At 26.8% G+C, this 144,179-nt stretch overlaps 2 protein-coding genes across 2 annotated transcripts; one reads left to right on the top strand and one right to left on the bottom strand.

Annotated features, from left to right (window-relative positions):
• Nucleotides 1-32,559: 32,559 nt before the first annotated feature.
• Nucleotides 32,560-53,112, bottom strand: LOC145835600 (uncharacterized). The gene is made up of 9 exons (XM_082943268.1): nucleotides 52,752-53,112; nucleotides 47,097-47,277; nucleotides 42,997-43,137; nucleotides 41,304-41,428; nucleotides 40,942-41,048; nucleotides 39,864-39,992; nucleotides 38,285-38,426; nucleotides 36,958-37,130; nucleotides 32,560-33,510 (listed from the first exon to the last, which is right to left on the bottom strand). Exons 1-9 carry the CDS (start codon nucleotides 52,870-52,872, stop codon nucleotides 33,238-33,240), a joined length of 1,392 nt encoding a protein of 463 aa, XP_082799394.1. The 5' UTR covers nucleotides 52,873-53,112; the 3' UTR covers nucleotides 32,560-33,237.
• A 5,425-nt stretch (nucleotides 53,113-58,537) lies between these two features.
• On the top strand, nucleotides 58,538-140,335 carry LOC145835418 (GTPase-activating protein and VPS9 domain-containing protein 1-like). Its single transcript, XM_082942998.1, has 33 exons — nucleotides 58,538-58,674; nucleotides 58,926-59,046; nucleotides 62,497-62,612; nucleotides 63,503-63,652; nucleotides 65,826-65,920; nucleotides 66,111-66,180; nucleotides 73,779-73,892; nucleotides 75,132-75,282; nucleotides 78,421-78,575; nucleotides 79,857-79,940; nucleotides 80,147-80,317; nucleotides 82,597-82,744; nucleotides 87,734-87,811; nucleotides 88,520-88,638; nucleotides 89,016-89,124; nucleotides 97,839-97,975; nucleotides 100,389-100,480; nucleotides 104,993-105,241; nucleotides 106,592-106,763; nucleotides 114,269-114,419; nucleotides 115,333-115,664; nucleotides 118,637-118,727; nucleotides 118,884-118,987; nucleotides 120,539-120,758; nucleotides 124,050-124,176; nucleotides 127,078-127,275; nucleotides 128,604-128,748; nucleotides 132,385-132,518; nucleotides 133,816-133,971; nucleotides 134,254-134,391; nucleotides 136,402-136,572; nucleotides 137,147-137,246; nucleotides 138,922-140,335. The coding sequence occupies exons 1-33, from the start codon at nucleotides 58,609-58,611 to the stop codon at nucleotides 139,051-139,053; spliced, it is 4,596 nt and encodes a 1,531-aa protein (XP_082799124.1). The 5' UTR covers nucleotides 58,538-58,608; the 3' UTR covers nucleotides 139,054-140,335.
• The last annotated feature ends 3,844 nt before the right edge of the window (nucleotides 140,336-144,179 follow it).

Here is a 144,179-nt window from a genome sequence, read left to right as displayed (position 1 = left end):
TGCAAATTTGTTCCATTTTGTACAAAATTAACGCACACTAAATAACTAAAATGTCATTTCTTTACAGATTAGTTTTTTTTTTTGCATCTTTTTTATACCTAAGTTTCTTTTACAGATTTGCTGTTACTAAATGTTTTATTTTAGTGTGCACAAAAACATTAAAAATAACATAATAACACAAAACTTCATTTTGGTTTTTATACATTTAACTTTTTAGAAGTTTTCTTTGCACTTTAAAATAATTCCTATGCACACCAATTACCAAAAATGCTCGTATTTTAAGCTACTTATGATTTAATACTTAAGCTAGATAAAGTTTAGTTTATGCATAATTTTCTAACATTATTGTTTCTACATGTAATATCTAAATGTGTACAGACACATTTAAAACTAATATATATGACATAAATTAAAATAGTTTTTGTTAGGTATAGTTTTTCATTTTTCAAACAATGTTTCTCGGCAAAATAAATTAATTTTTATGCATTGCATACTAATATATACAGTTGCTGTTTTTTTGAACTACCTATTTAATACAAACTAGATTGAGGGATCGTAATTTATTAAGTTTGTACATTTCTAATCAAAATACTTCAAATTCGGTCAGTTAAACTACTTAAAGTTACCACACATTCAGACTATGACTATTTGAAAACTTTAAATCTCAGGCCAATTTAGTAACTTTTCAGTTTTTGGTTTGAATTGCTTTTTGTGTACTTAAATATCATGCTAGCGTTTGGTCACTCAGGCTGGCATTTTTGCTTTAAAGAGTGGCAAATTACACTTATGGTGTATGTTTTGTTTAATGCACAGTGTTGGTTTAAATTGTAGTATATTCTAAATTTTAAGTCTTGCAGCTGAAATAATTTAAAATGTTATTTACATTAACTGTATACATATAAGTGTGAACAATTAGTGTTGATAAAAAACTTGAATCCCAAAAAAGCTTGGAATTTGACAATTTACACATTTAAAGTAGCTTAAAAGTATAATTTAAATTTGCTACTTTATTAAAGACAGTTTTTTTTGTCTTCAACTTTATTTTATAGTAAAAGTAGAAGCAAAAGTTGTACCTTCAAAAACTTTATATTCGGGTATTACACCTTTGCTTTTAAAATTTATTTACCTATTCTTGTGCTACGAGCATAAAGTTAATTTTATAGACAAATTTATTAATTTTTCAAAAAACATAAAACTTTAATGTCAATTATTTTCCTTATCTTAAAAGCTATCTAAAAAATTTTTTATTTATATTAGAGAACGCACCTTTGTCTTTAATTTAAGAAAAAAAAAATTGGTTTGGGGTTTGAATTATTTCATGGGGTCCCTCCAAAAATAAAGGTTTTTTTTTTGTTTTTTTTATTAAAATTGCTTTATAACCAAAAATATTTTTTTTTTTGAATTATTATTTTTTGATTTCCTTTAGTTTGCATGTTGTTTAAACTCTTAAATAGTTATTTTATAAACAATGTTAATATCTTTTACGATTTGGCCCTAAAACAAAATGATGTATATTACACTATCATTTGCCTTGGCCATTTCCTAGATAAAAAATTGATAAAAGGAAAAAAACAATTAATAAGAATGTGAATTACAACAAATGAAATTAAATTATTATAGTTTACCTAAATTTGTTGTAATTTACATTCTTATTAATTGTTTTTTTCCTTTTATCAACTTTTTATCTAGGAAATGGCCAAGGCAAATGATAGTGTAATATACATCATTTTGTTTTGGGGCCAAATCGTAAAAGATATTAACATTATTTATAAAATAACTATTTAAGAGTTTAAATAACATGCAAACTAAGGGAAATAAAAAAAAAATAATTCAAAAAAAAAATTATTTTTGGTTATAAAGCAATTTTAATAGAAAAAACAAAAAAAAAACCTTTATTTTTGGAGGGACCCTATGAAATAATTCAAACCCCAAACCAATTTTTTTTTTCTTAAATTAAAGACAAAGGTGCGTTCTCTAAGATAAAGAAAAAATTTTTTAGATAGCTTTTAAGATAAGGAAAATAATTGACATTAAAGTTTTATGTTTTTTGAAAAATTTATAAATTTTCCTATAAAATTAACTTTATGCTCGTTCTTGTGCTTTGTATTGAAACTAAACCTAGAAATAATTCTTCTAAAACTTCAAAATTGTAAAACCACCTGTAACAGAATTTCTCAAATGACAAAATCTGTTGTACCAATTCTCTCATCTTAACAGATTGATTAAAGTCCTAATTTGATTAGTGCGGCTTTATAGTCTTCAGAAATTTTTTAAACACAAGTTCTTGTTGTCATTAAAGAAATTTAAAAAAAAAATTTATTACCTCCAACAAAAATTCTTTAAATAAATTTTATAGTTATAGAAATTTCTAAAAAAGATACTTTTTAGACTCTAAAGAGTAACTTTTTTTAGAAATTTCTTATACTACTTTATAACTTGCCTTAACAATATTTTCTGATCAGTCAAAAATTAATTACTAAAGATAATCGTGTGCGTTGTTGAAACTGACTTAAGCGATTTGTTTTTGTGTTTTTTTTTTCGTTTCTTGCATTAATGCAGATAAAGAATTGCTATAATGCTTAAAAAAAAAGTTTTTCTACGTTATTAATAGCTTAATAAATTTCATACACTTGCTGAAAAAAAATTATAGACGTAATTGTCCATTCAAGCTAAATTATAATATTTTTTTTTAGTTGTATGATTAATTTACTGTTAATAAACTTTGATATTTCTTTATTTTGTAAACTTTATTTTAAACAGGGTTGCCAAACAAACAAGCCAGTTTAAAATTTTCAAAAACTCAGACTGGACTAAACCTTTTTAAGACTTAAAAAAAAACTCAGGTGTGTTAAACTTTTATTTCAAACCTTTTGAATAAATATTTAAGTTTTCAGAATAGTTTTTATGACTGTTGTGTAGTTTACTAATTGTAATTTTTTTGTGTACTTACATATTGTACTTTTTTATAATGATGATATTTTAGTTATGTATTTAAACTTGATTAGCAGCAAGTTTTAAGCTATTTTAACTTTTAATAAGCTTATAATCTAACTCAGACATTTTTGCTTTTAAAGTGGCAACCGTGTAAAACAGTAATTAAATACTAATAAGGTATTTTATTAAAGTATTTGAGAATTAATTATGTTAAAAGATTTGATTTAGCTTATCTACAGTAGAAATAGGTATTAATTTTGTTTAGTTAATTAGTTACTGTGTTTTCTAAAGATTGCAAACATTTTACCACACAAAAATTATTTTCAAAAATTAATATTTTTTTTAAATATGAATAGGTGGTTCATAATAAAACTAATGTATAAAAGTGAACTATAAAATTTTTTAAAGATCGGCCTTTAAACAGAGTTACGTTGTAAGTAAAATAACAAAAATAACTATTAAAGTTAAATTTATTAAGTATTTAAGAAAGTAAAAAAAAAATATTAAGGTTTAAGTATATTAAACAATGTGCATTATATTTCAATAGATATTTATAACTTAAATAGGCATTCTTTGTGTAGCTAAAAGTCATTTTAAGTAATAAAGTGGTTAAAAATAAAACTATCTCTGGTGTAACTAAAACTAAAACCAAAAGATTGTACAATGTTACTAAAACTAAAACTGCGGCCCGCGAAGATTTTGGAAACTTGATATTTGGCCCGCGAGCACCAACTGCCTGCCGACCCCTGTATTAGTATATAAACCATAAAATAAATTAATTTATAAGTTAAAAATATTCTTCTAAATAGGCACCATAGTATGATTTTTATTTTATTATGGAAATTAGATTGTACTATATAGAGTATATACTTTATGATTTCATATTAAGGTCAACATTATTTTGTATAAAAATAGTGTACTCTAATGCTTAAGTATGGCGTATGCCTAAATATATTTTTTTAGCAAAGTTACAGTGTACAGATGAACATTAACTATTTCTTTTAAATCGTATTGGATACTTTACAATTGCATATGTTTTTATTTTTCGAGGTTTACTGGGCCTTATAAAAATTTTGCAACAAAAAATAGGGTACATAATCTGATTGTAAGCCATAACACTTCACGCAAAGTTTTGGATCATACGATACATTTTTACAACTGTATGATTTAATTTTTTTTTCAAGGATTTTTGGATCCTATGAGTAAAGTAAAGCCAAAAAAAAATTAAGCACATCTATCTGTAAAAATATCTGGTACGATTCGAAACTGTGACTGAAATATCAAAGTTGACAATCAACGTCTTTTACTTAAATTTTACAATACTTTTTAAGGTCGTATAAACAATATTTTTAAATAAATTGTTAATAAAAGTAAGTTTGTGGTTATACTTACAATGTTTTATTCTTGTTTATTTACAACAAAAAAAAAGACGCTCAAAATATTTGGTCCTACGACCTTGTGCACTATCGGTTATAAGCTAACAAATATAAGCGAACTTGCAGAAACTATGTACTCAAAAGTCTTATATTTGTTATTTCTTACTTTTCATGTGCTTTTTATTTAACTGGCTTGAATTTTGACGGCTAATGTCCTAAGTTGCACAATTAACCACAAAAATATTTTTTTCAAGATTAGAAAAATAAATACACTTTCTTGGATTCCTTCGTCCTCTTATTGGGTCATCTTAAAGCTTCTACTCTCTATTATTCATTTTCTTACTGTTGAGAAAGGGCTAATTATTTCAAATTATTTTTTGAAAAATTCAGGTCGCGTTTGTAAACTTCTTTATAACATTACTTTTGGCGATCGATATTACGTTTGCCAACAATTAACTTGCTGTATAGAAGAAAAATTTTGGATCACTAATAAATTAGCCTACATTTCATACAGTTTAACTTACCTAAATAATTAATTTTAGAGTTAGAATAAACTAATGTTTTTATCTCACAGCAAGGTTCACCATTTTTGTAAAATACTAGCGGTAGGAGTTTTTATGGGTAGTTTTAAATATTAGGTACTTTTAATTGCAGCATTTTTCTAAAAAAAAGATCCAATATTTTGTAGACGTCATAACTAATTTTGGGTAGTTTCTTTAATAAATTGTACAAAAAAGTTACAAAAATACGTCGCGCTGAAAAGTAAATTAAACAATTTTACATTTAAAAACTCTACAATAAATAGCTCCATTAAAAGTGCTAGTTTTTGGGGGAACGGGTCTAAATTGCGCGAAGACAAAATTGCACGAGGTTACTAAATTGCACATTGGGACTAAATTGCACGAGTACAAAATTGCACGAGTAAACAAAAATGCACGAAAATATTTTTGCACGAAGACTAGTTTGCACGCGGGTACAATGTAACCGCTTGGTAGCGGTTTAGAGTTGTTTCTAATTAGGGGTTTTTTCTGACTTGTTTACTTCTTGAAGCTGTACCGCGTGAGCGGTAATTGTCTCTTTTTTACTTTCTTTTTTTTTCAAGCGAGTATAAATTAAGAATATCGCGTAATTAGTTCAGTACGGGTCAGTTTTTCTAGTCTCTACTTCATTGAGGGTCTGAACTCAGTGCAGCTTTTTGCTGCACTTAAGTTTTAATGGTTTCAATCTTGTTGTCAATACTTTTTGAGTTTGGTTTAAACATGTAGTGTTTAGTTTCTGTTATTCTAGTGTAATGTTGTGCAGTTTTTTATCATCTTTTCGTTTCGCCAATTCATTGTAAATATATTCATGATCACAAATTCGAACTCAGTTTAAATTAAGTAACTGATTTATTAAACATTTAGTAAATGGTAAGTAATTCATATTAGTTTACTTAATTCAAATATAATTTAAGCGTTATCTTTACGAGATAGCGACATGATGACCCGGACGTCCAGTTATTTATAGCTGGAATCGAACACAGATACCTTCATTAAAATTTTTACGTTTTGTAGATGGTGACTTGAAAACAGAGTAAAATAAACCTTATTTAATAATATTATAAATTCGATAAATTTAAGGGCATTTATTTAACCCAGTCATCTGGTCTGTAAAGTTTTAAAAATGAGTTTAAAATTTCTAGTTGGAAAAACAACTAAGTAGTTCGAGTTTGTGAGAGATTTGTGTTGTTTTTTGCAAAAAGTAATTAGCTTTATTGTGTTGAATTTTATGTTAAAGTGGTTTGGGAAAAGCTAATGGACATGTGTTAGAACTAAAATGTATTTGTTGTGTAGATATTATTGCAATTCATTGTTGAAGCGTTTTTCAAAATGAGTTTTAAACTTGTACGAGCAAGTTTAAACAAAAGTTTGTCTTGTTATCAAGTTGTTCCGCGTTTTGTCAAATTAATTAAATATCGTTCAATCGTTTTAAACATTTTATTAAAAATTAAAATGAAACTAAAGGCTTCTAATAATAAAACTTTCTTATAACAAAAAGAGTTTTAAACGTCTATAAAAGTTAGCAACTGTAAAGTTTAATTGTTTTGTTTTCAAACAACCGTTTAATTTGAACTATAATGGATAATAAACTTTTTAAACTGCATGTAAAAACATTGTTGTTTTTTCGTTCGTCCTTGTAAAAATAGTTGTATGAGGTTATTAAAACTTGTTTTCGAGTGCATAATCGGTTATTAAAGTGAAATTTCTTAAATTTATGAAGCTTAATTTAGTTTTATATTTAGCAACAATGTTATGTTCAAATTTTAAATTATAATATTTACAGTTTTTTTTTTGACAATGACCTTGTTAATTGCTTGTAACAAACTTTATTGGCTTGTTTTTTGTTGTTATACACTTCAGCTTACTTATAAAAACACAATTTTAATAAGGTCATTTGAGCTATTAATATCTTATTCAACATTTAAACGCTAACAACAACTTTGTTTTTAACTTTCTTAGAATGTTAAAGTTTTATAAATTAATATAAAGTTCAAGAGCTATATATTTTTACGCAACAAATTTAAGCTTTTGAAATGAATATAATTGTTTGTTTTGTCAACTAACTCATGTTGAATGTGAAATGTTTTTAATATACTAAAAGTTTTTATAATGAATAATTAGTTTAAACTGAAGCTATAAATGTTTTTTAAGTTTCTTATAAACATACTTAAAAGTATTTGAAAATACTTGAAATAGTATTTTCTTTATATTTTTGCTTGAACTTTAATTGCACTTTCGCACGAACGGCTCGAGAAACGAATCGGCGAGGAGCGGTAGAGGAGACGTATGAACGAGGTGAGGAACGAGGAGATGAAAAAGGAGATGTATGGAGAGACGGATCAGAGGATTCCGTAGCGCCAAGAGACCGCTGGGTGAGGCAAGGAGACGGTTCCGTAGGGCCAAGAGACCGCTGGTTGAGGCAAGGAGACGGGTTCCGTAGGGCCAAGAGACCGCTGGTTGAGGCAAGGAGACGGTTCCGTAGGGCCAAGAGACCGCTGGGTGAGGCAAGGAGACGGTTCCGTAGGGCCAAGAGACCGCTGGTTGAGGCAAGGAGACGGGTTCCGTAGGGCCAAGAGACCGCTGGTTGAGGCAAGGAGACGGTTCCGTAGGGCCAAGAGACCGCTGGGTGAGGCAAGGAGACGGGTCCGTAGGGCCAAGAGACCGCTGGTTGAGGCAAGGAGACGGATTCCGTGGCGCCAAGAGACCGTTGGGTGAGGCGAGGAGACGGATCGGCGTGGACCGGTCAGACGACGAGGAGATGTGCAGATCTTTCGCACGCTGCTTGTGGTTGGTCTGATGGACCAGGTTGGCTACGGCGCGAAGAGTGTGGGGGCTTGGCTCTATTAATCATTATGCTATACCCACTATATACTATATAATAGTTAGGTATGGCCCACTAGTTATTTAATTAAATTTAGATATTTTAGATATTTAGATATTTTAGATATTTAGATATTTAGATATTTTAGATATTTAGATTAATCAAATTTGGTTTGTAAATTTCAGAGATTATTAAGAGCACCAAAAAGCAGCTTGCTTCTTAACTAATTATCCACAACAAAGCTTATTTATTCAATTTTATATAACCAATTTACAGATAATTTCAATATAATGATCTATTAACACCAAAGTTTAGTTATTTAAATTTATGCAAAATCAAAAGTACAATTAACTACAATTTTATTTTATCAACAGCAGAGTTTATTCAAATTTATGCAAACCACAGTAAAATTAACTTCAATTTAACTAATTTAGACATTTCAATTTAAGAGACAGAACTAGAAAATAATAGATTAATGACAATACTCACAATTTAGCACCAGGAAGTTCAGCTTGAGCTTTTACAAATCTCATCTTTTAAAACTAAAGGCGGCAAAGTTAACAAATTAATAAAAAACCCCTAATTAGAGAAAACTCTTTTGCTAAATTTAATTTTTAGCCAGAGGCGTTACATTTTCCCCTCTTATTAAACATTTTTAGAATTTTAACTTAGGTTTTTTAGATAAATATTAGTTTTAATGTGTTAAACGTTTGTTAAACTGAAAAAAACTTTAAATATAGTCCAGGTGAAAACCATTATACACTAAAGCACTCAACTTAGAGATATATAAGCATGCAACATAAGTTTATAACTTTCTTTTTGTAATTTACATGTAATAAACAGAAATAATATTTTAAGAGATACTTATGATCATCAACTTTATGTGCTAAAACGTACTTGCATATAACAACATTTTTGAGCTAATTCAAAATCTGGATTTAAACACTCTACTAGCTATTTTTAAAGTAAAATTAAAACTATAAGTATTTAAATGTAGTAAATGCTTAAGACACTTTTCAAGTGTGGTAAAAATGCTTTTTTTACAAAATAAAAAAGAAATTCTAAAGAAATTGTAAAGAAAAGACTTTTTTAAAATATAAATTTACAAGTTCCTAATTACAATCATGAGTCAAAAGTTTGTTTAAAAGTCAGTGTTTACCGTTCATGATGATGGTTCCTTACTCTTACACTGGAGGTTGAGGCTCGGCCTCTTCTTACTCGCCTTCTCCTCCTCTTCTCTGGTTGCTCCAGCTGCGGCCGCTCTTCTTGTAGTGGTTCCCCCGGAACTCTGGCGGGAAGTTTGGCTCCACTGACGTCCTTCTCCGCGAATTAATCGCTGGCGACCTGGCGTTGTTCACCATCGTCATCAACGCCAACGGATTTGAGGGTCTGCTTGACATCATCAGCAGACGGGTTGGCATTGCCCCCCATGGCATTCGAAGGTGTGCTGCCATGTATGCATTTCCATAAGAATCGACATCGTCACTACAATTCTGCTGTACGTAGTGGCAGTCTGTTCCTATTAGAATGGTTCATTCTGAGGTCTCTGGGGTGTGGCAGTTCGACTTACCCCACCAAACTAAATGAGTGAAAGTTACTGAGCCATGATTTTTACAATTTGCTTGGCAAGCTTTCCCAGTGCTAAACAGGAGACAACCAAAACTCAATGCAATATAGAAAATTTTAGATTTTTATATAAAATATCACACAGTACCTATTTTAGCTAAGATAATTACAAAAAAAATACATGTCTATAAGATACCAATTTTTAATGGTTGTACAAAAAAATAAAAAATCAAAAACCCCATTAATTTTAAAATTAAAAAAAATTCTTAAAGTTAAGTCATTTAACAATAATATAAAAAATGCAAGCAGCTTCTAGGTGTTGTACAAAATAATCAGTGAAAATCAACTGTTGCTTATTTGAATAAGCCCTTAAGTAGTATTCATCTAAAAAGTACCAAATATCTTTCTATGCTTGTACAAAAACACACCAGGTCTCCTAGCTTTGACCATGGCAGGCTTGTAATTATCCAATATTATCTCGAGCTCGTAGTTGTGTTTTGGCTTTGCGTGGTAGGTTGGCTTCCTGGTAATTTCAGGGAAGTCCATTAATAGTCTTTTGCATTTTTCTTCTAACGGAGTCGTATTATTACCACCCAGATTGATGTGGTTGACTGAAGCGACTATAGGGGTGGGCAACTCAGCAGGTGCGAACAGTCTAGCTGATTCGTTTGACCCCATCTTGCATAGTTGAGAGGTAGATGGCAGGATCGCTAGTTCGTTCTTTCTTAACAGGTCCATGCCAATAATGCCAAAGTGGCGTGATTCTTGAGTAACCCAGAACGAGTGCTTGATGGGTTCTAAATTCCCCAATTGAAGTTCGACATCCGCGCTACCAATAGGGTGGGTTGTTTTGTTACCAAACCCTTGGATGGTTCTACTTTGTTTAGGAAAATATTTGTCTATACCGTTAGTCAATTCCTTCGGCAGGATTGAAGTTTCGGATCCGCTGTCAACCAAAAAAATGACATTTGTGTTTGAATCCGCTACAAATAGTAGGCCCTGAGGGAGGTTCTTCGGTTTGGGTGCAGGGAATTTATTCAGTTGAAAAGTCCATTTTTCTACACTTTTATCTTTATTGTGATTGGTAGTGTCGAGAGATTTTTGTTGTGGTTCTGGCTGCGGTTGCGCTGACCGTTGGGACTGCCCGTTGTGGTGCTGGCTAAGGTAGCTCGGATCGTTGGCGCTTGTCGTGGAGGTGCTGGCTAAGGTGGCGCTGACCGTTGACGCTGGTCCTAGTGATGCTGGCTGTGTTTGCGCTGACCGTTGGGACTGCCCGTTGTGGTGCTGGCTAAGGTAGCTCGGATCGTTGGCGCTTGTCGTGGAGGTGCTGGCTAAGGTGGCGCTGACCGTTGACGCTGGCCCTGGTGATGCTGGCTGTGTTTGCGCTGACCGTTGGGACTGCCCGTTGTGGTGCTAGCTAAGGTAGCTCGGATCGTTGGCGCTTGTCGTGGAGGTGCTGGCTAAGGTGGCGCTGACCGTTGACGCTGGTCCTAGTGATGCTGGCTGTGTTTGCGCTGACCGTTGGGACTGCCCGTTGTGGTGCTGGCTAAGGTAGCTCGGATCGTTGGCGCTTGTCGTGGAGGTGCTGGCTAAGGTGGCGCTGACCGTTGACGCTGGCCCTGGTGATGCTGGCTGTGGTAGCTCAGAACTTTGGTTCTCATCAGGTGTTTCTGCTGCACTACGTGAGGCTGTTGGCTTTATATGAAAAGTCATCTTTGGTTTGTTTGAAGGTGTGGACACTTCATTTCCTGGATGACTTATAGTGCAGTTTGAGGCATTTCTGGTTGATATCGGTTGAGATGGGGGTTGCTGTCGAGGGGCGGTTTTATTTACAAACTGGACAGCTTGGGTGTGAGATAGTGTAGCCCCAATCACTCTCCCTCTCACTGCGGAGAGTTTGGGAGCTCGTTTTTTGCATGAGGCGGAGATATCACCTGGCTCCTTGGTAGGTCTTGAGCCTTTGAGGTGTGTGAAACCTGGTGGGGAACCTGGATTTGAGGATCCATGTATGTATTCTGTCTAACCTGAGTTGAGATGTCGTGATTTGTCCTTGTGGATGGATTTAGACTTCTCAATTCATGTAATTCTTCTTGTAATTTTCGAAATTCCTCTAGAAGTTTAGCCCGTCGAATTTGTTCCTTCAAATCTTTGATCCCCTGTACTAACTCCTCGGCACCCAGTTCTTGAGGTGGCACTTGAATAGGGGGTCTCCTGTTGTTTTGGAGGGAATAGTCCATGTTTAAGTGGTTAGGTTGGAGTTGTTGTTGGAGTGTCAAGGGTGAGGTTCTTGCTGGAGGAATGGAGCTGTTGCTAGGTGGTCCTGTCACCCTTGGTGGAGGCCCATAGTTGCTAGGTGTAGAATTTTGTTGGGGTGGGTAGCTTTGTCTTGGCAGACCACTTGGATTAGGCTGGTCTCTAGGTTGTTGATAACTGCCCATTGCTGCCTGGGGTTCTTCCTCCTTTTGGTAATTTCCTGACTGATCCTCCCCTACGTTCATGTCAATCTCGGCACTGATTTCTATACCCTCAATTAAAGCGTGTTCAATCACGTCCGGGTCACCATATCTTTCGCACGCTGCTTGTGGTTGGTCTGATGGACCAGGTTGGCTACGGCGCGAAGAGTGTGGGGGCTTGGCTCTATTACTCATTATGCTATACCCACTATATACTATATAATAGTTAGGTATGGCCCACTAGTTATTTAATTAAATTTAGATATTTTAGATATTTAGATATTTTAGATATTTAGATATTTAGATATTTTAGATATTTAGATTAATCAAATTTGGTTTGTAAATTTCAGAGATTATTAAGAGCACCAAAAAGCAGCTTGCTTCTTAACTAATTATCCACAACAAAGCTTATTTATTCAATTTTATATAACCAATTTACAGATAATTTCAATATAATGATCTATTAACACCAAAGTTTAGTTATTTAAATTTATGCAAAATCAAAAGTACAATTAACTACAATTTTATTTTATCAACAGCAGAGTTTATTCAAATTTATGCAAACCACAGTAAAATTAACTTCAATTTAACTAATTTAGACATTTCAATTTAAGAGACAGAACTAGAAAATAATAGATTAATGACAATACTCACAATTTAGCACCAGGAAGTTCAGCTTGAGCTTTTACAAATCTCATCTTTTAAAACTAAAGGCGGCAAAGTTAACAAATTAATAAAAAACCCCTAATTAGAGAAAACTCTTTTGCTAAATTTAATTTTTAGCCAGAGGCGTTACAGCGAGTTCCGGCGGCGAGGAGATTTTTTGAACTGTCTACATTTTTCTGTTATTTAAGTCTTAATGTGTTCTAACCAACTCTTAAGTTTTATAAACGATGTTGATTTGATTGGTAAACGTTTTTAGCATATAAATATCTTCTAGCTTTTAAGTTCTATTTTGATGTATATATATTTTTATTTTTTTTGTCAACCGATGGTTAAAAGCTTTAACAGTTACATTTAAACATTTTGACACTTAAACATAATTTTAACTGATTTCTAAGCATCTTCTTAACGTAACACTTGAAGTAAAGTTAAAAAAATTAAGAAAATACCCCACACCGAAGTTTTTTACACCGGTTTTAATTAAGAGTGTCTTTTGTCTGTGTAATCGTTCTCTTGTCAGAATCTAAAAGTTTTCATCTAAAGTTTTTTAAAGTTTTACGACTTGTTAGCAAAGTAAAGTTAATGTTCTTTCTAAACCGTAGCTGAAACTCCAATTTGACCGTTTTAGGAGTGAAAATGTAACCGCTTGGTAGCGGTTTAGAGTTGTTTCTAATTAGGGGTTTTTTCTGACTTGTTTACTTCTTGAAGCTGTACCGCGTGAGCGGTAATTGTCTCTTTTTTACTTTCTTTTTTTTTCAAGCGAGTATAAATTAAGAATATCGCGTAATTAGTTCAGTACGGGTCAGTTTTTCTAGTCTCTACTTCATTGAGGGTCTGAACTCAGTGCAGCTTTTTGCTGCACTTAAGTTTTAATGGTTTCAATCTTGTTGTCAATACTTTTTGAGTTTGGTTTAAACATGTAGTGTTTAGTTTCTGTTATTCTAGTGTAATGTTGTACAGTTTTTTATCATCTTTTCGTTTCGCCAATTCATTGTAAATATATTCATGATCACAAATTCGAACTCAGTTTAAATTAAGTAACTGATTTATTAAACATTTAGTAAATGGTAAGTAATTCATATTAGTTTACTTAAGTCAAATATAATTTAAGCGTTATCTTTACGAGATAGCGACAACAAAATTGCACGAGGAGACAAAATTGCACGAAGACTATTTTGAACGGAAGTTCAATTTTGCACGACAGACAGTTTTGCACGGAGAGTCAATTTTGCACAAAAAAATACTAACTTCCATAAAGTACTGTGTACTTCCATAAATTTTACTTAAAATTGTTTTTTTTTTTTTTATAAAAGTTTTAATCATAATTTATATATCATTATTTTCTATTTGTCTAAACTTTATCTTAGTTACATCACTATTTGCACGCGTTTTACTCCAATTAGATCTTAAGCTTCTCCTGCTCAGTTTCTTCTCTTTAACTAACCCAGACTTGCGAAAAAGCACTGTCAGAAGGAATTTTCTTCTTACGTTTTTAGAAAAAAAAGGAGATACAAGCTTTTGACTAAAACGAAACAAACAAAATAATACAACAGCTTCAATTAGTTAATTTCTATTTTTAACAAAAAATAAATATTAATATAAACAAAACTCTTTTTGGTTATTATATTTTAATAACGGTTAGAATCTAATTTTATAATCTAGTTTTTTATAATAATTTATTTACTTTTTTTTCTATTATTATTTGACTTGTTAGTTTTTAGTTAATATTTATTTATTTATTTTTAATTGATATGTTTTTTTTTACTTAAAGTTTTTAACTTAATTTTTTTTTTCTTGATTTTTTTATTATTTAGTTATTAATTTATATAATTCAAATTTATTATTTTATTTAATACTATATAATTTTTTTTTCGTATTTTTCTATTATTTAGTTATTAATTTTTTAAATTCTGATTCTTTTATTTTTTAAATATTTTATAAATTTTTTCGTGCAAAAGAGTCTTCTCGTGCAATTTTGTCCCCTCGTGCAAAAATTTCTACGCGCAATTTTGACCCGTCCCTGGGAAGGAAACAAAATCCGTGCAAAACTGACCCTCCGTGCTAGATTGTCGCTCATGCAAAAGTGTCTGCGTGCAAAACTGTCTGCTTGTGCAAAAATATACCCTCGTGCAAAAGTGTCTTCGTGCAAAAGTGAACCTTCGTGCAATTTTGTCTACGTACAATTTTATCTTTGTGCAATTTTGCGCTCTAGTGCAGATTAGTCTTCGTGCAAAAGTATCTTCGTGCAATTTATGTGTTTGCGTGCAATTTTGTCCCCTCGTGCAGTTTTGTACGCTCGCGCAATTTAGACAGCTACCCGTTTTTTATACCTAAGTTCTTTTACAGATGTTTTATTACTAAATGTTATATTTTAGTGTGCACAAAAACATTTAAATTAACATAACAATAAAAAGTAAGGTTTACTTCACTGTGGTTTTGATTTTTTAGAAGTTTTCTTTGTATTTTAAATTAATTCCTCTGCACACCAATGTACAAAGATGCTCATACTTTAAATCACATTTTATTTGATACTAAGTTAGGTTAAGTTTAGTTTATGCATAATTTTCTAACATTATTTTTTCTACATGTAGTACCTAAGTGTGTACAGAGAGATTTAAAACAATATATATGACATGAATTAGGATAGTTTTTGTTAGGTATACTTTTAACTTTCAAACAATGATTTTTGGCAAGTTAAGTTAATTTTAATGCGTTGCATACTCATATACACACTCGCTGTTTTTTTAGAACTAGATTTAGGGATGGTAAATTTAATTAAGTTTGTTCATTGTTTATCAAAATAGTTCAAAATCAATCAAATAAATAACTAAAAATTGCCACACACACACATGCTATGACTATTTGAAAACTTTAAATCTCAGGCCAATTTAGTTACTTTTTTAGTTTTTGGCTTGAATTGCTTTTTATATACTAAAATATCAGGCTTGTTTTTGATCACTCAGGCTAGCTTTTCCGCTTCAAAGAGTTGCAAATTAGATTTATGATGTATGTTTTGTTCTATTCACAGTGTTGGTTTGAATTATAATATATTTTAAATTTTAAGTCTTGCAGCTGATATAATTTGAAATATTATTCATATTAATTGTATACATATAAGTGTGAACAACTAGTGTTGCCAAAAAACTTGTATCCCGGAAAAGCTTGGAATTTGACAATTTATGCTTAAAAATCTGAAAAAGCCTTGAGTTTGAAAATTATTGAAAAAACCTGGAGTTTTCAACAATTTGGATTTGACATAAAAAATCTACCATACAAATATTTTTTATTAAAAAACACATTTAAAGTAGCTTAACAGTATCTTTTTTTTTATTTTGCTATATTATTTAAAACATTTTTTTTACCTTTAACTTAATTTTATATTAAAAATGGAAACAAAAAAATGTACTTTCAAAAACTGTTTATTGGTTTATTGCACTTTTGCTTTTAAAATGATTTTACCTATTGTTGTGCTTTGTATTGGAACTAAACTTGGAATTCTTCTTAAATGTCAAAATTAGTATAAACATCTCTAATAAAAATTTTCTCAGATGAGCAATATCTAAAGTATCAGTGCTCTCGTCTTAAGTGATTGATTAAAGTCCTAATTAGATTTATGCAGTTTTATAATCTTCAGAAAATTCCTAAACACGACTTCTTGTTGTCATTGAAAAAATAAACAAAAGTGTTTTACAACCGCAAACACAAATTCTTTAAAAAAATTTCAATTCTAAACGGTATCTTTTTTCTTGTAATTACATGTGCAAAACTGACCCTCCGTGCTAAATTGTCACTCGTGCAAAAATGACCCTTGGAGCAAAAGTGTCTGCGTGCAAAAGTGTCTTCGTGCAAAAGTGAACCTTCGTGCAATTTTGTCTACGTACAATTTTATCTTCGTGCAATTTTGCGCTCTCGTGCAAATTAGTCTTCATGCAATTTTGTGTTTTCGTGCAATTTTGTCCCCTCGTGCAATTTTGTACGCTCGCGAAATTTAGACAGCTACCCAGTTTTTGGAGCTTTATTTTTGTAAACACAAGAATAAGCGTCTCTGCCTATAAAAAAGACTTTCTATTTGAATTTTTATTGTAAACAAATATAACCACATGCATAAAAGTATAAAGAAAACTATTTTTCAATGTTTCAATAAATTTTAATAAAATGCAATAATAATTATAAAGTGGGTCGTTTTTAACTTATGTGTAATTTTCTTTGAGTCATGGGTACTTTTATAAACATTTTTACAAAGTTATGTTTTACAAAAGAATGCTAAATAAATTTTAATTACTTATGGTTTTGAAATTACATACTTGGAACTTATCTAACATGATACAATAAGACTTCTTCTATATTAGAATTTGTTCTTAAAATATACTAGACCGATTAATATAATGATTAAAGGCATGTATATGTAAACTAAAATAAGGAATAATCAACAAATTTAGTTTTAAACTAAGTTTTAAGAGATTACTCACATTCTGTTTTAAAAACAAAAACCTATTAAAGTGTAAATTATTTAAAGCTGTTTATCATCTTTATTTGATTAATACTTTAAAAAAGCCATAAAAGCTCTAAAATTTATTTTTTACAAAATTTTTTTTATTTACTCTTATTTGAAAGCTTAAGTTAAAACTGTAAAATTTTTAATTATAACTATTACATTTTGTTATACTATTAATTATAACTCAAATCAAAAATTATCTAAAATTGTATACAAAATTTTATATCTCCTTTAATTTTATTTAAAAAACAAATTGTTATATTTCTTAAGCTTCCAAGAGTTTTAAAATTATAAATTGTGTTTAGTAATTTAGCTGTAGTATCTTCTAGACCAGGGGTCGGCAAACTGCGGCCTCGTGAGCCAACTGCGGCACGCAAAGGGTAAATCTGCGGCCCGCGAGCACGTTTTTTGAATGGAAAATGGCCCGCGAAAGACAATTCTGCGACGGCTAACATATAAGTATGGCCCGCTTAGCAAATAATATATTTTAAGTCAATTTTTTTCGGTTATTTGGTTTAATTTGATTAATTTCGTTTGAATTTCTGTATAGAATTTTTATACAATTAAAAGACTTTACTGATTTGACTTAAAAATGTGAAAAAGACAGATAAGCATTTGACTAGTGATTTTTTAAGATGGACCCAAAATCATTTTACCATAACTTACTTAGCAATAATTGCAGTTGCAACATGGTTTATTACAAAAACTTAAGATCAATATCCATTATAATGGTGCATTGCACCATTGTATATAAAATGTCTTTACTTATTGTTGTGCTCTGCATTGGAACTAAACCTATAAATTCTTTTAAAATGTCAAAGTTAGTAAAACACCTCAAATAAAAGCTCTTAGATGAGAAGCATTTGTTGTATCAGTGCTTTCGTCTTGACAGATCGATTAAAGTCCTAGTTTGATTTATGCAGCTTTATAATCTTCAGACATTTCCTATACACGATCTCTTATTGTCATTGAACAAATAAACAAAAATCTTTTATTACCACCAACACCAATTCTTTAAAAAAAAAATCAATTCTTAATGGTATCTCCTTTTTAGTAATTACTTTTTCTACTTTATAAATGCCTTGACAATTTTTCTGATCAGTCTGTAGTTACTGAATATAATCATGTGCTTTGTTGAAGCTGACTTAAGCGACTTGCTTTTTTTTTTTTCGCAATAACTCCTAACCAACCTTTTTTTAACTTCCATAGTTCGTCTTATATTTTACATTACTGTTTTTATATGCAGTATTTTTATTGAAGATAAAAAATTTCTATAATGCTGAAAAACAAATAAGTTTTTCTACTTTATTTGTGGCTTAATAAACTTTTATGCTTTCGTTATAAATATTTAGAAAAGTTTAAATTCTATTCAAGCTGACTTATAATACTTTATTTTGCTGCATACATTAATTCACTGTTAATAGACTTCTTTATTTTGCGAACTATATTTTAAACAGGGGTGCCAAATGAACAGGCTAGTTTAAATATTAAAAACTCATACAAGGTTAAACCTGTTTAAGACTTATTTTAAAACTTGGGTGTGTGTGAAACTTTTATTTCAACTACTTTGAGTAAATCTTCGAACCTCGGAATAGTTTTTATGACGAGAACCCATTAGCAGCTGACCACCAAATAGCTACAAGAGACACTTCTTCAGCAATAGAGCAGGAATGGGATCTCGAGAGAGCAAAACAGGGGAGCAAACAGCTTGAAAAATTAGTAAATGAGAAGGCATTTGAGATCGAGATGGCAAAGCAGGAGCAGAAGCGACTAGAAAAACTTATCTTAGAAAGAGAGGAGACGAGGCGTGAGCAGGAACGGATTGAACGTCAAAACCAAGAAGTTGAGTTGATGCGTGAGCTCATGAAAGCCAGGCAAGAGGCAGAGGCACTTGAATCTCAACTACGACTTGCTAGGATGGATCAGGAGCTTCAGGAGGTTAAGAACAGGGTTAGCAGACTGAAAGCTACACTCCCAGCAGTGAGAGGGAGAGTGATTGGGGGTTACCCATCTCACACCAAAGCTGTCCATTCAATAATTAAGATCACCCTCAGACAGCTAAACCCAAACGCCAGTAGCCAAATCAAAAAACCAACCCCAACTACCCAAACAAGCAATTTAGAAATATTATGTACAGTTAAAAAATCAGATTTTTTCAATGTATCAGATGAGGAATCAGTTAAACCCGCGAGTTCAATTAAGAAAGATGACAGTGTTAGGGCAAAGGAGCTGCCAAAGGAAACGGTGTCTAAAAGTTGTACGGAGAGGAACCACAGTGACATCCAGAGGGCAAAGGTCTTACCAAGGAATGTTAAACCTGGAAGTTCAACTAAGAAAATGACATTGTTAAGTCAGAGGAGCTGCCAAAGGAAACGGTGTCTAAGAGTTGTACGGAGAGGAACCACAGTGACATCCAGAGGGCAAAAATTTCACCAAAAAAAGAAATTTCAGCGTCGTGCACAAAAAAAAATTGCAGTTAAGTGGTGGATAAGGAGTTTTCACCAATAGCAAAAGTTATTAGTAAGCCTGATCTTGATATTATGGTGGAAAAGCAAAATGTGAAAAAATATTTAAGTTGGTTTACCTTTCACATATGGCCATACATAATTAAAGATGTATTTGATTTAAATAAAGTTTCATTCTCCATTTTCACAGGTAGCGGCACAAATAATCTACACTGATTAAATACTAGGAAGGTGGTACTTTACTTTTTGTAACTAGTAATTTCTTTGTTTAATATTTATTATAATTAATTAAAAATTAAGTACAGTTATAGAATTATATTATATTGCTAGCAAACTAAAAATGATTATAACATTTTTATATAATGGTACTAATAACAAGTAATTTTTCTATGCTGACTATGGGTTGCTTGTTTATTGTGTCTTTTTTAATTCACTTATTTTCATAGAATTTTTTCTTTTACTTCTTTCGTTGACAGCATAAAAAGACAATTAGTATTTTTGTAGATGAATAGTAGTTTGTTCAACACCCTATTTCCTTCAGAGTGTTGTCTGAATTAGATGAATAGATATTCTTTGGTGTAGTTTTTTTTCTAGTTTTCTCTGCAGTAGACTTTGGCCTGCTGGTATATATACTTTTTTGTTGTTTTTTTGATTTAATGGGTTTGTTTTTTTCTTTTGTTTTTTTTCTGTTTTTTTCTTTTTTTTTTCAACATTGTTCTAAATAGCAGTTCTTCAACCGGTTTAAAGTTGTCACTGACAGCCACTGAAAAATAACAGTAGCAGTTGCATTTCATCAAGACCAACAGTTAGAGGGAGCAGCATGTTGTCACAGATAGCCACTGCAAGATGGCGGTGGCAGTCACATTTCATCAGCGAGTTGACAGTGTGATGAAACAATCTTTTGTCACAGACGGCCACTGCAAGATAACAGTAGCAGTTGCATCTCATCAACTGTCAGGAAGCAATTGTCAATCCACTGCAAAACGATGGCAGCATTCCAATACTCCAAACTATTAGCACAGCGGGAGACAACCAAGCTAAGACCGTGGAGATGACCTGTGGAGCAGCAACGATGTTGGAGCCAGCAGCGGGTTACTGATCTGAGGAGGAGAGTCAGTGAAATGGCGTTTTGGAAATCCTGATTGGCTGCAGGATCTGGTGACATTTTGCAAGTTTAACTAAATGATATTACTAATTTTTTTGCTGAAAGTTTTTTTTTATAAAATGTTTAAAATTGAATTTGGTTTTAAATTCTTTATTTTGAGTTTACACCTAATATGTTACTTTAAAATTTTGATACATAAAAATTGTAAACAACAATTCATTTAATTATTTCCTGTGTAAAGTAATATTATTATAGTTTTAAATTCAAATTCACTGTTTCAACAGAGATTTCACTGTTAATTAAGATTATCTTAAAACTATTTTTTATTATAGTTTAGTTGTTTAATTGCATTTAGTACACCAAGTTTTCTATATTTTAAGTTTTTATTTTTGAAATTAGTGTTAAAATTTACTTATTAATTTTTAGGTACATAACAGCAATGTATTCCTATTTATTTTTGTTCACTTTGCAATTAAATTGATTGACTGCACCACATTTTTTTTTGCTGTGGGATTAAAATTGTTATAAATGTTTTATTTCAAATGTAAATTTAAATTTTTATGCTTTCATTTTTTTTTTGTAGTGTTAAAATGTTACTTCAATTTTTGGTACTTGAAAGCAGTGTATCTCTTTTTACTTACTTTTACAATTTAATTGATTAAACACACTTCATGCTTTTTTTTTCAGTATATATTTTTTTTTTTGGTGCTAGTGATTATATTTTTATTTTACTTTTTTGTTTGAAGTTTCTGCTGTATAGAGAGTTCAAAATTTTATGTTGCTTTAGAGTTTTTTTAAATTTTAAAAGGTGTACCAGATTAACACACATTTTAAAGTTTTATTTTTTAATTAATTTCAACCTTCTGGTTGATCCTGAAATGTTTTAGAACCCCTAGCAGAAATTCTAAAACATACTTTTTAGGAAAAATAGTTTAATGTTAGGCTTATTCGAAAAAGTATAAAATAGTTATTTATTTCTAAGAACGCTAAAATCAAAAGATATGACGTAACAATAGAAAAGTTTTGTTGTTTTTGAAGACACTTTTTTAGATAGGCAGAGTTGAATGATAGGGCTTTAGTTGACATTATATGTATTGAAAGTAACATGTTAAGGCTTCAGAGAACTGCTATCTTGTAAATGCTGTTATTCTCTCTTGATTTTCTCTAATTGCAAGTTTACATTTCTAATTTGTTTAATAATAAAATTTAGTAAAGAATAGTTGTTTATAATATATTAGTGATCTATCTAGTATATTAGAGGTAGTTTAAGTTATCTGTATTTATATATAACAATTTAGAATTTTTAGATCCTGTTAAATGTTCATATTATTATTAGTATTTGTACTGTTATTGATTCCAATCATTTTATTCCCTATGTTGATATGCATATTTGATATTCTGATATTCTAATATTGCCTAATATTGTAAGTAAAAGTTTTTTAAGATGATCTCAAGTTACTCAGAGGCAATATCTGTTCCGTCGTGGCTGCCAGGTCCTCCGAGCGGACAACTTGATAAAACATTGAAAAGTAGTTTTCTATATATTTCTATGCATGTGGTTTTTTTTACAATTAAAAACCACATAGAAAGTGTTTTTTATAGGCAGAATATACTCTTGTGTTTACAAAAATAAAGCTCCAAAAACTAGCAATAGGAATTATAATGAAGCCATTTATTCTAGTAATTTTAAAAGTAATATTGTTCAATTTATTTTTCAGCTCGACGTACTTTGTATCTTTTTTGTATAATTTTACATAGAAAGCAACCCAAAATAAGGTATGACGTCATCAAAAGTTGGAGCCTTTTTTCAAAATTGCTGCAATTAAAAGTACCCAATATTTGAAACTACCCGTAAAAAGTCCTACCGAAACTAAACTTTAAATATGTCAGAAAATAACGAAGATACCTTGGAAGATACGAGCAATAAAAACAAACATTCTGTTTTTTGCAGTTTGTTACCAAGAGGGCCAATACCTTTTGCTTCAATTCTGTTGAAGCGTGAAAAAGTTTGTGACGATAAAAAACTAAAACAGAAGCCAGAAAACTTAGTTATCGACCAAGTAAAAGGAAAGGAAAAGGTGGAAAGATCTGTTTTAGAAGTAGTACAACGAAGAAATAAGTTCATGTGCCAAAAGAAAAGTGGACAAGTTTTTGACACTGAAAGTATTTTGAACGAGGATAGAACTTATTATAGGGAGATAGAAACTACAAGACTTATGGACAGAAATGTTATAAATGAAAGCGACGAATAAAATACAGCTATTTGTTATATAGTTTTTTTTTCACTAAATTTTATTTTCCCTTATATTTATTTTTGGTATAAAAAATACTCAAATATTTTAGTCAACCATTAATGTTTTACATTTTTCCATGTTGAAGTGTTTATTTTTATGTAGGTATTTAAACATTTACTTATTTTTAAGATGTTCAGTCGTTGTTAAATCAATTAAATAATCGAAAGGTTCTTCGTGCACCAGGTCCTAGGACCAAGTATTTTGAGCGTCTTTTTTTTTCGTTTAATGAACTAAACGAAAAACCATTAAGCTAAAAAATATCAATTATTATTCAAACAACTTCTTAACAATAATTAAACTTAAAATATAATTTAAAAGAGTATTTGCTAGTTTTTAACTAAAAGCCGCAACGCCCCTGGTGCACACTTTTAAGTAGTTGTTAAGACACTGTTCACTTATAAGTACTGCGTTACACAAGTGTTAACAATCCAGAAAGTTACTATTCTCTAAGTCTATATTTCAGAATTTTCTTCAGTCAATTTGTGCATACCCATTTCCTGACGTTTGTAAGTACTTTTTACAATTACATACTAAGTTTTTAAATAAATCTTTGCTTAAAAACGTAAAAATTTCATTTGAACATAAGTTATTCTATACTAATAAAAACTTAAATATAATAAACATTTTCTTTATCAATTTAATCGGCACATCGTATATTACAGTTACAGACAATTCAGTGATTCGAACTGCACATATGTCATTAAGAAAAAGAATTTATATCACTAATGTTTTGATAATACATTTTGTGGTTGTAATAAAGTAGCTGCAAAGAAATGAATAGTTTACTGAACGAAAATAAAACGAAACTGAATTAGAAGTTAGATCACTAATGTCCTATTTAGACAGGCAAACTGCTGGTAGTGATTCAAGTTTTAGGGGTGTTGTTGAGGACTGGTTGATGTTGATAGCTGGGTTACTAAAAAATATTAGTTTTGTACTTTCTTTATGGTATACATTTGTTCTAAATACCAAGTTAAGATAATTTAAACAGGAAAAACAAGCTAAAGTTAGCAACTCTTTAATATAAAAAACTGGCCTAATCATTGTTAGAAAAAACTAGTGATGTACCGGACTCACTATCTGGGTCCGGGTCCGGCCGGATATTGCCATTTTTGTCTGATATCCGGTTCCGGCCGGATCCTAACAGAGATCAGGCCGGACCCGGATCTAGTTAGTAAAAAAGAGCATACTGAAAAGTATTTTTTCAAAAACAAACCCTGTGAAAATTAATAAAAGTCATTTTCGTCAGTCAAAATTAAACACCTACCGTGATTGGCTCATTTTGTACACGTGACTAATTTACATTTGTTTACATTTAAACTATAAATAAACATTTCATGAAATGCAACTCTTTACATATGTTGTAAAATTGAAAACTTTGGTATGAATACATGCATTATTTATTGTTTAAAGTTGAGCTCAGAGAATATTTAGAGTTAATACGGTTGAATGTACGAGCCAATGAGAATCATATGACGAAATGTTTCAAACTAAATACTCATGCAGCAAAACATCAGAACATGACAGGCAGTTTATATGTAAGCACTTAGTTAGTTTGTTGTGTAGCTTAAAGCAACAAAATATCTTGAACGTTATTGTGAATGCTTATTGTAAGTAGTGTTTTGTCTTAAAATTGAATATTTCAACATGTGTTTAACTGTTTAAATATTTAAGCCAGGTTTATAATTTAATAGTTTATTAGAAATTTTACAGTTTCTTGTTTACTAAAAGTTTTATTTAATTTTTAGTTTATTGTTTTAAGTATTTTAATATAGATTTAAATAGCTTCCAGTTTTTAAAGTGTTACCAAAGTAATTAATAATTTTGTATATGCTAGTATTTCTTGTTGTGTTTTATATAAAAGATTCATCACTCAAAACTGTCGTGTCTGATTATAGAAAGTAGTCTCAGTTAGAGTTTAGTATTTGTTAGATATTAATTAAATAAGGTAGGATTTAATCATGATGGATAGTACTAATAAGTTAAGTGTACCACAATCAGTCCACAACTTTACTACCAAATTGTCAACCTTTTCTAGCGTTCTACTGATTATTAGATTAAAGTAATTTTTCAGTTTTTAAAAACCTCATTCTGCCTCAGGCTTGTTTATACTCACTCTAGCTAGTTTTATTGACTTAAACAGTGGCAACCCTGCTAGTTTGAAAATTTTTGGGAATTTTAGAAAATCTTGGACTGCCTCAGGCTAGTTTAGTTTTTTATAAAAACTCAGGCTAGTTTTCTTTTAGATTTTGAATGAGTTTGAGCTGATCCAGTTTTCAATATTTTGTAATTTTCTAATGTATTTTGTTCAAGAACTTGATTTCAGATTTTTAATTGTAATTTACACCTAAATTTGTAAACCTAGTGGCTAGCTGTTCTACTTATTATAAGATTAAAGTTCTTTTTTTCAGTTTTTAAAAACCTCATTCTGACTCAGGCTATTTTATTCTATTGATGTACCGGACTCACTATCCGGGTCCGGCCGGATATTGCCATTTTTGTCTGATATCCGGATCCGGCCGGATTCTAATTTGAAAAAAAAAGTCCGGTTCCGGACGGACTCCAATTTGAAAAAAAAGTCCGAGTCCGGTTCCGGCCGGATTCTAATTTGAAAAAAAAAGTTCGGATCCGGTTCCGGCCGGATTCTAGTTTGAAAAAAAAGTCCGGATCCGGGTCCGGTAGATCACTAAAACTAATAAAGATTTTTAAAATGTAAAAATAAGATTAAGTACTTATAATATAACAAATAAGAATATATTAAAATAAAACTTTGAAGTTTAAATTAGTTTGAGTTTTTTCTAGTTTTTAGACTATTTTAGATGGTCTTATTGTGTGGCAACCATGCTAAGTAGATAAAAATAAGTAAAACTTTTAAAAATAATCTTTATTTATTTGAAAATAAACAAGTATATAAGGTAAGATAAAAAAAACATACTAAAAAAACTTTAAGTAGTCTAAAGTTAACAGTCTAAAACTCATAATTAGAATAAGTGAAAAAAAACAACACAATCTACATTAGTTCTTATTCAAAAAAAATTATAAAAAAAAAATAATAAATAAACATTTGGGCTATTTCAACTAGTAAGCTAAAGAATGTTTTTTTTATCGACTTTGTTTAATATATTTTTATCAACACTGTTTATAAATTAATAGTTTTTCTTAAGTTTTGGTCGATAGCGCTCGGGATTTTTTTTTTTGGAGCTAAATATTTGTTTGTTTATATAAAAATTAGTAAGTTTATACGACCGTTTCGTATATGAGATATGGAAAATTTTCAAAATGTAAATTACTGTTAAACATTGTTAATAAACTTTACCTTTACTGATGGTTATATAAGATAATATATCTCATATACGAAACGGTCGTATAAACCTGTTATTTTTTGTATAATTTAAAAAAAAGTTTATATTTATATAAAGATAAAATAATGTGATTAATTAAACTTAAAAAGCTCACTTGAAGGGGAAACTTAGATAAAAAGTAGATTTTAAAAAAATCAGAACATACTTTTCATAAAGCTAAATGCTTTAATCTTCAGCTAGTAGGTTTGAAATAAATAGCACTTTTCTAAACAACTATACAGAAGTTTTACAAAAAAAAAAACTATGATGTAATTAATAGATATTGTACAGTACAAATATTTAGGATGGAAAGCAAAAATTAACTTTCCATCCGAGCATACAACTAAAATTTTCAAAACTACAATTAAGTGACTACGAAATACTTAAAAATAAATTGTATTTTAAAAGGAGCTTTTTAATATGTCGACGATATAAATTCGCTCCTCTTATTTAAGCAACCTTCTTTTTTAAACGCATACACAACAGCCGTTGGTTCTTTTAAGCACAGCCTACAAACAGGGTTGTTACTATCTGCTATTGGCTGTGTCTTTTTTTATCACCTCCCAGGTTATTTTAAAATCAATGTTTTTGCGCCTTAAGTCGCAAACATGTTTTGAAAGCTCAATTTCATTTTCATATACACCACCTTTAAAAGATAAAGAATCTTTCAAACGTGGTTTTTAAAAAAAGGAGTTTTTTGTAGTGAGGTTTCAAATTTTAAAAGCTTAATTTAATTTTAAATCAGCTGTTTTTTACCTAAATAAATGGTATTAAGTTCGTTTTAGAATAATCATAGAATGTGATTTTATAATTTTTGTGCCGTAGGTTGAATATATTGAAACATAACCAGAAACATCTTATAATCTAGCATTTAAACTTTATTAAATTCACAAAAATTACTTAATTATTATCCAATGTATTTCGACAAAATACTAATTTTATATGATCTTTTTTTGCTATACCTAGTGTAAGTTTAAACTTACTTTAGTTGTACTATAATAAATTGTTTTTGATATTCATTTTAAATCCCAGAAAATCTTGCGTAAATTTCAAAATTTGGTTTAGTAGGTTATATTTACATGCTCGCGGGCCGCAATTTTACCTTTCGTGCGCCAAATTTGACTTAAACTTTTTAAAACACTGACATACCGGATACGGCCCGGGCCGTACGTTGCCCACCTTCATTATTCTAAGCAAATATTTTCCAAGTGATGTACTTTATTATTTTTGACTAAACTTAAGATCATCTAGAATCTTGATTAATCAGGTCTTGAATTTTAAGTAAAATGATGGAAAATTTTAAAAATTTTTAACATAAAAAATTAAAAAAAGTATCTGCACTTCAACTTACTAACTTTTTAGATACTTGGATCTGAAAATAAAGTTTAGAAATTAAAAGATCTAGCTCTACACAACTACTTATATCATTTTGTTTTATTATTTTAGACCAGGGTTTCCCAAACTTTTTGTTCAAAAGCCCCCTTGAAATAAATTAAAACGCTATGGTCCCCTTAAACAGGACAACTCAAAAAAACTACCATTAAAAACACTTATTACTTTTTTTTATTCATCAGCAACTCCAGAATATCTAATGTAAGATTCAAAATATAACCTTATGGCCTCTCTGTGGCTCCTTTACTGCTCATAACCCCCTGAATATCTGTCATGGTCCCCAAAGGGGCCACTTGGCCAACTTTGGGAAACCCTGTTCTAAATACTAAATAAATAAATTTACACTTTTTAGCCCACTGTGTAATTATCTTTTGTTAAATAAACATATATTAAATTATATATTACAATAATTTATTAAACAATGCACACGTAACAAAATTTTACTCTAAATGAGCTGTAATATGTAGCTTATGGTTAGAAACAACGCTGAACTGTTTTAAAATTAAATTTCATATTGCCTAACACAAGTCCGATTTCTTAATAAATGTGCTAATTTCCTGGCTTACTTTGAATCACTAAACATTATATTTAGATTATCTATATCAATTCTTTAACATGAAAACCAAACTATAAATTTATGAAAAAATTAGGTTGCTTTTAACTAGTGATCTACCGGATCCACAAGTTAGGTCCCAGATCCATTTTTAAATCAAGATCCGATGGATCACTACTTAATTTTTTTTACTAAAAACTTAATTAGCCTTAAGTAATTAAATACACTGAGTTCTTTTAGCATATAGAAACAAATTATTATACTTAAAAGATTAATGGTTTTGTCATAGAATTTCTTTTATTGAACTTAGTAAACTAACTACTATTATTTTTTATAGTTTAATTTCATACTATGTACAAAAACTACTTATAAACGAAAAAAGGTCAATTTAAGAGTAGAAACAAACTTAATCAAATTATTTTAAAAGCTATATACAAAAATAGATCTAAAACAAAAAGTACAAATACATTTAATAAACTTTCTGAACGAAAAATAATTGGGGAGCGGGTCAGAATGACACAGCGACAAAATGACATGGTCGTCAAATAGACACGGTGCGTCACTTTGGCACAGAGGGTCACTTTGGCACGGCGACAAAATGACACGGTGCGTCACTTTGGCACAGTGGGTCACTTTGGCACAGCGATAAAACGACACGGTGCGTCACTTTGGCACGGAGGGTCATTTTGGCACAGCGACAAAACGACACAGTGCGTCACTTTGGCACAGCAACAAAATGACACGGTGCGTCACTTTGGCACGGAGGGTCACTTTGGCACAGCGACAAAACGACACGGTGCGTCACTTTGGCACGGAGGGTCACTTTGGCGCAGCGACAAAATTACACGGAGGGTCACTTTAAAAAGCGACAAAATGACACGGTGGTTAATAAAGGAGGGAACGATTAGTTGTGAAACTTCAATCTTCATTGGTATGGACAACAATCTTATTTTTCTAGGAAACTTTTCGGTTTCCTGTCTTCTAACCGGTTTTGTAGAATCAGCAACAATCACATTGATTAACTTTAAAAACAAAGACCGCAGGAATTTTTGATCGTGACTTCATAAAATAAATTGAAACACGTAATGTTTATACCTTCTATTCTCATCGTCGTACTTATAAGCAACATGCTCATTTTTAAGCAGTAGCAAGGTGTTAGGTGTGCTTAAAAGCTGTGCTTAATAAACAACAACTAGTTGTTTGTATCAAACAACGTTCACAAAGATGCAAAAGCAGCAACTTTTTTAACAAAATACGACTGCCAAAATTAAAGGGAATTTATTTTTGATTTCTTTAGAATGGAAAAACTTAAACACAGTTTAGTACTAGAACTTGAAACGAGTAATAAAAATTAAAAAATGACTTGCCATTTTACAACTAAAAAGATAAAAACTCATATAAACATATTTTTTAAACTTCAGCAACATTCTGATTTAAAAAATAAAATCTTTATTTTAGATCAATCATTCAGTACATCAAAACAATAAACTAGTAGATGTAAATACAGAGGAAAATTTGTTTTATAAACTAAAACTCAGACGTTATCGAAAGCAACTTTTCTGCTGTTGTAATTCTAAATTCTAATGCGGTTCTTATTTTACGTTTTTATGCTTAAAAAAATTAATACTTGCGCTCTTTTGGCGATTTAATAAGTTGCAATTTTGAACTAAAATACTGCATTCCCTGACGAAAATATAATAATAGTTTTTTTTTTTTTACTTTTTCATCAGAAAGAAATTAACTCCTAATTAATAAACAATATTGTTTTAAAATTTAGAAAAAAGTTTTTAGAAATCCCAAAAAATGTATTTATTTTTACAAAATACTCCTTTTTTTATTCGCAAGATTAAAAATAGAAAATTAAATATTATTTTCATAACAGAGTTAAGACAAAACCGAGTTTTTTAAAACTTTGTAATAAAACTCAAGAATATAAAGTAGAAGAAATGTTTTACAAGCAAATTAAAATCTGCTTTTACTGTATTATTATTAAATTTATTTACTGATTTTGTATCAAATATAAATGCAATTAAATCCTTATATGCAATAAAATACTATAACATCTGTCATACTCTAAGTTTAATTTTTTATACTTTAGACTAAAAAATTTTGTAAAAATTAAAAAGACTTAAAGTATTGCTGCAGCTTTAATTAGAATGGCTGCAGCTTTTATTAGAAGGCTGCAGCAGCAATGTTGTATGTATAACCTCTTCTAGTGATTAATTTTTTTTGAAGTGATAAATATATAAATGCGCATGAATGGTTGCATCAGACTCTTAAATTTCTCTCAACTGTTCATAATACTATTTTTAACTTTTTCATAAATTTAGGCTCCAGTTTTAATTATTTGCTTTTAGACAAGTTTATTATATATTTTCAATACAGAGTTTTAAGTAAACATCCTAACTTATTATCTTTTGTTGAATATAAATATATATACATATTTAATATAAATGGCTAGTTACTACAAAAGCAGCTTAACTCTGTATTTTTAAAAACTAGAGTTAAAACACGCATGACTTATTCTTACTACGAAATAACTCTGTATTAAATTAAATCTTAGTTATATTTTATAACAATTCCTGATAATAATTAATTAAACATTTAACAAAAAATACTAAATTTTATTCATTACATAATCGTGATGAAAATCGTGAAACGTAAAAAATAAAACTTAAGAATATTTTTATTTTTATACTATGACTTAAATTTTAAAGCAATGTATCATATATAGTTTCAAATGTACCAAGCTACTATAGTTTGGAAAAAATATAATAAATCTTTTGTTTAATTAATTACTATCAAAATTTTACAATTAAAAGTTATATTACTGAAGAAGTTTAGTTTTGCTTATAAGTTTGTTAATCTGTGCAAACTTATGCAATCCATGTTAGTGACGCACCGTGTCATTTAGTCGCTGTGTCAAAGTGACGTATCGTGTCATTTTGACGCTGTGCCAAAGTGACGCACCGTGTCGTTTTGTCGCTGTGCCAAAGTGACTCACCGTGTCATTTTGTCGCTGTGTTAAAATGACGCACCGTGTCATTTTTTCGCTGTGCCAAAGTGACGCACCGTGTAATTTTGTCGCTGTGTCATTCTGACACCCACCCTATAGTGTTTTGGTTAGAAATTAAATATACGGAATGTACACTTTGTAAATTAGGGAAAATAAAAAAATAGTCAGAGGTAAGCAATGTTTTCAGTCAGCGAGCTAAATTTATCAGAAATAAACTCCAATAAAATCATATTTCATAGGTTAAACTTAATACTGAGCCTAAAATACCTGGTGTAAATTACAAACTTTGAATAATTAATTTTTGCTTTACATTATGGATATCAGAATATTTTGTCCAAATTTCAAAAAATTACGTACTCGCGATTCAAGTTTGAAAAATAGCTTTAAAATATATAAGTTTACCTATCGCGGGTCGTACGTTGCCGTCCTAGCTTTAAGAAGTAAATCTCTAATTAATTTGAGTTAATTAAAATAAGTTTTTAATAGTTTTCAAAAGTATTGAATACCGATTTTTTTAAATTGTCATTTGTCCTTGAAAAAATTTTCAATGAACAACAAGATGCTACTTTTCCTTTCAGTGAAACTTTAAAAACGCTTAATTCTATATAGTAAGGACTCTTTTATTAGATTAATTTTAACACTACTGAATTCTATTTGTAACGTTTGCTTTACCCTACAACATAAAGTTTTCTTACTTTATTTAAATTAACATAAGGCTCTTTCTAAATTAAGTAATCTCCATTGTTAAGTTTAGACTGTTTTCAAGCAGTTAAAATAAATTTGTTTTTTAAATAGAATAATGATAATTTCCTAAACACGAAAGTTTTTAACTACTATAAAGTGTGTAGGTTAAATACGATATTTTATAATATAAAGTGAAAAACAAAAGTAAATACCTATATAAAAGTTAAGTAAAAAGCTAAACTACTCCACATCAATCTTTTCTGACCCAAATAGGTAAAATATATGCTAATAAAGAGCATGTAATTCATAAATGTTTAGATTTTTAATTACGACTTTTTCAACTTATGTTGCAAGAAAAACGCTTTTTAAATGCTTGTAAACCTACATAACTACAAAAAGTAAAAGTACTAATAATAAGTAATAAATTTTGCTTGGTGGTAAATTTTTGTCTTTTCAGGGTTTTTTTTAAGACAAACGGTTTGTTTTTATAACAAAAATGAGTAGTTTTTTTGAATTATTAGATTCAGCAAAATCTCAGTTAGGATCCGGATCCAGTAGATCACTACTTTATACAAATACCAAAACTAAACAGCAAAAAAATATTAAATAAACACGAATAAAGATTTAAAAAAAAGTTAAACTAGAAATAGCTAAAGATTGCAGAAAAATATTTACATAAGTTTTATGATATCTTAGCACTCTTCTTTCGTACTTTAGCGGATTTTTTTTTAGTTTTTTATAAGTTGATTTAATTAAAAAAGTTATAGATACAAGACTCTTTATAAATTTTGAAAATATAAAGGATTTAATAAATCAGTTACCTTTAAATGGATAAGTTTAAAAAACATAAAACTGCTAAAAGTTTATAATTTAAAACATGTTTTTTTTTTGAATGATAAACTTCATTAAAAAAGTTTGAAAAAAAATTAAATTTTAGATTAATTAATGTTGTTATCAATTTAACTTTCAAAATTGTTTTACAGTTTTACATAGTTTGTAAGTCAATACAAATTTACCAAAATAAAACTTGAAAATTTAAATACTACAATTTAAATATTACAACAAAACTTTTCAGTTTGTAAAACTATAATTTTTTTTGTTAACACAGTTAAAAAACTTTTAGATAATTTTAGTTAAAATGTTTACGTTTTTAATAATAATACTAATTTTTTAAAACTAAGTGCTGTTTTGTATTGCTACGAAATTCTTTAGACTTTTAGGAGCAACGAAAAAATGCATCTTTTCAGCTCTTTAAGAAAGTGTTAAAATTTAAAAAATAGTTTTAAACAAATCGACAGTAATTTTGATTATATGTGTAAAAACATTATCGTATTGCTGTTAAAAACTAGAGCCAAGCAATTTTAGCTTATAATTTCAAAAACTAAAAATTTAAAACAGCTTGTAGTAAGACAAAAATATTAATTAAAAAAAAAATTTAATGATAAAGAATTGCAAAAAAACATAACTTTAAAAAATAATAAAAAATTGTGAAAAAGTTTTTGAAAAATATTTAATCTCGCAATATAATGGTCATGTGTCATCAGATGCTAAGCAACTCATAGACATTAGGCATAATGTTAACCGCTGTATAAGTCATGCAGCAGTAAGTAATTATATTTACCGGTATGTCAGTATCCCAACTGCTGTAAAACTTTGAGGCAGACGGGACGAAGGATGAAAGAACTTGTATTAAAACATTTTCGTTATTTAACCTCATATTTATATCTTTTTTATTTTTGTTTTCGGCTTGATGCTGTTCTTTCTTTAAATTTTCCGAAGTATCATTTGACTTAATGTTCTTAAGGTTTGTTGTCTGCATTTTAAGAAGTTATTTTAAGTTAAATAACTTTATATAAATATTTAATTAAAATTAATTAACAATGGATAAAAATACTTGGCAACTAGCATGAGTCAGTACAAACTTGTCTAAATTCAAACATAAAAACTAAAGTTACCTACTGCATTATATATTTTTAGTACTTAATTACATTTATTGTACAATCACTTAGTGTAAGATATTAAGCATAAGCAGGATTCCCACTAAAATTTCAAAATAAAATTATAGGGAAATCCATAAAATATAGCAAATTTATAGGGAAATTACCAATAAAAAACAATGAATTTAAAACTTTACGTACATACTTTCAAGGTACATAAAGTAAAATATGTCATTAACTGTTCAATACACAGTTTTAATAAGAAGTGTACGAAAGTTCAAGGGTTTTTAAGCTCTAATATTAGTTAAAGAAGCAAACTTTAGATAAATTGTATTATAATTTAAAATAAAAAAGTATCCGCTAGGTGGTGCCATAGAGTCATTGTTTTATTGAGGTTTTAAAGATTTTAATTAAAAGAAAAATATAATTTTTTTTACTCGCTGTTTTGGCTTTCAAATATCAATGCAAAAAAATGCAATTTATTAGTATTTTTACATATTTTTAAATTTTTTATAGAGATTTTTCAGGATATTGCAAATTTATAGGGAAGTGGGAACTCTGCATCAGACTTATATTGGAAAGTAAAAATAAAAACAACTTTAGTGAAAAAAACTTCAAAATTCAAAAATTTAAACAATATACATGTAGTTATAGGTAACGCGAGTAAACTTGACTTTTTTATTTATTTATTAGTCTTTTTGATAAGTGTACTTAAAACATCGTAAAATATTTTTAAACCATTAGGTATGCATCATTCAATTATAAGCTTGTAGTTTATAGTAACTAATGATTTTTTTTGGACATATATTTATTAAAAATGTTAAACATTATAAGCATAGCGGTAGCCAAAAGGTAATAAGTGTTACTACTTATTTAGCTTTAATACTACAAAAAAACAATTGGTAAGACTTTTATTAGATGTAGGCAAACTGCGGCTGGCCAAGCAAAATTTTCTGCTCCGCGACGTACTTCTAGCTAAAAATCAACTAAGGCAAGAGTACAAGTTTACGGTTATTTTAATAGAATAACCACATTTTACTTTTTTATTGTTTGCGAGTAAACTGTGCTGCCCAGACTTTGTAAAAAGAAGTTTTAAAAATCCCTCGCAGAAAGATTTAAATTAATTGAAATAGTAAATTAAATAACTAAAATAATTATTTCATAGAATATAAATTAATTAAAACAATAATTTGTTTCTACTTCCGGGGATTATTCAGCACTTTTAACAATGTTTTTTTTAAGTTTGGTGCTGTCTATTTTATAATTATTTTATTACGAATTTGCTCTTATATATACTTTTTTTAAGTAAAATGATTTAAAAAACTAAAAGTGTGACACCTAAATACGAATTTTCGTTTAATGTAGCCCGTGAAAAGATTTGTTCATAAAGTTCGAGTCGTTTTTCAAAAAAGGCTACAAACCCCTGTTTTAAAAAACATGGGACAAATTTAAGTGATATTAAACTAACTCAATGTAACTAACACTTCCACAACTATTTATCTGATCTTAAGATAAGAGCTTTAAACCAAACTGAGTCTTTTACGGTAGTACTAAAAAATTTAAAATTAACTGAAGTTAGTAGAAATTTTGAAATATACACAAACATATGATAAAAATATCTAAATTTTTTTTATAGTTAACATTGAAACTGTAACTAATTTACAAACAATTTTTGAACCTTATAAAAACTTACATGCAGACAACATTTATATAATGATATTTTGCATAACTCTGTTTTTATCGTTCACTTAAATTGTAGAACAACCTCCCAAACTTAATTTCATGTGAATAAGTCGAAGAATTTCGTTGAAAAATTGTTATTTAATAAAATATTTATTATAAGATGTAACGTTAAAAGGCTTACTAACATAAACACTATACATAATTATACATGCTTTTTCTGCTTTTTTTCTAATGTGTGTTAATATTTTATAGACTCCGTAGATCTTTTCTTAAACTTATTTGAGAGCAGTGAAACGCCGTTAGTTGAAATAAAGTTTTAGCACAAGAACATCTGTGGTAAAATATTTATTAGTAAGTTTATAAGTAAATTGTTTTTTTTTTCTCTACTAGTCATTGTGTCCGGTCTACGGGCCCCTTTAGCCGGCAGAATAATTACACTAACTGAGTGTCACCTGCGACTCCACCAGTCGCGGGCTTCCTACTAGTACATTTTTCTATAAAACTCTTACAATAACGCTTACTCGGCGCACTCATTTTAACTTACAGTTACTTATAATACATCCTATATAATCAAACTTATATTCAAACTTAAAACTTATAAGCAAACTAAAATTATAAATATTCTATTAACTTTAATATTTTCAGATAGGATTAGCTGTAGGATTGCTCGTTTAATCATTAAATTTGATATATAATAAAATAAACAGAATTATCCGATAAAAAATAAAATTGATCAATGGTTACACAAAAATAAGCATGAATCCAAAATTCTCAAAAATATGTTACTCTCAAAACAAAACTTCCAAAACTAAAAACAAATTTTATTTATATTTTTCTTATTTTATAAATTGTGACGTAACTTTTAAAACCTATAAAGGCACTTGAAAATGCGTCGGCTGCAATTCTAAGGTCGCTTCTGATTGGTTAATATTTTACTTATGTTATTTTAGGTATTAAAACTTTTTTTCAGTTTTTATTTTATAGATTTGGGTTAGGTGGGTTGAGCATAAGGGTATAGATGCTCTTAATATTCTACTGTATTATCACTTTACCTCATTTGCGTTATGTTATAAATAAAAACATTTAAAAAACCCCATAACTGCAGCCGAGTCCTTTTAAATAAGATACTCTCTACGCTGACTAGTGGTCAGCGTTACAACAGATTTAACCGGGACCCGGTTTAATTTGCAATTTAATTTCAATTGTAAGCAATGCCTTTCTTCCTGGTATACTAACTATTTTTTCAATGTCCTCAATTAATATTATTTTTTTTATTAGCCTGACTACTGGCAATGTGCTTGGGGCTTTAATTTATAAATTATGTGATTAATCATTGCAAAGGTTAATTTTTTTATGTACTTTACTATTTTCTTTACCATGCATGTGTTATAGTATATAATTTTCACTGTTAAATTCATAAGTATAAAATTTATTTTTTAATATAGATACTTAGTTTTTTATGTTTTAACATATAAATTTTAACTTATGTTTCCTAATTTTATTAAAATGAACTTTTGTGTTAGTTCTTATTTTTTGTCTCTTTTTGTGTTTCTTCCAGTTTAAATGGCCAAGAATTTAATGCCAAGGTCCAGCGATGGACAATATACTAACAATAACAATGATAATAATAAAAAGCATACCTTGTATATAGGAGGCAACAAGAAACTCTCAGAAAAGTGTTTGTTTAAACTATGCGATTTTGCCCACAATTTTCCACTGTAAATTTGAAATCCACAAACTTTGTATATACTAATTACACAAGGTTTAAGAAAAGATTTAAGTATAACTTTGCATAACATCACTGAAGATCCTCCTGTAACAAACTAGTCTTTTTTATGTGATAGTTGTATATGTTTATATAGTAAAATCTAGTTGCTGTACAGCCCAATTACTTAATTGAACTTTTTATTCATAACATTTTTTCACACAACTGATTATATTTTTTAATACTACTTAATAGAAAAAGCTTTCAATTTTTGAATTAAGTTTGTTATAAGAAGTCTTTAATTCAAAAACTTTCAAATTTAGCTTTTACTGTATATATTTATTGAGATTATGTGGTTATTACTTTTAGTTACTAATATTTAAACTAAATAAATAATGAATTTGTTTTAAAGTCAACTATCAATAGTTAAATAAAGAGTTGAAACAAATCTTAAACAAAACATATGTTTTTGACTTTTGAAAAGAAATTTGTAAGAAATAAATTGCATGTATTTCGATTTCTGTAAATATTTAAGTCTCTTATTAATATATGGAACAATGAGACTTTTTTGTGTGCTTAAAAATTATATATATTTATAAAAACTATATATCAATAACTTATTAAAAACTTTTATAATAAATATAATTAAGCTTTTTTTTTATTATTAAGCTTTATTTGTAAAAGCTTACCTTTATTACATAAGTTATTTGTTATATATTTATAATTGAACTTTGGAATTATCCTGCACAAACAAATACATCGTAATTAAAAGAAATAAATGAATAAAACAGCAAAAGTAGTAAAATCTAGTTTAAGACCAACAATTTTTTTAGGCTTCAATTTTTAAAACTAAATAAAAACTATTTTTGACTTTTTTTGATAATTATGTTTAGCGAGTTTTTAATATTAAACACAACTATTTTATACGCGACCTAGAACTTTTTTATTTTAATTGCGTTAAAACTTTAAACTAGGTAATCTACAAAATACAATAATTTTAAACATTAGCTGTAGTTTATGAATGTAGTGAAATTAGTAAAAAAAAATTATGTAAATAAAAATAGAAATAATGTAGATGTAAAAACTTTAAAATTATAAAATTGTCGAATAAATAAGAGTCGTTAACATAGGTAACTGTATACCACTACTTAAGCATTGTTATGATTTATTTTGATAATAAGTTTATTTAGAAAATTCTTTAACACATTATTTTCATTAAAACGATAAAATAAAAACTAAACAGTATGATTAAAAACACTTACCTACTAAGAACCTAAAAGTAGTATGCATTAAAATAGATGAATAATCTGCATTAGGATAAACATCCATTAAAGTATTTATTTTAGAGTTCTTCTGACTACTTCTTCCAAGTACAATTCCAAAAAAAACACCACTAAGTATACACTGTGAAAATTTATTAAATAAATTGCGATATGAAATATTTATTTTAAAAATGTAAGTTTTTACAAAAAAACTTTAAATATTTTTTGTCTTGTTTACTATAAATTAAAATTTTTCAACTATAAAAACTCAAATTTGTCGTTCTTTAGATTTTACGTTTATTAAAAAAACATTTTTTTTAAAGATAAAGTTTCGATCATACATTTTCGATCATCAGACTGCATGGTCTGATAATTGAAATGGTATGATCAAAACTTTATATTAACTTGAGCTTGTCTCGTGCCACAGGATAATCTAGGCTTTGGCTCTGATTTACCTTAACCGATATTCTTTTTGAAAATTTCAAAAGAGACGCATCCAAAAACTTAAACTTAGAGGGTAAATATAGTTTTTAGAACTCACTTTTTAATAAAAGTACATGAGTGTTAGAGTAATAATTATGTTTTTCAAGCAAGAACTAAAATTTTCAACGACCACTTTAAAACCTTAAACTTACGGATAAACAGTATAAAACATGATAATGTCATATTAAAACTATATAGAGTACGTATCTTTATGAAATAGATTTAGATATTTATATAAACAAACTTCAAAAACATTAAAAAACTTTTACAGCTACTACTTAAAATTCGAAAGATTTTATGGTTATACAGTGTGAAGATAAATTAGTTTTATTTTTAAAATAATACTAATAAGTACGCAAACGTTTAAAATAATATTACAAATATATTCATGTTTCTTTTAAACTATATATTTTATTAAACTTCTAAAAGTCATAACTTAAATAGCTCACATGTATAAAAACAAAATATGTGAAAACTTGTGAAATTATTTATTTATTTAACTTATTAAATAATCGGTTTGAATAAAAAAAAATATTATTGTCTAATCATCTAAATTAGCTGTGCTGACCTCCGTTATTCTTAAAACGAAATAAAATTTACTACAATGCAGTAAAATAATATTTAATAAATCTAATTAATTAGTAAAAACATACGTATCTAGATTTTTTTTTTTGAATAAATTTTAATACTTTACAAGGTATTTAGAATTGGAACTTTAGTTATTGAACTTTATTTTAAGTTAAGTTTTAAACTTACAGTTCAAGTATACCATATTGTAGGATATAGACACAGTGTATTTGACTCATTAAAAAGTTTGTTTTTTAGAAAATAAATTTATAAAACATAAATCAAAATATTATATTTGTTTAAAATTAAACCCATTGCATTAGATTAACCTTTTATAAAACTACATAACATTGTAATGATTCTAAATGATGGCTTACTTAATAACTTCAACGAGTGCAGTAAATACAATAAATGTTTTTAGCATTTTTTCACAACAAAATATCATGAAAATAAATAGCTTCAAATAACTTAAATATTTTTTTTAATTAAAGACACAGTTGTGACCTTTTAGTAAAAATAATTAGCTTACAGTATCACCAAATGACGGATTTCCTTTTTCATAACTGGGATGCAGTAACAAAAGCATAAAAACTACCAAAATCAATCCAATTTGGTTTTCTATTCTTTGGCTTATGTAGAAATCAACAAAATCGTCCATCTATCCAACAAATATTATCAATACAAATAATTAAACACAAATTTAACTAATAAAAATTTTCATCGAAAAAAGTATAATAAACAAAAGTACACAAATATCCATTATGTAAAAATAAACATTGGTTACATGACAATTTAAACTTAGAAAATTCAAATTTCAACAATTCATACTCAAAAAAATGTTTAAAGGGTCACAACTCAAAAAGTGATATATATTTGAAAAACTAAAAAATTTGTATGCAGGTCTAATCAGGGTTTGTAGGCAAAGATTTACAAATTTAGACTTATTTAAGTGCTACAGACATATTTATTTTCAGAGCCCACCCGTTCTTAAATTTTTAAAATAACTTTAATATAAGTGACACTAATACACCCACTTTATGATTTTGCCTCGTATAGCTAGTGCATTTAAAAATTTCTTGCAAATATGTAGTACATTTATCAGAAAAGTACATTTCTAGCGACGGAGTTACAATATCTAAAACTTTTTTTAGAAAATGATTAACTTTCAAGCATTTATAATGACAAATACTGACATTTTGCCAATGTTGCATTAAGGGCATAGAGGGATTTTTCCGAAAATAATTATTTATACTGATTTCGCCTGACGTCTATGAACCCTGTCTAATAGTTAGTTTTAAAAGTAAAAAATATTGATAAATTAAAAAATTACTATATCTTAAAACTTATTTTAGCAGAATCTCAAAAAGAATTTAAAAACTTTCAAAAAAAAGTGTTCAAGGTATTTATTAGACTTAAATACGCATATTTTTATTTTTTTAAATATATATTATCTGACCCTCTTAACATTTTAAAGAATTCGAGTTTAAATAATCGTGCACCCAAAGCTATTGTAAAAAAAGTCTTTTAAGGTCTCTTAAGATAAAACAAGTCATAATGTTAAAGTTTTAAACTATCCGTTTTTTTTTAATTTAGTTACTAAAACTTACTTGTACCCATAGGGATAGAACAATAACACCTACAATTCCACCAGAGACAATATCAGCAGGACTATGAACTCCTAAATACATTCTACTCAACATTATTCCAAATGACCCTATATTTCAAAAGTATTATATTGTACAAATTTCCTAAATAATTGCAGGCATTGAAATATATACAACTTGTGTAGCTTAGCCTTGGGTAAATACTTAAGTTTTATAGATTTTTATGTGAAATTTATTCTATAAAACTAAGATATTATACCAATACCAATATTAAACTTTCTAAGAGTTTTTTGTTATAAAACCTTTATAAAATATTTCTAAAACCAGTTAAAATTCTATATGAGAAAACAAACTATACAACTTACAAATAACAATAGAACACCAGAGAAGAGCCATATTAAGAGCTGATAGTTCGTAATGCATGTTAGTATACAGCCAGACATACCAAGGCATAATAACTCCAACTAATGAGTGGTGAGATGGTAGTGCCCTACAATAGGTTTGATTAGCTATATTAATTTTAGTTTGTATTAGTTTTTAATTATTTTTATTAATTTAGAACTAACAATCAGTATTTTTGTTATGTTTCGTAACTTTTTCGCATTGAGATTTATACTAAAAATGAAATTTCCTATTTAGTACTGTTTCAGTATCAGCTGCTATTATAAACTTAAAACTTTGGTCTCACTTAATTTTTTATTTTAATACTTAAATTAATTTAACTTAATATTTTAACTATTAGAACAACTATTATGCTAGAGTATCTTTACTTTATAAAATTGACAAATTTTAGATTTTCAACTTAGCTACTGCATATTTTGGCGGCTTTAAAAGTTGTTTTATAATTTACGAGATAAAAGGTATCCTAAATTGAAAGGTCATAAGTTCCTTTCGTTTGTTCATTTATTACAAAAATACTGTTAAAGAATTAATATCCGGAACAACTTATAAGAACTAGAATAAATAACTTTCTTGAAACCCACAAAACAACTTAACAAGTTTTAAACTTAACTTCTAAATAAGAGCAAAAAAATTCAGGTTAATACTCTAACATAAACTTAAATTGATCGAAGTTGGAATTTATAACTATTTATTTAGGAAATTGCTCGTTAAAGTTTCAAAAACGAATAAGAACTGTTTTTGAAAAGCATATAAAAATAATACCAGCATATACCACCAAGGAAGTTTCTGAATACTTCAACATTAAAAGCAAAAGTTCTGAAATATATGACGCAAATGTCATATCTCTGTAGATCAGAGCATCTCCTACATTGGGGAGACCTCGTGTCAAATGTTTGAGTTGCTGAGCACAAAGAAAAGGATAAAAGCAGTGCTATTTTTGAGCACTTGCACCATTGTATACAATGTCAAAACTCCTATATCGATAACAATTTCAAAGTTCCTAAAAGGTGTGCCCGTGGTGAGCATTATAGTTGGGAATCGACGCTCATTGAAAAAGAAAAACCAAAACTAAATACGCGAGTTTCTGGAAATGGAAATATAGCCCTACTAACAATATATTAACTGAATTATCGTTGTTAGTTTTTGTTTTACTAGCATTTTTATAGCTTTGTACAACTACGTCATAATTAGTTTAGTTTTTTATATTAATCTCTAAAACTGTTTTACAATTCATTTAATTTTTGTTCAAGAATCAAGTAGATTCTAAAGGATTAAAGTTTTACAAATTTTTGAAAATGAAAAATACATTCTTGTTAAGTTGCAAGTGGTATTTGAATAAATAAAGTCTTGTACTTAAAAAGAAAAAAAAACACATTCCCTTACTCAAAAAGATTTATACTTAATTGAAAATAAACGGTTAATCTATTTTTAAATATAGATAAAGTATAGTAAAAGAAAATGAACTATTAAAAAAGTATGTTATTTTCATACTTTAAGTGTATCTCATATATATAAAAAACTATTTGATTTATTACAACTGTTGGTTTGAATATAATAAAATGCTACAACCATTCTATAGCTTACATAAAATTACAAAACTAAATCAACTTGTAAAACATACACCCATAAACTATAAAGTATAAACCAATAGTTTACCAGTCAATAGCATGTTCTAAAGGAATAACTGGAGGCGATGGAGGTCTTGGGAGACCTAAAAATGTTTTTAATGATCCTGTGATGTAGAAACCAATTGCAAGTAATATTCCAAACAATCTAGCAAACCTAGAATCTACAATCCTGCAATTTATAGTTGTGCTAATATACAAAATCTATAAAACAAAATGTTTTGTACAGTTATAAAAACAATTACAATGTATTAGATTTATTTTGCAATTAATATTTAACATAACAAAGTACTAATTGTACATAAACCATTAGTAAATTACGTATAAAAAGATAATACATTCAAAAAATAAATATGGTTGCAACAAAATTGTGTTAATTTAATAAAATATAAACAGTGTTAATATTATCTGCTTCGTTTTTTTTTTTTAAATATACTATCATGAATTACTTAAATATATCTCTTTTATTGCTTCTTGTTTTGTTTAAAAAAATTGTTCAAGCGAATGGTGATGTGTGATATTTTTGTCAGAAAGTGCGGAATATTGTTATAAAATTTTAACTATTTTAAAGTGGAGCATATGCTCCAATGCTCCACCCTACGCGACCACTCTGATTAAAACAAGAATAAAATATACCTAGTTAAACAGTGACAATGTATATTTCTAGTTTGCAATAGTTAAAGACTAAGAATATCATAAAAAAAATTATAATGAAATAGTCTCTTAATCAAAACTGTATTATAAATAGGGTTGTCACTCGTTTTTAAAAGTATTATATTATGTGTTTTATTATATGTTTTTTGTTTTATTTTAAGGCAAATAGGTGGGTAAATGATTTTGTATTAAAGTACTATTTCCTAAATAACTAAGCTATCAGTCACTTTTTAATATGTTTTTCAATTTAAAGTAACTATTGAGGGGTAAGTATCAGAAAGGCACGGGTTTTCACTTTAGCACGGAGTAACTATTTAGCACAGAGTATCACTTTAGCACAGATTGACACTAACACGGAGTACCACTTCAGCACAGCGTCACTTTAGCACAGAGTAATTTTAGATCTTTTAAAATGTGCGTTTAAATGATGTTCAATTACTTAATAATTATTAAATTAACAATCAAATAAATGCGAAAATTAATTCAAACTCTTTTGAAAATATCGCCCTAAAAAATTATAATTTAATTTTTTACTAGTAGCACTAAAAATTAAGCTGTTTCTTAAAGTTTCAAACCAGTAAAAATAATAATAAAACTTAACCGGTAAAAAACTGTTGAATTAAGTTTATTTACCCTTATGGTAGTTTACACATGATTTTTATAAAACATAGATAAGTACAAAAAAGATGAGAGACGCGTGCATGTAGAAATAAAAGGAACTTAAAATCTTTTTGTATTATGGTATTTAAAGCTATATATATATTTCAAAAATGAAAGAAGTAAATTTTTAATAGGCTATAAAGTTATCAGAGCTTGTAAAAAACAAAGGTATATTGTTATCAATATTTATTAACCTTTATATATCTCACCTTTTGTTTTAAATTTACGCTCAGAGTTTAACCTTATTAAAATTAATTAAAATATTCAAAGTATAAATTTAAGCGTTTGTTAACAAAAGATCCTAGCGAAACAAGTTCACTGGAATATGTAATAAATAAAGCTTTTTAAAAATGTTTTAAAAAACAACCTAGAGCTTGTATATATTGTTAGTTTTATAAAAATAATTTCATGTTGAAAATATGAAAGTAAAAAAGCAAAATTTTTTGTTAAAAAATACGTAGTAAAATATATTAATAAAGTTTGTAAACTTACATTTATATTAGTTTTAATTAAAGCGTAAACTTGTAGACATTTAGAGCTTGTTAACTTTTAGTTTACATGTTAAATAGTTCGTTTTTAGATTTTAAACATATTAGAACAAATGTTATTAAAGCAAAAAAAAAAGCAAAATAAATTCCTGCTAAAGAGTCAGTCAATGCTAAAGTGACGCCGTGCTAAAATGATACTCTGTACTAAAGTGTCACTCCGTGAAAAAGTGTCACACGGCATTTAATGTCACACCATGCTAAAGTTTCAATCCGTGCTAAAGTTTTACTCTGTGCTAAACTGATGTGCTTTTCTGAACCATTCCCACTATTGAGATATGTGCCAACAAAGTTTGAGAGTTTCATAGGTCCCTTATATAATAGGCTCAAACTAAAAATGAGAAAAATATCATTTCACTTAAGTCCTGACTCCTCCTTCAACTTTTTAGCATCCTATTTAAAACTTTCTCAATATGATCTCTATAGAATTGAGAAATATCTGTTGGAAGGAAGTTTTAAATGCTTTCCTAAATTTATTTTTTTAAGTTATGTTTTTTTTCTAATCCTGTTTTTCTAAATATTGCAAGAAATAATTCCTGAAAACTTGAGTTCTCTAATTCAAAAAATCAAAAAAAGATTAAGTTAAATTTCAAGGCATAAGCTAATTGACAAAAATAATTACAACCTAGTGGTTTGTACCAGAAGTGTTTTTCAAAACAAAGTCCGTTTGGCACTACTTAGTAGTTTCTACTACACTTTGGCGCCCTCAGAGGTGGCACTACTTAGGAGTTTCCAGCAACACTAGCAGTTACAGGCTGTCTACTGATACCCTTTTCTGCAATTTCAATGACATGTTATTAATAATGCTGACAAATATAAATGAGCTTTACCACAAGATCAACAACAATAGCATCCAAGACAATCAACAACCAGTTTTGAGACAAACCGTTTGTAGGTCGTCTCGGATGCTGTTGTTGTAGAGCTTGTGGTCAAGTTCATTAATTATTATTGATGGCGCAAAACATCTCAACTCTGCTGATGATGGCTTTGATAACTACTGATTAAAAAATTGTGGCTGTAATAACTACTGATACGTTGGGCTGTGAATGATTAAGCTGTGTCAAATTTTTTAACTTTACCCACAAACGGTGGCTCAAGTACTTTGTACTTAAGCCAGCTTGGTTAGATCTCAACAGCCGTTTCACGCGCCTAAGACTGCCTGATTAGTCCTAATTACAACAAAACCGGTCGTTGTTGTTATCTTGTGGTAAAGTTCATTTATTATTAAATATATTTGAACAACAACACTTCTATTCTATCAAAAGACTTCTATTCTTATAATAGATTTGTTCAGAAGGATTGAATAACTTTTTAAAAACTAATTCTAAAATTTCTTATACAAGATTTTATAACATAAATTATTATGTAAAAATTTATAAATAAAAACAAATTACATTTTTTCAACATAGTTTCCATTTATTTGTTCAAAAACAACTTAACTTTAAAAGGGTTTTAGTGGATATTAATATAACATTCATTTGTAATTTTAACTTAGTTCTTATCTCAGAGAAAAAAACAAATATACTTATTCTAAGACAACAAATAAGGCCTAAATATTTTTAAGCAACTATTGATAACCACAACTGCAAATTAACTTATTTAATTTAAGGTCTACCTTGATTTTTACGAGTTGATCTTATTTTATAGAGTTTTATCTGAGCTATCAGAAATTTTTAACCGCTTGAAAAATTTCAAAGTAATTTTTGAAATATGAGCAACCAAAGCAGGTGACCTCAATAGGTTCCTAATGGAAGGCTTAAACTAAAAACGTTAAAAAAGATTATTTCACAAAAAATATATCTCCTCCTTCATTTAATAAGCAATCTTTTTCAAATTTTCACAGAAAGTGTATTATTAAACTTAAAAAATATTGAATGCAGGAATTTTTTTAATTTTAATTAATAAAATTTTTATTAAAAAAAACATCAATTTTTTTACTTATTTAATTTTTTTTGTTTTTATTCATGAAATTCCATCATAGTTTTTTAAACTATGTATAAACGGAACGTTTCCTGAAAGTTTGATGTCTCTAGCTCAAAAAATGAATAAGAATATAGGGTTTTAATGATTTTTAAAATTTTTGAGAAAATTGATCCTGAAAAATTTGCAGTTCATATGTTTGTAATTGGAAACTTTTTATAAAATTACAATATCTTAAAAGTTAATTTTTTTTTTTAATTCTATAAAAATGGCTTGTAGTTTGTACTTCAAGCTTTCATTTAAGTTTTAAGACCCCTTTGCCCTTAAAGTATTACTATATATAAACTCTAACCAGTACAAGAACAAAAACAGAGGTGTATAAAAATCTTCAGTTCCCATAAAGCTAAGTAATTGCATGATCTTAGTTCGTATATGAGATCTGTGCCTCTGTATTGTTGTTAAAACTGGTGCTCCTACCAAAATTCCATCTAAGAGTTTATGACGAAACCATCGTGCACATGATCCGTAATTATCTAAAATTTTAGGCTAATATCATTTTAAATTCTAAACAAGTATGAAGAATAATAATTTTTAATAAATATATATTTAATTTCAAGAAAATACACTTCAGTAGAATACCAGTTAGAATTAAAAATATGAAGGGAAAAAACCATGAGATATTTAACAATTTTAAACCTGATAAAAATATGTTTGCAATTTTAAAACAACCTTGCCAAAACACTTTTTAATTTTAAATTTATTTTTAGTTTAAAAGTAACTATTTAAAATACTTTAAATTTTTATGTTCCTAAATAAGTTTGTAGATTTAAGAATCATTTAGATTTTTAAAATCATCTTGTGATCACTTGTTTATTAAAAATAATATGACAAGATAATTTATTACAAAAATTGCTCAGATTTTTTTTTTTTGAAGTTTCAATTTTTTAAGTCAAAAAGGCCAGCTGAATGACTAAAAACTAAAATTGAAAAGTATACACCACAAACTAAAAAAAGTTTTTAATGAATTTTTAATACATAAAAATAAAAATACAATAACATAAGATCTTTGTAGAAGAAAATGTCAATTCATAAAAACTAACATAAAAAACAAAATAGACTTTGTATAGGTTATTAATTAATTTAATGTTCCCAAAATAAACTATTTACTTGATATAAAGTTTAGACTAAATTAAATTGCTTGTTTTTTGCTTCAACTAGTAGGTTTCTTCCTTACAAATAAAAAGAATTATCAATTGCTAGTTTAACTGTTATTTATTTTCACAACCCATTATCAACAAAACAATGTTTCACTTCTATATTGGGATATAGGAGATAATCAGTTGTTATAAACAAATCTGAAAAAAAAATTTGAACAAAAAAATGGATGTTATGTAAAAATATTAAATAAACAAAATGAAAACCTAAGTACTGAACTTATGGTTCAAAAACTAGTAGTTAAACAACAATAAAAAACAAAACTTAATGATGCTAAATTTGAGTAAAAACTGAATACTTATGTTACATTTTTTAGAATTTTATAGGTACTATAGACTAAAAAAAATAATTATTATTAAGTTAAAATTGTAATGTCATTGAAATGAGTATAAAATTTAAATAAGTTTTTTTATAAAAAATAAGTTTTGTTTTTAGTTGTTGTTAAACCACAAGTTTCTAAACCATAAGTTCAATACTTTGGTTTTAATTTTGTTTTATATAATATTTTTACATAACTTTCATTTACTTTGTGCAAAAACTTTTTTGAGATGAGTTTATAACAACTGATGATCTCCTATATCTGTTCAAAATATAGATTTAATCGTTTGCTAACAAAAGATCCTAGTAAAACAAGTTTACTGGAATATAAATAAAAACAAATTATACAGTAATCTTCCTTTATTGTACCAACATATGTTTCTGTGTGTTAACAAATCAATACACTTCAATTTTTTTTTTCTCCTATACCCCAATATAAAAATGCAACATTGTTTTGTTGATAATAAACTGTAAAAATAAATAATGGACAAAAATCTCCTTAAAGCTAATGAAGTCAAGAACTTTGAATTGTTTGATTTAAAACAAATTACAATATTATTGATAGTTTAAGTATTTTTTACTAAGTCTTTTTAGTTTAAAGTTGAATATATAAATTAAGGCCATAGGGGGGATCCAACACTTTTTTATACAAAAATTAACTTTGGCTTTTATATGAAAGATTCAAGTACAAACTTTAAGCCAGTTTTTATAGAATTCAAAATATCATTTAACTTTTGAGATACTTTATCTTTTGTACAAAGTTTCAAATTCAAACATATGGACCACAAATTTTTCAAGGTCAATTTTCTTGAAAATTTTAAAAATCACTAAAAATATATTTTCTCTTTAATTTTTCAAGCAGTATTCTTTAAATTTTCAAGAAATTTTCATTATATTTAAAAAAAATGTCACTTATCTAAAAACATAACAATTTTATGACAAGGATTTTTTTAAATACCGTTTTTTTCAAAAAACATATATTTTTACATAACATTCTTTAAGTCCTAAGTAATGTTTTTTTTTTGTATAAAGATTAGACTCTGAAAGTTTGAAGAAGATTACTTGAAAAATGTAAGAGGAGATAGATTTTAAATGAATTAGTCTTTTTTTGTTGTTTTAGTTTTCCCTTCCTATAGGGAACCTATTATGCAACCCTACTTTGACTAAACATATCTCAAAAAATAATTAAAAGTTTTTTAAATGATAAAAAACATCTTGAAGCTTAGAAAAAAACTCTAAATTAAGAGCAACTTGTAAAAAACATGGCTTACCCCCCCGCCCTATGGCCTTAATATATAAATAACAAGTGTATTAGATATAATGCATTGTTTCTTCAATACTAGGTTTTCAGAGAAATTAAATTTTATAACTGAAAGACCTAGAACAAGACTTGGCCTAAACTACTCAAGGTAATTGGGTCTAAAGTTTTGGTCTAGTGTCCCAGAACTTTTTAAAACTTTGTAAAAGATATTTTAAAATATAAATATAAATTACTTTTACTAAATCACTACAAGAAGTAGATATAGAGTGCTTTTGTATGTAATGTATGTTTTATATGTACTAAAATTTTATGGATGTTATATGTAAACCAGATTGTGCTGAGTCTTATTATTTAAAATTGTCTTTTTGTATAAAGAGTGACTGTTCAAAATTACTAAACTAGATTTAATTTATAAATAATATATTGTTTTAACTATGTACTTTATTTTTGTTACTGTGTTATATTTTAAGATAATTGACTTTAATTTGATAACTTTTTTGAGATAAATACCTTAAACTTTCAGGCTATGTTCCTTGAAATATTTAAAAAATTCTGTCAGAAAGAATTTTAAAGAAATTAAAAAATATAAATTTTATGACAAAAAATTAGTTTTTTTGTTAAATTTTTTTTTTTTTCAATTTTTTAAATTTTTAAATTTATATCATAAAATAATAAACACATATATACAACTAATTTAGCTTCTAATCTTTCTTTACAATATTTATTTTTACTAAGCTTATTTGAACTCGTTTAACACACAGAAACATATACCAGTATAATAAAAGAAGGATACTGTATAATTTGTTCTTATTATACATTTCAAGGAACTTGTTTTGCTACGATCTTTATTAGCAAACAAATAACTTTTAATTATGAATAGTTATTTTTAATTTCTTGATGATAAACTTTGTTATAAATTTCATATTATATATTTTATTTCTAGCACTGCCATTTTCTAAATTTTTTTTAGAATTTAATAGTTTTGTTAGACATTAGCTTATTTAAATTTGCAACAGCTGATTATGAGCTCAAACTGGTGGCCACACAATGGTTACATGACAATTCAAGTTGTAAAAACTATTAAAGTAAAGTAACCTCTCGCTTATTTACGCACATTGTGTCCACAGGAAAAGTGCGTAAAGATATGAGAGATCGTAAAGATACGAGAGGTACCAAATATACTTACTGTATTGGCTGTTTTTTGATATTTGTTTACTTTATTTATAAATATGAAAATAAAACTATACATATATTAAAAAGAAGGATTTAAATTTATAAAAAATAATAGTATTTGTAGAAAAATTTTACTAAATTTAATAATAAGTATATTTTACCTTTATCTTTATTTATATGTGACTTATTTGATACTTAACATTTGTATTCTATTTTACTTATAATTAAGCATTTGTTTTCAATTAAGAAATGGTGTTGGCAAGAGTGTTGTAGTATGTGTTTATGTTTTAAAGTCTCATTATTTCATTATACTTTTATTATTTAACACAGTCATATTTCTTTCAGAGTTTTTCTTTAATCTCTTATTATTAACAAAATTTCTTATATATTGAGGTATAACTAAATATTTATTAATTAGTCAAGGAACATAAGTTTACTAAGTCTAAAGAAGTAGAGTGGTGAGTTAGCATTTAATAATTAATTTAAATTTAAATATACAATAAACCTAATTTATGAAATATTAAAAAATATTAGAATTTTTATCTTTTTCATTTTTTAGATTTCTAAAATGCGTAACTAAACGAGAGTGCGTAACGTCACGAGTGTGTAGAGATCCGAGAGGTTACTGTAATGAACTTTTCAAAAAAATTAAAAATCTATTTATAAGTCTTATTAATATCTACTAACCACTTTTTCTTTTTTAAGGATATTCAATAATTACTAAAAATTATCACACTTTTAAGCTTATTTTAGCCATATCTTATTATGCACTTAAAATTTTGCAGAAATAAAAAAAAGGTTGTAGATATTAACAACACCTACATACATTTCTTTTCAAACTATACATTACTTTTCAAGTTAAGGTCCTTTGAATTTTTTTTAACCATTTAAGGGCATGGGGGGGGGGGGGTAAACACCCTTTTTTGGTTTTTTATCTTAAATTATATAGTTTTTACTAAGCTACAAGATGCTTTTACAGATTTTAAAAATTCAAAATAACTTTTGAAATATAGCCGGTGAAAGTCAGAGGCAACAATAGGTTCCTTATGGGAGGCACAAACTAAAACAGCAAAAATAGACCATTTCATTAAAAATCTATCTTCTCCTACGTTATTTGAGATAACTACCTCAAACTTTTAGGAAATGTTTCTTGATATATTTAGTAAGTTCTGTCAGAACAGAATTTAAAAAAAAAATTAAAAAATAAAAATTTTATATAAAAAATATCAAAAAAAACAGTTTTTTTTTAGTTTTTTTGTTATAAAATTTTTATTTTTTTATTTTTTTAAATTCTGTTCTGACGGAATTTTTTAAATATTGCAAGGAACATTTCCGGAAAATTTGAGGTAGTTATCTCAAAAAACATAGGAGAAGATAGATTTTTAGTGATTTCTAGTTATTTGCTGTTTTAGTTTGCGCCTCCTATAAGGTTCCTATTGTTGCCTCCAACTTTGACCTGCTATATCTCAAAAATTATTTTGAATTTTTAAAATCTGTAAAAAGCATCTTGAAGCTTAGTAAAAACTATATAAAATAAGATCAAAAACCTAAAAAGTGTGTTTACCCCCATATGCCCTTAAATTGTAGTAATTTGAATTGTCTGAATTTAAATTGTTGTGCAACCCCACAAAATAGAATTTTAATATATTTTTTGTTGCTAAAACTTGCTTGGGGATTTGAGCTTCATGATTTTTTCACATTTTGTGGTCTTTGGTGTTTAGATTTTTACTTTTTATTTTATATTTATCACATTTTGTGAGTTTTTATCAAGGGATGTTTTTCAATCAATAGATAGGTTTTTTTTGATAGGTTAGTTTAATGTTAATTTTAAAGGGACAGGTAGAATTAGAGGTGATAACAACTTGCTTACTTTACCTTAAAAAAATGTTAATTGTTGTAGACAGAAGAGGAAGTCTGATGTTTTACTACCATAAAAAATAAATAATACACAAAAGTCATTAGAAAAATGTGTATCCTGGTAGGGGTTGAGTGAGAACTAAGTTGGAGCTTATAAATAATAAAACAATAAGCAGTTTTTACCTATAGGAGCTGAGGTATAAGTATTTTTGTTGTCATCATAACTTTCTTTACAGCTATCTTCTTTTTTTGTTTTTGAACATTTAGAAATATTTCGTAAACTTATTAAGCTTTCTTCTTCCATAACTTTTTTCTTTATCTAGACAAATTTACTTTATTTACAGATAAGGGTTGAATTGTATAAAAAAACTTAATTATTTTAATCATAAAAGCAAAAATAGTAAAATTGAAAAAGTTCAATGAAGAATTAGAATTTGGTAACATATATAAACAGTCAACCAGTCAAAATATCCAGGGGTTTCTTAAATTGCATTTGTGTGGGCTAATATTTCTAGGCTACGAATATGCAAAAACAAGCATCTAACGTTCCGCATAAATAGCTTTGCTAAAAGGATAGGTTAATATTTTGCAAATTACATCCTAGTACACTTGTGTGACATTTGGACTTTTTTTATTATTAAACTTTGTTTAAACTATATAAAACACATTTCAATACGTTTCTTAAGCTTTAGTTATTGAACACTGTTTTTTTTTTTAAACACGTTTAATATTTTTCTTAAGACCTCAAACCTGTTTGCAGTATTTTTATTCTAAACAAACTCTATGTTCAATAACTACGAAGCCTAAAGAACTTATTAATATGTTTTTTATTCGGTTTAAATCAGTATTAATTTATTAAATTTAATCTTTACATGCGTGTACTACGATGTAATTTTCAAAATACTACCATATTTTAGTAGCGTTACAACTTATGCGGAAATTTAGATTCTGGTTTTGGCATAATCTTAGCCTAGAAGTCTTAGACCAAACAGATCGCTTTCAATGGTGTCTTAATAGAAAAGCAATGTATTATAGATTCTACTGGTTCACTGAGCACAAAAAAGTATGCTCTAAAATAGATCTTATTAATCTTATGTTTACTTGGCTTAAAAGTGTTGGAGAAATTTGTTGAAAAGATTCAAATACACGCTGTTTTTTATTTTCTATGTGCTTGAATGATTTTTTGGTAAAAGTGTCACAGTTAGGGTAAGGGCTGCACAACAATCCAAATTCTGACAATTCAAATTCCGACAACTTAACTTCCTACTTTTATTTTGTAATAGCAATGACTCAAAAATAAACAAACTTGAAATTAATGGAAATTACGTAAAATTAATGGAAACGGGTCAGTATTGCACGAGAACAAATTTGCTCGAGTTCACAAAATTGCACAAAGAGTATTGTACACCAAGGTTCAATTTCGCACGAGTTAGATTTTTGCATAAGTGTAATAAAAAAGACACAAAAAATATATACACAGAAAACAAAAAAAAAAAAGTTAAAAATTAGAAAAAAAATAATAATAATAAATTATTGACCGAGGGTTAGGGGTAACAGTGTGAGAAAAAAAAAACTAATTAAAAAAAAAATATTTATTAATCAATTAAAAAGAAAAAAAAGCTACCGACCGAGGATAAGCGTTTAGGGTATCAGTGATAGTAAAAAAAAAACAACAAAATTAAATATAAGAATTAATAAGCGACCGAAGGTAAGGGTAAGGGGTAATAATAATAGTAAAATAAAATAGATAAAAAAAAAAGTGAATAAAAAAAAAATAAATTAATCAAAAAACAGCAAAAAAAAATATTTAAAAAAATTCAACCCGTGCTTAAATGTTTCCGTGCAAAATTGTGTGCTCGTGCAAATTTGACAGCTACCCATAATTTATATCTACAGACATTTTTTTCTTTTGCAAAAATTTGAATATTTTTTGAGATATAGCTAAAATAAGTTTTAAAGTATGGTAATTTTTAGTAAGTTTCAAATTTTATTTTATTAATTTTTAGTTTTAGTTTTTTTTATATTAAAATATTTTAAGTTAGATATACTACTGCTTTTTTATTCTTTTCAAATACTTTTTAATTTTCGAAATGTGGCCTACAAAACATTTTTTGTAAATTGAATTGTCGGAAATAGAATTTTCGTTTAAACTGGGTAAGATAAGATTTAGACTATAGGTTAGAGTACAGGTTTAGATAAAAGTTAAAAGTAGCATATATTAAAAACACTTAAAATAAAAGAACAATTAGTAAACAAATTTTTTTAAGCATATGGTTTGAAAACTGCATTTGTAATGTATCTATGGATCAATACTTAAAATTTGTTTAACACTTTGAAGCCGCCTTTACTTTCTTACATCCAACGCAAACTATTTTAAGATTGTTTTAGTGATCTACTGGATCTGGCAGATCATCAGCTAAAGTACTTAAAACAAATAATTTCATAGTTACTAAACAAAAATTTAGTGTTATGTTATAAAATAACTTTTGGTTTCTAACTTATATCGAGAACATTTTAAAGCTAGAAAATAAAAACTTTTTTTTTGCGGTACAACATATTAGTTTTAAACTCTACTCCTTGCAACAATAAACATTTTATGGAAAGGTATTACATGTTGGTTAACTTGAAATCCTAAGATAAATAAAAACAGAGGTAAAAGTACTGTATAAAACAGTTTCACATTAATGTTAAAGTTTCGATACTTTACAATGAAAAAAAATCTATTTGTTTAATGAGTTTGTTGACAGGATATAAAAATTATAATTTTTTACTTTTTTTAAGTTTGTAAATAGATCGAGTACTTAAAAATTAATATTGTATAGATTTGTAAAAATTATAAGTTTTAAAATTTAAAGTTATTTGTTCAAGTCAAGTGGTAGTGTTAAAAATTTCTATTGACTAAAGCGCTAATGACTCGATAGCCAAAAGGTTTTTTCGTGCATCAGGCCTTAGAATTAAATATTTTGAGCGCTTTTTTTTTGTCGTTAAATAATGACTCTAAATTTTTCAGACATGTGATTTTAATTTTAATGGTGTTTTGGTTAAGGCTTCTATTAATTTTACAATTTTTTTGAAAACTTAATTAAGTATTTAAATATTTTTTACAAAAATTATTTATTTATTTATTATTTATTTATTTATTTTGTATTTAAAAGTAAGTTGTTAACAACTTTTTTATATAATTATTCGGAACAAATTTTCGGTAGGTTGTTTATAGTTTTATTGTTGAGAAAAATGAACTTTCAAATTTTTAAACTTCACAATATTTTTAATGTATTTCTCTTAAATATTTTATTGCCCAAGTGGGCTGTATCGAAGTGTTGGTTGATTACTTTTAGAAATAAATTCCTTAAATATATTTAAAGTCACTGTTAAGAATTAAGACAAGTTAAATTATTTTCTTTTTCTTTACATACTTTTAAAGTTTATTCTTGTTTTTATATACTAGTTTGAACTTTTAGTAGGCACATTTAAGAAGTTGTATGAAAATGAAAAAAAAAATTGGTGACCATATCTTAAAAAATATTTTATATCTTAATAAAATAATTAAAGCGGTTGTAAATAAAACTTTGAGTATTATTAACTAAAAAAAAAACGAAAACACAAGTTACTACAAAAATTTGTTTTTTTAAACGTTTCTGAGGCATTATTCAAAAATCTTTTAAAAATTTGCAAAAAAAAAAGGTGTTAAATAGATCTGATCTGAACACAAATAGTTTTGAGTTTTGGCCCTGTAACATTTTTTAAAGAATCTAAACTACGGAGATGATCGAGATTATTATTATCGAGTTTAAAATATTCGAATATAATATGATTAAGTAAAAAAAGTAAACATTTAAATATTTTAAGCCGAAAACGATTGTCTCTCGTCAATTTTAAATTAATTTAGTATTTTTAAAACACCAAAATCTGTTTTAAAAAATAAAATATCTTTCTAAACTAATTAAAAAAAAAACAAAGTTAGAGATTTACAATTTGAAATTTAAATTTTAAAAATAGATGCGCTATAAAAAATAACTTTGGTTTTCTCATCATTTTAAAATAGTGCTTATTGAACACGATAACAATTCGACGCTCATAAATCTGGTCAAAAAAAATAATGATAAAAATACTTCTCAGTTGTTTGTACTGTAATCATGTTAGGCCAACAAAATGACACTAAAACAAGATTAATGATGGATAAATTGATTTAAATAATAGTGTACTGCAGCTTGTAAGATAAAAAAAAGGGACAAAAAAAAAAAAAAAAACTATTGAAGGAAAAATAAATATAAATTTACATAAAATATGTGGTTTTTGAATAGTTTGCTTGCAAAGTAAGACAGCTATAATCTTTATTTTACCAAAACCTGTTTAAATGATTGTCCTATATTCACGATAAAACTTATATGTAAATTTATTTTTGGGAAAAGCTTTTTATTTGCATTTATACGAAAATTCCCCTTTTCTGAAAAGCTATCATAAAATATTTATCATTCTTTATTTATAATGTGCTTAAAATGAGATAATTTTTATTAAATTAGATAATTAAATAACAGTTAACCATAAATTAATAACTTTAAAGCTATTATACATAAATTCATATCTTTAAACTGAAAAAATAATATTCAAGTTCAAAGTTTTAAAAGTGTTTAAAAGACTGCTCAAGCCTCCAACACAATGACCCTGAGTATTTAAATGAAATTATTAATAAGGAGCTGGTTAAAGTTGTTAAATAGCTTTATGCTAATAAACTTTTATTAATTATTCAAAAAAAATTTTTTCTTAGGTTATTTCTTAGGATGATGTTGCACCAATATCAAAGTGAAAATATAATATGTTCAATATCATATTTAAACATAATTTTTGGCTAAAAATTTGTATTTTATAAATATATAAATAAAGTCAAACTTATTTATCATAAACTAACAAAACTTAAATATAAATAGATATTTTATTTGACAATATAAAGCGATTATATCAATTCATTAATTTATACTGATTACAATATAAAAACACTCTCCAGAAAACGTTTATTGTTGCAAGGGGTAGAGTTTGAGACTGATGTTTTTTTTACCATTAAAAAAAAATATCGTAAAGTAAAGTAAAAACAAAACATTTTAGTTTATCATAATAATATTTAATTCTTACTATGTATTTAAAAAAGTTGTTAAAAACAAAGTATCTTTTTAGATTAAACATATTAGGCTTAAAATATTGATTTTGAGCCAAAAAATATTGTTAAAAAACATATCAAATATAATATACTTTCACTTTGATATTGTTTTTACTAAGCTACAAGATGCTTTTTACAGATTTTTAAAATTCAAAATAATTTTTGAGATATAGCCGGTCAAAGTTGGAGGCAACAATAGGAACCTTATGGGAAGCGCAAACTAAAACCACAAAAATAGACTATTTCACAAAAAATCTATCTTCTAAGTTTTTTGAGATAACTACCTCAAATTTTTAGGAAATGTTCCTTGATATATTTCGAAAATTCTGTCGGAAGGAATTTCAAAAAAATTAAAAAATAAAAATTTTATATAAAAAATAAACCAAAAAAACAATTATTTTTTAGTTATTTTGTTATAAAATTTTTATTTAAAATTTTTTTAAATTCTGTTCTGACAGAATTTTCTAAATATTGCAAGGAACGTTTCCTAAAAATTTGAGGTAGTTATCTCAAAAAATGTAGGAGAAGATAGATTTTTAGTGATTTCTAGTTATTTGCTGTTTTAGTTTGCGCCTCCCATAAGGTTCCTATTGTTGCCTATTGTTGCCTCCAACTTTGACTGGCTATATCTCAAAAATTATTTTGAATTTTTAAAATCTGTAAAAAGCATCTTGTAGCTTAGTAAAAACTATATAAAATGAGATAAAAAACCAAAAAAGTGTGTTTACCCCCCCTATGCCCTTAATGAAGTAAAATAATTTTATGTGAAATCTTACTATATGTAAAGTATAAAAGAAACCTTTTATAGTAGGTAAATAAATTTTGGTTTTCTACATTAAAGTTATATAGAATGTTGTAAAAGTCATTTTTGTACTTGAATTCAAAATGTTGGACTTATACGAGCTTGCAAAAAGACTCAATGAAGAAAAACTTTTTGTGAATTCTGAAAAGGTTAGTTGTTCTAAATAGAATTAAACTTGAAATAAGTCTTTTCAGTTTAACAAATTTTTACTTAATTTAATCAAAATATTGTTCTTATCAGATATAACTAATAAATAATTTTAAGCAAATATAAAGAAGAAAGTGTAACTAATATTCTCACTATAATTTTAAGGTAAACATTAGTCGATAATTTTTTGTGTAAAGACATTTTTTTATATTTTGTTGAAAACTATTTAGTTTTACAAAGCTAATCTTTGTAGGAAACCATTAAAAGACTTCATGAACAAGTATTAAAAGGTGCAGAGATTTTGTCTCAATCATTTTGGATAACTTGCAACCAATATAAGAATTTAAATCATTTAATTAGAAATACTTCTTTAGGTTGGTAAAACAAGGTATTTCTTACAATTTTAACTATCAAGTTTGTTAAGTAAAAATTTATATGTTTTTTAAAGATAATTTGTTGATTTAAACTAATGTTTTGAGTATTCAACGTATTAATATTAGTATATTAAATATCCAGTTTTATTTTTTTTTCATGTCTTTGTTTAACAAGTAAGTATCAGAATTTGGTATGTAGCAACAAAAAGTGTACCTATTTTCAATGTAAAAAATATATAAAGTTTTTAGTATAACTGTGTAACAAACTGTTTACATGGTTTCACACAGACTACTCAGCTTAATTTAAAATTTTCAGATTATTTGTAAAGTTCAGGTTGAATTGAATTTGTTTTACTAGATATCAGGCTAATTTTTACAACTTAAAAGCAAACTTTTTTGTTGAAAATTAGGTTTTTCACTTTATATAACTAGTCCTTATGATTTAATTATTGAAGCTTAATTACCATTAATTTTTTCAATTATGACTCCTACTACTTTCTACAACATTATTTCATAAACTCAGGCTGATTCAGACTAGTTTTTGGTAATTCAGGATGATATTTTTGCTTTAGATAGTGGCAGTCTTATGTTTAAAATTCTTCATTTATGGTTGCTAACTAAAAATTAATACTTTGACTAAATACTATTTTAGGAAGGGGTAAAGTTTGCAAACTGTGCAAAGGTGATTCTCCTTGTGTAATTGACAGTTACTAACTTTTATTTTATTTTATAAATTTTGTAAGAAAATAGAAAAGTCAATAGTTTTGTTTAAGTGATATATTTTTACAAGTTTTTGTTAAAGTTTATCTTAAAATAATAAACACTCTAAAATTAAATAAAAAACCCAATGTTTGAAGCCTTTTTTTACTATTTTATAGATAAAGTATACTATTTACAGTTTTATTAAATCATGGGCAAAGCATTATGACATCAAGAGCAAGATGTGCTATTAACCAAAAAAAGGGTGCCCCTGTACCCAGTAGTAAAAACACTATTCATTAGAGATGTTAAAAATTTTGGTTAAGTCCCTAAGGATTGTTAAGGATTTAAATACTAAAAGTAAGATTGGTTCGTTAATAAAATCTTCATGTATGAACTTTAAGTCAGTTTTTATATAATACACAAATTTCTATTTCAACTTTAAAAAATAGTCACTTAAGTTTTAATGCAAATGTAAAAACCACTATTTTTTCTTTGTACTTTTCTGGAAATTAAAAAAATCATTAAAAATCTATTTATCATATAATATTTTGAGTTAAAAGACTTAACTTTTTAGGAATAATTAAAAAAATGTTAAAAACTATTTTGAAAAAAGGATTTAAAAAAATATTTATAACTGAAAATTTAAATAGCAAAATATTATATTTTTAAATTGTTTTTTTGATGTGAACTATTTGAGTACTAGTGATGGGCTAAAGGTAAAAAAATTATGAAAATTAGTTAAAAACTAAGAATGAAATATACTTAAAATTAAAGAATTTATTTGGCATTTTGATTTTCTCCTTCCATAAGAACTATATTGATCTCATTAATTTTTAAATTGCTTCTATTTTTGAAAGTAACTTTGTTGTTTGTCAAACATTAAAAGGTATTTGATAACTAAAATAAAACTCTACAAATTAGAATCAATTTGAAATATGTTAAAGTTGGATCTATCACGGGTTTAATAAATGCTGTAAACAAACGAGTAGCCTTCACGGGATGTAGGAAAAGTTTAGGTTGCACAAAACTCATGCAGGGTAGCAAAAAATTTATTCTTAAGCTTACACTAGATATTCCGGACAAAAAAGGGCATTTTTAGTTTAGAGTGCACAATATTTTTCAGTTTATTGTGCACAGATTATAAAATGCTAACAAACAATTGTTAAGGGCATGGGTGGGTCCTTTTTTTTAAATTTTCAAATAGAATTTTTTTGTTGAGTTTTATATACGCTATCAGATATTTTTGATAGCTTAAAAAACTTTAAAAAGGCTAATAACTAAAAATATATCTTCTCCTTCATATTTAAGCAGTTTTCTGTATAAGTTTTCACAGTTAGTCCATTACTAAAATTCTAAATATTTTAAATGCACATTTTTTTTTTTTTTTAAATAAAAGTTTTAATAAAAAAACCACCTACTTTTTATTTTTATGTTTTTAGTTTTAATTTCTAGGTAATTTTAAAGTTCTTGCATTTGAAGTCCTTTAAGGGCATAGGGTGGGTAAACACCCTTTTTTGGTTTTTGATCTTAAATTATATAGTTTTTACTAAGCTACAAGATGCTTTATACAGATTTAAAAAAATCAAAATAGTTTTTGAGATATAGCCGGTCAAAGTCAAAGCCGACAATAGGATCTTATGGGAGGCGCAAACTAAAACGGCAAAAATAGACTATTTCACTAAAAATCTATCTTCTCCTACGTTTTTTGAGATAACTACCTCAAACTTTCAGGAAATGTTCCTTGATATATTTAGAAAATTCTGTCGGAAGGAATTTTAAAAAAAATAAAAAATAAAAATTTTATATAAAAAATAAAAAAAAAACAGTTTTTTTTTTGTTTTTTTATTAAAATTTTTTTATTTTTTAATTTTTTAAAATTCTGTTCCGACAGAATTTTCTAATTACTGCAAGGAACATATCCTGAAAATTTGAGGTAGTTATCTCAAAAAACGTAGGAGGAGATAGATTTTTAGTGATTTCTAGTTATTTGAAGTTTTAGTTTGCGCCTCCCATAAGGATCCAATTGTTGCCTCTGACTTTGACCGGCTATATCTCAAAAATTATTTTGAATTTTTTAAATCTGTAAAAAGCATCTTGTAGCTTAGTAAAAAATATATAAAATAAGATCAAAAACCAAAAAAGGGTGTTTACCCCCCCCCCCCCCCTATGCCCTTAAATTATAAAATGATTTTTTCCTAAAAATTTGAGGTCTCTAGCTTAAATAATGAAGGAGAAGATAGATTTTAAGTAAATTTTTAAATTTTTCTAAAAATTTGGATATGAAAAAAATGCAGTTCATACTTTTGTATCAAAAAGTTTTTACAAAAAAGTCAGTATCTCAAAAGTTTATTTAAACTTTTATATTCTATAAAAATTTAACTTATAGTTTATACTTTAAGCTTCAATATACAAAGCAATGTTAAAAAAAGTTCTTACCTTCCTATGCCCTTAATTTATCAGTCTATATTAGTATAAGAAAGTACAAATTGTATAATAAGAGTATGATAAGCTGCTTTTAAAAGTGTGTAGAAACTAAATATGAAATAATGGTTTATGGTATTAAGATCTTAAGCGGTTGTTCAATTTAATTAGAATCTCAATCTTTTATATAAACGACTATTAGCACTAAAAATGGCTCGGCGCGGAAAGTTGTTTCAATATTTAATTTTAGTATTCAGCAAACTTTAGCCGTGGTTAGAAAATTTAATTGGATTTGTGTTTTTTTTTATGACTAAACAACAATAACAGAGGGAAATATAAAGATATCTTGTAAAAAAGCAGAGGTATTGGACAACATGAATTTTGTAAACTCTTATGATGAACTTGGTTATGAAAACTCTGCTAGTTATTGTCAGTTTGTAGAGGTAAAAGTTGTTTTATATAATTTTTGTTAAAATTTTTAAAAATAAGATAAAAAACTTTTATATTGTTTCTGTTAAAGTAAACTTTTACAACTATGATTTAAATTACATTTTTGTATTTAAAACTAAATTATTGAACAAAATCTATTTGATGACTATTAGTTTAGAAAAAATACTAAGGCGATTTTGACTGTTTAATACTAGTTTTGTAGTCTATAAAATTAACTTATGCAACACTTCTTACTCAAGCTGATTTGTTTTAGATGTTTTATTAGTTTTTCTGCCGCAAATGTGTTAGCTTTTATTGTAGCTCTATTACTAGTTCTGAATAAATTGTATAAAAATGAGCAAAAAACAGTTTTTTTTATACATTTATAGTAACTTTATACTTAAAGTTTAAATTTAAATTCACTTAGGCTAAGAATGGTTATTTTAACATTTTGAAAAAAAATTAAGCTTGAGTATTACTCAGACTTTTGTAAAACTAAAAAGTTTGTTTTACTTTTGATAACAAAGTTTTTTAAAAAATTAATTTTTGTTGTTTTTGTAGTATTGCTTAAAAAATGTAGGAGATAGATTTTAAATAAATTAGTTGTTTTTCGCTGTTTTAGTTTTCCCTTCCCATGGGGAACCTATTATGCGGCCCGACTTTGACTGGACATATCTCAAAAAATAATTCAATTTTTTTAAAGCGATAAAAAGCTTCTTCAAGCTTAGATAAAATAGGATCAACTTGTAAAACATGGCTCGCTTCCCTATGGCCTTAAGCTCTAATATAAGTTAAATTAAATTATTTTTAAGTCTATCCATCTTTTTCAAAGTATGTATAAACTTGTTTTTGTAGTGGATAAGTTATTTGAGGTACATATCATAATACTTTAATATTAAAACAGGAGTTATCGAAAAACCCAACATTGATAGGTGCCTGTCTTGCCTATGGAGATATTTTAAACTTAGAGAACACACAAGAGGTTGCTAGCATATTTGTGCATAGTTGTTATGGAAACCACATTGTTTCTGAAAACTTTAAACCTTTACTAGAGGTTTGTTGTATTTTACCAAAATCATTTAATCTTTTGTTATTTTTGTACCTAAGTTTTTCAAATATTTTCTTTATAATTATATACACTATTATAGGAAGGTTTTAAACGTATTTATGTATCATTTGTAACATATATGTATAAGTTACTGTTTTTTTAACTCTTATACACAAACGTTTTTAAAACTAAGCAGTTTGTTGGAAACCCTGTCATGATGTCTCTCCAATGTAAGAGGTGATCTGATCTGCAGAGCAGGTGTATCTATAAATGATATTCTTGTCAAAAGCTTCTGACGGATCTGGATCAAAATATTGAAAAAAATAGGATCAGGAGCCGAATCTAAATCTCATTTTAAAAATCATGATACGTCCTGATCCTGGTTTTGTTTATAAATTTGGAACCGACTGGAGCCCATAATTATCTTAAATTTTCCTGTTATATTTAGTGTTAGTTTCAAAACTATTCGAAAATAGGCCTAAAGACCTATTTTTTTGCTCTTTATCATATCTTCTAAAATATCTAGTGTAAGTTTCAGTTTTCTTGTAATATCTGGTGTAACTTTCAAAGATTTTCCCGTAACATCTACTTCTAGGTATCTTTCAAAACTACCCAAAAATACGCCTAAGATCTATTTTTTGCTTTTTTTATGAACTCCAGAATATCTAGTTTAAATTTCATGTTTGTGGTATTTCAAGTGACAAAAAAAATTTTCAAATTAGAAATATGACACATAATGAACAATATTGTTGTTGTATAAAGTAACTTGTATGTTTTTTACAATTAGTATCATTAGTATTAGTATTATATTACGATTTATTTAAGTAATATTTATTTACTGATAAACTGAAGATAAACTCCCAGTTTTTAAATACTTAATTGACAATGAAAGTCTGAAACGGTAATAAATATTAAACACACATATATAATATGAACACTGATATACAATAAAATGAGCTATAGTTCAACTATGCTACAGAATAAGTATATTAATAGCTTTTTTCCGGTGCATAATTTATTTAAAAAATAAAACAAAACACATTTCATTTTTTCTTAAATTTATTTGAGTACTTTCGTAGTAAGTCTTGTCAAAAATTGCTAGTACTGCAAAGTTCCATGGTATAAGCATTTAGTTAATTTTTAAATTCGATTGTTACGTCATTTTATATTTAAAAACTATAAACTATAGTATAATTTTATTTCAATTCAGTTTAACTTAGTGAGATACAATTTATTTAAAATAACTATAAAGAATTACTATTTTACTGATAAACAATTCATCAATAGCAATTCACTTGTTTTGATCGATAAATATTTTGCAAACATGATGGAAGTTAATTCGTCTCAGAAATATAATGAGTATAAAAAACTATGTCAGTTTAAGTTACTGCAGTTGAGAATTTAAGGTTTCATTCTAAGAAAATCATAAAAAGTGCTTTCTTGCATTTTATTAACCAAAATTTTTTTAATGTATGTAGTGTAGTAATACTAAAATTGCAAGTATGTGCAAGCTTAGTTAATTTATTTTAGTAGTTTGTCGCAATTGAATTTTCAGGTTATATAATTTTGAAAAACTTAAACGCTAACAGTTGAAATAGTGAACAATCAAAAAAAAAGGAAATGTTGTACACTATTTCTTTTAATTTGTTCTAATTTGGAAATCTAATTGTTTTTGTTTTACACTTTTAGCTTAATATTAGTCTATTTAATTACAAATTGACAAAATTTAAACTTAAATATGTTAATATACAAATAAAAAATGGTCTAACACTATAACAAAAAGTCAAGTCCAGGGGAATCTAGTGATTTTCTATAAAGTTTTAGAACTTAATATGATATTGCATTTTTGTACAACTGTGTTTATTTTTGTGTAACTACAATAAGAAAATATAAAAATAAACAGTTAAAACGAAATTTGTTTTTGTTGAAGGAAATCTAAATAAAAGTAATTTTTGAAATTTCCTTATAACCAGTTTCATATTTTTAGTGCAGTTATTCAATTCTTTTGGAAGTCAGTTCAGATGTTAAAAAAGTATGATAATAAACTAATTAAAATAAATTGAATAATGTAATAAGGCATAAGTTTTTGAGATCGAAACAAGCAATGTCCATCTGAAAAAAATAACTGTTGAAAGATTAATGCATTTTGTTAACTCAAATTATTTTTTACTTTTTACAGCTTTTAGAAACTTTGATGCTGTTGCAACTAGGGCAAAGTGATCAGCCAAGAAGACTTCTACAAAAAGCAAAATGCTCATTTAGTGTGGTGTACAAGTCAGTAGCTTTATATTTATGTAACTCGTAACATTATTTTGCCTTAAATTTCAAGATAAGACTTTGTGAAGAAAAATGTGAGGAAAATATTTAACTCCTTTCATAAAAAATAAATTTTTAGGAATATTTTTAAAGCGTAGATAGTTTATCGTTAAAAATTCTAAAATAAAAATAATATTAATAAAAACAGTTTGTTCGTGGATAGCCTGATGCCAGCTAAAATGTTTCTGATGATGGCTTTATTTGAACCAATTATGCAAGTTTGTATTTGTTTATATATGTACTGCTAAACAGGAGTATTTTATAACTTATAGCGTTTTTAAAGTGAAATTGTGTTATCAGAAGTATAAACGGTTTGTTACTGAAAATTGTTTATTTAGTTATATGTTATACCATTTTGTTTTTATATAGCTTTTTTCTAAGTTATTACCTGATGAAAACCAACAACTGTTTAACATAAAAAAAAATACCCAGAGTAATTACTAATAAGCATTTTTTTTTATAAAGTATAATATTGTTATAGTTTTTTATCAAACAATTAAAGTTTCAATTAGTAGTGATTAAAAATAATAGTGAAATCAATTCATAAAGCATATTTAATTAAAAATGTTTCGCTTAATGAGTTACTCAATATAAATAAGTCTTAATAAAGTATGAAATAAAATAGTGTTTTTAAAGTACTCGGTTTTATGATTATTTTTACACTAGCTAATTTTAGAAAAGTGATTTATTATATAGTTTAAAGCCAATGTTTTCAAGGTGTACACCTGTACACAGTAGTGTGCATATAAATTATTTTACTGCTCACAGCAAATTAAGTAAAAGGAAAAAAAAAGTTGGGTATATTTTGTCTTTAGAGCTAAACATAACATAAATTAAGAGTTCTCAACATTTTCTACATTAAAGATCCTAAAATTAAATAAAGTTAAGTGTTGTAATAGTAAATATTTTGTATTCTAGTGTCCAAAAAGAATTTTCCAGTAATTTACTATTTAAAGCTTTTGACAATGTTGAGAACCTTTGGTTTGAAGCATGTATTTACGTTTATAACAGAGTTAATATTTGGTTTTTAGTTTAAAAGTAATGATTTAATCTCTTTAATAAACCAAAAAGTATTTAGAACTTTTATAATTTTTTGTTCAGAATATGTATTTATAAATTAAATATTTTGAATTTTCCTAATACCCAGTTTCATATTTTTTAGTACAGTTATTCTTTTGGATGTCAGTTCAGATGTTAAAAAAGTATAATTTAGTTTGAATAAAAACGGATTAAATTTAAGAAATAGTTTTCAAAACAATCAGCAGTGTAATATATTTTTTCATGGAAAAATAAACTTTTAGAATGTTCAAGTATGAAATGTTTTTATTAAGTACAACAAAAAGGTTATGCATTAAAAAAATTAATAAAAAAAAAAATGCTTTTCTGATTGTTAACAGTGCAATATTTTAATGGAAGTTCAAAAATTTAATTTACAATAATTTTTTATGAAACAAACTTTACAACTAGTCAAGTTTAAAAATTTTACACTTGAACTTGATTAGTCTACTAGGAAAGAAAACTTATAACTTTATTTAGTTTTAAACTTAAATAAAAATAGTATTTATTTAAAACTTAATATAAAGAAGGGCTTTATTACGCTTTTTAGTCAACAAACTGTTATGTCGTAGCTTTTCCTTAATTCTTTAAAAAACAATCTGTAATTTCATATTTTAGTAAAATGTTTTTCAAACATTATTAGGAGTAAAAACAAACTATAAAACTTAAAAATTCATTACTTACATTTAAAAAACCAACTAATACAAGAATAATACATATTACAGTTTCTTTCAGTCTAACGCTTTAGCAAAAAACTTACACTTTTTTGCTGTGAAAACAAAGGTTGCTTTTATAAACTCAATTAGATTTTATTTTCCGTTGTTGTATATTACTTAAATGATGGTTTCTATTGTATACTTTTGTTAAAACCTCTGATTGTAGTTTGACTTCTTATCTACAGCGTACTTACATACTTGAACTGGTTTACCATTTTGACCTGTCACTTTTGCGGCTTCTGGCGAGTGCTTAATACCTACCTCTGAAAATATCAAACTGAAATTTTTCTCAGTCTGCAAGTGATCTTAAAAATTTGGTTTTATTTTAATGGTAGATGTATTACGAACAAAAACATTGCTTTTCTGATCATCACGATGAACAAAATCGCAATCCCTGCTAATATTAAACCACGCATATATATTGATGATATGACAAGCATTGTACTTTGTTTGACGATTGTTTTTATGACTGTCTTTTAGACATGTTTTTGTTATATTCATACTATTGACAGCTTTGTTATGATGTTTACTACCATACACATTGTACGATCCTTTTATTAAACATAATCTCTATCTTGGTTCTGTTGTCAATAATCGTAATCATGATTGCAGTCGTTATTTCTTTGATAAAAATTTTGTTGATGATTAGGCCAACCTCGCCTATGATAACTTCAGGGTTGCCACAAGGTTAGGAAAAGTCAGGAAATTTTACAAAGTTAAAAAAAAAGTCAGATTTTGATAGTTTAAATTTACAAAAATCCTTAAAATCCAAAGCCTTCAAATGGTAAGAAATTAATTAAAAATTCCTTAAAGTGATGAAAAATTTCCAAAATTTTCCTTGAAATTTACAAAACTATTCAATTTCCAATGCTTTCATCAGGTATAAATTAGTAAAATATCCTCTATAAAACTGCAAAGTTTTTCTGTTAACATATTAAACAAGTACCCTTTTTGAACAAGCAATTTTTGTAAGCTTTTTAGTATCGATGATCTGTAGCAAGGACACTTCCATAGTGAAACTGTGATATATACACAAAAGTTTATTTAGCATAATTTTAGAATCAAAGTGTTTTTTGTTAAAGTATATAAATGAGTTCTTTATAATTAAGAAGTTAGTTTAGTATTTTATGTAACAAGCTGATGTCTATACTTAACCTCTAAATATTTTTTTCAAAGTTGTTTATTTTTTTTTAAAGTAAGATATAAGAGAGGTATATGCCATGATTAATATTAAATTAATATAATTAATAAATAAAAACAAATTGTACAGTAATCTTCCTTTATTGTACCAACATATGTTTCTGTGTGTTAACGAATCAACACACTTCAACTGGGTTCTGTAAAAAAATAATTACTGTAATGAAAGAATAGAAGCATAGAATGAAGTGGGTGTATACATGTTTTTCATTAAAATGAAATAATTTCCACAGATAATAGTTATAATAGGTGAAATACTTAATATTTAATACGACTGTTATAAAACTATGTAATATTTGTAATTATTAAGTCTAAAACAAGTAAAGTAAACTAAAATACACAACAAAACAACAAATCATAATATAAACAAAGCACTCACGTTAATGGGATTACTAACTGTACAATTTGTTTTAGTTTATATTCCAGTGAAGTTATTTCTCTAGGATCTTTTGTTAGCAAACGATTAAACCTATATTTTGAACTGTTATAATTAATAAATTAATAGTGCTAATAAAAAAACGGAGAAGATAAATTTTAGTACATATATTTAAGAAAAAAAACAGCGTTTGATTAAGTTCTTTATTGTTTTAAGGTTTTAATTGTAAAAGTTTGTTATTATTTTAAGGTTTTAATTGTGATATATACACAAAAATTTATCTAGCATAATTTTAGAATCAAAGTGTTCTTTGTTTACGTAAATAAATGGGTTCTTTATAATTAAGCAGTTAGTTTATTATTTTATGTAACAAACTGATGTGTATACTTTACCTCTTTATAATTTTTTCAAAACTGTTTAATCTTAAAAGGTAAGTTATTAGAGAGGTTATGCCAAGATTAAGTTTACTTATTATTTGTATTTTTTTTAGAATAACTTAAGTTTTTAAAATAAATAAGAATATATTTATTTTTTACAAACTTTATACTAAATGATAAGAGGAAATATTTTATACAACAGATATTTAGTTTACTTTTTTATGTGTTTTTTTACAGTTACTTAAGTGTATTCATTTTTAATTGATTTTTAGTTTAAGGATTTTATATTAAATAGTTTAGGTAGTATTTTATTAAACTAAGTGAACAATTTATATAAGTAAAACATGTTTTAACTGAATATTTTTTATTATTAGATGTTTTTACCTTCTAGGTTGTTTTACAACTTTTATACTAAGTCTGACTAAAATTTACTTCTAAAAGTTCTAAAAGATTAAGTTCTTTATTGTTTTAAGTTTTAATTGTAAAAGTTCGTTATTGTTTTTAGGTTTTAGTTGTGAAAGTTTGTTATTATTTTTAGGTTTTAGTTGTTAAAGTTCGTTATTAATTTTAGGTTTTAATTGTAAAAGTTCCTTATATGTCGTTTCGTTTATCTAGATACGTTTATGCTAGGAATTTCTAAAAAAATGTGTTCTTTATTGTTTTAAGGTTTAAAAATGTGTTCTTTATTGTTTTAAGTTTTCAACTTTTAAAGTTCGTTATTGTTTTAAGATTTTAGTTGTGAAAGTTTGTTATTAATTTAAGGTTTTAATTGTGAAAGTTCCTTATATGTCGTTTTGTTTATTTAGATACATTCATGTTAGGAAATGCTAAAAAATTGTGTCTTTTTTTCAGACAAGCTGTGTTTATAAGGTAATAAAACTAGTATTTTGCTGATAGAGCTGTTTATTGCAAATACATCAATCATACATAGATGGTTCAAGTGATGTGATGGAAGTTTGATGGTTGAATTCAGCAAAAAAAAAACTGGTGTTTTAAACTGTATTTAAAATAAATTGAAAGCTTTATATAGTTCCAAGTGTTATATTATGTATTTTAGAATAAGTTTAAATTAAGAGTTTGGTTTAGAAAAGTCAGTAAAATTGTTAGTAAAAAGTCAGGAAAAGTCAGGAAATTTTTTTGGGCTTGATCTGTGGCAACCATGCTATTAACTCATTGTCCCTATTTGTACAAAAATTTCTAAGTAACTGTAAATTCTTTCATCTCATTCTATCATTTTATAATAGTCTGACAACTTTTTGACGGGCTGAATTCGAATTAAATACCTATAATTTTCTATATTACAAAAAACACCATCATCATATAAATTCCTTCTTAAAAAAATTTGTTATGTCACGAGGGTTTCTTACGAAGTCTAATCTTTTAAAAGTTTATACTTAGTCTTTTTGCTTTAAATGTGTCGTTAAAATTTTCGATTCTATTTAAATAACTAAATTAATGTTATTGACTTGAATATCTTATTGTAATTATTCAAAGTTAATTATTGTTTTTAAATGTTTTAAAATTTTGGCTTAGTTTAACAAATAAAGTAAGATAAAAGTTCTAGTTATAGTAAGTAAAAGTTGTGTTAGTTGCGATAAAAAAAGACGTTGAAATACTTTGAAACTGAAATAAACTAGTTTAGTTTTTTTAACTCTCCATCATGATTTTAGCTCATGACTAACAAGTCTTTCTCCACACCAACCTATTCACAGTAATTGTGAGCATCCAATTTTTTTTCTTTCACTTTCAATCCGGGTCCGAATCCGAATATTTTAATAATTGGAATCCTAAAGATTTAAGCTGCTTGTAATTTAAATATAATACAAGTTTATAAATAATAAATAATATTTATTTTATAACTTATTTATTAAATTAAGTTTGAACAATATTTTCAACGTGTTGATAAATACATTTTTATTCAAGAATAATTTATATCAAAAGCGAACAAAACAACGAATGTTTTGCTATTAAAAACCAAGCTACATACACAAGAACTTAGTTTCAATTTTTTGATATCCATGCTATCAACATTAACAATTAACTTGTATTTTTGATATGCAAAATAAATAAATCATTGACTTGAATAAATGCTTGAAGCAGGAAGCAAATCACAAACAAAGTTAAAACGTTTTACGTTTAACTTAAGAGTTAGTTTTTATTGTGACCATAAACGAAATAGAACATAAACTTTTGCAAGTGTTCATATTTATAAAACTAAGTGCAATTGAAAATAACATGGAGCCTTAATAAATTGAAATATATTACCAACTAAAGTAAAAGCCTAAGAAAGAATAGGAATTACAATTGTAATAAAAATAGTTTAAATTCCACTTAAGACTACACTTTTATCATTACAAAAAAGTAATAAAAAATTAACATTAGCAACTGTTTAAAAAAACAAACTAAAATTTCAAAAAATGTCTTTTTTATACTACAAAAGACTAATCTTGTTTTTTCAAGTTGTGGTGGAGAAATAAAGTTTTTCGCCGGTATTTGGAAGCAATCAATTATGCTTTTCTTCGTACAAATTACCATCATCAGAAAATAATCTTTTCCAGAATACACAGAAGATGATAGTGTAGCAAGATATTTTCTTGAAAAGCTGGCAAGATGTTGGTATTTTGTCTTGTTCAAGTTCTACCATCTAAGACTTTATCCTCTTCGGTTTCTGCATTCAAATTCTTTCTAGCAAAAAAAAAAACACTTTATTTCTGCTTCAATTTCTTCATGAATAGAATCCTGTAGCTCGTCCTCCTGTGTAGCTGTGTTTTATTCTGTTTTAAACAAAGAATAGTAAGTTTAAAACTTCTTCCGATCAAAATTAACAGAGAGTTTTGGTTTCTCTGGTGGCACTATAAAAGAATCACCTTTTTGATCAGCCTCGAAAGAGATATACTTTTTAACAATAAACTTTAGCTGCTCTTTAACATTATTTTTGGGGTAAGAAAGGAAAGCAGAAAGTCGATATCGTGGATCAACAGCTGTTGTGACTAGTAGTAATTTGTTTTCATTTATGTTTAAGTTGTTCTTATTGGTATAGAATAGGGGTGGGCAATGTACAGCCCGTGGGCCGAATCCGGCCCGCAGATGAAAATGACCGGCCCGCGATTGATGTGTCTGGCCTTCAAAGTTTAATATTAAATTTTTTTTATAAAACTTTGTATCATATTTTTACAACACAAAACTGTAAACTTTTGACATAAAAACATGTTTAAAAATATTTTTTCAAATTAATGTCAACTGATAAAAAACCAATTTGTCCTAATATTTTGTGTTATTACATATTATAAAATTAATTAATAGAACTAAATTGGAATTTATTTTTGTCAAATTACCCTAAGCAAATTGTTTGTTTAAATCTGATATTTTACATACCAACATTTGTCAATTACCATGTCAATTCTATTGTTGACATTACATAAACATCTGACATGTCTCAATCTTCATCTTAAGTTGTCACGTTTGAGAAATTTTTGTTAATTAGATGAATTCAGAAAAGTTATTTCTAAAATTAGATTCCGGCCAAATCTGAAAATTTTATTTAAGTTAAAATCCAACCGGATCCGGATTTAAAAAGGCATTATCTGGATATTGGATCTGGTAAATCACTAATTCGCCTGCCAATGACAAAAATTTTCCTGATTCGGCCCGTTTAAAAATGTTGCCCACCCCTAGTATAGAACCTTCTTTCGCAAGCCTCTCCTATACTTATGGCTATATTTTTACAAACATTTGATAGTTCAAATCTTATTTTGAAAGTTAGGATTCTGCCGGTTCCGAATCTCATTTTGAAAATAGGATTCGGCCGAATCCTAGTCCGAATCTTGGATTCGGTAGACCACTAAAAAATACTGGAACTTTATTTTTGTGTATACCGTAAAAGTTTATTGCACTCAAAAAAATTTATATTCACTAAAATGTGAAGACCACTGCGCTACAGTATTGCTTTACGTGAATGACATTTGGGACAAATTTTAAACATAACGTTTAGAAACATGATATAAGTTAAACTTCATACATAAGCTCTTCAGTATTAGATTTAGCTTTTAGCTTCTAACAGTTTTTAAAACTTATTAAACAAAATTTTATTAAAGGTTATTACGAGTGATGATTTGTGTTTAGAATCAGACCAAAATAAACTTCTTGCGATGTTAAGTGATACGGAAATTGAAAAGAAATTTGGCAGAAAAAATAATCAAAATTTTAAGGTAAGTTAAAAGTTTTATATAAATAAAGTAAAATAATTTTTTTTGTCTTTCTGAAAATTATGAAGTAATAAACTGTATTAAACATATATATTTGTAATCTTTTACTACCTTTGATGCAGTTAGTAAGTAGTAATTTATATTTAAAACTATAATTTAAAATTTTGTTCTTATCTTCTTCGAAAATTACACTTAAATTTGCAAGTGTTAATTATTTTTACGAATATTAAAACATAATAATTAGTAGTACAAAACGTATATAAAAGAAGCTTAACTTCTGTAAATCTAGTTATAATTCGTAATACTTTCATCAATAGATGCATGTCAATGAAAATATCACCACAAGAAAAAATACATTAATTACAATCACTAAAACAATCACTAAAACAGATCAATGATTGTAGAAAAATTTAATATATAAAAGCACAAAATTAGCATAAATACTAACTATTATTTCTAAAAACAGAAGCAGTACAATCACATACATTTAAATACTTTTGTGTACTTGATTAAAGACATAAATTACATCTTCATATTTTACAATTCAAAAGAGTACACTAATTAAAATAAGCAAGACAGTTTAAACACATTTTATTGTTTGTCTAAATTGTAAGTTCTCATAAGTCCTAAACCCTTATATTAAAAAGCTTCGCAAAAACTAACATTTAAAATTCCTTATCCGTTTATTTTTCATGTGATATTTTATTTTCATTTCGTTTTTTGTTGTTTATATAAAGGGTCTTCGCATTGTGCACTTTTATACACTAATGTGCGTAGAAAACGTTTTACTGTGCACAGAAAACTTTTTCTGGTGAAAAAAAATAATTTACTTGTCTATAGTTTTTTCTATTACAAAAAGCTAATTATAACATATATTGACAGTTGTTTACACAGTATTTATGCGTTGAGACACTAATAGTAATAACAATTAATATTGTTTTTTATTATTGATTATTTTTATAAAATAGTTCTAGTGTACACAAAATTTATTCTCAAGTATTTTAAATGCGTACAGGTTTAGAAAAGTTTAAACACCACAGGTTTATACTTACAATAAATAGTACATTAGAAAAGTAAAATTATTTTTTACATTCAACTACAATTTCTTCCTTAAAATATGTTGGCTCAGAGAACGACATTTTAATTTTAAAATACTAGTCACAGTAAAAACTCTTTTTTAGTTATTACCCTTTCTTATCACTATTCTTTCTTGAATTTAAACAAATTATTATTCATAAACAGGATCATGTGACTAAGCAGATTCAAAAAAATGAAAAATACTTAGTTGAAGTTTGTAAAAAGTTTGTTGATAACTTGTTAAAAAGTTTTTCTTCATTTCCAAAGAGTTTGAGCTGGGTGATTGCTCGTGCTTACCATATTGTTAAAGATGCTGGTATGTTTGTTTAAATTTAGATTATATCTTTGACACCATTAATATTTCTAATGTAACGTTTTAATAATTTAAATTAAAAAATAAGGTAAACTATATGAGAGAAATACAATTGTGTTACAAAAGCTTTATTCCGTTATGTAAAAGTCCGTGTTTTAAAATGGTGAATTTGAAAATTGGGAAATAAAGTATTTGCAGTGTACTATTGAATTTAACTTTTAATTTATACATCAAATATTTTCTTTACTGATTTGGAATTATAGAGGTTTTTAATGTTGTATACATTTCAGATTCTTTAACCAAGCCTGTGAGCGTCAATTTTGTTTTTGTTTTGAATACCTTTGTTTACTTATAAAGAACTTAAATATAGACTTAATTACAATTGTTATTTATTACAGTAGTCTTTCTAGGAATTGTTATGTTTAAAGCGCAAATTTGTATTTAAAAAATTTAAAATAATACTCTATAACTAGCTAAATATTAAACAAAAAAGTTAGCCATCTAGGGTGATTAAGCTACCAAGGGTTATTTGGCCATTAAAGTTAAGTTTTTCATCAAGGGTAACTTGGCCTTCAAGGATAAGTTAGCCCTGTAAATTTATTATAAAACATGTTTTTTGATAACATAATTATCTAAAATTTATTTTAAAAGTTAATTATTAACAAAACAATGTTTCACTCCTATATTAGGATATATGAGTGAAACATTGTTTTGTTGTTAATAAACTGTAAAAATAAATAATAGATGGAAATCTCCTTAAAGCTAATTAAGTCGAGAACTTTGAATTGTTTGATTTAAAACAAATTACAATGTTATAAATTAAATATAAAAAAATAATGTAGTATCAAATGATAATTGCATTTTTTAAATTCTAAAACTTAAATATTAGGGCATACTAAGGGCATATGAGGAGTTAAACATTTTTACAAAAATTAGTTGATATGAATTTTTCAATTAGTTTAGTTTAAATTTTCAGGAAATGTACTTTTAAATAATACTAAAAAAATTGTAGAAAGCGGATTAAAAAAAAACATGAAAATATTTTATGACCAAAAAAAACATTTTTTTTCTTAATTTTTTGTTAAAAAAAGTTATAATAATGTAACTTGTTTTAAATCAAACAATTTAAAGTTCTCGACTTAAATGTCTTTAAGGAGATTTATATCCAATATTTATTTTAACAGTTTATTACAAACAAAACAATGTTTCACTCCTATACTTGCATATAGGAGATCCTCAGTTGTTGTAAATAGGTCTTATTCAAATAGAATTTGAATAAGACCTATTTACAACAACTGAGGATCTCCTATATGCAAGTATAGGAGTGAAACATTGTTTTGTTTGTAATAAACTGTTAAAATAAATATTAGATAAAAAAAGTTATACAAAATTTCAAAGCTCTGCTTCCTACAAGTTTTTTAAAATTTACTAAATATTGCTCTGAGAAAGTTTTGAAACAGTTGCTCAAAAACTGAGGGAGGAAACAGATTTTTAGAGTTATTTGCTTGTTTAGTTTGCGCCTCCTATAAAGAACCTATTATACTAGGGGTGGGCAACGTTTTTTAATCAACGGGCCGGATCCGGAAATATTTAGTCTTTTGCGGGCCGGAGCATTTTGAATTAGTTATTTACCGAATCCAGTGTCCGGATCCAGTCGAATAATGACTTTTTAGATCCTAATCTGACTGCATACTAATTTTAAGTCGAGATCCGGATCCGGTCGGATTCTAATTAAAATATAAGTTTCGGATTCGGCCGGAATCTAGTTATATTGATACAGTGGATTCACATTTTTTGAATCCTTAAAATTCACAAATTTTTTTTTCAAGTCTGACAACTTAAGATATATATTGAGACATGTCAGGTGTTAAAACAATGTCTTTAAGTATAATTGACATTAATTGACAAAGGTACTTATGTCAAATATCGTACTTAAAAAAGTTCCAACTAAGTTAGAAAAACACAAAACAACATTAGGACAAAATGGTATATTTATTACTACACATTAAGTTACAAAATCATTTTTTAGCATGTTTTTAAAGTCAAACTCTTACAGTTTTGATTTGTAAAAATATGATGCAAAGTTTTATTAAAACTTTGTTATATTAACCCTTAGTGGGCCTGTCACTCTGCTTGCGGGCCAGTCATTTTCATTTGCGGGCCGGATCCCATTAATGTTTTTAAAACGGTCGGGGGCCGGTCATTTTCACTCTGCGGGCATGATCCGGCCCGCCAGCCGTACGTTGCCCACCCCTATATTATACTGTTTAAATAATATCGCTTATATCTCAGAATTTACTTTGAATTTTAACAAGCGGTAAAAAGTAACAAGTAGTAACCATGTTAAAATAAGATTAAGAAAAAAGTGTTTACCCCCTATACCCTTGAAAGCTAATATAACTTCCTAATTAATAGCTTTAATATAGATATTCAAACAGTCATTAACTAAACTTAAATTTTGAACTTACAGAATATATTACAAAGTGTTTATAAATTTTGGACCTTTGAAAAATTTAGTTTAATAGCTAGCCATATATAATAGCTTCAATAAAAATAATGTTTTTAATTTTTATTTATTATATGTTTTAGGGATTTTATAAATCTTAATAACATTTTTGGCTTTTAACATATTGAAATCAGTCAGTTTGGAAGAAAGGGTGATCATCTTTAAAGAAAGTTTCACGTAGATACTTCTTGATTTTTTGAAACAAAACTAGTTTACAACAAACCTAAAAATTATAGAATATTGAAAAAAGCTTGTGTGAAATTTTCTTCTAACCATCAGGGTATTTTGTTTAAATTCTCACATGTGAAACAATTTTCAGCTAAAAAATCAAAGGTCGCATTTTTTATCTCCCATATAGTTTACATTGGGCCTGTTTTTATAAGGGTCCGGAGTGGTAAGCTAACTCAACCAAAATATTTTGTGACCTTTAAACAATTTTGACTTTCTAGGGGCTACCAATTTTTTTTTTAACAAACCCCCCTACCTAAAAGTTTAAATTTAATTTGTGTGCGTTTTGTCTTATGTTTATGTTATTCAATGTTTTATAAAATAATTTTCATTTCAGGGTGGCTAAAAAACCAGTAACCCTGGAAAAACATTGAATTTTTTACCCTTAAATAGTTTTATTTTTACAGGTTTAGTGAGTGATAATGAAGCAAAAGCGTTATGTTTTGATTTTTTATTGCAAAATTTTGTTTGTCCTGCGATACTTGACCCGGAAAGGTATGGAATTACTGGTACTATACCCGTTAATAAACTAAGTAGCAACAATCTAATGCAAATAGCTCAGGTACGCATTTCATTTATTATTTTTGATGAAGTTATTGTAAAATTTACAGTTCTGTCTAACAAGGTTACTTGTTGTAAAAAAAAATTTTTTTGTTTATTTGAGACAACTGAGAAAAAAAAATATAAAACTAAGTTTAGTTTAACTAAGACATTTGTTTACTTTTTATTAAAAAAATAGTTTGCTAAAATTTTCAATGGAGTATTAGGCTGTAAAAAATAGCTTAAAACTAAGTAAAACTTTATTAATAAACTAACACAGTTAAGCTTTGTAAGTTTCAAAGTATTATATACTTTAAAAAATCGTCGTTGTCATATTCTAACAAACTTTACGTTCAGATTTTTATTATAGACCATTTATTATAGACCTAACAAGTAACATTCTAAAAATTCTACATTTCATATACTTAAAAAGAAGGAGAATGTACTTTTTTAAATTATACAATTAACTTTAAACAAATAAAAAGTGTGTAAAAAATTTCAATGACAAAAAGTATTATTAAAAAGGCATTTAAGAATAGAGTTTGTTTACTTTAAAATGCTTTTGTTAAGTCTTTTTACTACAAGCATCATCAAACTACAGTGTATATTTCTTCAAACATCCGTATTTGATTTGAGTGTAATTTTTCATAATAAATGGTAAACAGAAATTTTTCTTTGTTCATTTTCAGTGGTAGATTAACCAATATTTATTTTGGCAATCATCAACAAAGTTGAGGTTTGCGCCATCAACAACAAAAATTGAACTTCACCACACGACAGCAACAGCAGCATCCGAGACAACCTACGACCGGTTTCGGTCTTATTAGGACTCATCAGGCAGCCATAGTCCGTCGTTTTTTTCTTACTTTACTCACAACTGGTCGCTTCAGTAATTTGTACTTCAGCCCGCTTGGTAACATCTCAACAGCGGTTTTGTCGCGATTACGCCTGCCCGATGAGTCCTAATAAGGACGAAACCGGTCGTAGGTTGTCTCGGATGCTGTTGTTGTTGGTCGTGTGGTGAAGTTCATTATTTTGCAGTGGTATATTAAAATCGTTTAACATTTAGTACACTTCCTACTAGTACATATAAACTCTCGTAAAATGAAACTGTTTAGAAAATTTTATTTAAATATCTATTTGTATGAACTGAAAAGTGTGCAGCTTTTGTGTTTATATTCTAAAATTTGTAACTTTGTTAAATAGATTTTATCAATTTCTCTTCAGTTTTGTAAACATTTAGCGCTTAATTGATTACATAGAAAAACTAAATATAAAATACTTATATTTAAACATTATATAGAAACTACAAATAGTAGCACACATGAAACTAACTGAATCTAATCAGACCAATTGTAATGTAAACCAGCAGTTGATAAACGTCAAGGTAGTTTATAGTTCTGAAATAAGCTGTTCTGTCTTATTTATTTAAGTAAAAATTTGTTTTTTATCTTTTTTTGCCATGTTTTATTAATGTTTAACTTGTACTCAACAGTAAATGTTAAATGTAAAAATTTTTTCAACGGTAATAAATGATTGAGATAAATTTACAAATAGAGTTGCATTAAAAAACGTTTACGTAAAATATTTTAGCAAACCATTGATGAGTTTATAAATTTGGTGGTGTCTTCGTGCCCAAATGAGTACGAAAATCGGGCTTTAACAAGTCAGTCTATTAAAAATATATATGGCCATGTTTCGTGTGCTGTATATATAACAACCAACCAGCTTGCTCAACTAGTGCTTTACTTGCAACAAATACAAGTCAGTTTATTTTAAAGTATTGGATACTTTAGTTTCATGTATGTAAAAACTAAGTAAAAAACACAACACTTATTTTTTATTGTTTTGTAGTAAACTGTTTGTTAAAAGTTTTAAATAAAGGGTAAGACGGTAAAATACTACAATTGAATTTATTATTAAGTTAAAAATGTTTAGTTTTACTAAAGTATTAGGTAGTTTAATTTTATTCTATTCTAACTTTAAGATTAAAATGGGTTTCTGGTTTCTTAACGTACATGTTATTATTTATTAAATTTTTATAAGTAATCGATTTTATTTAAACCTATTATTGTACTAAAATGTTTCTCCTGTTCTGTTTTAAATTGGAGTAATTCAGCAATTATATTATAAGTTAAAAAAGTTGTAATTTAAAAAATAAGTTTCCCAGTTATCTTTTAAATAACTAAAATAGTAATAATAGTAGTAGTACTAATAACAATTGTATATATATCAAAAAGTATTAAACCTAGCAGTGTGCAGCAAAGAGTTGTACTATCTAAAAAACTGCTTTTCAAAACAATAAATTTAGTAAGTGTTTGATTGTTAAAATATAAACATTAAAAGTATTAGCAATTGTTGTACATGTTCAACATCAACATAAGATTTACTGAATAATTTAAACTAAGTTTTGAAGTTTCACATTCAACTAAATTGGTAGGATAGCATTGTTTCTGTTTCAACATTAAAAATTTTTAATTGTAAGGCCATTTGTAATTGTGGCACTCTTATTTAAATGACGAGCATTTAATACTTCTTCACAAAAAAGTTTTTAATAAAGTCATCTAAATAACTAATAGATGTTTTACTTTTTTCACAAGTTTTATCGTTTTTTAGATTTAAATTAGTTTTCTGGATATTTCTATACTCTGGTATATAGCCTTCCGAGTTAAAAGAAAAATTAGCACTGGTGTAATAATTTATAATATGAGAACATAATAAAGCCAAGTATAATGTAAGTAAATTTAAGCAGTATATATTTTAAGTTAAAAGAAGTTTATGTTTAGATTAACTTTAATATTTTGAACTGTTTTAGTAACTAAAATTGTACACTACTGTATTTTAATTTTTTATTTTAACTTACTTTCTTTTGAAATTTAGTTGGAACGTGGTTTATTTTTTATAAGTTCGTTAAAGTTTTTAGGCAAAGACCCAATAAAATGACACACTGTTGCGTCAAATGTACACAGTGGGCCCGCAACTAAAAAAAAATTGAGTAAAATTTGTGGGTACAAAGCCAAAATTCTAGCGCATCAGTGCTTTAAACTAAACTGAAAAATTACATCTGTAACAAAAGTTATGTCAGTTGGCGCTAGGCGTTTCAAAGGGTTTTCGATTAGTTTAAGTTTAGATGTCATTAAAAAATGAAAATTATCGGTTAGATAAGAACTAATAAAAAACTACTTTAACATCAAAGTACTTTATTACTTTTTTTCAAAGATTCTTAAAGGTATTTTAAAAAATTGTAAAAAAAAATAATTTAAAAAAAACGTGTTTTTTCATTTATTTTTATCGACATTTACTTTAAAAATTAAAGGTATACTTTTAAAAATAACAGATTTCTGGCACGGGTGGCATATATGTATATATATAAATATATACTAAAAATCCTCAGATTTAGTAGATTAAAAAAACATAAACAAAACGTGTACCACTTATGAACAGTTTTTAAATGAGAAGCATTCTAGAAATAATTAGCCGACTGTTTTTCCGAATGCACCCTATAGAATCTATTTAAATAAATTTAATAAATAGTTTTAGTAAAAAGAACTGTTTATTATTGTTAAAGCTTTCTATTTAGCATCTACTAAACATCTTCAAGATGTTTTAAACGAAATTAATTAAAGTATACGTTTAATTTACTTTATTTTTACTTTTAAAACTAGGATATTTTTAATAAAAAAATCCATAATGAAAAAAACTTAATTAAAGCTACTACTTAAAGTCCAATTACTTTTATTCTATTACAACTCTTCAAATTTAGTATTGAAAGTTCAACAGATACTACCGTAAACTACATAAATATCAAATATTTGTAAAGATTTAAAGGGGTTATTTTTTTAATGAAAATTCACTACCTATTTCCAGTTAAACGCGATTCGGGCCCACTGCGATGTACATTTTTTAGTATGTTTGCTATTATTTTTGGTTGCTTTTAAAAATCACATAGTTAAAAACTCAAACAAAAAAAATTAATACAGTTAATTAGTAGTATTATTAAGTACTCTTATATCTTTTTTAACATTCTTCTTTTTAAAATACAGTTATCAAATGTGCACGGGGTTGATCAAGCATCATTAGCTAAAGTTTTATCACATCTACCAAAAAATCCATCTGAGAAAATACTAAGGGTTACAGCTGCGTTATTAAATAAGCGATATAACCCCTATATAGCAGTCAAAAAGGATTTAGGTTAGACCTAATTTTGTAACAGGTTTTTCAAAAGTATTTTGATTTTCCATATATAAGTTTTATTTCAAATTTTGAAAGTATAAAACGATAAAATAATTTACTACGTTAATTTTTAGTAATTTTGAAATTATATGGTTTTGTGGTGTCACTTACGTAGAAATATCAACTAATTAAAAAAAATTGTTGAATTTTTTTTCAAGTTTTTATAAACATTTTTAAAGCGTATCATCATAAAAAAGTGTGTGTGTGTGTTAACAAAAAAGCGTATAAAGTTTAAAACTAATAAGATCTAAGAAAATGGTATTTTACATTACAGTCGTACTATATAGTCAGAAATTGTAGAGTCCTCACACAGAAAAAGTATTTTAGACTTTTTTATTTTTGTATAATAGTATACTAGTAATTTTTTCAGCATTTTGCCCGATTGATACCATTAAGCATAACTTGCAAAATATTATCTCTATAGTTATTTTCAGTTTTACAGTAAAACAAAAGATTATTATATAAGTAATGTATTAAAAAAATTTAAATCAAATAATACTATTTAGCTTTTGAATTATTCAGAAAAAAAATTCTACAAACACTTTTCAATTTTTATTGTTTGTAATTAGACTTTGATAAAAAAATATGCAATAAGATGTTAAAGAATGTTACGAAAAAATTAATTATTATAGTTTATATGAATATACGTACAGCTTAAAATGAGACAATGTAAATTTATTTCAGATGTTAAACTATTAAAGAACATTGCTTAAAATTTACATAATGAAACTTATTAAAAAAAATAATGAAAATAGATTAAGAAAACTGACTAAATAGGTAAAATCATTTGAAAATAAATATTTAATTAAATTGTTAATTAAATATTTATTTAAAAAACATACAAAAACTACAATGACTTGTACAATCGTGAGTTGAGCATAAATTGTTGTTTATATAATTTTGGCTCTCTAGTTTTATTAACAGAGGTACAAAAATTCGCAAATGGTACGCATTTTGTCTTGTAGCCGAAACATTAAACATTTTGTCCTAAAAATGTTTCGAGCATTCTGTATCATTAAGTAAATGCTCAGCAGCGGAAGAAGATCTGTTTGTTGGGGTTACGATTCCATTTTACTCCTATAAAAATGTTTTACAATAAAACTTTAAATCTTTATTCTTCTCTAAAGTTCTAACTCGATGAGAAGTTAACGTTACGACATTTATAGGTGTTCTTTTGCGACGAACGTCTAACTTCATGCAAATGTCTGTTCCTACCGTTAATGAATTTTGAAATTGTTCGTACATCCTTTGGCATTCTTTTTGTTCAAACTCACAAAAAATAAGTTTTGCTTAGTGTTTAGTATTTCGTGCCTTTAAATCTTGTTCTGAAATTACGATCAAAAAGAAGTTGGATAACATCAAATTTTTTTTTGGTTTTCTGAGGCTTTCAATTTGATATATGTGATATAAAAATAATGAAAACATCGGCAAAAGTCTCCAGAGTCTAAGCCTGGACTTTCGTATACCATTAGACAAGCTGAATTAACATAAAGGTTTGATCATAACTTAATTTTAAGTATTGATAAAACTGTAATAACGACGACATCTAGTCTTACAAGCCAAAGCTTAATGACCGAAAATCTATCTAGTATACCTTCGCCTCTTTTTTGGAAGTGTCGCTAGCTTTCTTAAAAACAAAGTAAAAAATATAATTGAGTATATTTATGGTGCAGTTAAGCTAAGAATAGCACATCTCACCAAAAAACCTCTAAGTGGAATCTGCAAGGACGTTACTCTTTTCCAAAAAAAACACAACAATATTTTTTTATGATAGTGATTATGTCAAAAGAACCATCACATCAATTTCATACCCGAAGAGACAAATATGTTACTAAGTTGTTAAGAAATTAGTTACTAAATGGAAGTGAAAAACCGAGAAACAGTCTTTCTTTTATTACTCAGCATCTACTAAACAACCCAGAAATTGCAAAAAGTTATGAGGACAAAAAGTTCTATATTTTGGCTACAGGATAAATGCATCTCTGTACAAATAAGCTTTAAGGCAAAAATAATGTAAACAAAAATTCGTGTACAACTCACGACTGTATAAGTTACTGAAGTTGTGGATGCTGTTTTTAGTTTGTTACTAAATTATATTTTTGTTCAAACAATTTCTGTCTGTTCTGTTAGGGTAGGTGTAAAATTTCCACGAGCGGACAAAATTGCACGAGAGGACTAAATTGCACATAGATATTTTTGCACGAAGACACTTTTACACGAAGAAACTTTTACACGAAGACACTTTTACACGAAGACTTTTTTGCACGAGCAAACAATTTTTTCACTTAAAAATTTTTGCAAGGATTAAATTTTTATTTATTTTAATTTTTTAGTATTTTTATAAATTTAAATTTTTTTAAGAATTTGTCTATTATTTTTTTACTATCACTGTTACCCCTAACCCTTACCCTCGGTTGGTAACTTATTTTTTTATTTATTAATTTACTTTTTCTTTTATTATTATTGTTATTTTTATTTAACTGTCACTGTTACCCCTAACCGTTGATTATTTTTTATTAATCTATTTAAACTTTTTTAATTTTACATTTTTTTTATAAATAGTTTTTATTAGTTATTTTCTTATTTTTACTATCACTGTTACCCCTAATCCTAATCCTTGGTCAGTAACTTTTTTTTTTCTTTTTATTTTTTTATTAATCTATCTTTTAATTTTTATTCTGTCTTTTATTAATTTTTTTAAATTTTTTTACTCTCGTGCAGAAATGATCATCCGTGCAAAATTGTAATTCGTGTAAAATTGACCCTTAGTGCAAAATTGTCTTCGTGCAAAGTTGACCCTTCGTGCAAATTTGACCCGTTTCCGTTCTGTTAACATATTTTCAATTTTTAGTTTGATAAAAAAGCTAAATTTTGTCAATTTTAGCCAATTTTTTTCAAAATTTTTATATCTAAGTAAACTTACATTATCTCATTCTAAACTGTAAAAAATTTTCATACTAAACTAAAAATTTAGCGTAAAGTAACTTTTCAAAATATCATTACAGTTAAGAATTACAATTTAGTTAAAAACAATGATAATTAAAAATAATTTATCGAATTTTTTTTATCTACTGCTTCTTTGTGAATAAGTATAATACAAAATAGTAAAATATTAAATTAACTATCTGTATAAAAATTAAATAACACCAAATTATACAGTAATCTTCCTTTATTGTTACAACATATGTTTCTGTGTGTTAACTAATCAACACACTTCAACTGGGTTCTGTAAAAAAAATAATTACTGTAGTATGAGAATAGAAGCATAGAATAAAGTAGGTACATACATGTGTAAGCATTGCGCCTGCTTTACACTGCTTCCGAGAGAAGAGAGGAATCTTTTTTCTACGCAAACCAAATTGCACAAAACCAAACGTCGCAGTAAGGGCGTGGGCATTCTTAATTACACACTCAGCGAAGACGTTTGATTTGGGCATTCTTATTTACACACTCAGCGAAGACGTTTGACTTAGACATTTCGCATAAGATCTCACAGAAGGCTTTGAGTAAACACGTTCAGCGAAGAGGCATTTTCCACTAAGCCATTCCGCTTAGACGTGCGATTCAGGGATTCAGTTTCAACACGAGACGACTACCGGCGTTAGAAACCACCCCTAGACGACTGCTATCAGATTCATCCTAGACTGATTTGGTTCTTTTAAAACCAAATCACGATTAAAATCTAGTGAGATATTATCCACCAAAACCTCTGGGCTCTGACCTGCACGTGTGTGAGTGTCTCTTTTTTATATCGTATTAATTTTTAAAATTGTAAAATAAATTTAGTTTGCTAATTCTCTATTTAGTAATAGTAAGATATAATTAAGTAAATATAAACTTCTAAAGTTAGAGCATAGGAAGTTAACGTTTAATTACAAAAATAACTTTTGTTTTAATTAAGTAGTTACTAAAATCAATTGACCACCATAAGTGGTCAATATAATACTACACGAGCCTCGATTAACCATACCTTGTTTCCAGTTCGCATTACTGAGGTCAGACTCGGTTAATTGCGGTGAAATCTTAACAGTTCGCATTACTGAGCTCTAACTCGGTTTATTGCGGTAAATTCTTACCTGTTTGCATTACTGAGTTCTAACTCGGTTAATTGCCATTGATTTCATTACGAGAACTCTACGTTTGGTTAATACCTCGACGTATGAGTTCCAATAATAGGAAACTCAAAACCTTTTCGACAACCAGCATCTCTGGTATGGTCAAGAAGCACACGAAGCGTGCACACTCGGCCGATAAGGCTTCAAGTTATAATAGACAAGCTCAACAAAGTAACTCCGAGCTGTTAGCAGATTCTCACATAACCACAACCAAACCTTCAACTGTAGAAACTGTACCTACAAATGAAGAAACATACAAAGTAGAAGAGAATATAACAGCAGAGGGTTATACATGTTTTCATTAAAATTAAACTAAAATAAAGTAATTGACTACAAATTTTTACAGGTTAATGGTTAATGGTAGGTAAAATACTTAATATTAAATCCGACTGTTATAAAACTATATAACATTGAAATTATTAAGTATAATTAAGTAAAGTAAACTAAAATACACAACAAAACAACAAATCATAATTTAAACAAACCACTTACATAAATGGAAAGAAATGAAGTGTGTTGATTAGTTAAAACACACAGAAACATATAATGGTACAATAAAGGAAGATTACTGTATAAATTGTTTTAATTTGTATTCCAGTGAACTTGTTTCACTAGGATCTTTTGTTAGCAAACGATAAAATATATATTTCGAACAGTTGTATAAAAATTATGTTTTTCTTTATATGCATTAAAAGTTTTAAGTTGAACCATTTATAGCTTTACTGTAAATTAGTTCTGTCTTAAAAAATGCATAAATTTGATTTTCTAATTTGTTTAAATTATTTTTTTTTATATCTAATGCGGTTCGCAGCAAAATTAAAAACTAATTCAGTTAAGGATGGAAGTTCATCACCTGTCGGTCGGCAGAACTCTTTAATTTCAGTCAATGAAAACTTGTTTAGTTTCACAGGTATGTAAAAAAAGCAAACAGGTAAAGAATTTTTACAATCTAATATATTAGGTAAAGCTTTTTTATAACATATACGCCCTTTAATTACATTTAAAATACTTTGAAAATGTTAAAAGCTGAATTAATTTGTGCTAAAATAGTCTTCGAGCTTTAATATACTTTATGCAAAATACTTTCTATAAACTTTAGATTTAGATCACTTAAAAAAACTTCACTTCTAAAAACAATTTTACCTTAAATATTTACTAAATAAACTTAAATATAATTATAAATTAATAATATGCATTGGTCAAAAAACAAGATGATAAGCTGTTGCGTAATATTTTGTAGTTAGTTTAATACAAATTAGTTGTAATAAAACACCAATTTTGAAATAGTTTTAACAAACTAAACTACTGTTTAAGTTGTATTAGTATTTACTTCAGCTTGTTTATTTACTTACTTTTAAAATTTTTATTAAAAGTTTAATTACATTATCTAATATATAAAGTTTACTTAAAAACATTAATTAGCGATTGTTAAAGTTTGAATTCTTATTTTTAACAAAAGTTAAACCTTCTAGATGTCACCAAAAAGAACACTTTTTGCTCTTATTTTTATAAATACTGCACTATAAAAATATTATAGTCTTTCGCACTTGTCATTGTTTGAAATTGAAAAAAAAGGGAAACTTAAACAATTTTATAAAATACAAAACACGAATTTCAGAAAAGTCAACCAATAATGTATCAGAAGATCTGCAAATTGAAAAAGTTCTTGTGTTTTCGTTAAGTCCTCCCAGTGGAGTGGAAGCCTCAACGAGATTAGGAATGCTATCAGATGTTGAAGTATACTTTTTTATTATGTTACAAGATAACGAATGGTTTCATTCATATTATTATTAAAATATAAATTCCGTTTTAATTTATTTGGAATTAGTAAACATTTTTTTTTATTAGAAAAATATCAAGTTTTTGTTTTAGGATTTAAATTTTGTATTATATTTATGATATTTTAACTTTAATTGTCAAAAACTTTCTTTTGTGTCTTTCTTTCGATATTGAGAGTTAGCGGAAAAAGTTACTTTTAAAACGAGTTGTTTAAGTTTATAATATCTATTTATTTAAAATTATTTGAAAAAATTTAAATCAGTATTTCAAACTTTTTAGAATTTTAATGAAGTTAAATTTTTTGTACCATTATATCTCGACTTTTAAATCTAAAGGTGCTTCGCCTGCACAACAACCGGTCATCAGAAAATGGGGACATACAAGAAAATTCTGAAGATTTTGTGGCGGTTATTAAAAAAGAGCCACATTTCCCTATGTTTGATGGTATTTTGTTATGCACTTTTTATGAATACATTACCAATAAAAAACTTTTATTTAAATTTTCTTTTAAATACAAGGTTTATATATAATTCTCAAATCGGTCCAGAACACGGTCAATTTTTTTTACTTGTGAATTTTTTCCTGTATTAATTACAAAAATCAAACGATCGTTTATCAAAACTACTAATTAATTGCATACTTTAGTTCAAATCGATTTCGGACCACAGTCCTTCTTCAGTGAACTTTAAAATAACAGAACTAAAACACTATCATGCAACTAAGTAAATAAAAGTGAAAAAATATATTATGACGGGTGCACGACTACTCAAGTTCGGACAATTCAAATTCCGACAGTTCAATTTGTACTTAGTTTACTACGTCATACTATATTTTTTTACTTTTATTTACTTGTTGCATGAATGTGTTTTAGTTCTCTTAGTTTAAAGTTCACTGAAAATGGACTGATGTCCGAAATCGATTTGAACTAAAGTATGCAATAAACTTCTATATTTTTTAAACCATCGTTTGATTTTTTGTAAGTTTTAAATACGGAAAAAAATTAAAAATTATTAGAATGCGGTGAGAATAACAAAACTATATATACTAGTATCTGGTGCCTATTTTCGTGTACCAAAAGCTCATTAATCTTGGAATATCATAGAATTAAAAAATAAAGGAAAATGGTATCATAAACTTTTTTGGAAATATCTTCGAGTATCCTGGATTTTTGAACAAAAAAATAGTATATTAAAGTTCTTGATTACTGGCTTAAAAAATAGTGATATATATGAGACAATTATTTTTTTTAAAGTTATAAATATTGAAATATATTATTAAGTAAGGCGGTAGAAAAAGTCTTAAGTTATTTTTTAAATTTTGTCTTATCTAAGGATATTCGTATGAACTACCAGGTACTTTTTACGGGAATCTGTCAAATGAGCACGGATGTCACTTTTACACTTTTACTTTTCTTGAACAGATAGTTTTAGTGAAACTAAAATATAAATAAGTAAAATTTAAACAAAAAATATAATATAGTTTGTTTTAAACTGATTTATAATTATAACAGCTAAGTAAAAATCAATTATAAACTGAGTTAAAACTAATTCAAATATAAATAAATTAAAATTCAATTATTAAAAAATTTTAGCTATATATTTAACTAAAATAAATATTCACACACGAATCGGGGAACAATTCATTTATAAAAGTTATTTTCATATCAGTTTTTCTGCGTTCGTTTTGATGTTAATTATTTGTCTAATATCTAGTCCAAATATCTATAATGTGTTAAGTGTAAGGACAATATATTTTCACAAGAAACCATAGTTTAATTTTTACTTATAAAAATATTTTACTGCTGTCATCAAAACTTAAATATTTAAAGTATAATTAATTAAAAATATATAAGCTCTTATTTTTGTTTAAAGCTTATATAATCTATTTGAATATTAATTGAAAATGTTTGTTTTTTAATAAACGAAAGATATCTTCTAAGTGTGTGTATAAGACTGAGACTGAATTTTTTGATGGTTCTAACCATTTTTTATTTTTGTTAAGTCTGAATATCAATCCTGTCCGGTCTTTAAAATCAAAAGAGGCAGACTGCCTTCATCCCATTTTAATTACTTTTTCATAAACTTAAATAAAATACTTGTTTCATTGAAAAAGTATTCTATTATATTAAACAACAACAAAATAGTATTATAAAAACTATATCTATAATTCAAGCTTGCACGTAAAACCGTTTATAGATTAAGGTTTTTCGGTTGTGACTGAATGATGATCCCTAATCAGGACGAACCCGCTTTCAGTCTATCCAAGGCTCGTCGTCTGATTATCTAATTATATAAATTTATTGTTAAACTTTTATTGCGTTACACCGTTTCCTTGCAGAGCAGTTCATCAGACGCTAAAAAAAGTTGAAAACAAAAGTATACAGGGCGATGAATTGGAAAATAAAAATACACACATAAACGAAAATAAAATTTACATTTAAAATATGAGTTTAAATTAATATGTAGTTTACAAAAGTTAAATTTTAAAGTTAAATTAATTTAAAATGAAATATAGGTAAGTTTAGTTTAAATAATTTATTAACTATAGATTTTATATATTTTGATAATTTATTTACGAAGCATTTAATATATTAGGCTTTGGAAAAAATGTAAATACTAAGATTAAATAGGGATTTTTAGAAAACAGAAATGGTCTTTTTACGGTAATGTTGTAACTTTAAAACAAAATCTTTACACAATACAAACATAAATACAATGTAACAATCAAATTAAATAGAATAAAATAAACTAAGTTAATGCGATAAAAAATAAACTAAAATTATTCCTTAGGGTAATGAGGGCATTGCGTGACTAGTTCATTTCTCTTGTTAAGGATTTTTCTTTGGTTAGCATTTGCTATAAACCGTTTTCAAGGTTACATAGTGAGCACATGAAGTTTGGTTTGAATCTGCTTTTTGTCTGTCTGAGAATTTTCCATTCAATAGTGAATTTTTCGCCTTTTTCATATAATTTCCACAAGTAGTTGGCGAATTGGGTACAGTTGGCGGGCTTCTTCTTGTTGGATTTTAGAAATGATACTTTATGCTCGTACAATCTATTTTTGAATGCTCTTCGGGTGGATCCAATATATGACATTCTCTCATTTTTCTCAGATGAGACGATTGCTTCGTAGATTACATTTTCTAATTTACATTTATTCATTACTGGGCATTGCACTCTGTTTCTGCAGTTGCATAGCTTCGGTTCTATTGGTGGTTTTTCTTGCAGGTTCTTATTATGTCCACTAATTAATGCTTTTATGTTTGGGGAACAACAGTATGATATCTTGGTGGAACTTCTATTGAAGATTTTGTGTAGTTCTGTTGATTCTGGGAAGTGCTTGTCAAGCAGTTTTAAAAAGAGGTTTCCGAATTTTGTTTTCACTGATTCGCAGAAAGGTGGGTTGTAAAATATACATTTTCTTTTTCTGTTTTTTGCTTTGTTGTTATCAATTGTTGGATTATACTCGAGCTTATGATGGAAGTTGCTTTTGCTTAAAGCGTTTTGGTAGATTTGTTTCGCGTTAACAAATGATACTTTGCTTTTTGTTAGTTTTGAAATTCTATTTTCGATCATTTTTGGGATATTTTTCTTAATTGTTCTAGGATGGTTAGAATTTTTGTCAAAATAAATTTATTATGTATATTATCTAATTGGTATGATCAATCCTGTTGTTAAACTTGAGCTTGTCTCACGGCATACGAAAGTCCAGTCTTCTGCTCTGTAGACTTTCGCCAATGTTAGTGTTGATTTTTTTTAAAAACTAAATCTACTTTTATCTAAAGATAGAAAATTCTACAGACTCCTGTAGAATAAATATTTAAAGCAGCATTACATTATCTATTAAGTAACTTTAAACATTTGAAGCAATGTTTTCATTAGCTCGTTAATTTCGAACCAAAAAAGTACAAGAAAAGTTTTACTAAAAAGTCAGAAATTTGAATCAGAAATTCGAGATAAGGTTTTTAAACTATTTTTGGTAATTTGTTATTTAAATTTGTCATTAACGTTATTGATTCCTTAAGTTTTGATATTTTACAATAAGTTACACAAGACACACAATTTTAAAAACAATAAATTCTCTAATTCTATATTCAATAAATAGTCGAGCAATTCTCATCAGTAGCGTACAAAGCTAACAAGTAATAGGATTTACAAACTTTTATAGTAACCAAGTAATCATAAAGTAACCAAGAGATTAATAAAAGACAAAAGCAATTAGTAACAGTTAAAATCAAATAAGTTTACTTACGTTATAATTGATCTACAGTAAAACAATCCTTATAAAGTATTACGAAAATAAAGAAACAAAACAGTATAGTCAAAATCTTTTTGCTTACGTAAAGCAGGTTTCCTTAACAAAATACAAACGGCTTCCAATTTAATCAAATCGAAAACATTACTACAAGTTTTTATAATTTTAAATATATTTATTTTATAACTGTTTAAGTAACAAATTGCATATTTTGTTGTTTTCAAATGACCGCCAGGGGGCGTTATACGATTGTTTATCAAATCATCACACAATAAAACTTTAACAATTTTGTTATTGCGCTCAGTTCAGCCATAAGACCGTGCAAAAGGCACACAAAATTTAAGACCTTATGACATAATTGAATTTAAGAACTTTTTTATGATTTTCGTTTTATAAGATCTTTATACTTATTTGTACTGTTGTATTGTTTTGTGCTCAGTTTAGCCGTCGTTGTGCATGAAGCACGACATATATTAAGACTCTGTATAATTAGTAGTATTATTAGTAAGACCTATTTTTGTATTAAAGATTTTCACATTCAGACACTTTAATGTACATTATTAAGAACATTTTATTTTGTAGAATTTGGTGTTTACTTGTTGTGTTTATATACGCAGTTATATTCTACTGATATATTAGCTGCTTTATCACTTCTAACTTCTAGTTTTCACATTAAAATCACTTTTCAATAAACTCACTTCATTAAACAAGTTATTTATTTTAAGTTTATTACATACTTATTTATTACTAATTTAAACCTAATGAGTAAGGTAAATTCAGTAAAAGCCTTAAGAGCTAAACGCTCAAAGCGTTTAGCACAAAAAAGGGGACTTCCCCCAATTAAAAGTAGTTCCTACCACAGGCCTAGGACTACATTTGCACAAGTTGGATTGTTAACTAAATGTTCTGCAATAGATGAACGTTTAGATGCGTTTAAAACCTTGACCGGTATATCATCTTTCTTATCTGAAAAGCAAAAATTCTCAACACTTTTTGGTACATGCTCTTTTATTCTTTTCCTTAGATGTCTTGTTGTTAATCCAATATAACTTGCTGTATAACAACAGCTGTATTGGTAGATTACCATAATTTTATTTAAGTTTGAAACTGGATCCTTACCACCTGGTGTTAATAGTGGCTTAGAGGTGAAAACAACTCTAGGGTTTGCTGCATATTAAGTATTTTTTATTAATTGTCTAATTTTCTTTTCTAATATCTCTGAGCTTTTATTAATGAATGAAACTTTTAAAGTAACTACACATTTTTCTGGTCCTATTGTCTTTATTCTATCCAAAATTTTCAAATGTAAATGACTTGTTTTGTTAACTAACTCTTGTGGGTAACCGTTTTTTTTTAACAGTAACTTGATCTGTTTGATTATACTTAGTAGCAACTCTGGAGAACAAATTTTGTGTGTACGATGACACAAAGTTCTAATTAGATTTACTTCCCTTTTTTAAAGTACAATTTGATGGAAAAATTATTTAAAATCCTGTAAAAGTTTTCTTTCTGTACACCGAAGTTAAAAATCTATTTTCTTTTTGTTTAACTTATACGTCCTAAAGTGCAAGTTCATCATTGTTTTCTTTTTCTATTGTGAAACATATAGAATCATGAGCATTGTTAAAAATATTAAAACAAATCATCCATAACTTTCTTGCTTCTAACTAAAACAAAACAATCATCAACATACCTTAGATACAATAAAATATTTTGAAAGCAGGAACAACTTATAATTCAATAAAACCTATAAATATATTGGTTGTTGGTCCAATGTTGGACCAATGTTGGTCCCAAGGGGGATCCCATGGCTATACCGTCTTGTTGTGAATAAATTAAGGAATTAAAACTTATTTTAACGCCAGAAGTTGCAAGTTTCAAAAGTTTTTTAAAGTTCATTCTGCTAGCTGTAGGTTTACTTATCTTATACAATAGGGGTGGGCAACGTAAATAGTTGACGGGCCGGATCCAGAAAAATATAGTCCTCAGCGGGCCGGATTATTTCAAGTTAGTGATCTTTTGGATTCAGCTGGATCCTTTTTTAGATCCGGATCCCATTTTAAACATATTATCCGGATCCGGCTAAATACTAATTTTAGACAAAGATCTGGACCCGAATGGTTTTCAAAAAGGTTTGGATCCGGTTAGATGCTTATTGATCGGGTATTTCAGAATTTTGAATCAATACATTAATTACCAAGGTTCTTAAGTATGAAATTTTATGTTAAATTAAGTTAAGTATTTATAATTCTATGCATATTATAACTCTGGACCGAATAAATACTAGTTAGTCCTAAAAAATTATAATTTGATTACTAAAAGTTACTCGAGCCTAACATTTCCAGCTAAAACAAAAAAAAATGCTAACTATTCGAAATCAATTAATTTTGGAAATTCTTATCTGGAGTTTATAGTGATAATATTTTTTTCAAAAATTAACAAACAATACAATATTAAACTACTGTTATTTAATTTAATTAAGCTAAATAAGATTCATTACATTTTTTGCATGTATAAAAAAAACAAAATAAAAAATAATTCTGATGTAATAAACAGTAATACCATAAAAAGCAAAAAAAATAGACAATATACTTAAGGTTGATCATGTATTAGAGTTGTTTAAATCTAGTTGCATGAAAGTTTTGGAAAATCTGCAAATGCACTGAAATACCGATTAGGTTTAAAGATAGTTTATCCTCGTAATGTTTATGGTCGGAAATGTTTTTTTTTAAATGTATGAACTATCGAACAACACAACTAGTTCCGTGGTCATCTTTAGAAGTTGACAAACTTTGACTCGATAAATAATACATAAAATATATCTAAAAATCTTATAAAAGCAACAAAAATTATATGTTTGATATCAAATTTTTTTATTAACTTATTTAAAAAACAGTTAAGCCTAGATAACAAATTACTTTGGCTTGAAATTTTAACACTTTTACTCTCAAAATATCAAATAGTTATAATTAACTTACGAAATTTAACTAAATTCTGTACTTTAAAAACATTAATCAAACAGTGCACCTAAAATACTTTAATAAGAGTACTAACATAAAATAACAAAATATTTAAACAAAAATGAAATTAATATATATTTTTAGCATAACAAACATTTTAGTTTAGTAGACTTTTAGATTCAGATCGATTTCACTAGTGAAAATATTACAAGACAAAAAACTAAAACATAAAACTGTCACATCATACTTTAAATGTTAAGTTTAAAGAACTTAACAAGAATAATTACAATAAAAAGTAATCAATGAGACATTTTTGGATCATAAAAGTTTTTAACAAGTTGTTTAAAATCTGGAAGTTTATTTGAAGTAGATATTCTCAGTAATGACTTTAAATTGGTATCAGTAAGATTTGAACGCAGCTTACTTTTGTTTATATACATGGTTAAGAATGTTTGTTTGCAAAAATATGTAGACTCAAACAGAACAAATAACTTCATTGTCATCTTTTTTAAATTAACAGACTTTTACTTGTTAAGTAAGTTATAAAATCTGTCAATTTTTCAGTTTTGAACTTTTCTTTTTGTGTACTGCCACATTGAAGTTCAACAGTTCTAACAATATTACTATTTACATTTTCGATGTCAAACGTCGACATTGATGAAATAATGTCGAATTCTTCACTTAATTGTCAAAAGTCTGCAAAACGACGACTAAACTTATTATCAAGCAAAACTATTGTCATCAATTGGTCATCACTAAACTTAACCATATAATTAATCAAAAAGTCCTTAATGAAAAAACAATAGCAGAAAAAGTGCAAATGGTAGTCTAAACTTAAAAAATTTGACAAAAATTTAAATTTGAGCAGTTTGACTTAAAAAATTCGTCGATGTTTAAAAAGATATTTTTTTTACTTTTTTAAACATTTAAAAAACAACTTAATACTTATTTGTAAACCACAGCAATTTTTGACACGTCTATTTTTTATGAAAACATTATGGTAGGTAAGATCATCAAAGTTAGTTCAGCAAACAATTGTTTTTGGATAATTTGAGAAAGGATTACTTCAACTGACATGAAACAGAACCCACAAAATAATAAGCCATTTTAACAAACTTTTTTAGGGTCAAAGTCTTACAGTTTTGTTTAATGAAATAGTTCAAAAAAGGTTTTGTACAAGTTTTGTAATAACTAAATTGGCTGGCCGGATTTAATATAAACTTTGAAAATGCTTAGCGGGCCGGATCATCCACTTGCGGGCCGGATCAATGTTGTCCCCGGGCCGGATTCCATTTAAAATTAAAAAAGGTTTGGGGGCCGGTCATTTTCACTCTGCGGGCCGGATCCGGCCCGCGGGCCGTACGTTGCCCACCCCTATTATACAATGTATCAACGCAAATTTCAATAACCTCTTCCAACGGTACTTTAATAGAAATAACTTGGACATCAAATGACGCAATAAGCGTATTATTAGCTTCCATCTCTTTAATTTTGTTCACGAACGTAAAGGAATCCTTTAAAGAGTATTACGAAAATGTTTCAATACTAGTTCAAGACTCGAGTTCAAAAACTTTGCCAATTTATGCTGTGCTGATATTACCATAGTTAAAATGGGCCTCAAAGGAATGTTTTCTTTATGAATATTTGGTAACCCAAACAAACGTGGGGTAACTGATCCAACCGGTTAAATTAAATAAAGATTCACTTATTTCATTCTTGAATAATAAATTAATTAAAAATTAAAAGTTATTATGATTATATAACTCTTTAAAACTTTGTTGCAAAATTGCATTTTTTAAAATAAATTTTTACATTCAAGTAAAGTGCAACAGTATATCACCAGTATAGTTGTAGTAGTTTAAAATTATGTATTTCTTTATATTAGTTTCATGATTTCTGTATAAGACTTAAGTTGAAAAAGTAATAGTAATGTCCTAAATAAAGGTTCGAACATAAAGGAAGTAAGTGAAACTGACGATGCCAACAACACTCAATCTGATGTAACATCGTCAGTTGAGGATGTAACGAACGATGATAACAGCAGTAGTTTGGTTGGAGCAGGAAGTTCAAATCATCAAGAAGTTTGTAAACTTCAGTATAAAAAAATTATGTAAATGTACATAAAATAAATAAAAAATTATCAAGACTAGACGTAGACTACTTATGAGAAAATTAATTTGTTTTATAAATTGTGCCCATGTGGGTAAAAATAACTTATTTAAAACTTATCAATTTATATAAAAAATGTCGACAAATTCATTGCATTTTTATTAAGTAGAATATTTTTCATAACACACTTATCAACTACTGTTGTGTTTAAATTAAATTAAGCTTTTAAAAATAATATTAACAGTATAAAAGCTAGATAATGGATACGTCATAATGAGTTGATATAAAAAATGTTGAATAAACACTGTTTAGTTAAGAATTTCGTAAAAATTAAATACACAAGACTTTTAAGTATAAGTAAGTAAATAGATAACTTAAGATGGTAAAAGGATATTACAATAATGTGTATACATACAAGTTAAAAAACTATATAAACGTAATCAATAATAATAAAAAAGCTATGAAAACGTTTGAAGTAAAATATAATTATCAGAATTTAGTTAATGTGACTATTTAAAAGGAGTAGAGCTGTAGTATAAAAGAATTAAAGTTTCAGAACAATTAAACTAAAATAAACTTGCGAAATAAAAAAACAGTATTTAAAGTAAACTAAAAAAAATATTAAAACAAAATTAAAAAAAAATGTAACAGTTTGTACAAGTTAGTATTGTAATCTAACTTTTGTTTGCAAAGCTTAGGCTTATAGGTTTTTATATAAAAAGATTCTAAAACACTTTAATGATATATGTTACGTCCTTAGTTAAAATTGTAAATTTGTTGACATTATAATTTTTGGAGCATTCCGGGTAGTTAAGTAAGTGATCTCTAATTGCCGAAGGACTTTTGGTCGGTTTATTATTTCTATTGGCCATTTAGTTTCTGAGGGATTTTAAACGTGCTGGTCCCTTCTCAGATAGAATCATTGAGAAGTTCTTCCAATGTAGACACTGTCGCAACTTATTATTATTATTATTATTATTATTATTATTATTATTATTATTATTATTATTATTATTATTATTATTATTATTATTATTATTATTATTATTATTATTATTATTATTATTATTATTATTATTATTGTTGTTGTTGTTGTTGTTGTTGTTGTTGTTGTTGTTGTTGTTGTTGTTGTTGTTGTTGTTGTTGTTGTTGTTGTTGTTGTTGTTGTTGTTGTTGTTGTTGTTGTTGTTGTTGTTGTTGTTGTTGTTGTTGTTGTTGTTGTTTACGTTTATATAGTTAAGTAAAAGTGTATTTTGAATTTTTTTTACTTAATATTAAATGCAATGTATTTGTCGATATTTATTATTTAAATTTTGTACACCAAAAAAGTTATTATTTATTCAAGTTAATGATTTATCAAAGATGACTCATCAAAATTTATCAATATGAGTTAGTGTTTTTTGAAACTTGTTTGTACCTTGTTTTGGTCATTAATGCTTTAAAAGTCTTCTTTACTGAGACCAACTATAGGTAATATATTTTATTTTTGTATTAGTTTCTTTGAGTCTTTTAGTTTATGATTTGCTACCTTTTCAAATTTTCTTTCCACTATAAGGACAAAGTTTAAAGTATGATAAACGAATACATTATAACAGTGCTTTAATTTAAACATTGATTACGTAAAAATATTGTTTTTGTCTTTATGAAGTCATATGTCCTTGAAAGACAAAGCTTTTCTATTGTTAAGGTTTTGTTATACAAAAACTAAACAGTCTTTTTTATTCTAATTTATAATTTTATTAAGTCTTTATGAAATATTTTATATGTTATTTTGTCATATCAAATCAGTTTAGCAAAAAATTATAAGCATATACGTCAACCTAAATATCTGTAAGTACAATTATTAAAAACAATCTTTGTGCTCATAAAAAAACCATTAGCAATTTCATATATAAGGATTAAAATATAGGGATTACAAGAAATAATTTAAAACTTCAATTAAAAACTCTGTTTCAATTTTTGAATAGATTGGTTGTGGTACTAGTTTTAATTAAAAGTTTTAAAAATAAGTTGCTCATTAAAAAAATTAAAAAAAAAAAGGTTTTAAAGAAGTAACATGGTACTAGAAATTGTTACAATCTAAATTCTTATGAATATTTTAAGGGGTCTTATCCCAAAAATAACTTACATTTGAAGTAAAAGTACCAGAAGGTACAATTGATAAAGATTAAAATATTTGTAAAATGATATGTAATTTAGTAAGTTAAATTTTTTTTTGTTGCATCTCAAAAAATTACTTTATGTAAAAAAAATGTCGCTGGAGATTATAAATTATGATTGTATAAAAAGTTAAAAACGATAATTAACAATAACTTATAATTTGAAAAGTCAAAAATAATATTGTCAGAATTTTTATAATTCTTCATAATTTTAAATACTTTAAAGGACGAAGAAGAGGCTGGTGATTTAGAGTCTGTAAAAAGAAGTTCTAACGATGAAGCTTTAAAGGCACTTAGAAACAAAATACCAACATCAAGGTAAGTATTAGCATTATTATGATTATATATCTAAATTAAGCAAGTTTTTTATTCTATTTCAGTAAGTTTTTTATTGATGCTAATTTGTATATATCTGTATTTTTAACGTACTTTTTAAAATATTTCTAAACACGAAATTATTTACAATGGTATTTGAAAAGGTTAAAACAACTATTCGTATACATATGGTTGTTTTTTTAAATAGGGTTTTCTCATTATATAATGCAGTGGTCGGAAAACTTGCGGCCCATGAGCATGTTATCTTTGAAATGGGATGCGACTCATGATAGATAAAACCTGTGGCGCGGAAACATGCAATTGTGGCCTGTGATAGAAAACTTTAAAAACTTACATTAAAGTTTCTAGGATTCGAAATGAAGAACATAAAAAAGGTCTTAGGTAGATTTCAAGGAAAATTTGAAAGTTACACTAGACATTTTGGGTCTGTTATCAGTGGCGTCGCGTGGTCTTTTTGTTAGGGGGTGCTGCAGAATGACATTGTCAAATAAAAAATATACCCTAGTTTGAAACATTTAGATAAAAATCATAAAGGTAATATAAAGAAACAGGTTAATTTTTCAGAAAAAAAAGTTAACATATTTGTTTAAATAAATCTTAAATCAAAAAAAAAATATTTCTCATACCTTTATATACCGTCACCCTTTCTCGATAACTATAGCTACTCTTTTTAATAAATTTATAACCCTTGAAATTTTCTGTATTTGCACAATTATAAATTTACTAACATAAAATTAACACTTAACTAACTAATAATTAAAAACAACTTTCAAAAAAAAAAAGCTATTGTGCAAGTAATTTGATAAAAAATAATGAGGTTAACAAAATGTAGTTAAAAAACTACTTTTTTTTAAAACATCTAGAACTTTTTATATAAATATAAAAATAAAAGGTAAAGTTAATTCTGTCTTTTTTAACTTTCTCTAAAAATAAGTGATGCCATAAAAGAGAGTGTAAACTTAAATGTTATGAAAATATTAAAAAAACAGATGGTTTCTTGTTTTTAAAGACATAAATATGCAAATTGTACAAAAAATTAAAGCAAAGTACTATAAAACAGCAACATAAACAGTATAAAAACTTTTTTATATAGTTAATATTAAGAACTTTTTAATTTAGATTAAATGCATGAATCTTGTGACTTGAAATACAGCTTAATATAAGTTGAAGTATAGGATTTATCTATCATCTTATTTATTTTCTAAACATTTTTTTAATTTTTAAATATTTTTTTATTTTGTTGTGTAATATGATTTTTCTGAATACTTGAATTTATTTGCTTGAAAAGTGAAATTGGAGATAAATAATAAGTTTTCTATATTTTTGTTGATCATTTTGTACTTCACACATATAATGAATTTTTTGTGCTCTCCAATTTTAAGCAGCTGTATGTCAAAATTCAATTCCAAAGACCAGTTAAAAACCACTTACAGTTTAGTTTAAAGTGTACAAAAAACGACCAGTTTGTAAAAACTTATTTTATAAATGCTTTAAAATCAATTTAAATTTCAATTTAACCCATACAGTAATAATGAAGTAATACCAAAATTTTTTATAGTAAAAGTTTTAATTATTTTGATCAGATTTAAAAAATACTTGAAATAAAACTAAGGCAACAGCAGGTTCTTTATTTAAGGTGTTTAACAGCAAAAAAAAACTATTTCATTAAAATTCTATCTTTTCTTTCAATTGCTTGCAAAGGTTTTCAGCAAAATATATAAGGTTAAAAAAAGTTTTTAGGAATAGATTTTTTAATTTTAGATTATTTTTTTTAGTTTAAAAAAGTCGTTTTGTAACTTTTTTCACAAATTTTTTCATAATATTTTCAAATTATGTCAAGAAAATTTGTTTCAAATCAGGCTAGGAACACTTCCTGAACACTATTGAAGTTTCTAAGTTACTAACTTATTGAATAAAAGAAGAATTTTTTTTTTGATTAATTGTTTTGTTTTTCCCTCCACTAAAAGGCTCTTACTTTGACTGACCTTATCTAAACGATTAATTTGAATTTAAAAAATCACAAAATAACTTCAAAAAAATGTTTTATACCACCCGCCTTAACTAATAAAAGGTTGTGGATTTTACCTTGGCCTTAATTTTTTACATAAATTTTATTCTAGTAAGTGAATGGCAAACTTATTTATAATGACTATTTTTCATTTTTGAAATGTTTGTTTTTACATAGTTTGTATTATCAATACAGGGCAAATACATTCAAAACTTGCATGTAACTTTTTAGCTACATATTGCTTATTTCAGTAGTAAAAACTATCAAAAAACAAAGTTAATTAATTTTCATTAAAAATCCAGAAGTTGTATGTAAATAACATAGGTAGCCTTTATTTTCTCTAAATACTCTAAGGTATTCTCAAATAAAAAATTATTATGTGTGAAAAAGATAACCAATTTCTTTTAAACAATACTGAAATAATTGACAATAAAACACACAAAAATCTATTAAGTTTTGTAATTTTTTACAACAATGCCTTTTAAGAACTTGCTATAAATTTTGACTTTAATAGTTTTTTTTTGATATATGTTGACCACTGGGTTTTACTCTTGCAACATTCAACTCAGAGAGTAAATTTCACATACAGTATATTCAGTTTGATTACATTAGGTACATTTTTAAATTTTATGTTCAAAAACTAAATTTTTGATTCACATAGTGCTGCACTTAATGCAGCTCAAAAACTAAGCGTTTCAACAACTTTTTTTATGGAAAGTTAGTATTTGTTTAAAATGCAGCTGACACAGACTGAGCTTGCAGCTCCAATTTACCGAATGTTTTAAGATTTTTTGTAAAACTTTAAAAACAAACAAATCTATCAACTTAATTCATTGAAAAAAGGCAATAAATCTGAAATCAATTGATTTTTTTCCTTCTTTTTTTTTTGAATATGTGGACCAACAACTCCAGTGAGCTACCCCACGCAACGCCGCTGTCTGTCACGAAGAGTAGAAACTAAAACTGCGGCCCAAGAATATTTTAATTTTGAAATCTGGCCCATGATTAGAAAATGCCTGCCTAACCCTGATAAATGCAATATTAATTATTTAAATAGACGCAAGTAAAGTTTTAAATACTTACGAAGTTAAGAATATTTTTTGTAGTTTTTGCGTTCATTGGTTAAATCACAGAGTTTAGCTTTTGGATATTTGCAGTGTCTTTTACATCTATTGAATTTGAAATAATTTAGATGTGCTTTTTAAAATAAAACTAAGAGAAGTAACTTGGTTTCGTTTGTTTAATCGATATCAGGTCCTTCCTAACTTTATTATTTAAATCCATAAAAGGTACACATAAAAATAGTTTATTTTTATTCAAATACGATAGTAAACATCAATAAAACATAAGAAGTTATTTTATTAACTGACTGTGTGTAACCAATTTGGCGTTTAGTTAAGTTAATATTTTTAAATTTGTAAAACGTTTAGTAAAGTTTGATTTCTATCCATTAGTTAAGGAGAATATTTTCTATGTATATTTGGCATTATCTAAGTTTATAAAAAATGAATTAAATTGTTTCATATATATAATTTCAAAATAAAATTACACAATGAACATCTAAGAAAATAGAATGGTTATGCTATCATAGTTTTAGTAAATGAATGAACTGCAATATCTAATACAAGAAAAGCTACATTATAAGTGTTTTGTACTTAAAAAATGTTGTGACGTTGGTTAAAATTAAGGTAAGTATAGTTTTAATTACTAAATCTAGTTTTAATAATTGATTTATTACAGAATCGCCATTCGATAATCCGTTCAGTGGTGAAACTAAGTAACTGCCTGATTTCGTAATGAATATATATATGTTTTAATATTTATAATATAAAAAAAAAAAACAAATAATTTTCGAATCGTTTACTCAGTTTCAATGTTTAACGCATATCTTCAGAACGAAATAAAGTACATAGAAAAATTTTTCACGAATCACACAAAAACACATTGTGACATTTCAAATAAAATAAATAATTTTAGTTAGCCAAAACAACTTATGTACAAGTTTACTTATTTATTGCTTTGTATGTTCTTGTTTTTGGTTTTATTTTATTGTTATTTTTTGTTATTAATTAGTGGCTTTTGTTCTTTCAAAGTACCTGTTTTGATTGCGGAGGCAGGGTTGCATGTAAATTTAAGTATATGAATCTTTAATTTAAACTGATTCCTATCTTAAATTTATTTTAACCATATATTTAGTTTATTAAAACTTCTAAAATAATTACTAACGAATTTTACAAGTCTAAATAAAGCTGACTTATTTGGTTCTGAAAAAGATGTGTACGTACACGCAAAAAGACAGTTTATATTTATTTTATGATTTTAGTTAGTATAAATATTGTTTAGTGCTATGTTTAATTTTGTTTGCAATTCAAAATTTTGTTTTAATTAAGATTATCAAAAACATTTCAAAAACTATTGCTATAACATGTTTAAACGAATAAAAAATCTACTAAATTTCGATTGGTAAAATTTTTTCAAAAAATAAGAGAAAGTATAAACGAGATGATGCGCAAGTTCGAGATAAATAAAAACACAACTGGGGAAGTCTCCCGATCTCAAATACCAAATACACAACAAGGCCAGCTTCAACAAGACGCTAGGAGTGAAACATGGTCGGTCGATGTTTATGCAAGTGACGGAGAAGGGGTACAGGCTCAGGATTCTTTAGAGCAACGTACTGTAGAGGGGAGATCAGTTGTTAATGGTAACGAAGTTGCAAATCAAGAAGCCTTAAGGTTATTTTGTTTCTTATTTTTTTAATTAATAAAAATTTATACTCACAAACTAAAGTTTTATGTAAAAGTATATAAACATTTTTAAAATTGCATATTTTGTGTAGGTTAGCTCTTGTTTTTAATATCTAATGATAAGAATTACAACAAAAATAGAAAAATAAGAATTATAGGAGTTTACATTTCCTGGAATTCTTTTTGTCCATCAAACAAATTTCGAAGATTATACAATGCATAACCAGTAGAGCCATAAAGATTTGCACGGCAGACTGCTTAGATTCAGAATTGAACAATATTCATAAGATTTTTTCTTCTTAGGTCCCGAAATAGTCATCATGAAGATATTAAAGGCAATTCAGTCCAAAAAGAACCGCTTACCCTCTTTCAGCCCACATCCTTACCCATTCTACCTCCGGCTTCCTTATATTAGTGAAAACTCAGTTTAGTCGGCAAGGCAAGTTTCATTAGCTATAAAATCCACCTTTAATAGCGTTTGGATACGTGTTGTGTACAAGATTAACCGCCCGCTTATGGAATTGTGAAAGATGCCACAACTATCCATGAATCAAGTAATATAGTATACATTTTAGTTGTCATTGCGGAAATGACTACGTAATTCGTACATTTTAACGTTTCTATGTCAGGTGATAGCAGCATGTTACAATAAAGCTAAAAAGGTTTATTTTTAAAATCAATTAAAGCCTTAAGGTAAACAATCATCCATCTATGAACACCTCTTCAACAAACCTAGTTGTGCTGAGAATTACCTGGATAGTAGATTCAAAAATCTATCTAGAGCGAGAAACATTTCTCAGTTCTAGAATATTATTCATTAAAACTCGCAATCCAAAAAATTGTAAGCAACGAGATTTCTATAACTTTAAACTATATAAATAGTGTTTTTATTGTTATCGCTTTTTTAATGTTTTAGTTTTTAATTTAGTTCAAGTAAAACTGCTGCAATCTTAAATGTTTTCATTCTATTAATTCTATCTTAAAATAACTTTAAATCAGTTTTTACTATACTTTTGTCTGTTTTTAGCAATTTATTCCGATGATGTGCTAAAGGAAATTGAAAGATAAACCTTCTGAACTTTTAAAATGAGTGATTTGTATATAAACTTTCTAATAAAAATCAATACCAAAACAAAACTAATTTACTTTCTAATAAATTGTAGTTTTAACTTTAAAAACAATTTTATTTTCAAGTAATATATATCATTACTTAAAAAAATTATAGTTATTACTAAGTAAAAAAAAATCACCTACCAATATAAAGTATTTTTAGTTTAATCATTAATATGTAACCTTTTTTATTATCAAGGTTTAAAGTTACGCAACTTTTATTTACAGACGCATGCCTTCATCTTTAAATAATCAGTCTGCGAACAGAAACGATGAATTTGACAACAGAAGTGATATTTGGAGTGTTGAGGTTCTAGCAAGTGATAGTGAGCAGAACACTGTAGATACTCAAGCTGATTATAGATTGCATGACCTTGAAAATGAGGCTAATGTTAATTCTGTGAGTTAAAAATAAAAAGTAAAGATTTGGCACATAACAAAGATGTTAAATGTTGTAAGGTTTCTTTCAGTAACTAATTGTTTAAATTAACCTTTGAATTAAATCGATTAATGAAATAAGTTTTACTTTTTAATAGAAACAAAGTCTTAGAGACAATTTTTTAAAATCTTAAGTAAGTATAAATGTAAGTTCGCCATAATATTTTCAAATTTAAATTAATACCTATCAATATTTTAAATAAGTATAATACATTTTTGTAATTTAGTTTTGTAGTTAGTATTTCAGATTTGATAAAAGTAAAACATATGTAAAAGAATTACTAGTATGATAGGTATGCAATCTTGAAAAACTATAAATACCAAACAAAATCTAGGTTAAAAAATATTAGCTTAAGTTTAAAAGATTTAAACAGAGAGAATAAAGACATACACTGGGAATAAGTAAGTTGTAAGACTAGTTTCATATTTAGCAAAAACTTTTTATTTATGAAACTTTTAGTATAATGACGTGTTAATTTATTAACTTTTCAAATATCATTATTATTTCGTATTAATGATAAAGACTTTATATGATATATAAAGATAAAAGCTATAAGTTTTGGGGACGGGTCAAATATACATGAAGAAGCTGTTTCACGAAGGGTCGTTTTTGCACGATAGTAAATAAAGTAGAGTGAAATTGAAAAATAAAATAAAGATAGTAATAAAATATTGACCTAGGTTAAGAACAAAACTATTTTATAGATTTGTGAAAGAAAAAGTTTTAGAATTAAAAAAAGATATAAAATAAACATTTTGTGAAATTTTCAAAGACATTACACCGAATAAAGAGTTGCATTCTTTTTATTGCGTATAAAACGTTAACTGACTTGCGAAAACACGCACTTCGTAATAAACTGGTGTCGAAACCTTCAATGACGATACGTGTTACGTGAAAAAGTTATTTACGAAAGTTTTTTCTATAACTCTACAAGAAAGGAACATTTACGAATCGTTTACTGTACTTATAGTTTAGTAAATAAGATTACCTATGAATCAAAGAAAATTACACATAAGTTAAAAACGACCCACTTTATAGTTGTTATTGCATTTTATTAAAACTTGTTAAAACATTGAAAAATAGTTTTCTTTATATTTTTATACATGTTGTTGTATTTGTTTACAATTGAAAATCACATAGAAAGTATAGTTTTTTATGCGGAGAAGCTTATTCTTGTGTTTACAAAAATAATGCTCCAAAAACAAGCAGTACAATGTTTAATGAAGCTGCAATAATTAAATGCTACTATGATTTAAAAAATTTCTGGCCAGGCCTTTGAAATTTTTACAGAAATGGAACTTTAAATACTTTTTTTTAGATTTACACGATTAAAATTGTTTAAATATCTTTTTGTTAGCCAAATTTTAAAATTTGTTGTTTAAGTATTGAATGCTATTACAATGTTCAAAAAGTTTTAGCTAGGCGTCTTAAAATGTGTTATATTTTGTTTTAAATATATACAATTGTTACAATTTGTTAGTAAAATTATTTTAAGTTAAATCAGAAAAAACTGAAAATTTCTGAATTTTGACTGTATTTTTTATACAATTTTTATGCAATTTTAGTTGTAACACTTTTGAACCATTCAGTTATATATATTGTAAAACAACTTACCAAGCAAACAAAGTAAAGCTCTTTTTCTTGTTTTGTTTACTTAATTTATTATTAAAAAAATTGTAAGTTTAATCTACAAAATATGCCAGAAATAACAAAGTGATTTTTGATCAAATTGTTTAATAACTTTTTTAATACTAGTTTTTGTTAAATTTCACTGTTTGTTTAAATTAATGCAAAAAAAAAGTATCTTAAGGAAAGCATAAAGTTCTTCTTACCATAAAAAATTGTTATCTTTTTTACATTTCAAGCTTCTGAGATATATAAGTAAGAAAAGTTTTTAAGTAAAAGACAATTATTTGTATAAACAAAGTTATTTTTATTAAACTCTAGTTGTAGAGTTTTTTTAAAAAACTCAGAATGAAATTGTATTTAAAAAAAATTGTTACCAGGCAAGTTAGTTACTAAAAATACATCTTAAAAAAAGTCCTAAATATAGTTAAAGCTTTAAATTTTAAGCAGCATATTTTATTAGTTACAAAACATGGAATTAATTGCAAAGAATAACTTATTGAAACTCAAAAGTGCATCAAATTCCTTTGAATTAAGACAGTTGTATGTTAAATTGAAATCAGAAGATCAATTCATACAATTTTAAAATATTTTTCATTAGTCTTGGACACCCTAGCTCAATCAACAAAGTTGTGCTTGTAAAGTAAATAAATTTATATCTCGTTTCTAATTTCGTTTTTTAAAGTAATACTTGATATTAGTTTAAAAAAAAAAAGTTTTTAACTTAAGAAGCATTAAGTTGATTATAAAACTTGTAGTAAAATAAAAGTTTAAAATAAGGTATTTAGATTAAATTCAAACGGATGCCCATAAAAAGTATTTAAGCTGTGTTTTGTCTTTTTATGAGTATCCTTTCAAAATTTAACATCTATACAGTATAGACAAGTTTTCAAAGTTATACAAATAAAACAAAAGTTTAGACAAGATATTACGATCAAACTCAAAAGGATACCTATAAAAAGTTTTAAAGCTGTATTTAGTCTTTCTACGGGTGTCCTTTAATTTAACATCTAAAACAGTATAAACAAGTTTTTAAAGTTATTAAAGTAAAACAAAGTTTTAAAACAAGATACTATGATCAAAATCAAAAGGAATTTTAAAGCTGTGTTTAGTCTTTTCAATGGTATCCTTTAAAATTTAACATCTAAAACAATCTAAACAAGTTTTCAAAGTCATTTTAATTAAACTTAAATTATAAGAAATTGAACAAATTTATGAAAAATATACGTAAAAAGATTTTTTTTTTCAAAATTGTACATAAAAGTTTAAAAAAGATCCGTCACATCGATATAAAATTGTACAATTTTTTAAAAGGATACCCATAAAAAGACCGACGCTATATAATTAAGCAAAAACTATAAGTAATGTTACGTCACTGAGTAAATCATACAAAAATATATTATCAAAGAAAATGCGTATAAAATGATTAGTTTGAACTTAAATTTTATTAGAACTTCAAAGCAATTTTTAAGAGTTTTGTATCACATTACTAAAATATAAATTTATAGTAATGTAAATAACAACACCAAACAAACCATGGAAGATATTAAGAAAGTAGACTTCAACTATAGTTTGAAAGATATACCAATTGCAAATAAAAAAGAATACCTTATTAAATTTTATGATGCTACTTCGAAATTAGTCAACCGATTGAGGTAGAAATTATTATTTTACAACAGCGAAGACATTAGCCCACACGAGTTTAAAGAAGAAGATGTTTTCAAAATCAGCAGATCAGCACCATCGTGTGATGATCTAAAAGCGTTTGAAAATGATCTATTCGATATCATTAAAAACATCAAATTCACCTCCATAAGTCAAATTTTCAGAAAAAGCTAAAACAAGACTTAAACAAACTATAAATCAAAAGCAAAGTAATACTTTTCGACGACAAAACAAGGACAAGCCCAAAACTTCATAACAAACTAATAACCGACAACTCAACTAAAACATACAAAATTTCTAATGAAGACTTAATCAACAAAATAAACCTAGAATCTGAAAAATTATATGTGAGAGAAAATACAAAAACAAAAAATACCTTATTTTCAGCTGCAGATGCATTCATTACTATAAAAGATCACAAGAAAAACTTTCCTTTTAACATCGAATGTAGAATCCTCAATCTCGGTAGAATTAGTAAAACTATTTTAGAAAAAACAGTAAATGAAATAAGATACAAATCTTATAATACAATGAAGAATTCTCACAATGTTATATCATGGTTTATGTTAATTTTGACATAGTTAGTTTTTACCCGAGTATATAAGAAGAGCACTTGATGAAAGCCACAAGCTTTGCAAGAGCATACACATATCGAAGATAAAGATATAAGTTTAATCAAACACACATGTAAAACAATTCTAACATTTAACAACAAAACATGGATTAAAAAAGACGGCAACACATTATTTGATGTACCAATGGGATCATTTTTTGGCGCAGAGATCTGTGACCTTATAGGCCTTTACGCCCTAAACCACCTTAAATCCCTCTATAAAAATAATGAAATCGCTTTATATAGAGACGGCGGCCTAGCTATCATCAAGCGAAAAAGTAACCAAACTTTAGAAAATACCAAAAAGAAGATAATCGAGCTATTTAAGGATATCGTATTCAAAATAACTATTGATTTCGGTGCAACCGCATTTAACTTTCTAGATACAGCTCTAAACCTCACTGACGACGAATATAAACCATACCGTAAGGAAAACTCAGATGCTAGGTATATCAATAAAAAATCAAACCACCCAATAATTATTAAAAAAAACCTCCCAGAAATGATTGAAAAAAGGATTAACAAGCTCTCCAAAAGTGAAAAAATATTTAAAAACTCAGTACACTCATACCAAAATGCTCTAAATGAATAAAATTTTAAACACATATTAAAATAATCAGAAATTAAAAACCCTCAATCTAAAATGAAAAGAAACAGACCAAAAAAAATCATCTACTTCAACCCACCCTTCTGCCAATCCGTTAAAACAAATTTAGGGAAAGTATTCTTCCAACTCATCGATAAACGTTTTAAAAACAATGAAGTACTCAACAAAGTTATAAACAAAAATAATTGCAAAATTCCATTCAGCTGTATGAATAATATCAAACTTATAATACAAAAACATAATAAAAAAACCCTAGATAATATTTCCTTTAAAGAAAAAAACAAAATCAATAACACCCCTACTTGAAATTGCCTATCTAAAAACTCCTGTCCTTTGAACAATTAATGCCTTATAAAAAATGTTATTTACAAAGCCACCGTAATATCAAGCAAGAAAACAAAAGAATACAATGGGAGCACTGCTAATACTTTTAAAAGCAGATGGTTCTACCATAACCACAATTTTAACACCTACAAAGAAAACAACACCGAACTAGCTAAATACATCTGGTTTTAAAAAAACAACAGTATTAAGTATAACATCAAATGGAGTATCATCCATCACATCGTGGAAGTAAGAAAAATCCACAGCATATGTACCACTTGCAGCCTAGAAAAACTAGAAATAGCCAGAGCCAATAAAATAAAGAACTTAAACAAAAGACACGAACTGTTTGCTAATTGTCCACACTTAAAAAAACTTCACTTTAAGACTTATGCGCTTGATAATTAGTTTTGCATGTCATTTTATTTTATTTACTTAAATTCATTTTCATTTATAAGTACAAAACGTTTTTAGTCCTACTTAAATGAAAAAAACTCCAGCTCTAAACTGTAAAAACTAAATTATAACATTAACTTATTTCAAAGTATACATTAGTTACGTCATAATAATAGAAGCGATATTATTCATAATTTTGAATGCAATTTTAAATTAGTTCAATTCAACTCCAGCTAGCTAATATTTATAAATTTAATTCAAATCCCTTTGTTCATGGTAATATGCAAAAATAAATTAACGATGGTTTAAAAATCTACCAGTTTATTGCAACATTTTGTTCAAATTAATTTCGGACAACCGTCCTTCATCAGTGAACTTTAAAACTAGCAACAACAAAATAAATAAAAGTTAAAAAATATATTATGACGTAGTAGTTCAAAACTGTGTATAAAACTAAAATTTTAAAAGCTAGACGATTTTTACATTGTAATGATATTTTTGTATGTAAAAGTAAATTAAAATGAAATGCGTATAAAAACAAACACTTTACCGTTATAAACTTTAAATTAAAACCTATCTTAGTAAAGAAATGTTTGATGTAAGTTATTGTTAATAAATAATTACTGCTATCGGCGAAATATAAATAAAAATAAAAACTTTTCCCAAACAATACTTAAAGTAATTATGAAAACCTATATTAATAAGAAGCTGTATCTTACAAACTTTTTATCTTAAAGAAATAGTTTAATCCCTGAATAAAAATAACTATTTTGAAACAAAATTTAAATCTAAGTAAGATAATAATACAAGAATTATATAAAGAATTAAATTAATTTGTTTCAGCAGCAAATTATTTTTTCTAATATATTGTTATTTAAGGTAAACATTTTATCAAATAAACAAACGGTTAAAAACTATTGTGAAACTAAAAATATTCTTTGTGAAACTATCCTATTAAAAACCGATTACTGTAAAATTATTGATTTTATAAGTTTGCTATTATCTATAAAAAGGCAGTATTGTTTTATTTATGTTTATACTTGCTTGTAATAAATTAACACATTTACTCTCTAAATAATCTAAGTTCGTATGGTTGCTTGTTGAGTCTGTAAAAGTGATTGAATGTGCTTCTTCAAAGTTTTTGTTCGATGTTGGATGCTTGTTGGTGTAGTGAAGTTTGAGTGCAGCTCGATCATTTGTCTCGCTGGTGGTCATGTTCTTCCAGTTATGTCTGTGAGAGCACCATCTTTGGGAAAAAGACGTAATTGTCTGTCCCACATAGTGCTCACCACAGACATTGAACTTTGCCGCATAAATCCCAAAGTTTTTGCAAATCAAATTCTTTTTTAATTCAATTGTTTTACCACTTTTTGATTTTATTAAATTAGTTTTTTTCACCATTCCGCCTACTCCCCCTCGGTTGCATAATAAGCATTATCCACAAGGGTGAGATCCACCAATTGCTACACTATTTTCATGGGCTTGGATCTTATAGTTTGTTAATAGTGCCGCAATTGTTTGTGGACGTTTATATGCCACTAAAACATTCGGGTTTAGTTCTCTTTCTTTCTTATCGAGTTGTAATAGTTTCGGAAAGTTTGTCGTCCAAACACTTATATTATGATTAATTTCTCTTGCCTTCTTCATTGGAGGTCCAAACCGATCTTTCCATTCTACTGATATTAATCATATCCTCAACTAAAGCCTTACAGAAGCAAGATTTTAAACATTTATCTTTTAAAGACTTTATTGCTTCTAAGTAATCATTGTCGCGTTCGCAAAATCTTCTTAGTCGTATTGACTCTCCGAATACAATTATTACGAATACAATTAAGTATTATAAAAGAACACTTATTTGTATAATTTTATATCCTTACTTATAGAATTTAACCTTTATTTACTCAAAAATATCGTAAGTAAGTTGTATGTTTTACCCAAATGAGGAGTTCATTTATGCTTAATTAGTTTTTTTTATTGTATGAGTTAAAAGTACATTGATCAGTTGAAATTTTAATTATAATTTATATCAGTTTCAAACCATTATTAGTTCATTCATTAACTACTGTCAATTTTATCAGGTATTTGCACAAAAATTTTTCGTCAAGCGGTTATTATTAGTATATATTTAAACTTATAGATTTTTAGATTATCATTGTACTATTTTCGTCTAGTATTAGGAAACATAAGTAGTTTTACAAATAAGTAGTCTCGAAAGGTGTTTTACTAAACTTTTAGGTTAACCATGTCGATGTAGCATTTTCAGATGTTGCCGATAGCAATCGGTCAAGGGCATCCACACCTGGTTTGAGTGCTGCCAGCGGATATTCTGCAGTATCAGCACTCAGCATGCTGTCATCAATCACTACAGACCAACTAAACAATAAAGGTTTTGTATTTATTGCTTTTTAGATGTATATCGCTCTATTTTATTAGATTCTTTTGATATTCTAATAACTAAATAATGAACCTAAGTTCTGTAAGAACTGATTTTTTTTTAATTTTAGCAGTTTTGTTTTATAAGCTTTTTTCAATTAAAAAAGTTCCATTAGAAAACTTTTATAAAGCTTTTTATGTTTTATTTTTAATTAACTAGTTTGACTCGATTTATATTTTAAACATTTTAACTTTGTCTTATTTTTGTATGGTGTTTTCTAAATAATATCATTAATATTTTATTTCCTAAGTTTTCAGCTTAACAATAAAGCCCTCTGATTCTAATAACTTGATGTTTGCTTCGTCTGATAATTTATATGCCGCTCAAATACGTTAGTCATCTTAGAATTACGTGCTTGATTGTTTTTACCAGCCCATAACAACGCCTTTTCAGCCTTAGTAACTTACTTCGTAAGTTTAAAAGCTGACAAAGGTATAAATTTCTTGCTGCTAGTGCGCATAGTCAGTATCAGAGATTAGTATTATTAAACGAGTCAAATTAAGTATTTGACACTTGAGTCTACTTTATAAAAAGCTTATAGAACCCTAGCCTATTAAATAATTACTATTAGGTTAACTAAATTAAACTGTAATTATTAAAAAATGCAAATTAGCACTCACAAATTATTTTACAATATAAACAACCTATGATCTTAGAAAAGAACGATAGAAAAAGAAAATAAATGTTTTGTTAAACGAAAATCAGTATGTGCGCTTATCGCCGTAAAGTAAAAAAATCGCTGTGCTAAAAAATAATGAAAATACGCCGGGTCAAGAATCTTAAGAAATGTCTAAATTTAAAGCCACAATAACTTAATTTATAGTATAATATTAGTTATTCATAATTGCAATAACAATTAATACAGTCACTGATCAGCCTACAACATCTGGTCCTTCCTTATCACAACAACAGTCATCGGCAAACACTAGCCCTGACCCGCAAGAAAGTCTTCAAATTCAATCAACTTTAGTCGCTCAAAACGGAAACGGTAAGATGCAGCGAGCGAGCGGAGATACTTCTACTATTAAAAGTGCAAAAGAAAAAAGTGTTAACTGGAAGTTACCACCAACTTTTGGTCAAGTTATCAATTCAGATGCAGGAAGTAGTTCAGAGGGGATAGGAACAATCAAGAGGAGTCCTTACAAAAGGCCAACATCGTCACAATTTTCTAAGGAGCACCCTATCATTAAGCCTAAGGTATACCAGCTAAAGGTTTAAGTATAATAAAATTCTAATGATATTCAAAAAATCTATGTGCGACTTTATTTATATATATTGTATTATATGTATTTTTTATTTTCAGATTTTTGTTTACAATATTGGATAAAATAAGTATTTTTTGTATAATTAATGTATTTTAGTATGATATATAACAAAAGAAAATTTCCAAAAGTATTTTGAAAAGCTGTTTGTTTTTATTTTTTAATAGATAAACTGCAGATCAAATTAGTTAATAATTTTTTTAACTCTTGGTAAGGGTTTTCAAAACTATTTCATAAGCCCCCTTTGAAGAAATTTCAAAAACTATGGCTCAGCTCCGACAAGAATTATCAAAAACTACCCTTATCTACGCTAAAACCTTATTTTTTTTGCTTTCATCATCAACTCCAGAATATCTAGTGTAAGTTTCTAATTAAGGCCTTGTGGTCCCCCTTTTACAGCTTATGGCCCCCTAAATTTCTTAAGTTTTCCTGCAATATCTAGTATAAATTTCAAAACTACCCTAAAATACGCCTGAGGCCCTATTTTTTTGCTCTTCATCATCAACTCCAGAATATATAGTGTAAGTTCCAAATTTTGGCCTCATGGGCCCCTTTGCAACTTACGGCCCCTGTAACCCACTGGTTCTAGTAACTTTTGCGTCATTTCGTAATAGTTAAACTTTGTTTATAAATTTTTAAATATAACCTGGTATATAATCTTAATATAAACTAAAAAGTAAATCTTTGTTATAATATTAGTGACTTCAATGTATACCTTACTATATAAACTTATTAAAGATGAAAATACGATACACTAATACTATCAATATAAATATTTACTTAACTACGTTCTACTGATAATACTAAAAGTATAGATTCAGCACTCAAAAATTTTATTTTAAAATTTGACAGTAAAGCGATAAAATGACACTTCAACGTGCAAGTCAGAGCTCGACGGTTTGTTTGCATGGCAACTTTTATTAGATGTATTAGCGTTTGTTTACAGTTCTCAGCAATTCTTACTGAAGTCAGAGCCAAGCTAGGAACTGAAGCGTATAAAACGTCTAAAAGTCCGCTTTGGTTGAACTACAATAGAAGTTTCTACTCGAGAAACAGTTGTCAAAAAACACAACGAAAGCTGGAAATAAACACAAATCAATATGCACTTGCTTTAGTTTTTTGGCGGTTCTTGCAGGGGTCAATTGACCCACCTTAGAAGTGTAATGCTCAAAAAAAAAGTTGTAAGCGATCACAGAAAGCCGAAAAATTGAGATACACCTGGTTTCGTTTCTCAGCGGTTTTTATCGAAAATAGTGGACTACAATATAAGTGCAATGCAGAGTAACAATCGTTAAAAACAACGAATGCTGAACGCGTATACTAGCTAAAATAGAATCTTGGTGAGGTTCACAACTAGACCGAAAAACTATCTGGTAAAAGTTTTTCTAGGTCTTGTTTGTTACCAAGTCAAACAATACACGATTAAAAAAACGGTGAAATCTTGTCTTCAAAGAATCTAATAAGTGCCTGCTAAAACAAAAAAGCGTTTGTTTTAATTGTAACTATTCTTGCCAACAATGATAGCTAACTAGAACAAAAAGCGAATGAACCTGCAAGTGTAAAGCGTAGTCGCTTTAAAGAAAAAGCTGCGACGCTTTACTACGACGAAAGTTTTAGCATTCGATTCAGGAATATTCCAAAACTGTGCTGAAAGTTTTAAAACTTAACGCAAGAATATTCATAAAACTGCAAAAATCCCCTTTCAAGCCGCGCTCGGCTTTATATAGTGTTAAGCTAGAGTAAAAAACTGTTCTATTTTTTAAGGTCTCTTGGAACAGGCAGATAATGCTTACACCCCCTATATTTCTGAATGATGGCAGCTAATGGCCCACTTTGGGAAACCCTGCTCTGGGTAAAACATATATTATATCTCAAGTTTTTTAAAACTTATATAGTTATTTGCGTGTTTAGGTTAAAGTCTTTATATACAAATTTTAAAATATTTTATAATATATATTGAGAAATGTTAACTTTTTTAAAAGTATTTTGCGCTTATTTTGAGTAATTTTTTCAAAGTAGAATGTTATAAAGCGATAAATGTCTTAAACATCAAATACTAAAGTTAATACTGGTATTAGGAACAATATTTTTTCAGTGAGTATATTTTGAATATTATATGTAAGAAATTACTAAAAATGTTATTTTTAAGTAGCACAGTTTTTGATACTATATTGTTAAATTAGTACGATTAAAAAAAAATAGTTACTTCTTTAAATGAAAAAATAGATAGTTTCATAGAAATAATTTTTTTTCACTTTAGTTCGCATATCAAATATGATGTGAAAATCATATCGACTTATTTCTCTCTGCAATTGTTTTTAAATGATTTTTTCGTAACAGCGCTAACTTTTTTGTTTTTGATAGCAGTATTCATCATAAAGAAATTAGTGATCTACCTTATCTAGGATCTACTGGATCTTTTCTTCAAAAATATATTCCAGAAACAATTTTGGGGATCCAGTAGATTATTAATTCTGTTTTATGTTATACATAATTTTGCGAAAAAGGCCCCAAGTTCATCGTGAAACTTACACTAGAAATGTTGAAGTTTCCTGACGAAGAGCATAAAAAAACTTTCTCCTGATTTTTTTAAAGTTTACGATAAAAAGAAAATAAAGTCTACGACATATTAATAAAGAATTTTGAGCTTACGGTTTACATAGTATTGTCTGGATTCTAATTTTGTGGATTCGGTAGATCAATAATGGATCTTATTAATAGAAGTTTTCTATAGGAATACTTAAGCTATAAACTAAGCCTTTCTAGTTTTATTGAATTAATTTTTTGGTTCGTAAAAACTGTTTTAAATAAAGAAAATAATACTTTAACTTATTTTAAAACTTAATTTTAACGGCTACTTAAAAAATTAAGTTTAATCTTGTTTTTTTAATTATCATAAATTTCTAGGTTGTTACTGCATGGCAACCAGACATTAAAAATAATGCTCTATCACTCCAAGATGTTAGTGAATTTGATCCTTTATCTACACCACACACATGTGAGTAGATTAATGCGATAACAGTTATAAAAACTCTTCATAATAATTTAGTTAAAATAAAAGCTGCTCAATTGTAATGCTTTTCTGTTGTGTTTCACAAAATAGTTTATGTAGATTTAAAGTTTAATAAGACCTCCTAGCTTTAGATTTTTTTAGTGAAAGATTCTAGTATGATGATTTCTGAGACCAAATTGCATGACCAAGTCAATCCCAATCAAGTTGTTTTGCAAACAAAGGAGACAAGTCAGCTATCTCATCAGGTTTTATAAATAACAAATTAGAGTTTAAATTTTATGTAGCAATCACGTATTTGCTTAATTAATTAAGCAAATTTTTCATTGTTTGTGCCTAAATTTCTTCTCTATCAAAACAATTTGTGTTAATATGTTATCGATTTAAAATTAAATGCTTTTTAATATTTCTTAAACTGTCAGCTTTACACTGCTATACAACGTAAAATATTATTTAAAAATATAACTATGTAATTAATCTTATATGCTCAATCAAGGAAATTAGTAAATACTTTAGTAGCAATAAAACTACCTGGTATCGGAAGAAATCGTGTTCTTGATTTTTGCCTTGATTATATCTTTTATATATAAACATATAACCAATAATTATCTTTAAAGTTGGAATTATATCTACGTATCTATAGTGAACAGTGCTAGTTATTTTCTTTTACTACAATAAAAACAAACTGGAAAGTGCTTGATTTTTTCAGCTGACGTACATTTCTCAGTGTTAAAAAATTAACACAGTTCTACGAAGTTTTTTAAATAAATATAATAATGCAAAAAGAATAGGAGATAAATAAGATGCATATGTGGAATGTGCATTTAAGTAATAATATTTAAGGTTCCCAAATCGTCCTCTTCGTATGTTAACCGTTCTTTGTGACTTTTTTGCATTTATATTTTACCCTTTTATATTTACTAAAAATATAAAAAATTATACTTAAAAAAATTATTAAAATATTTATTCAAAACTCTTTTTTTTTTGCTTGAAGCTTTTTCAAAAACTTCGTCAGCAAGGAAATAAAATAATAATACTAGTTTTAGGTTAAATAGGAAAAAAGTGTTCTATGTTACAAAATTATTTATTTTAATCAACGCAATGTTTTGATTTAGAACTTTAGATAGTCATTTTTTCAATATTATAAAGAGTAAAACCCTGATCAACTTAATTTTTTCTCTTGTACGAGCTGAGAATTAATTTTGGTACACAATTGATAATGTGTTAAGGGCGATTTAGTTTTACGTTTACAAACACAAATCACAAAAAAAACCTAGAATTTTTAATTATTTTCTTATATAAAATAATAGTACTTTGAATACACACAAAATCTGTCATAAAGATAAGTTTTTTTTATATCATTTATTTTTTTAAGTAAAAAACACATTTAATGTAGCTTTACAGTATTTTTTCAATGTTGTTATACTATTTAAGACAGTTTTTTTTTTACTTAAGTTTAATTTTTTACTAAAAACAAAATAAAAAAACTTGTATTTTAAAAACCTGGAAGAAACACAGAAAAAAAAAAAGAAATTTACAAAAAACTTTGAGCAAACTAGTTTTTTGTAGTTATTTTATGTAATTATTTACATGTAAAGGCTTCAGCACCTCTGATCAATAACTTTTTAATAATTAAATTAAGAAATACTATAAAAAAACACTTAACAAGATAAGAGACAATTATTGAGTTTTTGATTAATTTAAGACTTATTTCTTCATATTACCAGTATACTATTCTAAATGTTAAATCTAAAACCTTCAGTAAGTTTGATTTTAGTTTTAGATGTTTTATGTTTCAGGAGTCTCCAAGTACATCTTCACAACAACATAACAATAGAAATAAAGTTCTCGGCAAAGTTGAAAGAAAAAGGTCATCTTGGTGGAAAGGCACACCTAAATTTTCATCTAGTACTAGAAAAATTAATAAATCTTCTGCTGTCAACAAACTAAAACCAATTAAAAATGTTAATTTTTCAACTCAAGGAAAGGCTACAGACGTAGTAGATAGTTCGATTAGTGGTTATTTTTCAGATACTTGTTTTAATTAAGCTGTAAATTAGTTAGTTTTTAATTTTAATTTACTTTTATTTTACAACAATAAAAATTTTGACGTATTTTATTTTTTAATCAATTAAAAATAACTTTTTAAGAATCTAATTAGTTTTTAAATTAAAAAGCAATAAATTTACTTTCTTTAATTTATTCTCACAATAGAAAAATTCGTGCTGAATTGGGATTATGATTTTATGAACTTAAACTTAACCTAGAACATCAACACTTTCAATTAAAAAAAAAGTTTATTTTTCAATTAAAATATTTATTATTTTATCTCTACAGCAGGGTTCGTGCGCATCAGGCTAAATCTTTTTTTTTGAAAAGATTTGAAAAATATCAGATTTTTCATTTTTTTGCTTGAAAATTTTAGAATTTAAGTTTATATTTTTCAAATGCTTGAAAACTTCTGAGGTAAAAAAAATTGAGAATAATTTTTGTTTTTCTTGAGTAAATCTTATTAAAGTGTACATTTTTTCTGAATATGAATTTAGTTATTAAAGGCAAATTTCAGTCAGTGTTTGTAAACAACAAATGATTAAAACCTTTTTGGTTGTTCTTGTCAATTTGAACGAGACCAACTAAAAAAGACCAATCAAGTTGGCAAAAAAGCTTATCTAGATATAAATGAATCGTTGTTAGCATTATTGAAAAATTGAAGTCACGATTGCTGATTAGATCGTCTTTTCTCCATAAAACGACTTCTTAAAATCCATCAATGTTGAAAATTTTGGGGAAAGACGCTATTTTATTGCGCTTTAAAAATATTACTAGTTGTCATGCTGAGATAAAAGTAAAATTAAATTCTAGCAGGTAATTAGCAAACAAGGTAATGTTGTTATGATTAACAGTTATGATAGTTGTACGCATAGGTTAGACAGCTTTTTTTAACAAGTTGAATGTACAACAATATGAGTCGCTTTCACATTTCATAAAATGTATTTTAGTTCTTTTTCATGGCCAAAGTCAAGTTGAAAGAAGTTTTAGTGTCAACAAGGCTCTTATGAACGGCAACGTGCAGGAAAAAACTGTAATTGATAAACACTCAGTGAAAGACTTTATGCAAACTCACAAATTTAAGCCTTATGAAGTAAAAATTTTAAAAGATTTAAAGAGCTCAGTTTTGTTTGCACAAGAGCACTATCGTGCTTGGTTAGAAAAAAAGAGATGACATTGTTTTTAGAAAGGCATAAGAGAGAAGATCAAAAAGTTAGGAAAAGAGAGCTGCAGGACTTGCAAAATAAGCGTGAAAAAGCCAAGAGCTCAATAAGCAAGTTTAGATAAAGAGATTGGGGTGCTCTCAAAAACGACAAAAGTGACAAATAATCAGAATTTTTTTGAATTTTTTTCATAAAGCAAGCTAATGTCTAACCAAAAGTGTTTGTTTTTAGTTAAATTTTCGTTTATAGAAATTTATTTATGATGATAGTTTTAGAGTTAAAGTTATGTGTAATATAAGTTTTTTTATTCATTCGTTTATAAAGCTTTTTTTGAATAATTTATATAATATCATGATAAGCTTAAACTTTTTTTTATTTTGAGTAGATATTTTAAAATATATGGTGTTTTAATGATAAGACAAAGTTTTTGAGAGATGTGTTTAATTATATTTTGTTTTTCATTTACAAACTTGTTCAGAATTCTATTTTAATAAAAACTTCTTCACCAGTTATGTAACTTATAATTGACGAATTCAAGGATTATTTGACACGAACCCTGTATATGCGTGATGTGTGATAGATGCAACCAAGCCCTAAAGTTTTATAAAGATAACAATTCATTGAAGCAGAAATTACAATGACCAGTTAAAAGTATTCAAGTTGCTTGGTAAGCAATTGATAGATGTTGAAAAATAACTTTGTTAAGTTTTTCTTTTCTTTAAAAGTAGTGTTTGTAAATGTTTTTGTTTTGTTATTTACTAATTAAGATCCCCCGATACCCAAAATGACTCCTAATGGGGATTGTCCTTGCTTTGAAAAAATATCAGGCTCAATCGGTCAAAATCAGGTTAAATAAAAAAGAAATTTGCTCACGAACCCTGCTACAGGTTTGTTTATTAAAACGAGCTACTTTAAGTGCAGAAACTGTTAATGTAATTACTTTAAAAACAAAAGCTAACAAAATGTACATGTGATGAAAAATATACATTTAATATAAAATAATAAGATAAAGAAATTTACATTCTCAACTTTGTTGATACTAAAATTTTTGAAATAAAGCATAATCCAAACTGAAAGTTTTTGAACTGTGAGCGTTTATTTAGCTGCGTCGGTTACAACTGAGATACTTCAAAAGAACACTATCAAAAAGTTAATATCTATTTTAAAAATATTCAAAATTTTATTATCGTTTGCTAATAGAGGTCCTAGCGAAGATAGTTCTCTGTAATATAATATATAGTATAAAAAAAATAAAATGTACTTTTTCTTTATTAAACTGACTTATGTTTCTGTTTCTAAACAATTAAACACACTTAAACGCAGCTCTGTAAAAAATAGCTCTGTAAGAAAAGAAATGAAGCAAAAAATGGGGTTTGTTTACTAAATATTAAGCATAGTTACTATAAATTAATAGCTAATTATAGATACAATATATTATGTTTAATCCGACTGTTGTTGCGTGTAAGTAGTTTATATTTTGATAAGTATTTTAATTTGTATATTACTTTACTTTTATTATAATTTGTACTTAATCATTACAGTAATTATATAGTTTTGTAACAGTCGGACTTAACATCATATATTGTATCTACAATTAACTATCAAACTAAATTAATTACACTTATCTTTATAATCATACACTACTTTTGCTTCTATTCTTTTCTTACAGTAACATTTTTTTACAGAGCCCCGTTGAAGTTTGTTAACTTGTTAACACGCTGAAATATATGTTAGTTTAATAAAGAAAGAGTCCTGTGAAAACTTGGTATATAGATATAAGAGAATTTTATTCCTTTCTTAGATAAATACTTGAATTAATTTACAACTACTTGTTTACAAAAATTAAAAAATATTTTTTACAGTAAATATAATACATTTATCTATTGCATTTTTTATCAAAAACACTGCTTTTCTAGACTTTTACGTATTTTTCTTAACAACAAATTGTTATTAAAGTAGCATTGTAATTTTCTTTTAGTTTTCTTTGTTACAAATACTAACTGTAAAAGAAGTAAAAACTTCTTTGGATTTTCTAATGCATTTTAAACATAAAGATAGTAAGTAGTTTATAAAGTTATACTTGTTTTTGTGATTTTAGTTGCTGAAAAACAAGGAAGTTTGAAAGACAGTGCAAAAGTTCAGTCCGGCGAAGACATAATGGCAAAATATGAATTAAAAATTTCCTCCAAAAATAATGATGGAGCTTTAAACAATTCACAACTTATGTTAGTACTAAACATGTGTAATTATGTTAATTGTTTTTTAAATAACTACTTTAATTAATTTTATCTGAACTCAATTTATCTGAATTCGGCTTTTAGTGTTTTATAGTATTAAAACCTATATGGTTTAATAATATTCCTAGTAATGTGTAAATAAATTGTTCTGGTTTTATAAACGTACAAATATATGTTTTTTCAGTTATGTTTTTTATTTTGACTATTGTCATAAAGCTACATACAATTTAAATAAAAAATAAATGATTTTGAATTTGCTGACAAATGTTTTGGGCTTTTTATGAGATAAAGCTTAGTTTTGTTTTGATAGTTGGTGCAAGTAGCACAGAAACATTTGTCAGCAAATTCGAAAGTAGTTGTTTTTTTATTTAAAAAACGTATTAACAATTTTTCTTAAGCATAAAAGTTGCTCAGAGAACTGTGACAATTGTCAATTGAAAAACAATTTTTGATAAAACACTTCAATTCTTTCTTACAACTGTATCTTTATCCTGTTAAACAGGACAGTTCAACAGTCAGGTTATTAAATAGATCAGGGGTCGGCAACACGTGGCCTGCGGGCTAACTGTGGCCCTCGAAGAGTAAATCTGCGGCCCGCAAACATGTTTTTATTTTTAATGGGATGCGGCCCACGAAAGGTAATTCAATAGCCTAGAGAATGTTGATCTGGCACACTAAAGTTTATTTTTTACGTTCATTTTTTGGTCAAAGTTTTGTTTTTTGACTTATTTCATTTTATGTCTATAATAAAAGGTATTATACTTTAACCAAATAGGATATTTTAACATTGGTTTATGTTTATGTCTTAACTACGTGGTCTCCAGTAACTTACTAACTGCTATACTTACGAGTAGAAGTTACAAAACGATTTCCCAAGTTATGAATAAAACACACTTTGAGTAAATGCAATTTATTTTATTTATAATAATAATTCTTAGTTCTGAAGAAAGAAACTATTAAATCACGATACGAATAAAATCTATAAAAAGTATTAACAATCGTAAAGTTATATAAAACACTAACATCAACTCCGCGATGTAGACTTTTTCTTGATTCTCGAAAGTTGTAAATAAAACGTTGAACTTTATCGTAACTTGATCGTAACGCGGAATAACTAACGCATATTTGAAAGACAAACGCAAATATATACGCATAGAAATGATATTAACTCCTTTAAATAAAAAAATTGTTTGTTTTTAATACTGGAAGAACGTCACGAAAACTGCGTAAAACAGTTTACAACATCCGCTTATATAAATGAGGTTATTTCAACTGTTTAATTAGTATCGCAGAGTATGTTAATTTAGTTTTTATGTATTTAATCCATTTTGAACAAAATAAAACAAATATGTTAGTTCAAATGTAGAAATCAAAATAAAAAAATTCAAATTTAAGAAAATAAAATACAAGTAAAACAAACTTGTTATTGAGCTTACAAAGTACTGACCGATAATTAAGTTACAGTGACATACATAAAATCACAACGACTTTAGTTACATATATATTATATTAAATAATTATTAAAAATAAATGATTGATAAAGTAGTAGTCGGGTGTTTAAATTAAATATCTCATAAATATATTTTAAATATTTGATAAGTAAACTGTGTTATATATGAAAGTTAAAATGTAAAAAAAACAACGAGGTGGTCATATGCTAAGTATAAACCTGCAGTAAAAAACCTACTAGCTCTCTTGGGCGTAGTAGGTAAAAAAGCACGGTTTATCTGTGATTTAAATACAGGCTTCCAATTAAACTTGGAACTTAACACATAAAGGTGTGAAGAATTATAATTCGAGGGTAAAATGAATATATGAAATGTCGGAGTTAAAAAGTGACTTGTGCGAAATAGATATATAAATAATAATTGATTAAATTTATATATTACTTAGGATATTTATAATATAAAAAAACAACTAGTTTTCAAATTGTTTACTTAGTTTCGATGCTTTATGCATCTCCTCAGAACGATAATAAAGAACAAAGTAAGATTTTTAAAGAATAAAACAAAAAAACACATTGTGACGTTTCAACTAAAATTGAATAATTTTAGTTAGCCTATTTTAAAAACAACTTATGTACAAGTTAACTTATCTTTGCATTGTTTGTTCTTGTTTTTAGATTTATTTTGTTGTTATTTTTTTGTTATTATTTAGTGGTTATTGTTCTTTTGAAATACATATTTTGATTATGTAGGCAGGGTTACTTAGGATATATAATTATATAATAATTAGTAATTAATTATAATTAATAACAGACAGTTTATTTTATTCGACTTACGACAGTTACAATTTTTACTTACATTGTTCTTGAATTTAAAACCACATTTAATTACTTCATTGTTATAAGTATTACTGATATTGATATTATTCTGGTTACTACCGTTATTATTATTATTATTATTATTATTATTATTATTATTATTATTATTATTATTATTATTATTATTATTATCATTATTATTATTATTATTATTATTATTATTATTGTTATTATATTATTATTATTATTATTATTGTTATTATCATTATCATTATTATTATTATTATTATTATTATTATTATTATTATCATTATTGTTATTATTATTATTAAGTACAATTGAGTTTATATTTTTAGTTAGGTTTTTACCGATACTTCTAGTTAAAGGTCTATTATAACTGTTTTTATTAATTAGATTAATGTTATCATTATTGTTTCCCAGCAACTATGTTTTAAAAGATAAAAATATTTTTTTTTAGATTTTTTTGAATACTTTGTTATAGTTTTTTTTTTCTTTTAATTATATCTCTAAGCACAAAAAAATTATTATTTATCACAATTTTGAAACAATCAATTATGATTTTTTTTTAAACTTGTAACATGTAATAAAATAAAAACCAAAAACAGGCAATCAACAAGCAAGCAGTGTTCATGGAAACAGAAATCAACACAGTTGCCACAATCTTCGATTAGCGATGAACAACTAATTACCGATGCCATAAAAAAATTACGTAATGTCATGTCATCTGCTCAGTTTAGACATGTTGAGAGGTTTACATTTGCTAGCAAGACAAACGCAAAAATATCTCAGAATTACTCCAAAAAGTATGTTGTTTTTTTTTTGAAGATTTTTTGTTTTTAAATACACTAAGGCCATTAAAAGATCCACATTTTTTAAGTGATAATTTATGTATAGTATGAAATACTTATTAAAGAAAAAATATATATAACCACGGTTGCCACGAAACCTGGAATCCTGGAAAAATCTGGAGTTTGACAGTTTAGGCTAAGAAACCTGGAGTTATGAAAATTAAAAAAAATATCCTGGAAAAACCTAGAATTTTAAACATTTTGTAGTAAAATTTTTAAAATTTTGTAGTAAAATGTTGATTTGACACTGCAAATCTATCATATAGATAGAAAATTATTGTCATCGTCAAAAAATTTTTTTATTAAAAAAAACATTTAAATTAGATTTTCATTATCTTTTCAATGTTTTTATACTATTTAAAAAAGTTTTTTACCTTAAACTTAGTTTTAAACTAAAAACTTTAAAATCCTGGAGAAAATTTGCTTAAAACCAGTGGCAACCCTGAGTAACTTGGTTAAAAAATTCCCGATACAAAAGTATAAGAGAAGTTTTTTTTTCAATTTCTCGAAACTAAAATTAAATTAAAAGTATATTTAATCTTTCAATGCTTAATCAGTTAACCTTAAACTTTGAGGATATTTTCAAAGCATGAGAGCTGTATAACTTTTTCATTTTATTAAACTCCTAACACTGATTACTTAATAAAGGTTTGTTTGTTTTAGCTGAAAAATGTGATTCCTTAGTAACATTCTAAATCAAATGCATTCGAAATGGCTACAGTGCGTAACATTATGATAACAAATCGTATTATAAAATTTCGAAAAAATTATAATATTGTTAGAAAAAGTAAAAAAAGATATTTTTAATCGAAAAAAGTTTTTAAAAATTAAGCAGTAATTTTTGTTATTAACAAGTTAAGTTAACATTAGACTTGAGAAAGAACCACAGCTTAAAATCTATAGAAGATAATTTTTTAATTAAATAGTGTTTTTTGCCTTTCAAAATTAGTCATTCTGTAAGGAACCTGTCGAAATACTTTTGTACCCTTATATCTTAGAACTAATTTATTTTTTAATACTTTTAAAAGCAACTGCTATATAAATTAAAACATCTTTAAAGTTATTTTACTTATAAATAAGTCTCTACTTCCTATGGCCTTAAATACGTTTAAATTTTTGCCTGATAGTTTTAAATTTGTACTACCTTTACTAGTATTACAATCAGCAATGCAAATAGAAAATCTTTTTTGTAAAGCATAATAAGTTTTTTTAATTTTGGTCAAGATATTATTTAACATCCCGACGACTTAGTATTCAATACTTCTTTTAATCTAAACTTTTAGAGTTCGTGTCGAAATATTGAAATTTGTTCAAAACCAACTATCACAAGCAAGGCTTGTCCAAGATCAGTTTAGAATTTCCCAATTAACAGAAGCTGAAAGATGTATTAATAACCTCACTGAAGACATGTGTAAGAAAATTTTTCAGGTTTGCATTTTATTAACTTTAAACTGATTGTAGGAAGATTTTTACAAATATTTCTTTGAAAAATGTCATACATAACTATTTCGAAATACCTAGTCATGTTTTAAAATTTTTAAACAAAATTTATTTTGTTGGTTCGGTGCACCATTTATTGATAGGATGAATCTTAGTTGAGAATTTCTTATAAGCTTATAGAAACTCATATAACTATTATTTTTACGAAGTTACTAGTTATATATTAAACATACTACCTGTTTTAATCTAAGTAATTAAGTAACAGGTTTCACAGACAGCTTACAATATAAACCTGAGTTTTCCAAATTCATCGACAAAATCGCTCAGTTTTCGTGTTAAATATAAAAATCACCACTTCTTTCTGATCGAGTGTTTTGTAACTGTTTATTTAGAATGTAACAATATCTTTACTAGCGATAGTCATCAGAGCTATATCCTAAACTTTTACGTTCCGTGAGACAATATCAAAAATTGTTAACTAACAGTTTTGGTTATATAAATTCGATCTAGGCTTTTGCTCTTATAACTTTAGCCGTTGTTGACTTTTTGATCTTATCACAAATGACCGTGTGATCTGTATTGCTAGTGGACAATGTCTTTGTACAGTTTATAAGTTTAATTTATAAATGAAATCACTAAATAATTTAGTTTTTATTTACTTTAGCATATTTTCTTTTCATACTTACCTCGAAAAACTATAATTGGCTATGTGAATCTTTATTTTGTATAAAATGCAAAAAAAAAGTTGCTCAGCAACTTTAAATTGACTCCTGTTTTACCCTTTTATTTTATATTACTTGCTTAACTGTTAAAGTCGTCCACTTTGGGAAACTCTGATTTAAACTAAATTAAGGCCATAGGGGGGGGGGGGGTCCACTTTGTTTTTTACAACTTGATCTTATTTTGTAGAATTTAATCTGAGCTATCAGACACTTTTAACCGCTTAAAAAAACTCAAAGTAACTTTTGAGATATAAGCGATCAAAGAAAGGGCGATCAGTAGGTTCCTTATGGAAGGCAAAAACTAAAAATGCGAAAAAAGACTATTTCACTAAACATCTATCTCCTCCTTCATTTTTTGAGTAATCTTTCTCAAATTTTTACAGAATGTGTATTATTAAACTTTAAAGAGATCTATTGTAGGAATTTTTTTAATTTTGAGTAAAAAAAAAAATTATTGTCAAAAAACTACCTTTTTTTTAGTTTTTTGTGGATAAAATATTTATTTTTCAAAATTTCAAAAATTCCAACATTCAGATTCTTCAAAATATTAAAAGGAACATTTCCCGAAAATTTGAAGTCTCTAGGTCAAAAAATGAAGGAGGAGATAGGTTTTTAGTGAATTTTTAAATTTCCGAGAAAATTGACCCCGAAAAATTTGCGGTTCATACGTGAAACTTTTTACAAAAAAAAAAATATCTCAAAAGTTAAATTATATTTTTGAATTCTATAAAAACAGGCTTGTAGTTTGTATTTAAAACTTTCATATAAAATCCAAAGTTATTTTTTGTAAAAATAAAAGTCGGACCCCCCCCCTATGGCCTTAATATCAAAATATGTTAAATGAAAAATTCATTTTTACACCATATCACAACTGCTTCGCTAACTAATTAGATAAACAAAACTATGTACGTTACGTTGTGAAAATTTAATGAATAGAATATAATTAACCATTATATAATACGATATATAATTTATATTGAAATAATGTAATTAATCATGATGTACTCTTTTGAGTGAAATTAAGTTAAATTATAAATTTATTAATGTTGTTCTCTGAGCTCAAGTTTCAAACTTAATATGGTTTTGATGAAAGAGTTCTTTTTACTAGAACTAATGCCTGAATAGTCTAGTGACAATGATTATAAGTCCTTACTAAAAATTAAAATTGCATTTTTTTCGTCTGAAATATGTCCAACTAGTGTTAAAGGTCTTTTTGCTCTTAGTTGCAGATGGTGGTATTAAAGTTTCGTAAAAGTTTACGATTTAAACGTATGGGCCGCAATTTTTTCATTGTAAATTTTATCGGAAAATGAAAAATTCACTGAAAATATATTTCCTCCTTATTTTTTTGACCTAGAGGCCTCAAAATTTAATGAAACATTCTTATATAATTTAATTAGACTTTTAATGTTTAAATATAAAAGTATTTTAAAACAAAAAATATAGATTTAAAAAAACATAAGGGGTTTATAAAAAGATTAAAAATTAAATAAATTTCTACATTTAAAATATTTTAATTTTGGTAATTGACCTACTTGATCCATATGTAAAACTTTTGTTTAAAAGGTCATTAAGTATGCTAAAATAAATTTCAATCTGTCCTCTCCTTGAAATTTGGCTAATTTTGTTGCAAATGAAAATATTTAGTTTAAATGAATAGAAACGTATCTAACCTGAATTTTATCTGATTTTTATAAATTCATTATCTCTATTTAGGCGAAGTTTTTATAGGAGTTGTATTTTTTCTTCTCGACATAATATTTTAAATTAATCCCGACGCATCTTCTCTCGATCAAAACCCAATTAAATAGTTATGTTTCCTAATTTCTTGGGAAATGGCTTGTATACTTTAAGGTCTGTCTGAATTGCATGTTTGATGAGTCATGTTATTTTTTACTTTAATTTTTGATAACTTTGGGTCCTGTAGGTTAGGGATAAGGGTTTAAAAAAACTTTAAAAAAATTTCTGACTGACCTTTGAGTATACTTTCTCTCAAAACACCTTCATCATACATAAAACGATGAGATAGTTAAAAGCATTGTTGTCCCTCAATTTTGTAGATGCTTACAATATTGACAATAAAACTGAGCTTCTAATGAAAGTCTTCGAAATCTGTATTTTTTGGATTTTTATAACTGTGCTTGTTACAACTGTACCGCATAAGTTCCTTAATTTTATGAATTTTAAAAGATACTTAAATTATCTAAAAATAGTAGAAATAATAAACAAGTTTTTAAAATTTTCTAAACATTTAGTCTCTAAAAATAAGTAAAACTGTTTTATTACAAGGAGTTGCATTTTTTGAAATGCTTATAAAAGAACATTTTACTTGCAGTTTCTCACAGTAGAAAAGGTGGCAAATTGAGTGTCTTGTTATGCGTCTTGAATTTGGTTTATATAAACACAATGTTAGATTTAAATATAATACGTTTCGTTATATTTTGTAGTTATTGTTTAGCACTTTGTTGTTACATTTAATGATCTTCATTTGTTTTATTTTGGATAAATTAACTTACCATACTAGCTTTTTGTTAAAAAAAAATGATGATTGCTTTTATCAAGGATGCAATTGAAAATATTTTCTCTCACTACCTATATCTATCCTTAATCATCTAACCCATAAGTACTAGTATAGGTTACAAAACTGAACATTTTCGGAACTGCGTCATAAGTTTTAAAACTAAATCTTTTACATATTGAGGGTTTCTATAACTGTGCTTTCAAAAGAACCATGTCTGTTTTGTTTAGAAAACAAAGAATGTTATTTTTTTCTTAAACACAGACTTATATATTTAAAAAAATTCTTTACTTAATTTGATCCATTGTTAGCAAAACACTTTCGTGTTTTTATTACTTAAGTGACATTATTTCTAGTATTTTAAAATTCCTTTTCTAATTTCAGAAGTTGTTTCGGGAGCACAGCGAAAGGTCAGTGTATATAGAATATTTGGTTCGTTGCAGGCAACATCTACTCAGTACCTGCTCATACTTTCGAAATTTTCAACTTTGTATTGATAATGACAAAGTAGTTTGCAGGTGATAACATTGTTAATAACTTATTAAAATAATTTTAATTTAACAAATATTTTAAATTTGAAAGAAAAGTTCATCAAATAGTTTAAGATATTAGTTTAAACTGTTTAAAGTACTCTGCTCTTTTAATGATTGTTTTTATATGATAACTTTTGTTTCTTTTGTATAGTGATTGTGTCTGCTTTAAATACTATAAAACTAATTTTGATTTCTTATTCAATTAAATTTACAAGGAATACACTTTTTTAATGAAAAGCTCTTAATATATTATAATAAATATAACTTTTTTTTTATCAAATATCCTTTTTTTACCATTTTCATTTTAAAAATTTATATAAAACCTTTCGGGCTTAATTTGTTATGAGCACGGATAAATGTCACGGAATATCCTCTTATTTTTAAATGCTTCTTTTAAACACCCTTGAATTTTTTACTGCTTAAAACAAGTATTGTATATATTACACTTTTGCTTAACTTTATATAATTGTAGTTTATGAAACTAAGTACCAAAAAAAGGCCTTGCTTGAATTTTAAAACTTTGTCATATTTTTATCTCGGCTACCAGATACTTTTAACACCTTCACAAAACTTAGAATATCTTTAAATAATAGAAATTAAAAATGACAAACACATTAGTTTCTATAAATTTTATGTAGTTATTCTGTTAAGTAAAAATTAAAATAAAACTAAAAAATATTAATGATCTTTCTTCTTTTACAGTCCGTAACCTGTAGTCAAAGAATAAAATTGTTTTATAAAAAAACTTGATAGAAATTAAGGAATTTATATTGGTACAACATGTTGTAAATGAATTTAAGAAATGCAAAGTAGAACTACAACAATTTAAAAGTAAATCTAAACTGTTAAAACAACTTTCTTTTCTTTAAGTTTACATTAAACTAATTGCAAATAAAAATTCTACTTTTAAAATTATGGAATAAAATCAGAAATTATCGAAGAAATTCAAAAAATATATAATATAATAAGAATTGATTAAATTGATAAACAACTAATCCAAAAATGATGTATTTAATATCATACAACTACTAAATTGATCATTATAAGAAGTAGTAAAAAAGTAATTAAGTTATATTCGATAATAAACATAGAATTTTATTAGTAAAAAATTAAATTATCCGGATCAGGTTTTTTTGAATCTGATTTACTTGATCACTAATTTATAATTAAAATAATAATTTTTATTTTATTTTAATTTGAAGTTTAAATTCGAGATAGAAGTAATCAACGTGTAAGCCACACAAAAATTAAAGTTTTCATTTATGATGTTTTATTTTATCAGAAAATACTTTACACGTCAATGTGTTAAATTGTTCGTAAAAGAAAAAGAGTCAAGAGTTCAAGCTTTCGCCAGGCAGTTCATGCGTTTAATAGCGCTGGATGATAAGAGCAAAAGAATTCAGGAGTTCATAAGTGAATTGCATGGCCAACTTATTAGGTAATTTTCAAAATTTAGTTATTAAAATAGTTTATTTATACTATGAAAAATACAATATACGGATAATTGAAATCAAATTTTATATATAGTATATGTACGTACTTAAATCTAGATCAAAACAACGTAAAGTTGCTAAACTTACATGAACCCAGTTTACAAATGTAACACTATAAACTTGTAATTCGAATTGAAAAATAAATAATTTTGTAAACTGAATAATGTATTGAAATAAATTTTTCTTATATGTTTATGAGATTATAAACAACTCAATATTGTAAAAAGATGGGAGCCACGGTATATTTGTTGCGAAAACAGCGAAGAGGTGACAGTTGCAAGATGTGAAATCGAGAAAATCATGTTTTCTACTGTATACAAAGTCGCCATGTTTCCAAACCAAGATGCTGACAGATCTAGAGACGAGTAATATTTTTTTTATGTTATATAAAGTATTATAATTTTTAATCTCTGGTTTTATTGTATTAAGGCCATAGGGGGGCCGTCATTTTTTTTACCAAAATTAACTTTGGCTTTTATATGTAAGCTTTGAATCCAAAATACAAGCCTGTTTTTATAGAATTCAAAAATATCATTTAACTTTTGAAATATTTTATTTTTTGTAAAAAGTTTCCGATACAATAGTATAGACCGCAAATTTTTTGGGGTCAATTTTCTCGGAAGTTTAAAAATTCACTAAAAATCTATCTTCTCCTTCATTTTTCAAGCAATCTTCTTCAAATTTTTAGGAAATGTTCCTTATATAAAAAAAAACGTTACTTTAGAATGTAAATAATGTAAAAAATAAAAAAAATATCACAAAAATTAAAAAAAAAGTGTTTTTTTTTTTCAAAAAAATAATATTTTTACAATTTTTTTTAAAATTTCAAAGTAACCTTTTTTGTTATTTTATAAAGATTATACTATGAAAGTTTGAAGAAGATTGCTTAAAAAATGTAGGAGAAGATAGATTTTAAATAAAATAGTCTTTTTTCGCTGTTTTAGTTTTCCCTTTCCATAGGGAACCTACTATGCGGCCCGACTTTGACTAGTCATATCTCAAAAAATAATTTGAACTTTTTATAACGATAAAAAGCATCTTCAAGCTTAGAAAAAACTCTTTAAAATAAGATCAATTTGTAAAAAACATGATTTACCCCCCCCCCCTATGGCCTTAAAAATTAAACATAAATAAAATAAGTTTACAATAAAAGAGTTATAACCCTATAAAGATATTTGATTATTTAAGTTATTTTAATAGCTATAATGTGTATCCACACTATTAACAATTATTAAATCTAAAACTGATAAATACTAAAAGATACTCTAGGCTATTTTATATAAGCTAGGCACAACAAATGAGTGATTAATATTCTCTTACAAACAACAGATACACACACTAATAATATAAGAAACTTTATAATTTTATTCAAATGGAAACACAGCCTTGACACATAAATAAAGTCTAAAAGAACGATATTTAAAAAAATATTAAATTATTAATAAAAAAAGCGTGCACTATTTAAAATAGTCATAATTAAGGTTATTAACAAAAGTTAGTAAGCCTTAAAGATCAGGAAAATAATTTTGATCTAAAATTTTGGACATTTTTTATAAATTGCAAATAAAAAAGCTAATCGAGCTAAGTTAATGCTCGTTAATTTTATATAAATTAAATACTCAAAACGCAATAACCCAAGTAAAAAAACTAAAACATCTGATCGCGGAAAACAAAGTCTTTCCAAGTTAACTGGATCCGGCCGAATCCAGTTATTTTTTTTAAAATTAGGGTCCGGATCCAAACTTCATTTTGAAATTAGGATCTGGCCGGGTCCAAATCCAATTTGGCCGAATCCGAATCTTAGGAACCGGTAGATCACTAATTTAACTAACTAGTTCAAAGTTTAATCAAAAAATATTTATAATTAATAAACATTTTTGAAATGAAAACAGTACAAAGTTTAATTTCTGGGACTCACGTAATAACGCTAGAACTCTGCTGGAAAGTTTTGATTTGAATCTCCCTTTAACTTTGTCTTGTGGTTTATGTTACTAATGATTGCACACATTCGTCTTCTTTGTATAGTAAAAAAATTAAAATGACACATTATTTCGTCAGGAACCTTTTTGGTTGAATGACTCCACATTACTCAATATTCAAAGCAATGAAAATTGCAGTTTCATTACACAATTACGCTTTGTAGCGCTTTTTTTGGAGCTTATTAATTATTTTTTGTAAACTAAAACTGTTTTTAATTAATTATATCGCAGTTTTTGTTAGTTATTAATTTGTTTACTTATACTTATAGTTCATACTAAGAAAATACACACATTTGTAATCATGAATGGATTTCAGAAAATTTTGAATATTATAAGGATTGATTGAATATAAACATATAGCAATAGACAACATTTGAAATAATTTAACTTGTACAGATTATACAGTGCCCATATAGATAGGCTGTCTTCAACTATTGTACCAAATCACCCAAAACTTCAAATTCCATCTAAGTATTTGGTCGAGTGTCCGTGGACTTCTGCTCAGCAACAGGCGAAATCTATGTCTACTTTTAGAAGTCCGCGTGGTAAACTACAAGCAGCTGTGAGGTTTGAATTTACTTTTCTGAATGTATTTGTTTTAATTTGCTTTAATTTATATTTAATGATATTACTAGAAATTTTATTAACTAAAGGTGTCATTTGAAAACCTATCTTTTAAACAGGGTTGCCACTTTACCTAGAAAAACCTGGAATTCGACAATTTAGGCATAAGTAACCTGAAAAAACCTGGAATTTGAGAAATTAAAAAAAAAACTGGAAAAACCTGGAATTTTGATTAAAAAACCTGGAAAAACCTGGAATTTTTAATAATTTTAACACTTTTATTAGTAAAATTTCGATTTGACACAAAAATTTTATCATATAAATAAGATTTTTTTTGTCATCATCAAAAAAATTTTTTTTTTAACACATTTAAAGTAACTTTACAATATCTTTTCAATGTTTTATACTATTTAACACAGTTTCTTATATAGAATGAAACTAAAAATAGACCCAAAAATGTGTACTTTTAAAAACCTGGAAGAAATTTAGAAAACCTCGAAAAATTTTTGAAAAAACGAGTGGCAACTCTGTTTAAAAAAGTCGGTTCAGTTCATAAAATTGATATGTTTGTCGTCAGGTGCTGCAACACAATTATGATGTTGTTAAAAATGGCAGATGAAAAAGACACCCCAGGTGCTGATGCTCTTATGCCTGTTCTTACTTACGTGTTGATCAAAGTAAGTTGAAAATCAATAAAAAGACTTTAACGGCCTTTTAATCCTGTTCTTATACATTTTTATCGTTTGATAACACAATGTGATACTCTTCTATTGCATTATGGTGTTTTAATACTAAAGTATAACGTTCTGTAACAAGTTTTGGTTCTGTGATAACATAATTTGTTAAGCTCAGAATAAATTGTTCAAATAAGTTTACTCGTATCTGAAGTCTTTTCAGCTATTTACGCACGTATAAAGTGCTTTATAAACATTCTAAAGAGGCTATTCTCCTAACATTCTGAAAAAGCTATCCTAAAGAGTCCTGGAAATCACGTTAAACTGTTCTGGTGAACGACTCGATAACGGAAAGTTTTTTTTTCGTACACCAGGTTCTTGGACCAAACTTTTAGAGTGTTTATTTTTTGTCGTTCAACAACATTGGCTAATAAAGGCTTAGTTTTTTTTTTTTTGGAATTTATATTTTATACAAAGAGTTAAATATATCATTAGTAGCTAAACTAGTTATTAAAACTTAATATATAGCAGGCCAGGGGTGGGTAAAGTAGGGCCTGTAATAAACAATAATCTAACATGATTCGTTATCAACTAATAAGGCGATAAGGAGCTGTAAAAGCTTTTATACTCAACAATTTTCAAATCAATAAAGTAATAAGTTTGGTATAAAAACTAGAAAGAGCTGAAAATAGTAAAGTAAATTCAGTAATCTACCGAATCTGGATCTTGGATCAGGTAGATCACTGATATTTATCAGTATTTTTTACACATTTCAGTCGCTTTTAAAACTTTATACTAAAATAAGTTAGCAGCTTTATTTTCAAATAGTATTTTTAAAAGTTTGTTGCAAACAATAAGTTTGCTCTTGTATTAAAGTATCCTTTTTTTTAGGTATTCCCTATTTTTTTAGATAAAACAGCAATTTTTAAAACTGAATACTTTTTTTTTTAAGTTTGATAACGTTTTAGATTTTATTCCTTAAAAAGGATGTATTCATAAAAATACTTAATTAAGTGGTATATTTTTTGCACTATGACAAACTATAGTTTAGCAAAAAAAAGTTATGGTTAATATTGGGCTATGACGTTTTACTTACTCTGGCAAACTATATAGTAAGTGTTTATTTAAAAGATATGAACTGGTGCAACGTCATATAATGAAAACAAAAAAAAATTACGATTGGATAAATTTAATACTTTTGGTTAGCAAAATATTTGAAATGAGTAGGTGTCAAATATGCACGAAGGGTCACTTTTGCACGAAGACACTTTAGCACAGACTGAAGTTTATTTTATTTTGATTAATTTTTATCCATTTAATTAATATCTTTTATTTTTACTATCACATATACCCCTTACCCTTGGTCGGTATTTTTAGTTTTTTATTATTACTTTGAGGTTTTTTTTTGTTTTTTATTACTAATATTTTTTACTATCACTGTAACCCCTAACCCCTTAGTCAGAAGTTTTTATTTTATTTTTACTTTTGTGCAAATATGACCTTTTGTACAGAAGTGTCTTCGTGCAACCCTCTGGCATATTTGACCCTTAGTGCAAAAGTGTTTTCGTGCATATTTGACCCATCCCCATTAAAATCGTAAGAAATATCTTTTCTGTAGATTTAGCGTTCGTTTGTTTTTATATTATAAGGTTATATTATGACTAAGTCAATTTTACAGGCTAATCCATCACACTTATTGTCAACAGTTCAATTTGTGATAGCATACATTGGTGATGATCTACATGGTGAAGATTCATACTGGTGGACGCAATTTTGTAGTGCTACTGAGTTCATAAAAACATTTAATTAATTTATATAATTACATATCTTAATCATTAGCTTTGTTTCCTAAAAGACCCTAGCTAGCTTTAATAACAGTTTTTTTTACCACCGTTTTAAGTCATACAACGCATATTTTTAAAATGAACTTTTTTTCAAAACATAACTACTAAGACAAAAGTAAAACTATATTATAGGAAGTTAACTTAACTTAATACAAAATAAATATTTTTAAAATAAAATTAACAAACATTGTTGTAAGGGGTATTAACAAAATCTATTTCAATGTAAATTTATTAAACTAAATACCCATTATAACATAATTAAACGGGTAAACTAAGTTACAGTTAAAAAACTTGAACTATTCGAAAAATTGTGATAAACATATGAAATTTTTTTTTTGATGGTCAGTTGCGAGAACTACTTAACAACGATAACCGATTTATATTAACAAAAAAATGTCCCGAAAGCCGATATTTTGCTTTACCTTCCGCATACGGTTAGTAACTACCATGTTATATTTTTTATCTTACCATTTACAAACTAAACTATATATTTTACAATAGTTTTAGACTAAAATAATTATTCTATCAAAATAATCAGTACTAACTCTTATCGGATTAACTTCGTAAAACTAGAATAGGGAAAATTTCTACTGATCGTAATTTATTAAAATAAAAAAGTACTTGGTTTTTTAGTAAGTAGAAATGTTACTAAAATCATACTTCTTTTATTAATTAATTGATTAAGTTAAGGAATGAAGTGATTTTATTTTAATTTACAAAACAGTTTATTTGTTTCTATTATACCTTTTTATTTGTTTTAAGTTTAGATATAGTTTAAATTAATTTTAACATTGCTACAACATTAACCACAATAATTACTAAAGGCACTTTAACCTCCATACGTTTAAACTTCACCAGCAAAAAATATGAAAAAACGTTGTGAATCTTTAAAATTTAATAAGAAATCCTTATAATATTATTTTAGCAACGTGTGGCCATTTTGTTTTATATTTCATCTAGCTCGCTCTTTTAGTAGTTGTAATATTTTAAATATAGTTAAATTAACAAGTTACAAAAAACAACTATGATTTTTTTTTTCAGTTTTTTATTAGAATCACATGACATCATATTATCTTTTAGTGTATTCTAAAGCGTTGCTTAAATTTTCTATCTATGTTATAAAGATTTACGCTTATTTCTATAAAACTTACTAAATTTTTTTTGTGAAGTTAAACTTATTTTATTGTTTAAATAAATGAAAAATTTGAATTTATAATGTTTCTAGCCTTTGAAAAAGTACTATTTGCTTGGAGATTAAGAGGTGTTTAGTTTTTTTTTTAATTTTGAACTCATAGTTTAAGTTTTGTCTACATTTGTGCAATCTTACTTTTGGTGTTTTTTCAGTAAGTTCAAATTTGTAAAAAATAAAATTGATTATTGTTTCCTTAGTCAAGTTTTTAATAGATATTAGAATAAAGCACCAAAGACAAGGATACAAGAGTTTAGTAGTCTGCTTATTTTGAGGGTAGCTGTCAAATTTGCACGAGCGTACAAAATTGCACGAGGGGACAAAATTTCACGAAGACACTTTTGCACGAGCAGACAATTTTGCAAGAAGATATTTTTGCACGGGCTACTTTTTTAATTTTTTTATTGCATTATTGATTTTATTCTTCATTATTGATTCAATTATTTATTTTTTGATTTAGTTTTATTTTTTACTATCACTGTTACCCCTTACCCTCGGGTGGTAAGTTATAGTTTTAATTTTTTTTAATTTTTGTTTACTATCTCAGTTACCCCTTACCCTCGGTCGGTAGCTTTTATTATTATTGTTATTTTTTGTAATAATTTTAGGTTTTTTTTTTAAATTATCACTGTTACCCCTAGCTCTCGGTCAGTAATTTTTTTTTATCAAGGTATTTTTTTAGTTTTTTTTTAAATTTATTTTCTGTGTTTTTTTACTCTCGTGTAAAAATGTAATTCGTGCAAAATTGACTCTTGGTGCAAAATCGTCTTCTTACAATTTTGTCCTCTCGTTTATTTTTGTATTCGTGTAATTTGACCCGTTTCCAATTTTTGTACGTGTCTACACTACTTCTGAGACTACGTGCTTTCCTAAAAGCCATATGCGACTTTTTTCACTGTTGCCAAAAAACCTGGAATTAGAGAGATAAAAAAAATGGAAATTTGAACTGTAATTTACAGGGGGGTTTCCCGGAGTGGTGGAATCATTGGTGGCCATGCTAAACCGTGGGGATGGGTTTCTAGAGGGTAGCTTTACTACATATAAACTAGAGGGAGGATATAATTACGGTTTATGTTAGGTACACTTTTGAGTCAATTAATAAATAAAATCAAGGCAATGTAAAATAATGAATTTATTAAACTTAAAAATCAATACTAATCTAGAAAATTGGCAAATTAGTCGAATATAAAAACTTAGCAGTGAATAGTCTAAATTAGTACCAGCCCTAATAAAATTGTAGAAATCAACAGTTAAAAATCTTATTTTATTTTGAACCGGAAACTAACTGCTGAGTTCCAATTATACTGTTCAAATCAAAATACAGAATTTGTTGTTTTAACAAATTCAAATCAAACTAGCTGTAGTCGAACTAATCCACTATTCCAAGCCTAAATACAAAATTTATGTTCCCATATTGAATTGTTTACTGAACGATAAAAAAGAAACAACCGTTCAAAGACCTTGTGTGCAAAAAACCTTTCGGTTATCGAGTCGTACACCACGGATACAGTTTAATGTCTTGTCCGAGACAAGCAAAAAATTCAAATCAAACTAGCTGTAAGTAAACTGATTTCACTACTCCAAGCCCAAATACACACTTTGTGGACTGACAACACTGAAGTGACTCCAGACCAGTTTTAAAAAATCACTAAAAAACTTTGAAATACCTGAAGTTTTAAACATTTTTTACTTGTAAAATAACTAAATTTTTATTAAATACAGAACAGCTATTATAGATGATAAAGTTTATTGTATCATTTACGAATTATTAAATAAAAAACACATCTAAATAGCTGTACAGTATTTTTTAACTTATGTTTAATTATATACCAAAATCTTGTTTGAAACCTGGTAGAAGTTTACAAAAAAACATTTGACAACCCTGTTTTTTCGCGTGTTCATAGAGCTAGTTTATAACTAATATTTGTTTAAACTGTTTAATGATTTTGGAGAAACAATCTATTTGTAAAGTTTATAATTAGAACTAGAAATAATTCTTATAACGAAGCAAAGGATGTTATCTGATTTAAAAGACACAAAATATGTATAGAATTATATACAAATAAAAAAGCAAGCTTAATTTTTTTTTAAATTAATCAGTAGTTTGAACAAACAGATTACCGATTAAACTTTTATTAACTTTACATGAATAAAAAACACACTAAAGTAGTTTAAAAAAATCCTTTTGAAAGTTATACACCAATACAAATTTATAAATAACAAAAATACAACATTTAAAAACTATACTTAAGATCAAAAAAAAAACACTCAGTTTTAACATCTGTTAATATTTAGCCTAGATTTCAACTATCTAAACTTATTGATGCGTTACAAATAAAAAGTTTAATTGAGATATAATTGATTCTTGTAATCAATTAAAAAACAGTTATAAAGTTTTAAAATATATTAACATTTATAAATGTATAGTTAAGTAAATTAATAATATATGTGTTTGCATAAAAAATCAAAAAATTTTCATATGCAACAGAATATCAATAAAATTAGAAAATCTAATGGATTCAGAATTATACCAAAAATTCAATAGACCCTGACGAAAATAGATGAGTTGCAAAAGCAAAGCTTTTTAGAAAACAACATTAGCAAAATGCAGTTTTTAATGATGATAAACTTTCTTATAAAAATATATTTAATTTTATTACTTTTTTATTTTCTTTCGTTTTTCATGACTTTGGGGTAATTTTATTTATATTTTCATTCATTTAATTATTCATCAATTGTTTACCATTTATATTATCTATTTTTTTTCAAATACAGTTTTATTTAGTTATTTGTTAATATTTATATTATATAAAACATTTTTTAGTAATTTCGCTCTTAAAATTATATTTTAAATGGGAACAGATCAAATATGCACGAAGACACATTTGCACGAAGGGTAATTTTTGCACAGATTTAAATAAATAAAAAAACATAACTTAATAAAATTAAATAAAACAGTTACCGATTGAGGTTAAGGGTTAGGGGTAACAGTGATAGTAAAGATTAAAAAAAATCTCGTAAAATTAATTAAAAGAAAAAATTATCAAAAAAATACCGACCAAGGGTAAGGGTTTACAGTGGTTGTAAAAAACATGAGAAACAGTAACTAATAAAAATTATTAATAAAAAAATAGTTAGAAAACAAACAGCAAATAAACTCATAGTAAAAACAAAATCGAAGAAAAAAATGTTACCGTCCGAGGGTAAGGGGTAAAAGTGATAGTAAAAACAATACAAATTATAAAAATTCAACTCGTGCAAAAGTGTCTTCGTGTAAAAGTAACCCTTTGTTCAAAAGTATTTTTGAGCAAAAGTGACCCTTCGTGGAAAGAGTCTTTGTGCAATAGTTTTCCTTTGTGCATATTTGACACCTACCCGTTTTAAATACATATTTATAATTAATCAGCATTTATAAGCTTAAGCTGTGTTAAAAATTGTCAAGTTTAGGTTTCACAAATTAAACATTTTTCGCCGAATTTCAAATTGAAAGTTTCGTAGAAAAAGCGAATATAAATATCAAGCTTATTTTTCTCGTGAAAACAGGTGTTGACAGACAAGCTAAAAGATAAAAAAGACAATTTTGCTAACTATTTTTAATCAATCTTTCTCGTAGATTATAAATATAACCTTAACTTAAAAAAACATTTATTATGTGAAAATTTTAATATTTTATGATTTTTTACTGTAAAGTACTGAATTACAATATAATGTTTATATAGTTTTTTGAACGACACAAATTACGCTCAAAATATTTGGTCCTACGACCTGGTGCGCGAAAAAACTTTTTGGTTATCGAGTCGCACACCACTGATAACTTTTAACGTCTTGTCTAGGACAAGAAGTTTTTAATCTGTTATTTTCAGTTATTTAAAGTCGTTACAAAGTTTAACTTGCAACTGACTA

This window comes from Thalia democratica, chromosome 5 (genome assembly GCF_965202585.1).
Source record: "Thalia democratica chromosome 5, ktThaDemo2.hap1.1, whole genome shotgun sequence".
In the NCBI taxonomy this organism is placed as follows: domain Eukaryota; kingdom Metazoa; phylum Chordata; class Thaliacea; order Salpida; family Salpidae; genus Thalia; species Thalia democratica.
The sequence above is the reverse complement of the archived record's forward strand: the minus strand, read 5'-3'. Positions and strand labels throughout refer to the sequence as shown.

Coding starts and splice junctions, on each gene's coding strand:
- LOC145835418 (XM_082942998.1), top strand. CDS start 58,609: ATGTTGGACTTATACGAGCTTGCAAAAAGACTCAATGAAGAAAAACTT. Junction 73,893..75,131: donor AAAATAATCAAAATTTTAAG/GTAAGTTAAAAG, acceptor ATTCATAAACAG/GATCATGTGACTAAGCAGAT. Junction 97,976..100,388: donor GAAGTTCAAATCATCAAGAA/GTTTGTAAACTT, acceptor AATACTTTAAAG/GACGAAGAAGAGGCTGGTGA.
- LOC145835600 (XM_082943268.1), bottom strand. CDS start 52,872: ATGGAAGAAGAAAGCTTAATAAGTTTACGAAATATTTCTAAATGTTCA. Junction 39,993..40,941: donor TTCTATCCCTATGGGTACAA/GTAAGTTTTAGT, acceptor TTTGTTGGATAG/ATGGACGATTTTGTTGATTT. Junction 38,427..39,863: donor ATCCGTCATTTGGTGATACT/GTAAGCTAATTA, acceptor AAATTTTCACAG/TGTATACTTAGTGGTGTTTT.